The 121,896-nt window shown below is 42.8% G+C and overlaps 4 protein-coding genes across 7 annotated transcripts; 2 read left to right on the top strand and 2 right to left on the bottom strand.

Moving 5' to 3' along the window:
* The first annotated feature begins 3,542 nt into the window (after positions 1–3,542).
* slc4a3 (solute carrier family 4 member 3) lies at positions 3,543–48,331 on the top strand. Of its 3 annotated transcripts, XM_084362359.1 has the most exons (22): positions 3,543–3,699; positions 15,538–15,715; positions 17,482–17,732; positions 17,854–18,035; positions 20,037–20,263; positions 30,534–30,679; positions 31,637–31,814; positions 31,891–32,026; positions 37,346–37,526; positions 39,248–39,353; positions 39,621–39,805; positions 40,139–40,358; positions 41,130–41,345; positions 41,430–41,578; positions 42,461–42,655; positions 42,820–43,008; positions 43,098–43,187; positions 43,276–43,442; positions 43,535–43,788; positions 44,964–45,133; positions 46,642–46,815; positions 48,241–48,331. In XM_084362359.1, exons 1-22 carry the CDS (start codon positions 3,646–3,648, stop codon positions 48,316–48,318), a joined length of 3,726 nt encoding a protein of 1,241 aa, XP_084218485.1. In that variant the 5' UTR covers positions 3,543–3,645; the 3' UTR covers positions 48,319–48,331. The 3 variants fall into 3 exon arrangements, with proteins under 3 accessions (XP_084218485.1, XP_084218484.1, XP_084218486.1); XM_084362358.1 differs by having other exon boundaries at positions 41,130–41,578; XM_084362360.1 differs by lacking the exons at positions 3,543–3,699; positions 15,538–15,715 and having other exon boundaries at positions 17,624–17,732; positions 17,859–18,035; positions 41,130–41,578.
* Positions 48,332–55,351: 7,020 nt separating this feature from the next.
* LOC311262722 (receptor activity-modifying protein 1) lies at positions 55,352–61,069 on the bottom strand. Of its 2 annotated transcripts, none has more exons than XM_084362362.1 (4): positions 60,991–61,069; positions 58,792–58,837; positions 58,028–58,166; positions 55,352–55,634 (listed from the first exon to the last, which is right to left on the bottom strand). In XM_084362362.1, exons 1-4 carry the CDS (start codon positions 61,006–61,008, stop codon positions 55,376–55,378), a joined length of 462 nt encoding a protein of 153 aa, XP_084218488.1. In that variant the 5' UTR covers positions 61,009–61,069; the 3' UTR covers positions 55,352–55,375. The 2 variants fall into 2 exon arrangements, with proteins under 2 accessions (XP_084218488.1, XP_084218489.1); XM_084362363.1 differs by lacking the exon at positions 60,991–61,069 and adding an exon at positions 59,555–59,765.
* Positions 61,070–65,708: 4,639 nt separating this feature from the next.
* On the top strand, positions 65,709–85,381 carry igfbp2b (insulin-like growth factor binding protein 2b; the record flags this gene model as incomplete). The annotated part of the gene is made up of 5 exons (XM_084362619.1): positions 65,709–66,069; positions 75,542–75,687; positions 75,818–75,862; positions 80,149–80,289; positions 85,226–85,381. 5 exons carry the CDS (start codon positions 65,709–65,711, stop codon positions 85,379–85,381), a joined length of 849 nt encoding a protein of 282 aa, XP_084218745.1.
* Positions 85,382–94,049: 8,668 nt separating this feature from the next.
* igfbp5b (insulin-like growth factor binding protein 5b) lies at positions 94,050–107,523 on the bottom strand. Its single transcript, XM_084361324.1, has 4 exons — positions 106,773–107,523; positions 98,265–98,473; positions 98,024–98,143; positions 94,050–97,445 (listed from the first exon to the last, which is right to left on the bottom strand). Exons 1-4 carry the CDS (start codon positions 107,104–107,106, stop codon positions 97,311–97,313), a joined length of 798 nt encoding a protein of 265 aa, XP_084217450.1. The 5' UTR covers positions 107,107–107,523; the 3' UTR covers positions 94,050–97,310.
* Positions 107,524–121,896: the final 14,373 nt, after the last annotated feature.

The following is a 121,896-nucleotide window of genomic DNA, read 5'->3' as shown; positions in this document are numbered from 1 at the left end:
GAACAGTAACGACGAGGAAAACAGGTTAATTATAGAGTTTTGTTAATTGATGCCATCGTATCAATGGCTTGGTATTGTTACTGAGAGATGTAGACATATTTAAATCTGATTGAAAGCAAACGCATCACCAAATAGAGCTGAAACAATAAGTTGAATATTGGATTCAATGCAATCGTCAAGATGCCTTTAATTCAAATTCATTAATTTTTTTTAGGTTTTTGCTAAAGTGTCGACAAAACAAGACCTTAGATTACATTATACAGGGCAGCCGATCCCGGCCGACATTGGGTGAGGCGGGGTTCAGCCCGGTCCATTCACACCTACGGGCAAATTTAAAGCAACCGAACAGAAAGGCCCCGGCCGGGTCTCGAACACCGGACCCTCTCGCTGCGACGCAACACGCACTGCAGCCTAATGGTTTTTAATTAAATCAAATGGAAATGCATTTCTTGCCTTTGGGAAATTATAATTGGCTCTCCTCATTTTTTCGTCTGACATTTTATAACTCAAACCAAAAATAATGACTTAGAAAAAAATAAATCAGCAGATTATTATGAATTAAAATAATCATTAGTTGCAGTCCGAAAAACTTGAGGTCGCAAGAAAATCGAAAACAAGTTTCTTGTGTGTGTGTTTTTTTTATGATGTACCGAATAATGAGGACCCAAATGCAGATACAGAGACGGGGCAGGCTGACAACTGAAAGCGAGCATCAATGAAAACTGAAGAGCAAAAAAACCAAAAGGTTTGCTTACCTTTTGTTAAGGCAGGTGGAGAAAAAGTCCACAAAAGCAAAGGCAACAAAACAAGAATCAACCAGTGACAGACTCAACAAACAAGGAAGCACACAGGTAGAAACAGGTAGAACACAGGTGAGGCACACAGACACAGGCTTAAATACACAGAGTGATGAACTAATGCGACACAGGTGAGGAGCAAAAAGGGCGGGAAAACAGACAAAGGGAGGAAGTAGGAAGTGAGACATCACACACGAGGATACAACTACAAAATAAACCATGACACACTGGAGTAAATATGCTCTCCGTCACAGTTAAGTGACTTATCTTCAAATTGAGGATCAGGTGGTGTGTGTGTGTGTGTGCGTGTGTGTGTGTGTGTGTGTGTGTGTGTGTGTGTGCCCTCTTGTCCACATGGCCGAACATGTGGGTCAGTATTTCTTTTCTTTTCTGCAATTTAAATACGTGGTTGATTAATTTAAAGGGGTCTTGTTATAATTTTTTGTCTCCCTGTCGTTCATCAGGGGTGTTGCTTTCCTCTTAATGTGTGTCTGCTGGCATCCCCCTCCCCCCCACCACCACCACCACCACAACACCATCACTTCTGTATGTCACTGTACCTTCACACATTCAGACTCTGGGTCCATTCACAGCTCTCTGATTACACAGCTGGACTGAAAAAGGTGGGACATTTGATATGACCGGAGCAGCAGTGAGTGAGGTGGTGGTGCTGGTGGTGGGCTGGGCAGGAACTGGGTCAGCAATGGGCGAAAGGTGACTACACACCCCACGGGTGGCCCAATCAGGATGAGACGCTGGCCCCTTCAGACACAATGGACCGCAGGAAGGGGGCATGTGTGTGTGTGTGGGGGGGGGATATTGTCCCATAGCTGCAATTATTGAAAAAGGTGTGAGGTGGCGGGAGACGTGCACATGCAGGTGGTTCATTCAGCTGTCGATGCACAGACGGATCTGTTGCTGTTTCCATAAAGCTAGCAAAGCTTTCATTATCTGGATTGCATAAAAGATAAAGCAACGAGGGTCAGAACCTGCTTCCTGTACCAAAAATAATCCTTTAAATAAAAGATTTCAGGCGGTGTTGACCCAGCGCGCTGCAGGTCGTTCTCAGAAGATGCAGCGCGGCATAATAATGTTGCCATGTTGTTGCACCGCGGGGAGCGCTCAAGAACTACCCCCCAAACTGTTTCTGCACACTCATATCAACAGCGTACTTTTATTTGTGCAGCGCCGTGTGCATAATGTGAGCTATGAGCCAGCTGTAAATGTCTCAGAGGGAGCGAATGAGTCAGCTGAATAAAAACGGAGACAGATGTAGGGCCTCTTTATTTTGACAGAGGGAAAGCAGCAGCTCCAAGTAGGGTGGCTCTCTCAGGAATCATCAGCCATATTCCCTAAATTCCCATGGCTTCTTTTTTGTCCACACAGTATCCAGTACTCAAGTGTTTGTTTGGTTTTGTCTCTTAATTGCACGCACTGATTTATCTCTATAATCAGGCCCGTGAAAGCACTGCATCATTGCCGTATATCACTGAAGGGAAGGTGATATAATGAATGGAACAACAGAATAAAGGCTGCTCTTCAGAGAGGGATCACCAGAGCTGCAAACTCTGCCGTTCCCCTTTTCTGTCTCTTCTGGTAGAAAGGGGCACAATCCTCGCAGAGTGGAAACACTTCTAGGGGCTAAAACAGTTTCTAGTGAGTGGTGATTTTTCCGGCTCGCCCTCTCCAACACTGCCCAGAGTGATAACAGACCAGTAATCCACGGCATGTTTGCATGGATGAGAGGCACCTGTTTCCCTCCATGTTAGAAAAATAATCAGCGGTGTCTGTTTTTGAGCATCATCGGGTCCCAAGATGGCTTCACGTGTTTGTTTATGTGCATATGTGCTGCAGTGTTTCTTTTGTAATTAGACTAATGAGGTGTCTAGTAACTCCTGTAGCAGGATATGTTAGTTGAAAATAAAAGTTAAGTTCAGGGCACCGACAGTAACAACTTGCACATCTTTTCAGTCAGTCAATCTGAAGATAGTAAGAAGAGCAGTCAGCTGCAGGACCAGTGTACTTAACCTGCCGAGCACCAGGCAGCAGACAGAAGAGCAGCCAGCTGGTAGTGAAGGCTTTGAAAGGTGCAGCGAGCCGTTCTGGGCAAAGATATTTGTGCTGAGTGTCATTCCCCTCGTCAAATATCAACAGTGAGGATCAGGCCACCAAAGCAAAACATCATTACTCGACGACCTGGGAATGAGACTCAACACTCGACTGTCTCAACCTTTAGCCGAGATGAGAAACACAGGAAAGCAACTTTAAAAAACAAGCAGCGATGAAATGTCATGCTCTCAGGGCGAACAACCCGGTCACATCAAGGCAACGCACAGATACACGTTTTACATGGAGAGCTTTAAAATGAAAAACTATTTACTTTTCAATTATTACAAGCTGTGTTTGTGTAGGTGTGTGTTACAGTGATTGTTCACACTGTTGCAGCACGTTATATGTGTTTGGTTTCTGTCCAACGGCTGCTCATATCACACTTTTCGTTTCTCTCCTGCAGGTTATGCCACCCCAAAGGCTTCCTGGATCCCCAACCGTGAAAGAGAAAGGCTGATCCCCGTCCTCCCCCGAGGTTCCTGCTGCTCTGCACCCCATCTTCCCCTCCTTCCCTCTCCTGCTTATTCCCCTCTCCCAACTGCTCTAACCCCCTAACCTGACCCTGCCCGCCCCTGTCGTCCTTTACCTCCAGGACTGTCCGTCCAGTCACATCCTTCCCCCGCAGCAGCTCCGTACCCGTCTGTTCAGTTTGATTCCAGCCACCACTAGCCGTCTTTCCTGCAGGCCCTCGTCCTCGTCGTAGAGCTGTTGTTCACCCACTGGCTGCACGCCAGGCCCCATGGCTACAGGAGGTCATGCCCCAGAGATAGATGTGTTGATCAACCTACAGCAGGTGAGAAGTACTTCCAGGTGTTTCTTACATGTAATCTTGCACGTGGAAGACATCAAACATAATCATAGAAAACATTTTTTAAGCAAAAACAAAGCACCAGCTCCTCTTTTGTTTGATCCGGAGCTCTTCAGTTCTGTTCTGGGGAGACTCTGTTGCCTCGTGGACATCCGGCCTCGGTGCTCTGAATGGCATAACCTTGTGAAAAGAGGCAACAGCTTTCAGTTGGATTCGAGCTGCCCTAATTAGACCCGAGAGCTCTCCCGAGCAACTGAGTGATTAAGAACAGTGGCAGAGTCCCTGTGGCAAGTAAGGTAACTCCTACAGTTGTGCTCTGTGTGTGTGTATGTGTGTGTTTTCACTAAGCCCTGTTGATTGCGGTCATGGATTTTCTTTAGGAAGTGTACTGAGGAAGAGACTAGACGGGAGTGTGTCCCTCGTTTAGGTGTGCATCGCTTTCAAACTCACAAAGTCAGTCAACATGTGCATATTTAAAAGAATAATTCAGGCAGAAAGATTCAGATATCAGCCGATATTCACACATTTTTCCCAGTGATCCCTAAAATGTGGTTATCAAACACCTGACACGGGACGAAGTTGTGGAATGGAGGCAGGATATTTTACAGCTGAACAGTCCTTAACTGTCTGAACTGGCATCATTACACCGAAAGAGTGAACTTCAGTGGGAATTTAATAATCATAAACTACCCCGAGCATCTTTTTCTGCATCATAATCTGGAAAAAGAAGTTTTTATATCGGTGTATATCGGACAACATGTACCCTGATAAATCTTTCATAGGCCGAGTGAGTCATCGGTTGGGCTCCAGTATTTGGGTTAATGTGCTTCTTCACTTTTTTGGTGACTTACTGCAGATAGGATCCGTGTCTGTGTATTAATTATACTATTAAACTACAACAACAGCAAACCTACCAACAGCTCTAGAGCGTGTGTGTCTCACTTGTTACTGTTGTTTTGGTGCTTTTACTGAGAGTTTAGCTTTATTATTAGTAGTACTGGCCAACAGAGGAAGTGTGCAGCGTCTTCTCAGGATCAGTTGTTTGTCAAGAAATAGAAACATTGTGGTAGAACGTGTGAATTATTCCATTATTACAACAAAGTTAGCACATATGTGTGGGTGTTTCAAACGCAGGTAAACCAACTAAAAATAGGTGATTTCCACATTGCCAGCACACGAATTTCCCCTTTTTGTCGACAGTAGAAAGCATAATGTAGGATAGTGGAGTATATACTTTTTAATATATGTATTACTTTACTTTTCATTACTATTAAGATGCCAACCGCGTGAACGTCAAGTGAATGTTTGTTAGTTGTTTTTTTGTTCGGTGTGAACGGCATTCAGCGTCAGAGATGCTGGAAAGAACATTTTTAGAACCGGGCTAACTGTTTGCCCTGCTTCCTGTCTTCGTGCTAAGCTAAGCTAATCACCTTCAGCTCACTGCCTAATGCACACACACACTCTTGCGAAGCCAATAAGTGTATTTGTCAGATGTCAAACTCAAGAAGAATATTATTATGCTACTTTGGCTTTTGGAGTCATATGTAGTTCTTGATATTTCTGGGAGGTACCGGCTGGTTTCATCCTACAAGGTTATTTGAAAACCCACTAAACGCAAGAAAGATAATCTGATTTGTCCTTTTCAAACGGTTTGCATTGTGGGATGTAACAGTAAGGGAAGTGACTGTGGAAAAATGAATATGCAAATGTGAACTGCTGACAAGTGGAGGAGGGTTTGACTTTGCAGAAGAGAAACTACAACAACGCCAAATATCTGAAGAGAGAAATCTGGACACAATGACTGTGTAGGAGATGTTACTATGTCAGCTCGTACAATGGAGTCGTGCTCAGCGATCGAGTGAAAGGGTCCTTTGTGGCTACAGTAGGTGGCCTTTTATAGTCGGGGACATTAATGCCGGTGGTGAGACTGGAAGCTTGAAGATTGAGAAGTGGAGTGAGAGCGGAAAAAAAGACCTCATAAGCTTGTTTGACAGAGAGCTATGAGAAAGTGCTCTGCGTCCTGTGTTACCTCATTTCTTAGCTGCACAATCTCTAACACCCGTTTTCACATTTTCACACCGATCAGCTGCCAAATAGCTTGTTTATTAAAGGCCAGTGAGCGATGGCAGCGGATCAGGTAAAAGCGTCTCTGCTGGAACACAACATAAATGTTGGACGTGGTGTTTTTTTGCTTCCTGAATCGTGTATTTTTTCTCAGCTAGATGTGGTATTTTCAAGAAGCATCTAGTCTTGACTGTTTCTCTCCCTCTAACCCTCAGGCCACGGCTACCCTTTCAGACAGCTTGTGCATCATGAATGTCAGAAAACAAAAGGGCCTGTTTTAGTTTCCTTCACACGGCGCTTTTGATATCATGAAAAAGATAGTTTGAACTCCTGAACTCAGCCTGATGTTTTCACATTAGTTTGGACATTTATTGACAATTAGAAATACAGAAATGGCCACGATTTGGGCATTTTTTAGCCATTTTCAGTAAGGACCTAGTAATACCAGCGCTTGCACAGCAGAATTAATGCACGTCTTTGATAAATATATAGCTCTAGAAGCTCGTTAATGAAGCAGGAGCAACATGCTAACGGCTAAGAAGCTACCCAGCTGGAAGCATGCTCTCTTCTTTCTCCATCTGCAGCAAGTTTGCGGAGTATTTCTCCTCCCCAGTCCCATAGCAGATGGCTAGACTTTATTTTTTTTGTTGCAATTTGGTGGTTAATATTACAGTATTTTGGCCATATAGAACAACTTCCAGACATATATTTTAAATAGCCACGTATAGCCTTCATTTCAACAGCCAAGTGCGACTTTGTGACATGCTGAAAACTGATTAAACTCCAGAGCCCGTCTCCAAAAACGCTGTCGTTGTGTGAATGAACAGCCAAAACACAACAATAGTTCACCTGTTTCCTGTAGAAAATGTTTGTGCGTCTCTAAACGAGGCCCTCGGCAGTTACCATACCTCTCCACGTTTGCAAGGTTGATCCCTGTCAATTAGAAAGCTAATTAGCTCAGCCACTAAAAGACAATCAGCCAACACAGAGCAGTTTATAGTGTCATAGAGGAGGTTAAGTGGATTGTGCAACACCGCTAATAAATAATAAAACACAAAATAATGCATTTAATGAGTAAGAGGGATTGTGCTGCTTAGACTTTAAAACCCAAAAGGTGAGAATATCCTCGCAGGTCTTACTTCGCCTCCATTATTGCGGAGATTTCCATTAAGAGGACCGATTTTGCAATTAACATTTCCATTTTAAACGCCAGTTCGACCGGGTCTTCTCCCTCGTGTCCTTAACAGTTTATAGAAATTCCCTCACACAACACAACGACTATCGGTAATAAACGGAGCAGTTAAATGTCATCAAGACCGAATTGTTCCCATCGACGTCTCAACACAGGGATGAGTCACTCAGGGGTCTGTGGGAAAAAACGCCGCTGTCCTTCACAGCAGAATGTTTTCTAGCTGCTATTTGAGTGAAACAGATTAGCCTGCGTCCTCTCAGAGAAACGGCTCCAGCCAACTAAGGAGGTGATGTGTCATTATGCACAGTGGGGACCGTGTCATCCTCGGCGTGCATACAGCATATTGTGACACTGATGTGAAGGAAATAATAGGCTGAATGCTCGGCTACATGAGTGGACCCTTCAATTTTCTACCCTCAATTACTTTGTGCCCTCTCGTACTTAAAATACACAGAGCGAGCGTCCACAGAGAGAGACGGGCTGCTTCTTTGCATCATCGCCTCCTATAGCTGACGGATGGCGCTCTAAACTACGACCGACTTATCGTTTATTTTGAGGCGATCCGGTGTGATGGTGTGTGTGTGTGTGTGGAGGATGTGAATGCGACCTCCTCTGGCCCGGCTGAGTCTTATTGGTGCAGCAGAAACATCACCAGCTGCTGTCAGCTTACGTCAGAGATCCTCTTAAGGGAGTCTCGAGATAAAGATGTTCTTTAATTGAAAAACCAGGAGGTCCTGGATGTAAACTATAGTGTTCAGTGGAGCTTAAGGGAACTGCAAAAGTTTCCTGTGGCAGTTTTCACCACTGGCAGTGACACACAGCAGCGTATTTGTTCAACACGATGACGCACATGCACAGTGACGCAGAACAGATTCCTGCCAATGGATTCATACTTTATCAACTGATCTACAGGGGTTGGAAGTGCATCAAGAATCACAGTGTTTTTTTGCATTTGACTGTTTTTTATCCGTCTGCAGAATTTATTTCCAAATGTGTGTGAAGATATTTCTTTTTATTTGCTGGCGTTTTGTCAAATACCTTTTTTATAAGCTGCATTGCTTTGAGCTGCACCTGCTATAGAAGTAAATTCATAATGGAAAGCTTCATAAAAAAATGACCCTGGTGCCTTAAATGTGCAGTCTTTCTAATGACTCCACCGGTTGCAAAAACAAGCCCCGATGTATGTAAGCTTATGAGAAAATGACCCCACTTCTCACTTGATTTATTACCTCAGTAAACAGTTTCCTGAGTTTATGGTCTCGATCGCAAGTTTCATGTCTTCTTCAACACAGCATGATGTCCTTTTTCTAAATGACGGTCCCATTGAGAGTTAAACAGACGATAAACGCAGGGTGTGCTTTGGGGCGTGGCTACGTTGTGATTGACAAGTCGCTATTGAAGCATTTTCACAGGTTGTCAGTCAGATCGCATCAGGAAAAACAAGACGCCGACTGCCTGGCGTCATACCAAACTCCAGTGGGTGACTTCACGGTGGGCACATACTTGGTTCAGACCCACAGCTCATGTTAGGGAATGTGTTAGAGAAAGATTTAAGAAATTTGAGATCTGATTCTCAAGGGTGAAAATTGGGAAAACTGTTTAAAGGGTTTAAAGACCACAAACATGGTTATTTCTTATTTGTTCGGCTGAGTGGTTTGCAAACCTTTCAGTCAGTATCAGTCTTTATCTTAACTACAGTCCATGTTTAATCATCTTTAGATCATCTAAATGTATTAGAGGTGATCCGATAGCATCCCTGAGTTCAATAAGGAGATAAGATTTGATGCCTTCTCACTTCGCCGACGGATACGAAGCAGTTACAGTGGCTCAAATGACAGAAAAAAACTGATTAGAGAAAATAATATTGACTTGGCCTTTATTTAAAAATGGAATTATTGCATTTCTGCTGCTTGAAACTGGCAGATTAGAGGTGTAGAGGTTACAGAAATAATTGTGTTTCTCAGACGCTTTAGTGCATGAAAGCTGAGAGGAATGAAGGGAAACTTGCTTATCTTCCATTTAAAGACATCACATTGAGTTATAAGACATGTTTAATAATTGCTCATAAACATCAGCTGTGCGGGGAAAAGAAAAAGCAAAACACCGATGCTGATATTTATGTTAGTTGTGATTTGTTGGTCTGGGAAGCGTGCCAGCTCCTTCAATCAAAGAGGCCGGGATGAAGGGACGGACGGAGTGGGAAGCAGTTTTTAAACGCCGCTAAATAAAAAAAAGAGCAGGAAGCAACAGAAAGCAACAGAAAGCAGTCTGATCTGCAGAGGGAAACAAACTGAGAGCACAGTTGAGGTGATCACCAAGTGTAAGATACAGTATGTATATCGATCCATAGACCTGAACATATCATACTGCTGGCTGTTGTCCTACTCACCATTGTACCGCTGAGTGGCTATCACAGTGTGCATGTCTAACCTGCATTCACTGATTTCTTGGCCTCCACTGTTAGAGGCAGTGGAAACCATGTGCCAACACAGCAATGACAAATTATCAGCTCGTACACTGATATGGCTGACAGGTTAGCAAACAGTTGGCTATTGTACATCCTGCAGATACGGAGCAACCTTAGCAGCCAGTTGGAGATGTGTCTCTGGCCAACTGATGGATGTAGTGACCTGTATTCACTCTGCTTTTAGCTCTGGCTTTGGTCTCCACCACCTCCTGTGGGGAAATATCTGGTGCACTAGTTGTTAACTTTATCCACCTGCAGTGTGCCGTTGAGCAGGTGGTTCAAAGTGGCTTTATCAGAGCTTTTCTGCTGAAAACAGGGAAACGATGCTATGAGAGCTGTGAGACTGAACACTGGCTGTAAAACCAACAAGCTGAAAGTTGATATAAACCTCCGAACAGCTGAGAGGAACTGCGAAGTCTAGTGATAATTCTCTGCAGGTTTGTCATCATTACACTGTTACTAAATCCACTGTCATCATAAAAATATTGATTCTAGCCACTTTAAGCTAAAACCCAAGATGCACTGCACTCTGATGTTCAACAGATGTTGTCTCAGAGTTATTGTAGGACAGCTGTGCCTTTCACCTCCAACAAGGTACAGAAGGACTTGAATTCAAAGGATTTGCACTTGTAGGCAACGATTTAACTTCAAAACTTCACTGCTTGTGTATTCATCTTAAAGGATAAGTTCACCCAAAATTGAGAATTCAGTCATTTTCTGTGCTCGCCTTCATGCTGATGGAAAGTCAGGTGAAATTTCATAGTCCACCAAATGTTTCTGGAGCTACACAGCAAACTAGTGTTGCAGCGTTCTTCGTTTTATGGCTGCACCGTCACATCAGGTGTAAATATTCTTGATCTTGGACGTCTTGCACATTATTTACATACACATTACCCCATTTTTCAGCACGGTCGTCAGAACAGATTCATTAGTCAGACAGTCTGGTGCATTTTCTGGGCTTCCCTGAGTATTTCTCTTCTTAAAATATGACTATAACCTCACTCTAACATTAACCAAATTGTTTTTAATTGCTGGTTACTTTAAACTTGAGTCTAATTACATCCCCTAACCTTTATATTAGACCTAATAACAGTAATCCCAATCCACCTTGGGCTCCACACTTAATGTGTTAGACAGAAATAACCCATGTTCTGTGTGTCCTCACTCCAGAGGGTTTTCCTGAGCAGTTGATCCTGACAAACAAGTCAAACACACAACACAGACACACACACACACACACACCCTCCTCTGTATTACTCAGCAGCTGATAAATATTTCAACGCATCTCTCTGGCTCAGCATTCCATTAAATATGAAATATTAATGTTGTGTAGAAGTTGGTCAGTTCACCAGAAAAGGTTAGAGCGTGCATGTTTATAACTGCACAGCGGCCCCCTCTCCTCATAATTGATTACAAAGTAGCTGTATTTTCATGCATTTGATACGTGTTTGATGTCGACGGTAACCCAGAGTGTTAACACTCACAGTAAACAGACTGTGATCGGATGAGAGCCCTTATCCATCATTCATTATAACAATATGATTAGGAGATCGCCATCTGCATGTTGGCAACACCGCCGACTCAAATGGACTTTATAATTCCTTTGTGCTCCTGTTGGTGTACACAGCATGACAAAGCATCCTGAGAAATGTACAAAGTTAACATCATCCAGTGCCGTCTTTCATCTAACAAACACCCCAAAACCTTGAGATTCATTCAGTTTACCGTCACAAAGGATGAAAATACTAAAAGCTAATACTGTAGGTGACCTGATGCACATTCCTGATGATGGTGTTGTGCTGTGCTACTGATAGAAACAAAGCAATGTGCCCAAAAACAGATCCAAAATATTTTTTTTAATATTGGATTTCCAAATTTTTAGCAGGGTTGCTCTGCCTGGAAAATATACATGTTTTTGTGAGAAACACTGAATGTGAACAAACAAAAAAGTGGCTTTAAAAACACATAAAGCAAAATATCCATTTTCAAAGTTTGAATTCTATTTTCTTTGTTAATTGTTTTCCCATGTTAGCTTCCAAAGGTATGTTTCACAGTATTTTTAATAGCAATAATCCCTCTCCTGTCCTCTCTCTTCCAGAAAATGCAGCAGGGTAAAAAGAGTAGTAGAGTAGAGAAATGTAACATATGGTGGCTCTGTCATGCTGTGGGGGACATTATGTCGGCATGGTTTGGGTCCACTGCAAATCAATACAGAGTTGTTCTGGGTGATCACCTTTACCCTGTGATGAAACACTCGCTGTTCAGGCTCACTGAATGGTTTTAATGTATGAAAATGATGAATCATTTGCTATGGCCAGAACCCAACTGCACACCTATGGGAGGTTTTGGATTGACATGTTGGGCAGCAAGCATCAAAACACCAAATGAGGGAACATCCAGAGATGTGTTGATTCGATGCTGAGGCGCCCTGAAGCTGTTCTTGTCACGCTTTTGCATGTAATGCTTCTGATGACTCATGTGAACCTCGGGGGGCATTCACATATATTTATCTAATTAAATGTGATTTGGAGCAACTACATGAAAATAACCCACCCATCACGTAAAAGCACACTTGACTGCCAGCTAGTGGGTCGCCAGCAGAGCAATATCATGTTTATGTATTTATTCCAAAGCCACTTCCACTTGATATAACAGTGCTGGTGAGGCAGGTATGTCCATAATTCCTAATTAAGCCACACCCACTTTTGAGCGATCCAATCACATTTTAAAGATTTGACTCAAAGGGTAACTCCACCAATTTTACTAATTAAAGTGCGTTTACAGTCTTTGGGAACACGCATCCATAAAAAAAGGTAATATAAAGCCTTTTATGGCTCTCGAGGAAGCTGCATGTAATCTGATAGATTGCCTCCAGTGATGTGGTTGAGTTGCATTGTGGGTAATGTAGGCTCTTTGTAAAGGAATATCTCTGTTTCTGCTTCATCGATTTTGTTGTCATAAGCGATATTTTTCAAAATATTGAATATAGAACAACTGTGTAACTCTTCATCTGAGAGGAACTGCTCTGACCTTATTTTTTATTTATTACATTGTTGTTTCTCTCCTGGCGGGTCCTCTGGAGTTTAGAGCGAAGGGAACCAGTGACAGATCAGCTGCACTTAATGCATTATGCTCTCATGTACTATATATATATATAATTTAAAAGCTCTTTTAATATTAATTTGTTATTTTAAAGTTTTTAAAAGTCTTGTATGTGTTGCTGCAAAGGGAGTAAAACGTCAGTTATTTATTCATACTATGCAGACTGCTAATCAAGATATAATACAAATAAAACAAAATGCTATAATTATATATTGTGAGAAGAACCTGACCCTGCACCCAAACAACAATAATATGTTGTGATATATAACATTTTGGATATTGCCCAAGCCGAGGAGTGCAAGGCCAGGCTAAAAACTGGTGCCTGCATTACCCACAATGCAACTGAGTGACATCACTGGAGGTCATTTATCAGATTACATGGAGCTTCCTCTGAAGACAGAAGATTTTTTTTGCTATACATCAGAATTTTACATTAAATGTTCAGTGTTAATCTTCCTGGCTGACAGCAGAGACTCTGCGTAGCCAAAAACTAATTATAGAGGGGTCTGTTCTTAACATGCACACTAACTGTATTATCTCATCGGGGCCTACCGTTGATAAAAATGCACCGCATCTAAAAAAAATCACTGTACTCCATTGTCCGCCATCCAAATCCTCCTCACACACTCCCTCCACCACCTGGACCGGGGTTGCCCTCCTCCTGTGTCCCTCCACCCGGACTGACTTCAAAGCTGACATGAAAGAGTTTTGAGTTATTTGCACCGATGAAGGCAAAAAGCAGGTGTAGAAAAAGTCCCTCTACTCTAATAACTACCTTGGTGTGAGTGTATTATTCCCTCTTGCATTACTTATTAAATTCAGGGTGCAACGCTGAAAATCAGTGCTTACCAGAGCGGGATTAAGAGGGGAGGGTGTTAGAGGAGAGGTTGAAATTAAACTAGAATAGGTTTATTGGATTATAACGCATCTGAAGTAATGAATAAATTGAGCTGGCCGTCCTGTAAAAACAAGATTTTTACTGCTCAATTTAAAATTCTCCTTTTATATCCATCTGGCTTCGTCTACCTTCGGCCCTCGTGTAGATAGGTAGCTCGGATCATTAAACGTATCCTGTCCCTCCATCCCACTGGTAATTAGGAAGTAATGGAGCCCTGGCACAGAGAAATCTGAGACCACAGAACAGAAGCCAGAGTGCTCGCCGTGCCAGCACCAATCTGAGGCGGAGGAAGCAGCCTGTCCCGGTGATTTGACCTATCAGAGGCCCCCGAAAAGGCTCCGACAGGACACTCCCTCCAGCTTTCACCGTCTCCAGGGGCCGTCTAGTGCATTAGTTTCTCTGCTGCTTAGCACTTTGTTGTATTGATTTGATGTCCTCTATACGTAGAGTGGAGGATGTACAGACACTATGTGCCTATTGTACTGAAACAGAATTGTTTCTGGTTTCAGTGTAAGGCCAAGTGTGGTGGGTTTTGGCTTAAATCGGGGCAGGACAGTGTCATAGTTTAACTATATGACAGTATATGGTATAACACAATTATTATCAATAACAACAACCCTTAAAGGAATGAAAACAGATGAGCTTTTTGGTTAAACAAACTCTTTATCATACACATATGACATTTTATGTACTGACAGACATGAAACTTGGTATCGACTTTAAATGTATTTATTGTTTAATAACACTAATACAGTAATATTCAATACAATAGACAAGAAAATGTGGTATGATAACAAATTAAATCAATTTTCAAGCCACGGTATCTTGAAATCAACACTGCATTACTGCAACACTATCCTCAATCCACACATTTAAAGTGTGTTTAGACACTTATAATAATAATATTGACAACTGGTTCCCAATGTGTGGTTCCCAACCCTCATTAGGGGTCGTCAAGTCTTAACAGGCGGTCGCCGTCTTTTTGATTAAAAGAGGTGTACTGTAGTAAAATATTGATAAAATGTCCTTTATATCAGCATTTCATTCATTGAAACAAGAAAACAAATTAAAAATGTTATTTATTAAGTTTGGATTATTATTCAAGATATTGAATTAGCAAAAATCTCACAGGATAAGGACATGGTGACAACTTGAACATAAGCTACATTTACAGACTTTTCAGTCTCTGCTAAACAGCCTCAACCTGCGTAAGAAGGCCAACTGTCAGGGACAACGCTTAATGTGTCAGAAGAGAACACTATTACATATGTATGATTGAGAATTGTATGAAAAGTTCCTAAAAATGTCAGAAAAACTCATCTCGGATCTAAAAAACATCTCAAACTTAAGTCTGTTGCATCACAACCTGAGCTACAGATGATAAGTTACGCTTTTATATTACCACTATGATAATAAATTCTTCACATTTGCTCTCCATTAAGTTCAGGCTTCATTTTAAGATTCTTGTGGCACTGATGTTCATCTCTGACTTGGTCCATTCTCACCAGTAGGTCACTTACAGTAGGTCTTCTGACCAGGATCTCCTGGTTGTCCCTCAGACTTGACTGAAAGGACAAGGTGATTGTTCCTTGTTCTACTCTTCCTATAAACTTAAGCTCTGCGGGCATCAATAGAGACTGAAACAAGGGATCCCTTAATTAAAAAGGACGGGAACCACTGATAAAGATGTGCTGCAGAATTGGTGATGGATCTCCCCCATGTTCATTTGTTCCATGTTCATCCTGCATTACGATTCAACTTTGATTCAGCACGACTGTATTCCCTGTTCGTGATGTCAGAGCCAAGCTGTGTTATGCTAAAAGAACGTCTGATTGCATTACCGTCCTGGGAAGTACATATAATACACTAATCAGAGCGGCACAATCCATGTAATAATCATGCAATCAGCGATGGTGACTGCTTTCTGCATGCACAGATTCCTCCATTCATCACAGTGAATATGATTCATCCCACACTATAATTATTATTGCAAGAGAACAGCCCATACATGAAGATATCAACATTTGTATCCTTACTTCCTTTCCTTATCTACCTCTTAAGTGTTTTCAAATGTTCCTCTTTCTCCTAACCCTGCTCCAGGTGAAGGTGGAGGAGGAAGATGAGGAAGGTCCAGTGGAGGATAATGAGGAGGATGAAGACGAGGAGGAGAACCTGGAGAAAGCGCTGTCTGTGGAGCGCTTTGGAGACATCATCAGCGACTCCGCTTCCACCAGTGGAGACAGGATGGGCCGACACTACACCGAGAAAGACTTTGAATGTAAGCGAAGCTACCGTGTGGATGATATACCTCCAATTACACAATAACTGTCACTTACAAACTGTTCGTTTCCAGATGCATTGCCATGAAACATTCATGGTCCCCATAGGATGAATCCCATTGAAATATCCAGTCAAGTTATTGGATAGTCTACAAGATGGATGGCCATAAAAATTTCTAGAGATATTCATAGTCTCCAGAGGGTGAATCCCATTGATGCTGTTGATCCCTGAAATTCGGTGAAATGATTCATGGTAACCAGAGGATGAATCCTAAGGAATTATGTGGTTGACTGGCTTTTTCTCTAGCATTATCAAGGTCTAAGATTTCACTAAAACTACAAGATGGAAGACCATGAAATGGTCTGAAGATATTCATGGTCCCCAGAGGGTGAATACTATTGCCTTGACTAACCCTCTGATGTATCCTCTAACCTAGCAGCACCGAGAGGTTAACATTTATTTATTTTTTTTGTTAAATTTCTATTGAACGTAATGCCATGAAATTTGGCACATGAATTCATGGTCCTCAGAGGATGAATCCCACTAACTGGTGATCCCCGCAAATTTCTTGTAGCACCATTATAAGATTGAGAACTTTGTTTTTTTAGGAACATTTTGAGTCAAGTTCTCAGAGGGATTACCCTGAAATATGTTGCAATGATTCACGGTGCCCAGAAGATGAATCCCTCTGATAGCAAATCCCTCTGATAGCAAATCCCTCTGATAGCGACTTTATCGAGTCTGCTTTGCCCCACTTAGCTACTCCTTCTTACTTTCTTACTTGCGCTACTTTTGCGGAGCACTAGAAGAATCAATCATTATCATTTCCCCAGCAACCTTCTCAGTGACCTTCCCAGGAAACTCCTGGATATAGCAGATGCTAGCATGCTAGCACAACAAGCTAAAACGGTGAACATGGTCGATATTGTTCCTGCTGAACATCAGCAGATTAACACTGTTGGTCTGACCATGTTAGGATGCTGACGTTAGCATATAGCACCACAGCCTCACAGATGCATTAGCATCGAATATCAGTCTCATAGCAAAATCATCCACTATGACTGTTTATGCTGTTGTAAAACCACTTTATTTTGTAAGATTATAATCCAGTTAAATATTAATGTGCTTATGTGTGTGTGTAAACACTGACCTTGTCTGTCACAGTTTGAGTTGTATTAGATTAAGAGATCAGTTTTTAGAGCAGATTTTGTGTGTAAATCAGTACATTGGTGGATTAGTGTGACAGAGATGAGCAGATGCTCTGGTAGCAGATAATAGTGGCTGAGATTAGATGGAGCAGATTTCTTTTGATGTTTATTAAAACAGTGCATTTCTCCATTATTGCATGTTAATTAAAATCTAAAGCTTTTGTTTGTGTTGTGTCTTTCAAGTGTTTAATAGGGATTTAGGGGGAGAGAGAGCTCCTCCTCTGAGAGTGGCAGCATTTTTTTCCCTCCTTGCATATTTAATTTAATGGAATCGAAAGGCTGCAGCTAAAAAAACAACACCGTCAGGCAGTGTGTACTGAAACTCAAGACTGTATTTAAATATGATGCTTTAGCTATTCACATTTCAGGGTAACTATTTGAGTTTTAATGCTTTATAGCTCGAAACTGCGTAGATTAAATTCCTGATTGGGTTCCCGAGTGCCGTTAGTCCTGCGATACAAAGGGACAAAGCATTGAACACTGTATGACACTATTTACAGTCAGGAAACAGAAGTTCAACCATTGATTTTATTCATCGTTTTCTTTTTTTATACAGATCACAGACACACATTTCACCACACGCACCATCCCTTATCCACCCACCTGCCCCTGCCCCAGCGTTTACGCAAGAGGGTGCACAGCACGGACAGAAGGCGCAAAAAGAAGCGGAAGAAAAAAAAGACCTCGCTGCCGCCGTCCGACGTTACACCCACCATCCACGAGGTAGACGAGGAAGAGGCGGAGTCTGAGACGGACGGACAGGGGACGGTCGCCACGCCCACAGACCTAAATGTCATCCAACCACAGGTAAAATAAGACTGAGGAACCACGGGACCTCCGCAGGGTAAAGGTGGCAGGATGAAGTATTCAGGTATTACAACATGTTGGTGTATCGCTCCTCTCTCACTGATCTTCCTCTTCCTCTCAGTTTAGTTTGGGGAGCCAAGAGGACTTGGAGGAACCCCTCCCGCTCACTGCCTTTCACACGGAAAACGAAGAATTGTCGAGGAAAGCTGCACCAACTCTGATAAAGAGGGAGACTCTTAACGGGGGGATCGTTGATCTCGGACAGAACGAGGAGGTGGACGGAGAGGAAGCAGCGTGCAGCAGGTGGGATCTCCAGTCGTTCCCTTTGTTGTTTCGAGACCCACAAATGTGATGTCGGGCACATTCTCACCAGCTGACAGTTGGAAAATAGACTCAAACAGGCAGAATGCTACATTCACAGCACCGAACAGCAGACAGTTAGCAGTTAGCTCGTGTAAAGCTACATATAACAGCTAACTAGTGAAATATCTGGCTCTTTAGCGGCTAATTAGCCAAAAAACACAGCTACATGACTCAGGTTGAATGCTAATGTTGCTACGTGTCTGCTGGATGGATAGTTTGTTTTGTTGCCGCCAAAAACAAAAATTATTTATTTTGAAACAGCTGAGCTTTTGCTGCAATAGCACGGCCAAAACCAAACGAAACCAATTACCTGAGAATTACCAAATAAGGACTATTACATTCAAGATGTATGAACTAAAAAGTTTTAACAACTCGAAATTTTTAGTCTACTTTGCATGGTCATTTTGAGGTAAGTAAAGTCACTGTCAGACTGTGCAGGTGGCTATATTGTATTATCCTAAATATAATATCCTAAATTTAATGGGAAATTAGGTGCTAACAGGTGCCTGTTTTCTCACTTTTGAAGACACAAAACAACTCCAGTATTTATTTAGAGTTGTGTTTCTGGCCACCTGATCAATATAAGTCTAGTATTCGCTCTCTTTTGAGCTCTGTTTTGGTCTCCACCAACTCGTTTGTCAAATATCTGTCTTTTTAGCTGCTAAACGCTCCGCTATGTTCACTGACTACTGTCTAACTTTGCCCAACGGTTTGGTGCTGGCCAGGAAAGCTGCCTGCTGTGGCTGTTAATCAGAGCAACGAGAATGAAGTGAAGATGTGAGCAAGAAAACTAAAAACAGTCGGCTTGGAGATGCTAAAACGCTCCGCAGAGCCGAGGGGAGCTGCTCCTTTTCATATTACATGCCGTCTCTAATCCACTGTGGTCGATTGATATAAAAAAAATATTTATTGTGCAGCTTATAAGCTTGTTTGTCGTCAGTTTACCCTCCGTTTCACCAGGGAGGGTTTACCAGTAATGTAGAATGAAGCACACATTACGCAGAAGTGCGTTGCTATGGTTCCCAGCAGTTTAATATGCCTTTTGGGCGGGTTTACCAACGCTGGTTTATTCTCACACAGGAACGATGTTTGCGGTGTATTGTTTCATGGTTTAACGGCCTCCTGCAGTCGGTCAGGAGCGAGTTTTCTGTTGTCTGTTACATAAGAGAGGAACACAAAGCTGGATTAACATGAGATGGTTAATATTCTTTATTGTTCTTTTCTAAATTGGGAGCCGACCCCCAGCATCAGACGCATCGACGCTTACAGCAACAAAGCTTTTTAGCAGCGCACAACAGAAAAAGAGCAGAGGGATGTTTCTGCTCTAATTGCACACAGAGGCTCGGTTATATGCATGTCAACTGTACATTAGCAACTTTAATGTTACATTAGGAACGTGAACATCAGACAAATCAAGACTAATAACCCACATGTGCAGTTCTTAAGACTGTAATGGCTCATTAATGGCTCCAGCTGAATCCTAGATGACCCATCTGGCTAGCAAAACAAAAAAAAACCATAACCATCGGAATATGACTCGATCTGTTTTTGTTTTTTTCCATAATTATGAATTTATGATGTGTGCAGTTTGCTGCAATCGAGGTCAGGGACCCTCTGGTGATTCAGGTATTTGGCTCTGCTGATGCCTGGTTGAACAAAAAGGGAACAGAAACACCATCGTGCCTGAGCCGTGCAGGATCGTTCAGCTGTGTTTGAGTGAAAGCAGCTGAGGATGACTCAGAGGGTTGTTGAGGAGATCCTGCCGTGTTGTTGTGTTGTGAAGCCCCCTGCTGGTGAACAGGCAGCAATGCAAACCAAGAGGCACGTCACTGAATTTCAGTCAACAGCAACATTAAACTTCTGTTTGAATCTTTGTGTTTACTGTGAAGCATCTACAGTTTGTGTGACAGTATTTCCTAATATATCCCTCCTCTCTGTCAGTGTTCCCCCAGGATCAGATCCCTCAAATTCGACCACGACCCGCGGCTGGTTCCGCAGGAAGCCCGTCCACCATCGCCTGGCGGGCGCCCAGCGGAGCAACTACGACCTGCGGGAGCGGATCTGCATCGGCAGCATGACGGCCCTGGAGACGGCCGTCTACCAGCAGGTGCCCACCGACGAGGCCGAGGCCCAGATGTTGGCCAGCGCCGATCTGGATGACATGAAAAGTGAGGAGATAATGGTCTTTTAAGTGATTTCTGTGTTTTTTAATGACCAACATCATGACAACTCGATAGTTATTATCCACTGGGTTTATATGTTAGCTGTGTTATTGTTTTTGGGATTATAAACTAACAACTGCCTGCACAGCTGCGTCAGTCTCATCCACACTTTATGCAAACTTTTGTCTTTGACTCGGGGGAAAAACCCCAAGACTCTTATTTGATTTTTCCTCGCTCCTTGATCTTCTCTTGAAGGGGAAATAGTCCCTGTCCGCCATCTTGCTTTCCGTCCCAAAGCTCTTATGTCTGAGGAGCCATGAGGATACACAAGAGCAACGACTCTCAGCTGAACGTATAAACACTCTGCCCCTTCATCAGGCATATTTAATCAAGATGGCAGATGTTGCTTCACTTGACGCTTTAGAGGAAAGGACGTCTTATTCGTAAAACACATTTCCATTCTTTCCTCACATGATTTCCTTCTGTTTTTCCATCGTCCTCAGTGAGAGGGACTAAGACACAAGGAAAGACACAAGTGAGGCAAACATGGGGGACTTAAGGGACTTGTGATGTGGGTCTGACACAGGAGGTTAACATCCTCATTCTCAATTTCACCTACTAATCGCTCATTTATTCTAACCAGGGAACCGGCCATCAATAAGCAGAATGCCAGACATTTTCTAATGTTGAAAAACACAGAAACATGAGCAGTGGTCTGGAACCAGGCTACACGTAGCCTCTGCTAACCCTCAGCGTCTTATTGAATGCCTCATATTAGCACACGCAGGTCCATAACCAGCTAACACGCCGAGACAAGTGATGAGTTTTGTTGTAATGAGCTGATATTCTTCTCAAGTAGGGTGGGATGATGTGGTTAAAAAATCATATTGACTGATAATACGATTGCCGCGTGACTCACAGTTAGTGGTAATGATCTTTTTTTTGCATCACAGTTTTCTTTTTCACTGAGAAATTCATTAAAATCATGATGTGACATTTGTTTGGTCTGTACCAAAGAAACATGTTGCGTTTCTGATTATATTCAGCTGCAAACTTACCGACAGAGCGACTAATGTTGACAGGAACAACGTTCGAAGGCTCTTGTTTTGCAGTTTAAACGCCTCCTACCAGGTTAATCAGTAATACTCACACTCCAGAGCTCAAGAGACCTCGCAGTGTTAACTGCTTCTCGATAGCGCTGATTTAACTCTGAGGTCATTTTAAGGCCGTCGTTATCGGTGCGTTCGAATGCATTACATTCAGAGTTCAATCACTTAAACAGCTTTTAATAGAGTGTAGGAGTGACGAGAGCAAAATACACCAAACAACGATGTTATTTTCAGGGATCTATGATATTTTTTCCCTGTCGGCTATTGCAATAGTGGTTTAACTGTGAGTCAGTTGCGTATTTTGTCCCACCGAGTCATGACATGACCACGTTACTGTTGAATAATGAATTATATTACATTAGTAAATGGGGGCCTGAGAGCAGGGGCATGTGAGATGATTTCCTCTGCTGCTGCTGCTGTTGTTGAACGTACCTCCTGAGATGACTCAGTTTTTACTTTTCACCCACGCCACAACAACATGGTGGGGGGATCTTTGTGATACCAGCCAGTGACTGAGCTCCACCAGTTCTCCATCAGACCTCCATGATAGATGTGGTTGCTAGGATATTCGTGATATAACTGCCGAGCGTCTATAGCGGTACATGCAGTCATGCACGAAGCATGTTTTAATGCACGTTCAGCCTGATGAATTTCAAATGCCGCAGCTCCAACAATAATTTTAATCATGCTTTAACTACACAACACTAGTGATGTGTGAGGCACCGGCCCAGAGCAAGGATGCCAGATATTATCAAGATTAAAAGGTATTAGATAAATGAGTGAGTGTGTTCATTTTCAGTTGCATCAGCTGTCTAATCCGAACATAGAGCGCAGACTCTTGGCTGTGTGCTGAACAGTAAAGGAAATGCATCGTCAGCACCTTTTCTACCTGACAGAGAGCTGGATCCTCTGCAGACTGCCCCTGGTGATTCAAAGACAGTGTAAATGTCTCATCATCAGCCTGTTTTACCAAGGTCTCTGTCAGAATATCACTTTTAAACGTGTCCAGAAATCAAATGTTGTGTTCAGATTGTGTTTTCATGTTGCAAATTGCTGGATTAAGCCATTTTGTGTTGGGTTCAGCGCCCTCTGCTGGCCGTGACAGGGCACTACTACACAGTGATCTACTCTGCCTACACGCCACATTAACAGTTCAAAGAAATCAAGGTTATTAATATCATTACATGACTCGTCTGACCGTCTTTAGTAACTGGATCTTCGATCTCCTTTGTATAAAGACATATCAGGATCCCACCCTTTGATTTTTTCTTTTACACACACGCACACACACACACACACACACACACACACACACAGTATTTCTTCTCTGGTTATTTTTAACCAAGTTATCATTTTCCCTGACAGAGTGACTCAGCAGCTGCTGCTCTTTTGTGTGCAGCTTCTTTCTGCACACAAAAGAGCCGGTAAATAAGAAACCTTAAGTATCTACAGTATACACTGTCGCTTATGTTTTTATGTGCATGCTACATGTTATCTGTTCAATTCTTTATTTTGTCCTGTTAATAGAGGAAAAGACATTAATATTTAGTTTCACCAACCATTAATGTTGTTTATACACTGTATTTAAATAAATAAATAACAAAATAACTGAGTATTTATACATAAAAAGCCTATTTTATATCAGAAATATTGCAACAGTATTTTTAATTGATAAATATCTTTAATCTTCTAATCTCTAATTGAACCCCTTTAGCTTCACCAGTGTGTAAACATGTTAAAAAGATAAATGTTACTGTTATCAGTCCCTCCTCTTCCAAATAGTGGTCACTCTGGAAAGCTCGTTACAACATTTATCGACTCCCTCGCTGCTCTGCTGATGACCATTGACAAGTTTTTTTTCTCACTGCTGCCAACGATTTGTCTCCACCGTGGGCGTCCCACACGTTCTGTCTCATGAAGCCAACCCACACAGCTCCTGGCCCCCTCACACACTGTTGGAAATGAGCTTCCCACGATAATAACACAAAAAAAAAAGGATGGAGGACAGAGACGTTACAGTATCTACTCGGATCCATCAGAACCCAGTGCAATCTTCAAATAGAAAACATACTTCACATACATTTTTATCTTGCAAAATGGCTGCCCAACGTATCATAATATTATAACTCTGAATCTTCCAGGAACAAATACAGAGTTAAATGTTTGGGAAGAACTGAAGACACTGCAGGTTGTAGTGCCCCCTTCTGGTCGGAGAGGAAACATCATTTTTCATTTTTAAATGATTTAAAAAGAAATAATTACAAACGTTCACCACATGCTTTGTATCTGGTTTTCGTAGCTAGGATGCAGCTGAACAAAACTGACCACAGAATATTAAAAGCAAAGAAAATAATATAGATAGAAAGAGAAAAAGAGGAGAGAAGAGAAAAGATAGAGAGGTAAAAGTTTGTGTTGCCAGAAAGAAAAGCTCTCTCACAGCGTCCAGGGGCTGTAATTAACAGAGGCTGCAGTCGATTCTCCTTTAGCAGCGACCCTGCCTCTGGCTTTTCCTGCTTTAACAGAGCAGAGTGATCATTGACTGTTTAGGGACCATCTGGATCAGGAAACAGGCCAACCAGAGTCAACTCATCGGGCTCGTATGGAGTGGAGCTCAGGCCATTGACAGGCCAATGTGTCCCACCGCTGTGTCCCTCTGCTACAACCTGGTCATCTGGTAACCTGGTTGCTTTTAGTGTTACTGTGAATTTTTCGGCTGAATCGCCCGAGCTGCTCTTTCAGCTTTTCTGGCTGAAACAGTTAACAGCAAATAGATTTTCATTACTTAAAAAAATGAGTGAAATTAAACTAAATCGCTGTGGTTTGCTCTCTGCCACTGTCTCAGTCCTTCCCCATCTCAGTCACAGATCATTTTTCTCTAATTACATTTATAAAGTCGAGTATGTTTCGATGATTTGGCTGTTAATTAGGCCGACAAAGTGGTGATTTCCGTGCTGATTGCACCTCGTTATTTTTTAAATGAATTAGCAGCTAGCTTGGTTGAGTGCAGTGAGGTGAGACAGAGACAGAGACATGGGATAATATGTGGAGAAAAAAAAAGCTTTGCCACTTGCTAGTGTTTTTCTGGGGCTTTCAGCAGTGCCAGTCACTGCTAGTCACTCAGTTATCACCACGTGATCTCAGCATGGGACGCCAATCCTGTGACAGCAGGTGGTCAAACATCGAAGGAGGATCATAATTAGTCTTCAGGGGCAGTTTTTGGTCCGTGGTCTGTTCAATTTTAAACATCATTATATAAAGGGCGACTGAGGAGCTGACTTCAATAGCTGTCATGCTTATACAGAGGCTGAATTTCATATTCATGCAAAGTGTCCGTCCCCACACCGCAGACTGGAGTCTCTCCCAAAAGTTACAGTCATGGATCAACCTGTGATAGCCGTCGTATACAAGTGGATCCAACAGGTGTTCAGCAGACCAGCTGGGAGGCTGGAGGCAATCATCCAACAGCTGCATCATTTCATTAAATTACTTTTATGGAATATAAGAGACATTTGAACATATGCTTGGCAGATATCCATGTATGATACGTCAATATATCATTTGAATATTGACCTTTTAAGTGATACATTTCATAAGCTGGTTCAAAGCAGCGGATGTTATGTGTCTAGTCGTGACTGTTGCTTTGTTGGGAACACAAGAGAGAGAAAACACTGTCACTGTCAATATTTAATTCATACTTTATGCTACCTAATAAACTGAAAAAACACAAATGAAAGTCAGCACAGATGCAAACACAGGTACACATGTTCACACACGTAGAGACACACATATAGTATTCATGCGTGCCGTGCATGTTTTTAGCGAGGGTCCTGTTTAGCTCACACCGGCGCACCTGTTGTATAAGAGTCAGACCACGACACCTCAGGGGACGCATGGTTTCCATGGAGACCCAGGGACAGGAATGGTGCAGCTCGCTCTGATAATTAGCACCATGATATCTCACTAAACAGAGTGCCGGAGCTGGTCCTTTCTAGGTGTTATTCTACTAGTAGTGTCTGTGTACTTGCAGTTCTCAGTGTATATCCGCATGTATTATTATTTCTTTTGTAGTTTAATGCTAGTGGGTCGGAGGCGACAACCTTTTGGAGCTTGAACTTTACCCTCCTGCACGACGTCACATGTTCGGAAAGTGATGGCGGCTCTATGGAAACAGAAAAAAAAGCATCAACTCTTCTGCTCAGATCCACTTTATGTTCCAACAGCCACGAAGATCAATGGGCAGAGGGGACATCGTTAAAAAAGGGCGGCACTACCATTCAGCACAAAGTAGACCGTCCCTTATCAATACTTCCTGTAGGAGTTGCAGCAAAAAGCAAATGTCGCTACCATTCGTGCATCTCTCTGTTCGTGGATCCAGCAGGCAGGGGGGCTTCTGCCTGAGGGTGTAGCTCCGACTTTGCATTTTGTTTGGATTGAAGAGCATTTAGGACTTTTACGATCTTGTGTCTGTACTTTTTTGATTTGCAGGGTGATTATTCTGAGACTTTTGAGGATCTTTGAAGACTTTTCTTTGGCGCTTGTTTCATGCTTCATATAACTTCTTCACCAGAAGTTGGACTACCTGAACTCAAGCAGTTTTATATCTTGGTTGCCTGAAGTCTTTTTTTAGAATAACCTGATCTTGGAGCCGGTTCCCAAAGTTTATACATTGGGGTTGGCTAGTCGTCCCTGCAAAGACCCAGTCGCATCAGAACTGTGACCCAGGGCGAGCGACGGCGTTGAAGAGTTGGAAGCACTGGATGAGCAGTGTGTCCACTCGGAGAGAGGAGGATAGGAGGAGGTACCGACCGTGGAGATGACAGACATTGAGGGAGTGGAGAACCAGGGGCACAGGAGCTCCGATCAGAAGGATTTAACTGAGGAACATGGTCCCGAAGCTCGCGGGAGCGTCCAGAAAGGCACCCCAAAGCAGCTCATTCATGAGCACCACAGCTCACTGTCCAATGCGGAGGGTTTTGATTTTGAAGAGTTTGTGTTGGACTTTGATGACTATGACTTGCTCGAGTCGATCCACACTCAGCTGGGGTCACCGCTCGAGCCTATACGTAAGTTTTGTGAAGCTGTGTTTTAATCTTTTCTCTTGCTGAGCGGCGTTAACGGTTCTGTCCATTCAGTGCAAGTTTTTAGGTCATGACAGTAGTGAAAGTGACGTCAAACCTCCAATGAAGGAAGTTCTGATGCAATCATAACACAATGGAAAAAAACTCACAGGGCCGAGCATTTTAATGCTATTTTTATATGGATGATCAATGGATGGGAGCTCACTTGTTTCCATTGATTATGTAGCTTGCTGCTTGGTTAATTAATGGCAATATAAGGCTCATTCATGGCCACACACTGAACAACATTGTGCACGGTATTGAGCGAATTGACACGGTGCTCGACTGCTGCTGTTTCCTGCTTTCCTATTGATCCGGTGGCACCCATTTGGTGTTCGGGGTCAGCCACAGCTAGAGCGGAAAGACATTTCATTGACCAGCAGTGTTTGTTCTGCTATTTTTATCTGTATTTAGACTTCAGATCACAGCACATTAGTCTAAAATACTTAATTGCAGTTGGTTCAATTGTAGCTGAAAACCAGATAGACCCAGCTGGGTTAATGTGCCAGAGGTTCATGATCCTCAGAGGATGAATCATAATGACTTTGGCAACTTTTTCCTTTAACGCCATCCATCAACATTTCTGACACTCTGTGGATAATAAAGAAATACCTATAAAACTGATGAACGTCTGCCTGAGCTGTACTTGTTAGCATCCTTGTGACCTTGGTGAACATAACTTGCTAATTATCAGCATGTTGGCAAGATTAGCATTTTGAACGTGTCATCATGCTGATGTTAGCATTGAGCTAAAATGACTGCTTTGCCTAAGAACAGCGTCACAGAGCTGCTGGCTTTGGTGGTTAAACAGGCTTTGGACTCATTTGTTCTTGTTTGTTCAGTTCAAGCTTTGGGGAAAAATCAAAAATTGATGACCTGCTTCGGGTGTGTCTCTCGGCTTGGAAGCCACACTGCGTTCAACCCAGGATTATGTCCTGCCAGTCCAACGTATCAGTGCCACAGTTTGTATTTCATTGTCAAGTTGGCATTAAAACATATAATCCAGTTACAACCTCAAAATAAAGGAAACATTTCAGCTGACAGTCACAGTTGTTTAGGCAACAACACTTGTTAGGTTTAGGAAAAGATCATGTCCAAAGTCTGACTAGGGTCAGGGTTAGTACGTTCATGTGTCAACTTATGTACATAGATTAGAATAAGTCAACATTACACACGATACCTGGGTTTTAAGGGTGAAACCTTGTGTTTGACCCATCCATCCATCCATCCATCCCGAGCTACTTTTGGCACTGGACTTTCACGTGTTCTACAGGCCTTGTGCAGTTCTGCTGCATTTGTGAAACCAGTTTTATATAAAGCCCTTCCACATTCACAGAGGAAGCAATGTGAAACCTGATTACCTCAAGTGATGTCACTTGAGTCAGTGGTGGATGGGGCTGAAGGCTACAAGGTTAAAGATAAAAAAAAATCTGGAGTTTGAGGGAGGTAAGCTAACCGAACCTCTCCTCATCTCTGCTTCAGGCTAGCATCTCCAGGCTACATTGGCCACCGCTAGCTTAACAGATCCACATCACAGACGCCTGCTCAATATATAATCAATTGAAAGGACATTAAGTCATGAAAATAAATAACAATTCCCGTGAATGTTAACGATGTGACGTCTGAGACTATGTAAGACTGTGACCACCATTCTGCATTTTATATTTCATTAATACATACAGTAATGATGCTGTGTATTGAGCTAATTCAACTGTGTTTTCTGTGTCTTTCCAAGCACCAACATTTAAATTCAAAAGGTTCATGGAGTAACGTCTCTGGTTGTCTCTTTTCTCTTTCTCCTTTTTCTTTTGTTAAAGTAAGTTTATTAATTTAAAAATGAACAAGGGTATGAACTTTGCATATTGCAAACAGCAGTAAAAGGAAATGCCACAATAGCTGAAGAAATGACTGGGTCCCTTTTGTTTTGGACTAATATGAATTTAGATGTTATATTATTGGGTTACACAAGCAAATCATATTTGCTCAACAATTGGATTCCACTGAAGGCCGAGAACACAAAGCAACAGAAAATCACATTCAGTATGTGGACAGCAAAGGTTCCTGGCAAGCAAGTAAATGACCCTGTGATGTTTGATACTGAAAGTCTTTCTTGGGATTTATTTCATTTCTAAAATGCAGTATTATCAGAATGTAGCTGAGATATTCTCAGAATGAATATAATCTAAAACATCTGTCTCACTGTATCATGTTGCTCATGTAAAGTCTCATCACAGAGAAAAGCCAGAAGGTTTTGTGCTCCACGAGAAATGAAATAATCAAAGATCTGAAGACTCGACGGTAGGAAATGTCTGATATTAAAGAAAATGTACATGAATTCTTGGTAGACTTGACAACACATCTTTAAAGGCTGGGAAACCATCCGATGCACGGATGCAGTTAACATCTGGTGAGCCATATCGAACCTTATAGACGGCCAGATTATGATTATTATAAGCTGAAACACCCCCAGAGATTAAAAAAATACTTACAATTACAAGTAATAATGTTCATATTTACTCACAGTTACTGTAAATGTTGAGGTATTTTAAGCTTGGGGGGTATTTACTGCTGTGCCTTCTCAGCAAAAAATTAATAAAGGCCTTAGCACAGTCAAGTCAGATGCCAGTAGAAGTGGAAGAGGAACAAAACTGACTCATTTTCAGTAATTTTGCCCGTCTGTGTCTGGTACTGTGGTGAAAGAAAAATCTAGATCAGCTGGATCGGTTCAGAGGAGGTGCAGCACTTAGATATTTTCCCATGGGGAGACTTGAAAGAATAAAACACAGCCTAACTTCATCTTGATTTCCATTTCTGTCTGTTTCCCCGAGGAAGGCATGACGCAGCAGAACTGAACCAGTGCTGTAGCTAGTGCACGACCACACACACACACACACACACACACACACACACACACACTCTCCTACCTGCACTGTAGTTACCTCCGGCTGCTCGTGTAAAAAGATTCAAATAGACAGTGTTTATTTAGGAGGAAATTACATTCAGCCGTTGGCCGGTCTGAGTGGTCGACAGCAGCTCCGGCCTGAATGCAAATGTCATTTTTCTAAAATACCCCGCAGATCTTTAACCCTGACCTCAACTGCTCCGATCTCATGTCATAACTTAACCATACATCCTGCAGCCTAATATCTCATTACTCTAATCTACAATCTCAACTGTTGTTCCAGCCATTTCAAAAATAGTCCCTGCTGCACAACTAGTTTTGACAGGCCAACTAAATGTTTGTTGCGATGGATTACCCTTCCATGCCTGTGCGAGTTAATTTTCAGACTTCGGTGAGATGGATGTAAACTAATTTCTGCCTGGAAAAGTGGAAAAATCAGTCTAAACACTCGGGATAAGCTTTGGAAAAAGAGTTGGCAGACATGTTAGTATGCCTGATTTGCAGTTAAAACATGAACAACGACCTGTATTTTCCTTAAGCTCCAACTAAATATCACCAAGGAGCTACATTTTTACCATTTCCGTGTTAAAACACATCCTCGGCCTCAAAACAATACATTATCTACAGTTTTTCGAACTCATAATCGTCACCACAAATTGTCTTTACCACTCTCTAAACACATTTTCCTCACAGGCGGTCAGCTTATACTGTTCATTTCCCAGTTAAGTGACTTCTTCCCCAGCTTACCACTCTTTTTTTTTTTTTGCATGGCAAATGATAGCCAGGCCTCTGCTGTAATGAAAGGAACTCATTTTTGCTAAATTCAATAGAAATGATTTGTGGTTAAAGGAAATTGAAATGAAATTACTTTTGAACTGGGGCGAAACCACCTTCTCTGTAACAGTTTCCCATGGCGTTCATACATGCTCACTCACCCATGGAGCCTTTTCCTTTCTCTTATTCGATGTTCTTCCGTCAGCTGGAAAAAAACTGAAACAGACACACAGATTTGATTTCTGATTTTTTCCAGCATGGAGCGCATTAGACAGGATGTCTGAAAAGCATTTTGGTTGACGCCTCCAATCGTGACCTTTTTTTTTTTGCATTTTGATTTTATTTGTGTTAAAATATTTGTGTTTGCTGTTCAGGTCACAGATTTGAGGACAACCCCGGGGTGAGACGACACCTCGTGAAGAAGTCGTCACGATGTCAGATGGCCCGGGCCAGCAACAGCTCCACGCCGCTGAGCAGCCTGAAGAAGAAGAAGAGAGCAGCGGATAAGAAAACTCACGAGGTTTGCAGCAAAACGCTCTCGTTCTCTCGACTACGCACATGAATCTACATCATGAATACTGGGTTAATGCTTTAATATGCAGGCGACATACAAGCATAAACTTTCTTTTGTTTAAGATACAAGAATATTAGTTGAAAACATTCAAAAATTACCAAAAAACTATCTAAAAAACTAAGAAATAACCGTTTTAATGCTATGAAATGTTTTCTGTTGTAGAGATATCTATTTAAGTTAGCATGCTAAGCAGTTAGCCCCAGCCTGTGCCAGTCAAAAGCTACTGTACTAGCGGGTGTAAACACCGACACTTCCCCTGTGCTTCAAGCCCCCAGCCCAGACCACTAACTGCATGGCTAATTGAGCTAGGTAGCTAACAGCAGCTACATTTAGTAGCAGTTAACCACCACTATAGTGAACAAGCTAGCTAACAATGGTCTGTTTACACAATTATATAACTGTAGCTCTGGTTTGGTCTCCACCAGCTACCGAGGGGAAATATTTGGCTCTTTAGCTGCTAAACTCTCGACTATTCCCACTAGCTCGTTGCTAGCTTTGTCGCCTGTTCAGTGCTGGACAGTAACAGTGTGTTTATCAAGGGTTTAGCAGTGAAAACAGCTGCCTAGTTTTGCTAGAAAATAGTTTGATGAGAGACAAAAAATAAATTAAATAAGACGTGGGCCATAAAACCAAAGCAACGAGCTAAAAGAGGCTGAAGCTCTCTGAAGCTTGGGCAGCTGTAGAGCTGAGTGATAATGCTTTGTGTGTTTATCACTACACAACGTTATATTGATTAATGCGTACTTATCGATGCGTATGACTCCATGAATGGAAACGTTTCGGGTTTGTAGCGTTAGCATGAATACATTCCTTCAAAGTCATTGTAGTTATTCTTTATGCCTGTCGACGGGTCAGATCCCAAAACTTTCCTTACACTGAACCTCTGCTCTGTTTCATCCTCAGCTGTTTGTGGAGCTGAACGAGCTGATCGTGAAGGACCATGAAATGCGTTGGAAGGAACGAGCGCGCTGGATCAAGTTTGAGGAGGATGTGGAGGAGGAGACGGGCCGCTGGGGCAAAGCTCACGTGGCCTCGCTCTCCTTCCGCAGCTTGCTGGAGCTCCGCCGCACCATCACGCACGGTAAACACCAGAAAATAGATACATGGATACATTTTAAACTGTCTGGTATGCAGCGGCTAATTACATCCTGCCCTAGGTGCCATCCTTCTGGACCTGGAGCAGAACTCTCTGCCCGGCATCGCCCATCTGGTGGTGGAGACGATGATCATCTCTGATCAGATCAGAGCCGAGGACAGACCCAGCGTTCTCCGGGCGCTGCTTCTCAAACACAGGTCAGTCAGCGGGCGAACGCTCACTTCAATAATTAAAAAAGACGTCTAATTTTGATGTTCCTCCCTCAAACAGAACATTTTTATCATCTGGTTTCCGTTCAGAGTCACTCATCTGGTGTGGCGTCCCATCTGTAATAACACTTTAACACAATAATTGATAAGAAAAGATGGAAAAACAAGCATTTCTTGCAGTTCAGAGGTATTTTGGACTCATGGTTGATCAGTGAGGACTTTGTTTGTTGACTTTATATGTTCATTGTGTGTTTGATATTTGAAACAACTGCGGTATTAGTTGTCATGGCAACAGATCTCGATTTAATCTCAACCAATCCCAATCCCATTAATACCAAATAATTATCCCCACGCTGCTTCGCGAGACAAGCCCCCTGAAAAAATATACTGTTATCTTAGATCAAGATGTTTCTTGATCCGTGTATTAACAGAACCTGCCCGGTGCTGCTCTGTTTACATTTTGATTTTTGATCACGGGTTATATTTTACGGCAGCTTGGGGAATAAATTCCTCGTTAATCATCATCCCACAGTGGAGGTTACGAAGAAAAAAAGGCAAACTCAGGAGAACTGAACAGGGAATTTCCAGATTGTGACATTCAACAACAGTTGGCTCGTTGTCTGCTGTATTTCCCCGGAGGGTGACTAAAGTTTCAGATGTCAGGACTTTGCTGTAGCTGCACTCGACCGCCAGATTAAACATTTTGATTCTTCATTGTGTGAGCGATCCAGGCCCCTTGATCTCTGTCTATGTAAAGACCTTTGGCTTTTCTGTGTCAGACTTACTTACTGTTTCACACACACAGAAAGAGTGAGTGTTAAAACCTGAGGCTCACTGACTGCACACAGTAAATGTAACAGACAGAGTGTGAGAGGCCTGGTGTACAGAAGTACAATATTGAGGTACTTACCTGAGTATATGTATTTTCTGCTTCTTTGTACTCCAAATATTGTACTTTATATTTATAGATCTTTTATAAAATAGATAAAGCTGGTAAACTGTACTTAAACCACCTTTACTAGCTGCAACATTAAAGTGATGAACAGAATAATGCATCATTATAATCCAGTGTTATTGTACAGGAATGTGCCATGCTGCAGTACTTTTACTTTTTGTGCTATAAGTATATGTTGATGGTAATACTCTTGTACTTATAGAGGAGTGGAAATTTAGATCAGCACCCTCAAGTGGTTGCCAGTTTGCTGCTCGAGCTAACGTTGCTAACACTAGCTGGCAAACTTTATCTTTGTCTTTATCTTTATAATTTTTACGTGTTTTTCTTCCCACAAACTGGCAACTACCAAGACTGTTGATCGCTGACGAAGCACAGATACCTCCGGCGTTATACTACTACTATACTACTATACTTATACATCAAATTCTTATCAATATGAACTTTAAAACCTTGAATTTAAGATTAGAAGTGACCGACTTATCATCGAGCTGTTTGGGTGCCTTCAAAAGGCGTTTCTGTGTCATTCAGTATTTCTGCCTCTGTGGTTTTGTTGCCTTGTTGTCTTCAAGTTCGATGACGCTGGTGGAAATTATTGGGTGCGATGTTGTCAAACCAGCGGATCTGTGTATGAGTAGAGTTGGAGCGTGGGGACGGTGATCAGCGGGAACAAAACAACTTGCTTTTTAAATATCAAAATCTGGATTCATGAAAGACATTAGCGACCAGGACTAGAACCAGGACAGTTACATCAGGTCCGGCTCGCTGTTAGCATGCGGCCGCAATGCATGTGAAATGTCATCTCTCTCAGATGATCCCCCGCTTATTGATCGGCTCTTGCATCGACACGCCAGCGAAACTGACCTGACAGATATGGTCAATGGAATAGTGCACTACACATAGTGGATTATTGATTTTCATACTGTTACATAATGAAAGAAACAAGGTAACCGAATGTCAGCTGTCAAATTGAATTAGCAAAAAGGGGAAGATAAGCTGTGCTGTCAACAATTCAAATGTCAACATGCTCCAGTTTATGTTTTGTGTCCTTTCGGGCATCACTCTGAATGATATCTGGCAGAAATGCTCTTTAGAAACATATTAATGTCTCTCTCTGTCAAACATTATTTAATTAATTTGACTTTTAGCACAGTCGAGGTCTGAGATGACGTGTAATGACTCGAGTGCTCCCCTGACTTTACCTCCAGTGCCACCATTAGGTTGACATTTTTGTTTTTTTTATTGACAACTAATGGATGGACTGCTGTTAAAAAGTGGGTGATACATTCATGGTGCCCAGAGGATAAATAACTGTGTTGATCCTCTGACTTTGCACTTTGCTGTCGGGTAGATAACCATTAGATTTAAAGGGTTTATGGAGAACATGAACGTCGGGGTAAACTGAGGCAATATCCTGTTCTATCATGACACATTTGGATACAATTTATATTACTCAATACCTTCAAAACCTCAGTTGTAGTTTGTGTTTAGCGCTAATAAGCAAATAGAAGGTTGATTTTTGAGTTTCATTTCCAACTCGTCAAATACTGACGCTTTGGGGTTGTTGGACGGTCGACCTCCATCCCAAAGCGTCAGTATTTGACGAGTTCTTACAAATTGGACCTCTAACATCAGTGTTGATGGTAAATGTAGTAAATTTCAGCTTGGATTTAGCCTCCCGGCAGCTCGGTGGTGTGCTGCTGCAAAACAAAACTTGTCTTCTGGCTTGTAAACTAGCTTCATTATCCCAAAGTATGAGTGCAGAGGGTGATATGGAAGAGGATACATTTTCGTGTGCAGTGCATCCTGGTACATGTAGGCGCTACAGGTGGAGAACTTAGCTTTGTTGGTCAGTGATACATGCAAGAAGATTTTATTGCTTCATTTGACTACATTAAAACGTTAATGTTGGTCTGACAAACACATGAAAATGTAACAAATATGGCGTTTTATGTGTGTTAGCATGCTGATATTAGCATTTAGCAATCACAGAGGCACTAGCATGGCTGGAGTGTAGCTTTTTAATCTTTTTTATCTTTGAGCTGACACGCAGACAAGTTGGTGTCAGTGTCCACTAGCAAACAGAAACATGCTTCTGACAACAGGTTCATTTATTAGCTGTGAAGCTTGTTAGCTGTTGCCTGGTTGTCATGTAATCGTAGATTTTCCAACTTTCATTTATTCTGAGCACTTTTCAGACTCTGTGTCCATGTTAGCTTAAAAGTTCTCAACCTTTAAAAAAGCTTAAAGGCTTCAGAATGACGACAAAACGGACCTCGGAGTCAGATTGCTTTGAGAACTGCTCTTGAAAAAGCTTGTCCAGAAAAATCCTCATCTTATCCCCTGACTCTGTGTACAACCCTTCTATGATAAGCCTTCTCTGCCTGGCTTCCCCCTCTGTCGAACTCCAGAATGGTGCAGCCTGAGTTTGCTCAGTGACAGTAATCATGTGTGGAAAAAATGCTGCGGTGTGATGACACTTCATTCTTCCTTTGGATGAGGCCTGAAGGTCACAGCAGAATAATGTAATAATTCTGACATTGCCGTGACCAAAATGTGCATGAGATGGATTCGACACAAACAGAGCGACACAACAGATGAGCGCAGAGTAAGCCGGCCAGCGGACACTCTCAGCGGCAGGCCATCATGCGCTCATTTCTGTCTTTCCACATAAATTCCCAGCATGTCACTGGCTGCTTCCACTGGGGGAAAAAACAAAAACTACTCATGTCATTAGAGTCATCACCAGTCTGAGATATCAGATTTACGACGTGGAAAGAAAACACATGGAGGCGCTGCTAAAATGTAGCTCATCGCTTACTCAGAACACTTTAAAAGATCCTCTGGAAACGTCCTCGAGCACAATTCAACTTCAGCGTCGCACCTCGTTCTTTTGTCCTCGCGGCGCTGTCGCGATCCAATCTGGGCGCCGTCTTATTGGACCTCGCGGACCTTAATGAGCGCGGTGATGTCACTATTGGACCGAGCGGTGATGTAATGAAGCAGTGTTAAAAAAATACTTGGCTCGGTGTGACACACTAAATGCTTCTCCTTAAGAGGGAGAGAAACATGCTTGGACTCACATGCATGAAGGCGTAGCTAATAAGGCTGCACAGATTCGTCTCTGGCTGTTCTTCTGATGTCCTAATGCAAATATATCATTTTGAGAAATGACCGCGTCACCTCAGACTTTCTCGGAAGAGCTCTCTAATTAGCTTAACTTGAAAAATAGTTTGGATCTGGAAGGATGCTGCCGATGACTCTTCTAAATTTACGACCTTTCGTTGCGAGTGCCTGAGTTAAAGCGCTTCAACATGTCGAGTGAACAGAAGGTAGAGCTGACGGTACGTTGGGGGAACAGGAATCACAGCTGTGCCGCTCATTTCTAGAATCCAGAATGATCCTGCAGCCTTCTTAATTAACGCACCTCCTAATGATAGTTTGCCGCACGATTGCAATCTTATTACAAGTTTAATTCACCTTCAGGCTGGAGAGATAATTGGTAGATACACGTTCCCGTTAAGGTTTCTGACACTAAAGGCAAAATGATCTTGAAGACTTGCAGTTAAATGAACTCCATGACTACACAGAAAACTCAATTTGTGGATGAACAGCTTCTAACAAAAGATTATTAACTGACCTTGTGTTGAGAATATGTAGTTAAACATACTTTATTGTATGACATGGTAAGTCGTAATTATGACTTACCATGTCAAAATTCAAAATTTGGGATTTTTTTAATCAAAGCTAAGTTTTCATCATTTATTTTATTTTTTAAACTAACTGAAACGGGCTTCCATTAAAGCTGACAGCTGGGATGTCAGCCGACTCCAGCCTGCCTGTGATCCTAAGAATAAGCAGGTATGTGTGGCCGGCTGGCTGATTGTTAGATGGATGGATGGATGGATGGTTAGATGGATGATTGTTGAATTGATGGACAGATGGACGGATGGATGGATGATTGTTAGATAGATGACTGTTGGACGGATGGATGGATGGATGGATGGATTGTTAGATGGATGGATGGATGGCTGGCTGAAGGATGGATGGACGGATGGATGGATGATTGTTAGATAGATGACTGTTGGACGGATGGATGGATGGATGGATGGATGGGTGGATTGTTAGATGGATGGACGGATGGCTGGCTGAAGGATGGATGGACTGATGGATGGATGGATGGATGGATGGATGGATGGATGGATGGATGGATGGATGGGAAAATAACGTACAATGTTGTAATGACAGTCGTCACTGTGAACATATTAGCATCATTAGTGAAACCTACCCTCATACAGCTAACTTGTTAGCATGGCTGTAGACCGACTCGCTTTCTCTTTTTGTTTTCCCCGCAGCCATCCGAGTGATCTGAAACACCGTTTCCACCGCCACCAATCATCCAGCAGTCTCCACGGCAGCTTCAATCACAACCACGTCCCGGACACCAACCTGCCACTGGTGTCCGAAGAGCACGACGAGAACCACGATAAAGGAGGAGTGTACGACCCCAAGCAGGACGTGTTTGTCAGCCTGTTTGTAAGTTTACTCAGACTTTTTGATTTGGCATTTGTGTGTCCTTAAACACAACACAATCAATTTTCTACTTGGTACAACAGTAAACAAAACCTTCAAACTTCTGGGCAGCTAGTACTTCTGTACTGCCAGACAGCCACAGAATAACTGGCGTATGAGAAATTGTTGTTGGACCTGCTAGAAAGATATATCTTGCTGTCAGCTGATTATTGTGAAAACATAATATTAGCTCAACGAAATGAGCCAGCAAAGTTTACTTGTTTCATCATATAAGAGTTATTAATCTTCAATAGCCACAAATAGATATATCACTTCATTGCTATGCAGCTTGAAAAAAACTGTGTTTAAAAAAAATATATAAATATTATAATTTACATGCAGTGGCCCTTTTTTTTATTTGGTGATCCAAGTCTGATCGAAGTTGTTTTCTCTCCTGTGTGATGACTTATGAACTGGCGAAAAATAAAGTTGTGCCAAGTGAAACATTGTGAAAACACGTGGGAAGAAAAAATATTTTCCATGTGTGAAACAGAGTGAACACTTTTTTTTTCACGTGTGAAACCAAGTAAATATTTTTCCCAGGAATGTTTTTCTAATGTGGGAAACAAAGCGTGAAAACAAGTTTGGAACGAGATTTTAAAAACCTGTTTTCCCCACTCTGTTTGACACAAGAACATTTTTATTTCATCCTGAAATTTTTTTCCCACTTGGCTTCACACAAAGAAAAAAAGAAAAAAGAAATCATGGGTTTTCACAGATGGAAAATAGATAACAGAGCTTAAAAAGATGACCCTAACCCTTTTTTCACCAGTTCTTAAGTCATAAACACAAGAGAGGAAGCTATCTAGATCAGACTTAGACATAGATACTTTTATTATTATTATTATTTTTTACGACACAAGGCGAAGGTGCTCATATCGCTTTTGTCCACAGGGGGCGCCAGATTCAACAACAATGAAAGCTCCTTGTAGCAGCTTTAACTCTACAACAACCTTTTTTCTGCACACTCCCTTTAATCTTTGCATCAATGTGAGAAGGTGACCAGATATTAAATCTGGCTGATGATTGACTGTGGCACAGTTGAAACAGTGCAGGCAGACAAGCACAGTAAATACTACTTACCAAAGCCAAAGTCAGTGATTAACTCGTTTTGACATGAATCCACATGGATAATTGAACTCAGCTATCTAAGTGGACAGAGATAAAAGCCACGTCGAGCTGTCTTGTTCTAGTTTATGGTTTGCATTAAGATCTGAGAATCAGCAGTAAGCACAGATTTAAGGATGATTACACAAAATTCCTGATGTGAGGCCCCGTGGCTCCCTCATTGTTCTTTGAAACGCCCCTCCATGAGGTCAGAAGTCGTGTAGGTAGTTCTTGAAGTCGGAGAAAGCGAGCCCTCTCCGTGCCACATGTGTCGAATTATGTTCTTAGTCAGCTTACAGGTGCTTCTAGTTAAAGCTTCTTGAAGCATTAACTGTGAAAACTTAATGTTCCCCTGTGGCTTAAAATGTTGGCAAATTTGAAAACAGCCTATTAAAACAGATTCTGCTCAATCATGAAAAAAGGCTCTCTCTACTTTACAGGGGTATTAGATTATTGTTCATATACATTTCCCACAATATATCCACGTTATTGGTCCCATGCTGGGTTCATGGTGTCACATCATGTTGGTTGGAACAACAATGTGATTTTTTTTTGTTTTGTTCTGTTGCTCCTCCAAGAAATCTCTCCACCCTCTGCCCCCTGAGAGCCATCCAGCTGCAGCCAGATCGATGAAGCTCCTCGCCAAGATTCCCAAAGACGCCGAAGCTGTCATTGTTTTAGTTGGTAAGCTCCGGGAGCTCTGACAAAAGTAGATTAGTTAGAAAAAGGAAGGCATTATGTCTTTTCTCTTCCTCAGTTTTTACAACCTGCGAAGACGTGAATCTGCTTGTTGTAAATTCTCCATTAAAAAACATTTAATCACACCATAGGCATAGTTAATGGTACATTCTCCTGTGTGTACTGGGTGATAAGTGTACTTATAACTAAAGTGCTGTCATCGATTGTGTTAAAAAGCTCAGAAGTGTAAACTTGTGGTGTTTTCGTTGTCAGGCTGCGTTGAGTTTCTGGAGCAGCCGGCCATGGCCTTCGTCAGGCTGAGCGACGCCGTCCTGCTGGAGTCGGTGCTCGAGGTCCCCGTCCCTGTTCGCTTTCTTTTCGTCCTGCTCGGTCCAAGTCAGGCCAACGTGGACTATCACGAGATCGGACGCTCCTTCTCCACTCTCATGTCTGACAAGGTAGTATACAGTCAATATTGACAGATGTAAAAAAACACATATCAGACGGATGATTTAGTACCGAGTCCCAAAAAAGCAACGACAACTGTTGAGAGAAAAGAGGAGAAAACATGCCAGAAAGCTGCTGATCATCCCTCTCAGAGTAATTGATGAAACAGTCCTTTGGATCTTTTTGGTTGCATAAAAGTCATGGCAGTGAAGCGCCTCTCACTGCTAACAGATGCTGTAACTAATACACAGTTAATGCAGTTATAAACGGTCGACGAGATCCTTTGAGCTTCAGCGACCTTTCTTAAGCTTCCGTTGATGACATCCAGTTGTATTTCGCTGCAGAGTTTCCACGAGGTGGCCTACTTTGCCGACGACAGACAGGACCTCCTGAACGGTATCAATGAATTCTTGGACTGCAGCATCGTCATTCCACCCTCAGACGTCGAGGGCAAAGACCTCCTGAAGACGGTGGCCGACTTCCAGAAGCAGATGCTGCGCAAGAGGAAGGAAAGAGAGCTGAAGAGGCACCAGTCCACATCTGGAATGGAGCAGAACAACAAAGGTACTCTGTCAAGTTCCCTAACGAGCCTCTTTTCCACGCCAGATCCTCAATTACTCGGTTTGAAGGCGGCACCTGTGATCCTGTAGGAGATGTTAGACCTTCACTGCAAACACAGAAGTCTGACTTCTTTAAACTGTGTGCAGGACAGTCCCTGTGTTTGCATTGTTAAAACACAGATGTGATAAGTTTTTCTTCAGTATTTCGACAAATTGACATTTTTTGTTATCCTGTAAAAAAGCTTGTTGAAAACATGATTGAGTCTTTAAAGCTGCAATCCACCTGTTAAAAGGTCTAATCATTTTTTACCATATATATTTAATGTGTAAATATCTATATAACATTATTTACTAAAGAGTCTGAGTCATAGACTGTTCCTCAAGATGTGCACTGTCATAAAAACTGTTTGATACGACCACTGGAGGGCGCCAAAGACAGTTTTGAGTCCTACACAGAGGAATAAAGACTGTATTTTTCATCACTCAGTACTTTCTAGATTCCTGACAGCATCACTCAGCCCCCGGCCTTCAAACTGAAGACAGAATATAAAAAAACCCTCCATATGTCATCACAAATATATTATTATTTTTGCAATAATCCCCTGAAACAGCTGGGCTCTGTTGATTTTAGGAAATGTTACTCAACCAGGAGTAAACAAGCCAAAGATGTTCAGTTTACGGTCATGGACGAGGAAGGAAACCAGAAAATATTCATATTTTAAAATGCTTGAATCATAGTTTCTTTATGTAACGGATCCTGTCACAACCCCCTCAGAGGTGAACCAGGAGGAGGAGGAGGAGGGAGACCAGGAGGTGGACCCTCTGAAGCGCTCAGGGATCCCTTTTGGAGGCCTGATCCACGACATCCGCCGCCGCTACCCGCACTACGTCAGCGACTTGAAGGACTCCCTGGACATGCAGTGCATCGCCGCCGTCATCTTCATCTATTTCGCTGCACTGTCGCCCACCATTACCTTCGGAGGCCTGCTGGGTAAAACTGAATCCACAAGAAAACACAAACGTTTGGATGTCGTTCTGATACCCTGTGTGCTTAAGATGTGTTTTTCACACACAGGAGAGAAAACAGAGGGCATGATGGGAGTGACGGAGCTCATCGTGTCGACCGCAACTCTTGGAGTTATATTCTCGCTGCTCGCTGGTCAGCCGCTCCTCATCATCGGCTTCTCAGGACCCTTACTGGTGTTTGAAGAAGCGTACTACAAGGTACGTCAGCTGAAAACGTGGAAGTCCAATGAGTTTACACTACGGATAGAACGATTGTACCATCCCTCTGTGGTCTCACAACAATATCTGATTGGGTTTAATGTCACTGTCACACTGAGAGCAGAACAGGTGGACACAAATGCAGGAGGCGGCAGGCGGATCAATGGATGAGTGTTTATTTAAAATATTAGCAGGAAAAGACTCTTTCAAGACTGAAAGTCATCCTTCAGTAGAAAGTGTTAAAATATTACTTTGGTAAAAGTGAAAGTCACCCGTACATGTACATGAAATACAAGCAAAAGTCTTAAAGTATGATATTAAATGTACTTAAGTGTCAAAACTACAAGTAAAAGTACATTTTACATTTTTATTTCATTGTATGTGTACAACGTATACTGCTGGTCAACTGATTGTCAGATCTGACATTCAGCATTTTTGTGATTATTTAGTTTGATTTCCAATAAGCAAAAACCCTGGCTATGAAGCAGTATGCAATCTGCAGAGTAACTAGTGCCTACAGTAATCAAATAAATGTAGTGAAGTAAAAAAAGTACAATATTTGCCTGTGAAATGTAGTGCAGGGGAAGTAAAACAGTAGCAGGAATACTTAGTACGAGTACAGCAAAATTGTACAGTACTTGAGTAAATGTACTTACAGTTACAGCCCATCACTAGTTACACATTATGAGAAATAGAAACAGTATGAAGTTAGAAAGTACCTCACAATTGTACTTAAGTACAGTACTTGAGTAAAATGTACTGTATATGTATATCTGTTCCACATATCAGTTATCTGCCTCCTTGATTTCTAACAATCAGTTCTGGTACCTGCGGGTCGATCCCTGCTTCACACAGTCAACACGTCTGTGTCTCTTCCCTCAGTTCTGTCAGGCCCACGACTACGAGTACCTGACCGGGCGGGTGTGGATCGGTTTCTGGCTCATCTTCATCGTCCTGGTGATCGTGGCGGCAGAGGGCAGCTTCTTGGTTCGCTACATCTCCCCGTTCACCCAGGAGATCTTCGCTTTCCTCATCTCCCTCATCTTCATCTACGAGACCTTTTCAAAGCTCATTAAGGTAACTGCTTCATGCACATCTCCCATAAAAACTTCTAAATGACTCATTTATGATTTATTGTACTTTACTTATTAGTTTAGTTGATAGCATATAAGATGTATCCTGCAAAAGCCCACCACAACCAGTCCACAGAGGAGAAACTGAGCCTCTCCTCTGGTTTCCAGGTGTTTCAGGAACATCCACTGCTGGCGATGTACCCCACCGACACCACCGGCAGTGTTGACCTTCACGAGTTTGACCAGATGTTCAACCAGCCCAACACTGCTCTCCTGTCCTTGGTCCTGATGATCGGCACTTTCTTTCTTGCTTTCTTCCTCAGGAAATTTAGAAACAGTCGCTTTTTGGGTGGCAAGGTACCTTTAACAACTTTCAATGTGCTCAAGCAGTGCTCTGTGGAGTCAAGTTGCGTGTTTTGATGTTTGGGTTCTCGATATATCCACAGGCCAGAAGAATCATCGGTGACTTCGGCATCCCCATCTCGATCTTAGTGTCGGTGTTCGTGGATTACCACATTACTGACACTTACACACAGGTAACGTCTTCAGTCACAACAACTGAAGGAGTAGTTTTTATTACAGTTCCAACAAAGTGCTTAAACGTTACTTTTATTTACTTCTTAGAAACTTAACGTGCCGTCGGGCTTCTCGGTCACCTCCCCCGACAAGAGAGGCTGGTTCATCAGTCCCTTCGGTGACAAGCAGCCGTTTCCCGCCTGGATGATGGGAGCGTCGATCGTTCCTGCCTGTCTCGTCTTCATCCTCATTTTCATGGAAACTCAGATCACTTCGTACGTACGATGATCATCTGCAGGTGTAAAATGTTTTATTTTACTGAATTTCAGCTTTTTAAATCATTTCCCATTTTCCTCCGACCCTTCAGATTGATAGTCAGTAAGAAGGAGCGTCGCCTGGTCAAAGGCTCCGGCTTCCACCTGGATCTCCTGCTCATCGTCATCCTGGGCGCCATCTGTCCTCTGTTCGGCCTGCCGTGGCTCACGGCGGCCACCGTGCGCTCCGTCACTCACGTCAACGCCCTCACCGTCATGAGCAAAGCCACAGCGCCTGGAGAAAAGCCCATGATCCAGGAGGTGAAGGAGCAGAGGCTGACCGGGCTTCTGGTGGCTGTTCTTGTTGGTAAGAGGAAAATCGAAGTCCTGGATCTCAACTGTTGTTCACTAAATCTAATTCCTGAACACTGATTGTCCAATTGTAACATAGCACATTGTAGCTGTGGGCACATAAGCCTGTCAGGCATTGGATCTCCACACCCGCCACAGACCCATTATGTTATTTATCACTGCTCACTTCATAAGTGTCACGATAGGATGAAAAGATTGACAGGTAGAGCAACAGTGTCACGGTTGCAAAGTGGTGCGGACCCAAATCACACAGGTAGTCAAACAAAAAGCAAGGTTTAATGAGTTGACTCCAAAAGAGGGAACAACAAAAGGCAGGCAAAGGAAACAACAGGCGACTCAACTGATGACTGGACTTTAATACTAACTAAACTAACGAGGGGAGGAGGTGCAGGTGGAGAGAGGCGGGGAAACACAGGTGAGGGGAAGGGGAAGGGGGAACAAGAGAGCAGGGGAGGAGCTGATAGGCTGGGAGGAAGGCATAGCTAACGAAGCTGATATAGGGCAGGTGTGAAGGACACGAGAAGGAAACAGCAAATGTTATATTCAATTCAAGACGCTCAGTCCACCTGAATAACACACACTATTCCACAAAAAAGTTTCCTTTAAAATCAATAAATCACATTTAAATAAATCACATCAGATAAAGAGGGATCTGATCTTCCTTCCTGATCTGATCTGACAAACACCAGATCATCTTTGCTATTTTATCGTGGCTGTGGACTGAAATTTCCAGGCGGTTTGTCTGTTTTGAAAGAAAACAGTGTCACAGCTCCTGCACGTCCAGACGTTCATAAAGTACGAATGTCTCAAACTTATTTTATATTCTGTTTAAGTCGTCTTCAAAATGAACTGAAACATTCACATTTCAGAATGAAAATGTGCGTATTTCATCCACTGGCTCGCACTGTTACGCCAGCGAGAATATCTTGTTTCAATTAAGGTTCAGCTTCCCACAGTAGACTTAAGTATGATCCAGTTTGGGTACACAACCATAATGACTCATGATGCCTGAGCTTAGCTTGATTGAAACGCCGTGTGGATTAGGAATAAGACTTTTCGGATTAGCCGGAAAAAAGCGTTTCAACCATCATAGCTGAGCAGAGAATATGTTTCGAATCATCGACGGTGTGTTCGTCTCTGTCTCACCTTTAACCCCTTCCTGCCCGTCAGGTATGTCCATCGTGATGACGGACGTGCTGCGTCTCATCCCTCTGGCCGTGCTCTTTGGCATCTTCCTCTACATGGGGGTCACCTCTCTGACGGGCATCCAGCTGTACGAGCGCATCACACTCATGGTCACGCCCGCCAAGCATCACCCCGACCACATCTACGTCACCAAGGTAACACGTGCAGTCCCAATGTTTACATGCCCTCGTGGGTTTATTATTAGTGGTGGGACGGAGAAGCCAAACCCAGCAGAGCGGTGACTGCAGCAGCAGTCTCGGTTTGAAAGAATAACCAGATTATTCAGACCCGTGTGCACATGATACATGAACATTATCCCGGGCTTGGACTCCTTCACATCCAGTAAACTGTCAGTTCTTCACCAGCAGAGAATTACAAGCTGAGTAGGGATTTTTCTGGCGCTACTTCACCGACTTCCAAAGATGCTGAAGAGAGGAAAAACGTTTGCCGAGTTTTGACCCCAAACGGAGCGTTTCCCCCGACAGCTGAAGAGAAACACAGTTTGTTTTCTCTCCAACTGGTCACGGCTGGATTCAGCTTCTCCGTCTGATCATCAATAATAGTGAATTCTCAGCATAACCGGTGTCATACTAACTGCTTACTAACGCTAGCTTGGCAACTGACCTGCACAATTATCAGAAACCTGAATAAGGTGTTTACACACTGTGGCAGTGTTTCTGTTTAACCAGCATGTTGGTGTTTCCTAAAACCTGGAACAAGGGTTCATCCATGCTGTTAAACCAGAACAAGGACATTGTTTTGTTGTCTTACTGACACTGTCAGTAGGAGGAATGATTGCAATAAGGAAAACCTCTTTCAGGGTTCATAGACACTGACTTGAAAAAAGCCTTTAAGCTAAGGTGAGGGGGGAAATGACAGATGTGCACAAGCAAAACCAACTTTTAAAGACAAAAAAATAGAAAAAAGAAACATTCCAATGATAAAGTATGTTTGAACAATCAGAGACAGAGGGGTGGAGGACATGAAATGGCAGCATATTAGTTAGTAACCGTGAAAACGTGTTGGCATTGTGTATAATACATTACTGGACGATCCTACAGAAGGCGCAGGCAGAAAAAGGGTCTGAATGGATCAACACCTTACGTACTGACATCAGTACTTTCCAAAAAACAGGATCCATGCATGCAAACTGCACGTGAACACTCGTCTGTCGCTGCTGTGTGAGTGCACACAGTGATCGGCTGTGTGACAGCGTCATTAAATCACATTATGATTAAAATATGGTCAGTTTTCACATGTTTTTGATTCAAAACAAAATAAATAACACAGAAGTAGCCTCATAATTCTGCTTTCACTCTGTAAATCATGACCTCTAACAGCATCTGTCTCAAAACTAGTCATTCTCATACTGATTTTATTTAGTATTGGATTGAAAACAAGTTTGTGGTTCATGAAGAACACAGGAAAAAGTCAGGAAAAGTTTACAAGAAGTTGCATATCTGACACAAAATCATTAGATGCAGGATTTTCCACTAGATGGAGCCAAAAACATGTGATATATTCTTAATGCTGGGGACCAGTTTGTGTTCAGAGTGTTTAATGTGTCTGTACTGTGGAGCTATGGTCTACTGGTTTTCTGCCCATTAACCACCACGTGTGTGTGTGTGTGTGTGTGTGTGTGTGTGTGTGTGTGTTGCTTCAGGTGAAGACATGGCGCATGAACATGTTCACCCTGACGCAGCTGGCGTGCATCGTGGCCCTGTGGGTAGTCAAGTCCACCGTGGCCTCCCTGGCGTTCCCCTTCGTCCTCATCATGACGGTGCCGCTGCGCCGCCTCATCCTCTCCAGGGTCTTCGAGGAACGTGAGCTCCAGGCGGTAGGTTGGCTCGCACAGATACTCCATGAATGTTTGAGTCTTCGCCACGATAATCTGATCCCACAAAACCTCCAGATACTTATTTTACAGCAGATTTAACATGAGATGGATGTCGACCTGCTCGATCATCTCTGAAAGTAAAATGCTACGAATGATTTTCTCCTCTGCGATCAGGGACGGCTCCCTCTTCCAAATATTTTCAAGCGATATGCAAATATTTCTTTTTGCTCCGTCCTCTGACCAGAAAGAGATTCACAGTTCGTCCTGAAGCGAGGCTCCGTTGTTTTCTTGGTTAGATCCCCCAAACCCCACACATGTCATCACTGTCAGATTAAAACCTTCCATTTCCAAAATGTTCACTTTTGCAGGAGCTAGAATAAACAGCTTTGTTCTTAACTTGACCACCAATTGCGTTGCGTTCATCCAAAGGTCTCACGAACCCGAAGGCTCCGTAGAACTGCCTCAAACTACCCAGGACCTTGAAATGAAGTTAAATGACCTAAATTGGACCTCCGTGATGTCGGATACACATTAGCCTTGTAACTTTTACCCTCCCAGGCACTTTAATACCTGTAGTTTGGTTCATATGGTCCAGACTGGCTTTTTTAACAAACAAGCCAAGAGCTGCAAGCATGAAGAGCTGGAGCTGCTGTATTTAAGGAAATACTTTGGCTTTCTTTCTGACAATTAGAGGAGAAGATTGATTTGTATTCAGAGGTCTATGTGCTAAAGAGGAAGCTAGCAGTCAGCTAACTTATATCGTCTGCTTCCAAATATTGGAAATGTTGTGGCACATTACTCCCAGTAAGAAGTATAGATTAAACTAACAGGGGCTTATACTGACCTTGTGTGGAAAACACTGGTGGTATCAGGTTATTTCCAGGTGCCAGAAATATATTTTTTCATACAAAACCATAGTGAACTATTCAAAAGTCATGACCTGTCCCTAGATTAAACGAATGGTATGCAACATGATAATTAGTGATCTTGAGTGATGATAAGCAGTTTTTTTAACCTCCAAACCGAGGGGTTCATCTCAGCCCTTTCATCAGTATTTAAGCTAAGCTAAGTTAGCCAGCTGCTGGCTGTAGCTTCAGATTTAGAGCGTGGACATGTGACTAGCATCAGTCTTCTTATCTAACTCAAAGAAGAAGAAAGCAAAGTAGAGCAAAGTGTATATTTCCAAAAATGTCAAACATTTCCCTTCATACTGAGCAGATTTAAGAGAAGTTTAGCTGTTGAATTGATGCTAAAATCATGTATATATTATCATAAGATCCACCTGAGTACACCTGAAAGCATGTCCCACGTTTTATAACATGCTCCTAGTCTGAGTCCATGGTGTGAAGCCATCATAAGGTGCCTTGTCTTCCCTTTGAGCAAACCTTGAATGAAAGCGACTGAAGATAATTTGTTTTCCCACAGCTGGATTGCGACGAGGATTCCCCCAACTTTGACGAAGACGGACGAGACGAGTACAACGAGATCCACATGCTTGTGTAAATTCAACCCCGGCCAAAGATGACGTCCTTTCATCCTCCAGCTCTGACCAATCAGAGCGAGCCTCTTTTGGGGAAAACCTCAGTTGTCTGTGGGTAGCGGTGACAAAAGCGAGAGGAGGCTACCTGTTTGTAAAATATTCAAAAAGCTATAGCTGGATAATCACCTCTTACCTTTGTTTGTTAAAGAGCACACCTAATGTTAGATCTCCGTGGTGGCGTCGTGTTAAACCCCCCCTGAAGATGTTTATTGTGCCAGAGGCCTGAAATCAGCTCTGAGCAGCCTACCTGACGTGGACGATGCAAAAAACTTTTTGTCCTTTGTATCCCTTTAATTACTCTGCAGGTTCTGGGCGTAAGTGCAATGATGATGGTGACCTCTAGGACTACAGCAGGCTGGATGATATATTTTTTGTCCTGAACGTGGGACGCAGGGTCAATTTTGCTTTCATTTCATTTCATTTTTCACCAAAATTCATAATTGTTCAGGCGAATTGACCCTAAATCTCAAAGCCCTGAGCTCCACTGCCTACATGCTGTAGTTTAGCTGCCGTTTTTCCTTTATACTACTGCCATTGCCTATAGGTTGCAATGATGTGCAAACAAGGAGTTAAGTAGTCCTTTTCCTTTCTGTACAGACTTTTAGAAAATGAGCACTTTGACTGGGCAAAAGTTCACTTTTGTCGCTGCCAACCGAGCTCCCCTGGCACGAAGCCTTCCCTCTAAATGTAGTCTCCCCTTGAAGCCAAAATCTCTGCAGAGACTGTGCAAGCCTCCTCGAGGGGTGTTACTGTACTTTGTTAGGTGTTTAATGCCCGACATACCAGTCCACTGACCCCGTTATTGTGACCTTGGATGTAATAAGTAAATAGCGAACACTGGTCTCAACCTTATTTTTCTACTTTGTCGTATCTATTTATTTTGTGACGGTTGGACTTGAACGCCACGCCAGATTTCTCAGTGATGTTTAGACTCCAGCTATAAGAAATAGTGTGAAATAAAAAGAACATTAGTGTAGGTTTGACACGTTCAAAAACAAGAAAATATGTCGTTATTCATGGGTTCTTTCATCTTCTCTGCAATATTTCCATCGCGCGGCGCATTTTTTTCACTGATGTCATGAATAATATAATAACACACTCGACTGGAAAAGCATAGAAAACTAAGCAAAACACACACAAGCACTGAGAAACGCTGGGGAACAGTTGAGTGTTGGCAGAATGTATGAATGATGCATTGTACAGTACGACTGTGAGCTTGGAATTATAATGTACCATCTGTGTTCAGAGTTGTTTTTGAAAATGCCCAGAGATTTAGTTTTCACCTCCTATATTTTGAGCCCACTATAGAATTTTAATTACCGCTCAGCCGCTGACACTCCGCAACGTTTTCAGAAACCTTACTTCTGTCACACAGAGACACCAGTTGGTGGCACAACATTTCATAAGAGAGTTAATTATTCAGTATCAAGCGTGTGTGATGCTCGTGTTTCAGTGGAAGAGACTGATGTAGATTCCACTCAAAATACTTCATTTTGGAGCTAAAGCTAGTGTTTCTGGGATGGTCTTTGTCAGCTTTATCAAACACGATGGTTTTGTATGATAAAGTTTTGTAAAAAAGAAATATATATATATATAGATATAGATATAGATATAGATATAGATAGTAGTCAAAGATCAGATAGCAGCAGATGTGCTGTAACCTGGCAGTATCTCCTCACTGCAATGGACCTACTCGACTCTTGGTGGACGATAGCACGAGATTACCTGAAAGGTGCTTATTAGAAAGGATTAACACATTTCTGCAGCAACCCACTTGCCAGAATTAATGTTGTGATGCAGTTTAATGTAGGTTTCTGCAAACCACGGATATGTTGCAACTATCTTTACGTGAGCTTATGGTCTGGTCAGGTTAAGGCACTGGACAACTTGGTTGTAAGTAGGAAAATATCATGTTTACATGCATACAAATGTTGAGACACCGTCATAAACCGTCTGTCCAACCCATCTTCAAACCCAAATGATTGAATAGGTGGATAGTACCTCCCAAAAAGACATATATCACTGTTGCAGCACACCCACGAAAGATGCACTGGCGCCTCATCGTACGGTTGCAGTCGGTTAGGTTCAGGAGAACATTGTAGTTTGAATAAACACAACGTCACTGATGTAAATTCAGTTCTGAACGTAACAACATTATGTAGGTAACTGAAGTTACATGACTTAACTTTATACTACTTCACCTGACTTCCTTCTTTGCTGCTGTAATTATTACTACAGCCACTAGAAGTCGCTGCCCAACAACAAACGTGGATATTGATCATCTCCCCAGTGAGGATGGTGCCGGTCTCTTGCCACCGTGATGGGTATTGCAGAAGTTTTGATATGATATGTGCGAAGCGTACAAATTTGAGCATCTCCATGGTTTGCCGAGACGTAAAAAATGCCTTCTACCTTCTATCCTCACACCTTCCATTTTTTTCTACAACGGATAAAAAATATTCATAGTAAAGAGACACTGTGTGGCAGCTGAGGAGGTTTCTGTAAATAACTATTAAATATGACGGAAAAAACTCATTATGTTTTCTTGTATTTACTGGATAATAACGATCACCGCTGTGGGCGTATAATCTACTGAAAAAAACTCCAAAGTGCTACAAAGTGAAGCACAGGTTGTGACATTGAAAGTACACATAAAATACTTTGAATGGTCAGCAGTGTAGTGTAGTTTTTGTATGCTAACCCACAAGAATTATTAGTATCTCACTTCACATAACCGTGACCCACATTTACGAGCCATGCAAGAATTCTGTCTCAGGGGAAACTGACCTTCGATCTGTAAATATTGCTTCCCAGCCTTTAGTTTGTCGTCTCTTTTGTGTACATAAAGCGGTCAAGGCAATCCAACACTTGCAATGTAAAAAAATATATATGGCTGTCGCATAATGGAGGAAAAGGAGGTCAAGAGAAAAGAGTGACGCGCAGTTTTACCTGTAAATTAACCCTCCGTTGTTCTCTTCACACTCCAAGCCTCACTTTGTTGTGAAGCACTCACCTGCGGTCGTTTGTGTTTAATTGTGCAGCTCCTCCGAGTTAATGAGTTACTGACTGTGCTTTACATTAGCACTCTATCGCAGTCGATACAGGCCGGACCCTCTCAGCCACATGTTTATGTTACAGGGGACAGGAATGGCAAACCGAGGGCAAAAGGCGCTGATAAGTTTTCATGACGTTACTGAATGTAAATGTTTGGCTGCCCTGTGTTTACAGGCTCGTCATATTGTTTGTCAGAATCAGAAAAAGCTGTCCAGCAAATGGAGATTCATTAATGACAAAAGCTATTCAGACACAGTTGAAGGGTTGCTTTAGGTACACAAGAAGAATTGTGTTTGATGTAATCGAGTGAGACTATAGCTCGATTCTTTTAAATGCTGAGGTTTAGCCAACCGCCCGCTCCCACATATAATTTTAAGAGGCATAGGAAAAACAAGTAAGCTGTTGTGTCATGCTGCGTTCACCTGCTCCTCAGATGGTCCCTTTTCCCAAGTTGGGACGTCGTTCTTCCCGACTTCCATGTGTTTGAAGTGACATGTTGGACCGTAGGAGCAACATGGACGCCGAAAAGAAGTTGTTTTGTGTTTAAATTAAAGCATAAAGGACACGATTAAATGACTATACAATGTCTGACTTTGGTAAAAGTGTCTTTACATCAACCCAATATTTACTTGGCAACTCGTGAACCAAAATGTTCTTTACTCGAGGGGGCATTAGTTTTCCCATCATTCTGACAGAACATGAACGCACCGTTAATATGGATATTTTTACATTCTTAATTCATCAACAGCTTTATTTTGCCTTTATTTATTCTTTTATTTAACCTTTAAAGAACTGGCCTCCATTTTGGGTCTCTGCTCAAAAATTATTAACAGAGTGCATCTCTGCAACTACAAGGTCTGTTTGAAGAATCAAGGCGTCATAATAAAGGGAACTCTTGAATATTTGTTCAGATGTGTAAGTATAAGTATATTTGTCACAAATTAAAGATTTTATTTCCGCCTAAGAAATGTACAATTGTAGCAACCCACAGCAAAACATCTGAACATCACCTCTGACAATGTTTACGCTAATAAAGTGAATCAGAGCAAAATTAGAGGTTTTACTACAAAACTCCAAATGTGCCATTTAAAATTTCTCAGGTACCAAACTATATATTTCACTTATATGTTACCGCTCGGGATTAACAGGTTAAAACAGTAACATGTGACAGCGTATCGCTACATGATTGTCTTAAAGCTGTTTTTCTCTTTTGCTTTTAATCATTTTCCTTGGCTTAAAATCTGTCAAATTTAAAAGAAACCAAGTCTAAAGAAATATTGGCACAATCCTTTAAAATTCCTAACACAAGTATACGGAGGACACGACCTCCTTGTACAGCAGCTACAGCCCTCACAGTCAGTGAGCAGCCAGGCTGTCGCTCTGTGTTTTGTCAGTTTAAACTCCAACTGAAAGCAGAAACAGTCGATTGAACCGAGCATCATCCGATTTGAAGATTTTAACGGTGACCTTTACAAGCTCGACGTGCACATGTTTTGTTGAAGCCCGTTTGCCCAAAAAATTGCTGGCAAACGGTTTGACATTCTCAACCCCTGGTCTTTATTAATTTGTGAATAATTTTGTCATTAATAAACTTCCATACATGAACAGCAACAGGCCGATATTCAGTTAAGTACACCCGCAACACTTACTATACAAGTGCAACGCTGTGAGACACAAAGATTAGATTAACACCAAACGTGATGGTGGGGTCAAAAACTCCATTCAGATAAAGATCTGAATCACTGTGCAGAAATCAGCTTTTCAAACTTCTGATGTGACTTTTGACCGATAACATTTGGCCCGGTCGTTTGGCGTCTGCCTTCTGAATCCAGTAAGAAAGTGTATCTGCTGTGCCGGTTGACCCACAGTGGTTAAAAGAGTCACACGGGTCAACATCCTTTGTTGTCTGAGAACACAAGTCTGTTGGACTGTTCAACACGTCCACGTGCTCTTGTTATGACAAGAACTGGTGTGTCTGAGTATGAGTGCGGAGGTCCAGAGCCGAGACGGAGCCGGCACAGCATATACTGTACTGTAGCAAAACATCCTTCCAGTATTTACATTAAGAGAAAAAGTAGAATTGTGGGTATTATTTAAGATAATATGAAGTGCGGGTTGCTGCCACTCTTCTGTCTGGGTGCTAGATGTTGGAAACACGCGAGACGAAAAAGAAAAATAGTTTTTTTGACCCTCAAAGAGTTCTGCCATGTCAATGAGTCGAGTTCACCACAATTCGTCGCCTGATACCACCGTGGTAGCCGTGCGGACCACCCACCCAAATCTGAGACCCGGCTCTGTTATTGTTGAACCTCTTTTAATTCGACATCGTTACGTCTGGCGATCTCGGAGGTTTCTAGCATATGGAATAAGTGTGCTGGGGTTCGACCGTCGTGTAGCTGTAAATCAGATATGTGTGAAACTAGATCGACTATTATAAAGAAGGTTGTTCCCTGAAGAGCGACAGTTAAAGTGGAAAAAGGATCTTTTTTTTTGGGATACTTCTGGAATGCATTTCATTTTTCTTTTTAATCACACTGCATACCAAAGGATTAGCTCCCTTAGCAGGATTAGCTTCCCTAATTTTAGGTCTTTGTCATCAGATTTTGTCGATCTCCTTATGTTTTTAGGTTGAATACTAATCCTTTGGGGATAGTCTCTTTGTATTCAGTGACATTAATGGTTTTATTTCAGTGTTTTCGCTCATTGAAAGCCATGATTTCCATTAAAACACAAGTATTTATCTAAGAGGACTGTTAAAGCTGCATTAAGCATTTTCTAACTCCCGGGGCACAGAAAAGAAACAGAAAGCCGAGTGAAGGTAAATGCGTGAATCGTCCTTGTTACACATCCAGCAGAAACCGAGCATCATGGGTATAATTTGTGTCCTGTACTCCTTTTTGGATCGCTGTGTGCTCGACTCTCTTCAACGCCCTCTTGTTTGCTTCCTCTCTGTTCGATGCGAGGCAGGTAGAACTGCAGATTCTGGGTGTTGATCCACGGTGAGATTGGTGTTACTAGAATGAGTTCACGTTATTACGTTCAAACACGTTGCTAAAATGCAGCTTTACAATTGTTTTGACGACACAGTTCTTCACGAGGTCTGTACGACGATCCTTCTTTGATGTAATCTGATGACGAATTGATGAAATGCAGTGTGTTAGCGTTCGTAACAGACTGACACTTTGTTGTGTGGATAATTGTATAGCAGGTCCACCTTGCTATCGCTGTAAAGAGGTTTTCAAACGACTGTAAAGCATTATTTTTTTGTCTGAAATAAATATTTATTATGTGTTTCAAATACAAACAGAATCATTTTCTTTTCTTTAAACAAAAAGTTACAACACAATACAGATTCAGGGATCAACATAGAGACGTCTGGAATGAAGCTGGACCGAAAACAGTAAATCACTGTTAAAGGTTTTTGGGGTTTTTTCTCTACTTACTATAGGTGCCAGATGGGTGGGGTTCAACATATGACAAAATAATGAGTTCCAGAAAGTTGAGACATTCACAGCAAAAGCATTCAGACAGTCAAGTATGAATTTCTGTCTACAGAAAGTATGATATGTGTGATGCATGCTGATATACAGAACCACATTACACACCCAGCTAGTGAGGGTTAGAGAACATTTTGACATTTTGGGGAGAAAAAAGGATGATGATGGATGAATTAATGAATAAAATGATGAATGGCTTCAAGGGGTGAGCCTTTAAAATCATGTGTAAGTATGGAAATTAAACGATTTGAACGTATTGAACATTAGCGGGACACTTTTAAGAATATGTTGGTCTTTGTTTGTATGTTTGTGTCCAGAATCATGTTAACTTTGTTTTAGAGACTTCAGGCAGATTTTATCAGGGCGAACATCCATCCTATCCACATTTGTTGAGTGTGAAGTTAGCATGACCAACTGTCAGAACGGGCCACAATTATGAGAATAAGTCCCAGGCTCCAGCTCCAGCTCATCAGAGCCCCAACCTGCCGGGCATCTCTATGTTGTAGGTGGTGAGACCGTGACACAGAAGTGGCAGGAAAAGTGTGGCTATGACGACAGGTGCTATTAACATGATGACAGTGGTGAGCGGGGGGTCGTGGACCTGTCCACAGAATGAAAAGTACGTTTCGTGGACCTTCAAAAAGATCTTGTCGACGAGAAATCCGCGGCCCGAACACCAGGACTCTTTTGCCCAGCCGTCGACGCAGTGCTTCAGTTTGTTGTAGACGCTGCAGAAGAAGAGAGTAAAGTTCAGATGGATGAAGATGGTTCCAGCAGTCCTGAAGATTTCACTATTGTGGGGCTGTAGGAATTGACATTAATTTGAAGGCTGAGATTCAGATAGCGCTTTATAATTTGACTTTAAGCTCCTGTTGGTAAGATAGTTGATTTTTGAGTCTAATTCCCAACTCGTCAAATACTGACGCCTTGGGATTGTAGAACCACTACATAAAAGAGTCAGTATTTGACTTACTAACAGCAGCTTTAACTTTCTTGTGTTGTCGAGGGTGCAGTGTGTATCATTCCTGTCATTTAGGTGTCATTTAACAGTTGCACGGTGAAGCAATACGAACATTTCTCATTAATAGATCCTGGCGTCTCACAGCTTTGTCATTAAACAGTAAAATTAAATACAAAAATACATTAAATGTTTTTTTATTGTGTTGTATGATGTTTCAAGTCTCTGCATGTTGACTTTAACATGGAAATGAATGAAAGACAATGTCTTGAAGAAAAAAACATGTATAATAGTTCCAGAAATGGGTGTTGAGGCATTTTCTATTTCATGTTCTGCATTTTTAATGAATGTTGATGAAGGTTGTCAGTCATCCAGGTCGTGGTAACTCTAAGTGCTGTATCAACTTATTTCGGATCATTGAAGACGTTTCACCTCTCATCCGAGAAGCTTCCTCAGTTTTAACTAACTGGAGCTCCATCTACGTCGAGCTGGAACGGCCATCTTTGAACAGAGGAGGTGGCCTACGATGCAGTGTTGAGTTCCCTCCCCAGACAGCTTAACAACCATTCACACCTGGGCTCATAGCTCTAACAACCCACATGAAGGCCGGTTGGGTCAACGACCTACAAGTGGCCCTAACGACTCTGTAAGGACACTCCCACACAGAGTTTAAAAGCCTGCAACTCCCCTCCAGTTAGTTAGACCTGAAGAAGATTCTCAGATGAGGAGTGAAACGTCTTCAAGGATCAGAAACAAGTGCAGCTGCCTGCTCAAGGACACTTCGACATGCAGCTGGGGATTTGAACCAGCAACCTTCCAATTACTAGACAACCTGTTCTACCTCCTGAGCTATAGCCGGCCCATATAATCCCATCAGTCCACATCACCACCAGGCCAACAATTACAGTAAATATTGCCAAAGCTAAAATGGATGACATGGGGTTAACACCAGGTTAGCAGATGTCACAGTAATGCAACACGCTTTTCAGCACATAAGTTTTCCAGGTGCCCCGAGAGTCTGAAATAGCGTCCGTCAGAGCAAATGATGGAAATAATTAAAAGAAACTCAAAGGGTTGAGAACCGCCGAGCTAAAGCATGGTTTGGAAAATGGTCACTAATTTACCAATATGATTTAAAGTGAGCTGGCGTGGTCCCTTAGAGCTGCAATTTTATTTTTAAACTCAGCATATTCAGATAAAGTGAGCCAAAAACATCTCGCCCCAAGCTTTTTATATACGGAGAAGTCCCACACTGATGTTTAGGAGGCAGCTTACATTTCACTGGTAAGTCTGATATGTCACGTCTTCTGGTTGGAGAAGCGACCATAGCCTCGTTACAACTACATAAATCATGCAATTAAATTGCCACTACAACAGTTTCGTGTGGAAAACATCCACGGAGGTTGACAGCTGGAAGCCTGATAAACCAGCTGGGCTCCTTGTGATGATGGACGCTCCACCCTAACACCATTTGAGCTCAGCCCCAAATCATGTTAACGGTCAAATATGGATTATTACAGTCATAATTAAAGTCTACTGTAGGTAACACGGCAAGAGTGAAAAGTCTCCACAAACAACTGCCGTCTGGAAATACGAAACCAGGAGCAACAGTCGAGCGCTTTTTCATCAAAAGGTGAGTAATTAGCTCGAACGTTCGACCAGAACCAAACGTAGCCAGGAAACAGTAAAGTATCTGACTTTCCTATGACTAAAGGTCATATATCTTCACTGAAAAGGCCATTAAAAAATGTGTAATGTGCCATTTAATCCAGCCATCCTGCATTTTCACTCACTGGGCCCTACAATGTTGAACTCAAGGACAGCTTCCTGCAACACGTGCATGCTAAGACTCACAGATGGTATGGGCATATGTGCACAACTTATCATTTTAGATGTTCTAATCAAAGCCCTGGTCTTGATTCAAGTCTTTTAATGTTAGGTATCTCCAATACCAATATGATACCTATATTTATGTTGGTTAAGTATGTGTCGGACACACTGAAATAACAGCTGTAAGCAACTCAAAAAGGATTTATTGTTAGCCGAAACATTTCTTTAGAAGATGTGTGGATCAGCACTTTCTCTTTACAGCAGTTTCTTTTTCAGATTTTCTCAAAACATTTTGTAAATGATGGCAAAGAGACAGCGAAAATAAGATTTTACCGTTTCACAGCCGGCCACGGACACCCGTCCTGATATCCGCTCGTCTCCACGCTCCTGTTGAAGTCTGACAGGCAGTTGTCGACATTGCTGTCAAACATGTACCGGTCACATGTTGGAACGACAAATTTCGCAGCCAGTCCTGAAGAAAACAGACGCGTAAGTGAGAAGTTTCCACACAGCTCAAAGCAAACAGCAGCCCTCACTGTCCAGCCCGTCCTCATCAGAAAAACAACCTTATAGAGCCAAAGCAGCTTATTACAACCCGTTTACAGTGACCTCTAGTGGCTATAGTAATTATTACGGGAGCAAAGGAGGAAATCAGGTGAGGTAGTATAAAGAGTTTGGGGATGGTGGGTGGACTGAACAAGCACGGGACTTTCACCCAGGAAACTGCAGTTCGATAAGTTATTTTAACTTACTTACATAGTGAAGTTACAGTACACGCATAACTTAGTGTACAGTACACGCATAACTCTCATCATTTAGGTATGAGGATGTGTTGTTGATGTCTGATATGTTGTCAAAAAACTAATTAAAAATAAAAAGTGACTGGATTTAACATTAGCTTACATGCTATCAATACCGTCTTTTGTGCATATTCATCCATTTTTTTGATGTTAGTGCATCACATGTGCATCCATTCTTTAAACCTTTACATAACTATGTTTATTATTCCTGCTCACAGCTCTTCTCAGATAATGATTATTTAAACTTCAAACCAAAGTACCTTGTAAGCACCCGGCTTTATTTAAAACCTGGCTTACCTGTCCTGACGAAGATGAGCAGCACCAAGGAAACAGTCAACACCATCTATTCAAAATATTGTAAAACTTTCATCAATGTGTCACAGGATGGGATCTTTCACACAGTGTACGGTCTACCTTTTAATATGCAAACATTAGGAAGAAGATAAGCAGACTGGTGGCCCTGCACGAGTCAGAGTGGGTCAATCAAAATCTTTGTTGTCTCGACTTGTGACGTGTTTAATGTCAGGGCGACTGACACGCTTTCTCCAGCTGAAAAATCAGTTTTATTCCACTTCCTCACCCACACTTGAGTGATAATGTTGCCAGACAGCACTTTGATTAAACATTACATTTAGTTTACAGAGCTCTATATTACTTTCCAAGCAGGATCTTTAAACATGTTCAACTCAAGTCCGATTTTGAAGATGTGTTTGAAACAGACGTGATGACCATCTGCTTCCTGGACATTCCCACAAATTAATGAATTTATCTCGTGGGAGGCAGACACTGAAAACAGATGTTACTAGGGAATGCAGCAACACAAAGTTTGTTTTTTTAAATATGCACACGTGTAATATCCGTGCTTGTATGTGAAACAAATATGCTGTAAATGCTGTTAGTTACAGGTCCCAATGAAAAATGAAAAAACTGCAGAACAAATGGATTTAATCTGTTATAAACTAAAACAAAAGGTCAATTGTATGTCAGTTAAATAAAGCAGGTTTAACATGTTAAATGCCCAAACTGATAAACAAAGAGAAAACACAGTACGAGCACGTACCCCGGCCTTCTACGTTGCTGATTAAAGCAGTATTGTTTCCCCTCGTGGATCCCTGGGAAAAGCCTTGATTACAACCTGTGCTGAAGATGCTTCAGAATAGTTTACCAGCCAACTCACAGATGCACAACTGGTCACAAAAAAGCCTCTGTGTGATCTGGTCCAGTTTCTTATCGGTGCAACTCAGAGCTAATTGGATTGTGCAACAGCAATGGACAGCCTGCTTCCTTTCCCAGACTGAGCCCGGCTGTTCCCATGCTACCCAAAGACATTTTCCACACACAGCCCCCCAGAGACACTTGAACTAAGAGGCCTCAATGTCAGCAAGCCCGGATGGTTGCATCTCGCATATATGGTCAATGCCAATGTTTATGTCTTGTGGTAATTCTTACTCTTATTTAAGGTTAGAGAGGGGTTAGAGATCAGGGGGTGGCCTGGGTTTTGCTAAACCACTGAGCAAAAAGGTGGAGAAGTGCCACGAACAGGCTGATATTTGCAGGGTAGGCATGCACACAAACCAGAAAGTCAAACATTCACAACCAGAGGCGACTCCTAGTTTCCAGTTCGCCTGATGAGCCTCATGTCTGTGGACTGAAACCTGAATGTTCCCGTCCATGCTCATTTTTTTCGGAAATGGATGTGAACATGTATAATTCCCTGATCCATTTAGAAACGATCTAACGATGCCGAATGCAACTGGAGTGAAATCAAACTGGGAGCATCACCTGGAAACGTTGTTGCTCAAAATGTTAACCCATAAACTAATTAATAAAAACTTTCATAGAGCAACACAGCTGATTTTTGCTGTGTGGCTTGCTGCGTATCGTATTTAAATAATGCAGGTTACAGCTGAAGTTTCATGTGAAGACAGAGCTTCTCTCTCTACATGCTGGTTAAGGTGACAACTGGATACTGGATCAAATTCAGTCCTCGCTCTTCATGCTCAGCCGCTGTTTGATAAAATTAATCCTGGACAGACTTCTTGCTTCAGGGCTGTATGGTGTTCTCCGGAGTGAATTACACGATCGTCTGTTTTCCACAGATCTGCTTCTGAACCTGCTTCCAGAGCAGACGCTTTCATTTTTTTTTTAAACTTACATGGGTAAACTACGTGCGTCATCAAATCTATTAGAAAGAAATGTTCCCTTGTGTGGACATTATTAACTAACACTGCTTTTGTGAGGAGACGTAAGCGGCGTCTCCTGAAAACAATTTGCCCTCAAGTCAAATGTTCTCAATATAATAAAACAGAAACTATATTTTATTAAAAATCATTCCAAGCCCTTTTTTTTTTTTAAAACTTAATCCTACAACCTCATCAGTCTCTTGTTAAGAGCTGGATATCAGAATCCTCCCAAATATAGGCCTCCTTTTCACTCCTCTCCTTTGAATTATACTCATGACTGAGGAAAATGAGTGACTGTGGAAAATGTGATCACCTTTCCGTGGCATTCCATTTGTCTCGACTAAATGACTCTCTGAAAGACGGATCTTTCAGGAGCCCAGTTAAAATATCTCTCAGCGCCGCTGCACTATCAGGTCGTTCTGCTTAAGTGTAAAATTAAACGTTCCAACATTGTTCAGCTATTGCCCATTCATTTGCCGTTGCTAAGCAACAGGTACACATAATACAGTCCTAATGCACTTATGCGAGCGGAGAAATTGCTGAGGAGCGGTCATAAGAAAACATTTCCATTTCTCTAAATTGAAGGCATAATGGTGTCGGAGACGGAGCAAACAGAGAGACCCTGCAGATAGACACGGTCCTGTAAATGCATGTGCTGTTTGGACAGTGGCTGCCATGTAAAGTCATGGAAAATAGTTTCTCAGGTAGGAACAAGAGAAGAAGAAATGAAGTGCGAACGTGATATTTGCAACGTGTCCTCATACCTGACTGACAGAAAAGTGTTATTTGCCATTGACTGCCAAAACAACATATATGATTGTTCTGAGTGCTGTATTGTAGGCAACTGGACTCGTTTCAGTTGGTTGAAGACGTTTCACCTCTCATCCAAGAGACTTCTTCAGTTACTAACTCTGTGTGGGAGTGTCCTCGCAGAGTCGTTAAGGACACGTGAGCTCTGAGTTTTAGAGTCGTTAGGGCCACTTGTGGGTCGTTTACCCAAACGGCCTTCATGTGGGTTGCTAGGGCTAGGTGAGCCCAGGTGTGAATGGTTGTTAAGCTGCCTGGAGGGGGGAACTCCGTACTAGATTGTAGGTGGGTGATAAGTAGAGTTGTAGGCCACAGTCGTTATATGACTGTTGGTGATCTTTGTTGTCACGTGGTTGTCAGTCTGTAACGAGTTGAGGGAGAACTCGGCTGAAACAAGTATCAGGTACAGCTGATGTAAAAAGTTTTATCCAAGTAAAATGTGTCTATCTGTACTGGTGATGAAGCAAAAATCCTCACTGGGTAGTTTATTCATTCAAGTTTAGAAAAACTTGCTTTTGCAATGACAAACTGACAGGGGGCGCTACAGGACAGGATAGTGTGATGTACAGGTGGGTGCAATGTGAGGTAGAGAAGAAGAAGAAGAAGAAGAAGAAGAAGAAAGGAAGAAGTGAAGCACAGAGCATGTTTCTCCAGCTAGTTATTTTGTTTTCTTCAAGTATATCATATGATACAAAAATTGTAAATAATTCTCTTTCTCTTGTGATTAAAAACATTGATCTCAAGCTCAATTCTGAGACTGTTCTGGAAGCAGTTTTCTTATAGAAAATAAATACAGCAACTTCTGAACAACTCATCAATTAAGATAGCAACTTCAGGGTTATCCCCGCCCAATTTTGGGGTTAAGCACCACCCACTTTTGGAGTGCCCCTTCCGTGTATGGCTATGGATACAGATAATTAATTTGTTAATAGTTAATGGTGTACTCGGACTGAACTACTTGGTAGTTTGAGTGAAAGATCGCGGCTTCGGTTAAAATAAGTACATTTGTTAAAGTTGAGTTACGTAACTATGTTACATAAATTAACTTACGTACGCTAGTTAAAATAAGTCAGTGTTGTTTTTTGGTTTTGTCTCCTTGGTGAAAGTGTTTGACCCAACCATCAACCCCAAACCTCCTGCCTAAGCCAAAGTGCCAGGCTTTGGCTATTTGTGTAATAATAACAACATCCCATGATTCACTGTGTAGAGCTGGAGAAAGGTTGCAATTAGCTTAGCATAAAAAAACAGGTGGTAAACAGCTAGCCTGGCTCTGTCCAACATGTCTGGATGATGCACTGTAGCTATAAAGACATCTGAGATCAGATATTGGGGTGGATTAGAAATCATTATCACGAAAATTGTCCACAATCCAGTCAAGAGTGAAAGCAGAGAGAGGCTCTTACGATGCTCTATGCCGTCTGCAAACCAGATGGATGTGCAACAATACAGACCGGTCTTAGTCACCCTCTCGTACCCTTCTCACCACCATCAGTAAAAAAGTAAGACGGCTAATTTCAACAGACAGTTATCCAATGAGTGCATCTAATGAGCACAATGCTTTACCAGCCTCTAGGGGCCGTAGACTGAACTGTCTTGTGATATGCCAGCTGTCGAGTGGAACAAGTGTCTCCCATCATCGTGCAGCTGCATACAGTACGTGGGTGGGAAGGAAACTGTTAGTGCCTTAAAATGTCAGTGGGTTGGAATTTTTGTTGAAATTGGAGTTTGGGCCAGAAAGATGGAAATTTCAACACCCATTGTAATGCATGAGTGTCTGCCACATTCTTTCATAGATCTACCACTGGGAGGGCGCCAAAGTAAGAAATCTTTAAAATCCTATATATAGTGGCTTTAACCAAAACTGTTTTAGAACCAAAGATCTTAAGTTTACTTCTAACATGCTTTATTTTAGTGTTTTTCAACTAACACTTACTTATAATTTAGTTTTGTTTGTAGGTAATTTACTCCAAAATACAACAAAACTTATAATTTAGAGCTTTTTTCCCACCTTAAGTCCTGGACCAAACCTTTTTTTCCAAGTCCAGAAACTTTATACAACTGTCAAGTGAGGTTGGAAGGGCCTGACAGACGTTACTTCATACCCCAGACCAGCAGCTAAGCTGCAGCGTGTTATACACAGTGAGCTGCACTTACAGGGCTGGAAAACCCTAACGTGCATCCTGGGGTCAGTCAAAGACGAGGAAATATCTTCCTCGTGTAATGGGTGAGAAGCTTCCTGTTAGCGCGGCGTCTCCCAAGAGGTGCAGCACGCGCTTCATCATATGACTGATGTGTAAGTCCGTCATTACATCATCTGTCACTACGTAATCATCATTCATGCCCTTGTGCTCCTCATTAGTCCCGACAGTCAAATCCTATAATCCTAACTTTTCTGTTTGAATAAATGGAGCAAAGTAAAGATGTTATATATTAATATCACTTGTAATTATGCTATATTTCCTTGCAAATTAATCGAGACACTCAGACTACTTTCTTTTTCTATTCTTACAATACTAAGTGGCATGTTCCTTACCGGTCTTAAATCTTAAATGAAGCACAAAGTATTCTTAAAGCCAAAAATGAAATCATTGATTTAGTTATGCGACTTGAATCCAGTTAAAAAAAAAAAAAAAAAAAAAAATAATGAATTAAAAAATGGCGTACCAGTTGTGATTTGGCTTACAGCAGAGTCAATTTTACACACACACCCACAAACAATGTCATATTCGCCATTATAGTTCAGGAACATCAGACACAGTCCAAGAACACTGTGCACTTTCTCCCACTTATTTACAGGGCAAACAGAAATGTATTTTTCCATCCCTTCAGCCTCATTTCCTCTTCCAAAATGGCCATAAAGTTGAATAAGCACCTCTCAAAAAAACGTTATTTATAACCCTCTTAAAAGCAGGCTTTATTGAATTTGCTGTTGTGTTGGAATGCATCGCCTCATAAACAGGCAACCAAACGTTAAACTTAGTCTGATTTTTGCTGTTAATCATTGAGTCTGTCATAGCTGGTGTTTGGAAAAGACAACATCAGATGCTGACAGATCCCGTCACCATGTTGGGAGTTTTAAACTGAATTGTCACTACTGCTACTACTGCTGTTGTGCCTTCTCTAAAACTAGAGACTACGGATTAAACATAGGTATAATTCTGCTTGATAACCACAGGTAGGCCTTTTTGGTCAAAAAGTCAGATATTGCACAAGTTGCAGCAGACAGATCATCAAACAGAACACGAGTATCGACGTTTCTTCGGAAAAAATCCATGCATGAGCTACTGTACACCCTCTTATACTCCTATACTAGCACAACAGGTGTTTGCTTTTGGTCTGCGGCACGTCATAATGTTTCAGTTTTGGCCCTCCAAGGGAAAAGTTGTGGCGCTTCTGAGCCTTTAGTTCTTAAACTTGGGGGTGGGTTTTTTTAATAGTTGCTACCCCTACAATTGACAAAAATTGTAGGGTGGCGTGAACTTTTTACAGCTTCTAAAGGGGGGCATCTATATTGATGTAATTATCTGACTATAGGAAAATAAATTATTCTTTGTCCATTAAGATAAAATAAAAGAACACAAAGTTAAACTGAGAGAATAAAGCGGAGGCAAGAAACGCCACCGTGAGGTCAAACCTGTGTCACAACTGTCACAACACCATTGGGCACAAGTCAACAGTCACTTCAGTCTGAGGCCGTAATCACTTGGGTTTTTTCCAGATGCACTCGGCAACCCGGCACATTATGTTGACTACCACCACTCAGCAAAATAATTGGGCTGCGTAGGAATGGGGGAGGAATTTCTGGCCCCCTGGCTTCACCTTTAACTGAGTGCCAGGTGATGTGCAACAAATGAAGCGGCCACATCACAGCCGCTCAGGACTAGTTGTAATATCAGGTTTTCTAGGGTTTGCTTTGAGTTTGGAGTCTGCCTTGTGCAGAGTCAGTTGTATTTGTCATTTCAATGCACTTTTTAAAACTTAAATTATATAATTATCTGCACAAATAAAGCAAACCAAAACGAATGATTCCAGGATGTACTTTGATGGTCGAGTAATGGGCTCCCTTGTTTGGTCAGGAGGTAATATGAGAGCAGATAGGACCCTGTCAGTGGTATCACAGTGTTTACCCACACAGTTGACTTTCAGGATCATGAGGTTCAAACTGTTATCGTCCAAGGGTCACTCAGACTTTCAGTAGTCACTAATAAACCTAGAAAGGTGAGAATGATCATATATTTTACCTACGGGCTGCTGTTGGCATACCTTTCTTTACCTGGAGTCTTCCTTGGGGATTTGGCTTTCCGATGTCCAAGTTGTACCGCCGAGCGTCTGGCTGCGTGTCCCAAAGTCGCAACGATGTGTCCAGAGATAGTGAGGGAGCTGGGCTGCGGCTGCTGTCCGGTGTGTGCCAGGCAGGAGGGGGAGCTCTGCGGGGTCTACACGCCGCGGTGCTCCAACGGCCTGAGGTGCTACCCGAGCATGGAGGCTGAATTACCTCTGCAGCAGCTCATCCAGGGTTTAGGACGATGCGGACAAAAAGTGGACTTGGATGTCACGACAAGTCTGGACCACCAGGCTACAAATGGTAAGTTGGTCCTGCAAACATTTTGTGTGTAAAATGGCGCCTTGTGATGGGAATATTTTTATTTAGCCTCCTTCAGCAATGTTTTGGTTTCAGAGCCGGCAAGTTTACTGTCTGGTTCAGCCTCACTGCTTTGATCAACATTGTTTTTCAGAAGGAAGGCAGCTGTTTTTAGCAAAAAGGCTCAGACTTCCCTACAATATGCTAACATCCTAGAACCTGAAGTTAGCACCTAGCTAGTGAACATAGCTGGGTAGCATAGTGATATTTAGCAGCTAAAGAGCCAAATATTTTGTAGTTTTGCACGTAGAAGGCGAGGAAATTAAACTTGCTAAAGCCCGGCAAAGGGTACATAACAGCTGCTAGCTTGTTTACGTTTGTTAGCTAACAGGTCAGGGTAAGGGTTACTTGCCATTTCTAGCCCAGAGGTTGTTCCCAAACACACAGATAGAGAAGAGGAGACGAGAGACCAAAACGTGAATGTAAAAGGCTGTTCGTTGGGTCAGAAAAATGAAAAGGAACGGTTGAAATGTGTATTTAAAGTTAGATGCAGGCACCAGAACGTCTTTGAATCCCACTCTCAAGGGATGTGACCGTTTCAACATAATTAACAGTGACTGGTTGCAATGCTTTAATTACTGCTTTCCTTATTTCCTTGTTTTATTTTAACGGTAAAGATTGCAATCACTTGGTTTATCCACTAAAGAGATAACATCTACTCTTGCGGTCCCAGGAACAAAATGTTCTGTCCCTGTAAGGGAGCCTGCATCATTGTGGCTTTCCAAAGGATCTTTTGTATGATGGGAAAATACAGACAGTAAACATTTACGATGTAGCACAGAACTAGAACAAAGCAGAAATTACTTACAGGTTCTGTGAGACGAATAACAACTTTCTGACTGTGTGAGAGGCATAGTTTTCAATACGCTTATCGTCTGTAACTTTAAACATTTGATTTTCGGTGGCAAAATGCCCTTTCTTGATATTTTGTTGGGGCTAGCTGGTTAGCATGCTAACTTCAGTATGAGATGTTAAACATAACACTGTTGTTTCTTCACAATCTGTTTGATATTGGACATATCTGGACATAGCTTACAAACTGCCCCTTTAAATTGAAAGAGGACTACTGCATATGTGTAGGTGTATAAATTTTTTAATATATAATACTGGTCATCTGCCAAGTACTTGCATACCGTTACCTTACACAAACCCATCCAGTATCCATCGGGGAGTGTCATATATTAATTAATATTCTTCGAGCGTGCCAGCATCACTCAGCCAGCCCGTTTTGACCTGTCATCATACCTGAGGGGCACGACATCAAAACAACTAGCTCAAAGTGAAGAAGTTTTAATGGAGAAGCAAAAACAATATTCTCTCTGCAGGACTCTTCTTATATCAGAAAAACCACATCTGCATCAGACGTATTCGGTCACAATAACGACCCAAGATAAATAACCCAGAAATCCTGCAGAGACAAAGAAATGTCAAGCCTGCTCTCTCCCACATTACAGTTACAGGGGGACAAAGGGTCACCATTGATTCCTGAAAATGAATTTTGACATATGCACTGTGTTTGGCAAGCAGTGGCAGGCCAACATCTGTGAGCGCAAACAAGCTTTATCCCTCGGGTGAACCCCTAACATGTCTGTAACCCACATATCCGCACAGCTCTCGTATTGGGAGTCTTATTTTGATGTACGCTATTGTTAACGGGACTTGAGGAAAAGTGATTTAATGCACTTAATTTAAAGTTAAAAACATAAAAGCAATTCTTGAAATATGGAAGATGCACCCACTAGAAGCTCTTCAGAGTGGTATCGGGAACGTTGCAGATCTCCACGGTGATCAATTTCTCAACCGAGCTCTTCTTTCATACGATCATGTATCTTCGGTGAACTCTCCGAGGAATGCATCTGATAATTTCTTGGACTGAAATGTTCTCAGACAATAAAAGACTCAACGGAGGTGATTTCTTCAGGACTCTTCGAGGTTTTGTTGGGAGAGGGTAGTAAAAACAAACCCCATTCCAGAGCCTGTAACTTTAGCTAGGCGTGATGGACTTTGTCTGCGCTCTCTGCTGTGATTTACCGTCTTCGGTGCTCAAACCATTTAGAAGACATAAAGGAAAAGCTGAAAATGAGCATCAGATCAGACTGCGGTTTGCCCTCGGTTCACTCTGTTATGGTTGGCTTTTCAAGCATGAGCGACTGCGGGCTATCAGATGTCAACATCTGTCTCCTTTGTACCCATTAAAATGCACATTTCGGGGTCGTTTCATATAGTCGGTTGAGATTGCGTTCGCACTTCTTAACAACCACACTGCTGCTCACTTCAAAGAGATCAGAGATTTACATTTTGTTATGGTAATGTGTGATCCTGAGTTTAAATGGCATCATTCTCACCTGGAGTAAACAGCACGACGACCTCAGAGTTCAAATAAACCACTCCAGCTTTGTCTGATGTTCAACTTTGACATAAGTTGCCCTTTTCAAACTGCTGATGTCATTGACGTGGCATGCCTCTGCGCCTCCTGCTCCTCCACACTTGCAGCAACAGGACTTTTTGAACAGAAAACAGCAACGCTGATGTTTTAAATCCATGGTTTGAATTCTTCCAATCCAACCGTGTGTAATATTAGAAGTGGCACATCGTCTTCACTGTTTCCACTTTAAGTATTTTTGCAATGGGAGTCAACTTGGAAATGTTCTCTCAGTCGTAGTCTACAAAGGTTTCAGTCAGTCTCCGTGTGAATCAGTTTCTCTGCGTTTGAATCCCGGACAAAGAAGATGACTTCACTGTCTCCCCGGGCAGGTGTGGAGCATCTGTCAGTGGACGAATCATTACGCAACAATATTTGTGTTACCCATCAGCATTTCAGCATTTATACAGGGAAGCTCTGTTGAGCAATGCATGCTCTTTGTTCAGCACAGCTCTGTGTTGTTTTAACGCACTTGAAAAGCTGGTATCCAGTACTTCCAGCAGCACTTTGTACATTTAATTACTCCAGTATATTTGTTAGGATGAGAGTTGCTCTGGAGGCCTTAAATAACCATAGGGATTAAATAAAACCGCTGGTAGAGTGCTGTGAACTTCAGCATAGTTTGTTTCCTGTAGAAACAAGTGTTTACAGTCGCCAATAGCGCTGTGCGTTACCACGAGCCCCCAGCCACAACCACCACCACCACTCACCATTAGTGCTAGCGGCCTGCTAACTTTGCCTGGACTTGCAGCTCCCAGTGAACACCGGGTGTGTAACAACACAGCCTCCCAGAAGACGCCAGATTTGGCTCCTGGCACCCCTGGGTTGAGTCTGCAAATAGAAACACTGACTTAGCTGCAAGGCTGACTGAGCTAACCACGTAACGCTCACTTAGTGGAGATTTTTAGCAACAAAGCAACCTGTATCTCTGTCAGAGCTCTCCATAAAGCGCCTTGGGACCGGCCTCCATTGTTCTCGCCTGCCACTCACGGCCCCAGTCTGGAGGTAGTTAGCAGTTACTTTAGCAACAAGGACAGCTTATCTGTCCAAAGTAATGGCTGAGCAGACGTAAAACATAACATTTCTCCACAGTATATGATAAAGTTTCACTCAAGTCAGTGAATGAATGTAATGAAGTTGTATTTTTGCACAGTAATCTATGAGGCCTCCTCCCCAGAAACACATTAACAAAAAAATCAGTATAGTCGAGTGCAGGATGAGGCATGAACTTTATTTTAAATCCTTTTTTCTGGAAACTAGAATATAACCACAAGCAAAACAGTGACAATGATTTCCTAAATGCATTTTCAATGAACAGATACACACATCAGGGGAAGGTCCACTGTCTGTAAGGGAGGGAAATATATGTGTACTTGCAGCCGTCTGAATGATGGACTATGTGCTCTCACACAGTAGTTGCAGACAGGATCTTCCCAAAATAGAAACACAGATAGCAGCTTTTTCGCACAGATATCCTGTAAACTTCCTGTTTGTTTTTTTGTTTTTTAACATTATATCAAGAACAAGATCAGTATTAAGTCTTTTTCACAGCCACAGTCTGACTTGTCATAGTAGGAAAAGCACATTAATAACATTAATGATCGCTTCGTTGCAGTGAAGTTGTCCCAGTAAGTCAAGGCAGTGAGCCAGCATGCACGATGCCAGGGACCATGAAAGTGAAGCAGCTAAATAAAAAAATCACCCATTAACTGTATTATTTACCTGTGATTTTTCCTACTGTGCCATGTCAAATTGTAAAAGTGTGAAAGCAACAAGGGAAATATGAAAAATTAGGAGCCAGAGTTACGCTGAAAATACCTCTGTAACAAGCTCAGTGAGTCTGGCCTTACTGGAGTCATTTTTTATTATGTTGATCATGTGCTGTTGCCATGGAATCAAGGAATGAGAGCCGTGTTAAAGCAACTTTTTAAAGTTCAAATGTGCGACGTGCACAGTCCACAGCCTCTGAGGAGCTTTACAGAAATGAGTCTGTCTTTGCACACAGCTTAGTTACACTCAGCCCAGTTATATCTAGGAAGTACAAACACATCGGACTGATCTGAACGTCACGATTTAAAGTCCAACTCGCCGCCGCGATAATAGAGGGGCATGTGTGCGTTCTGTGCCAAATATGCAGACCACCAATCCTCAACTGACAAACCCCCTTCTGCAGCCAATAGGAAGCCACTGTCCTATATTCTTTTCTTTTCTTTGCACTTTCCTCGTTTCTTGTGTTGTCGGTGGTCCAGGACTGCCCTTCTTGCCCTGCAGGTGATCCTCTGCTGAGACATGCTCCCTCTCTCAGGTCTTTAATTACTCTATGTAGATGTGTGTGTGTGTGTGTGTGTGTATGTGTGTGTGTGTGTGTGTGTGTGTGTGTGGGTGTGTATGTGTGTGTGTGTGTGTGTGTGTGTGTGTGTGGCACACATCCACAGGAAAAGGTGAAGCCAGAAGAGATCACTCTGGGTGGGAGCTGCATGTCGGTGCCTGCAGTTCTGAGAAAACTCCCCCTCAGGTGTAAATAGGAATCCCTCCCTTCTTTGTGCTGATCCTAAATAAGTTCATGCTGAAAAGTTACATCACAAGCGGCTAAGAGCATTTACTAAGTATAGTTTTAATTCACTTGTACTTTAATAAATATTTAAACTACTACTTCTACACTTTAGACACACAATTACATTTTCAGAAAGAACTTTAAACTCCACTTCTTTACCAGTTTACCAATCATTTTTATCGATCATAACGTACCGTTATAGATTAAACTTTCCAGTATAGTTAATATTAGCTCCAACTGAGCACAGTGCTAAAACTTTAAAATCCTGCATCCATGTTGATAGAAAGATTATTTATATAAAACTTGAATTCTCTAAAAGAGGCCATCATGATTATCTTACCTTACTAAAGGTAAGGAAATCAATTTCTTAACGAAAGTATAAAACACTATTTTGCAGCATTAATTGACTTGTGGGCACCAGTGGGCATCACAACAAGACGTTAACACAACACTGACATATTTTTACCTTAGAAAGTTGATTTTGTGAATGTGCTAGCAGATGCTATCTAGCAGGCATGCAGAGCAATAATATTATTGCTTTTCACCATTTAGATGGAGTCGTATTCCTGGCCACCTGGTAAATCTGGTAAAAGTCCAGTATCCACTCTCCATTTTAGCTCTGTTTTGGTCTCCACCAACCCTCATCAGTCTCTTTATCTGCTAAATGCTCCGTTATGTTCACCAGCTAGTTGCTAAAATTGTCTGGGCAGTAGCGTAATCTGGGTTTATCAGGGTGTTATCTGAAAGAGCTGCCTGGAAACAGGGTTGATGATGAGAGTGGTGAGAGTTAACCAGAACTAACCAGAAAAGTTAGTTTCCGTTGTCAATAGTGAGACTCTGAAATGAAACGCATGCAGCAACATACAAAGAATAGAAATACATTGTGGCATTTAGTGTCTACACTGTGAGAACCTGATGGAAGAAAGCATATGTTTTTTTAAGCTTTAAGAGAAAATGACCTTGACCTTGTACTGCACTTATTGTCTTTTAAGTCTGACAAAGCCTGTACGAGCGCCAATTGGCCACAGCTTTCCCCTTTAAACTACAAAGGCGACTTCATTTGGTTAGGATGACACACATGGCCACATGGAAGCATAGCAGCGTCGAGAGTTGAAAGCACTAGCTAACCGTAAAAGGTTTGAAGGGGACCTCTGGCGAAGCAAAGCCTTCTTCATTATTCAATTTCTTTCTGTCCGTTTTCCAGCTGTAAAGCGTTTGAAGTGGCCGAGCCTCGAGAGGGAACCAATTTACACTGACAATGGTTTGAAGTACTGGAAGGCCACTTTCTTGGCAGTGGAGGCCACAGTGAAGTTTTTTGAGACACAGCTCCACTGTATACGATAACAGGGCTAATGCATTAATGCTAAGCAACTCTGGAAAGACATTACTCATTCTGTGCTATGAGAGAATTGTGAAAGCATTGCTCAAAGGCAATACCTAAAGCCAACACTCTGAACAGCTCGAGACAGGTAGTTTCTATGGCACTGAACACAGAATCAACAACACAGTATTTAGATGACAGCTGTTGGCTAAAGACGTGCTGTTTTCTTTTTCTCCCTGGAACATGCTGTCATGGGTTCCTATACAGTAAGTGTCTATAGAAAATAAGCTCTTAAACGCTACTTCAGAAATAAGATGGAATTTTTACACCTCTCGCTGCCTGTAGCTGCACTTCAGATTGCTTTTTAACATCCCTGAATGTCAACTTCTGAGACATAAATGTCAATGCAGTGTTGTAGCAAATACCAGGGGAAGCAAATCTAGAGCAAAGGCTCCAAGATGACAAATACTACCGCTTTGGTCCAACCCAGAACATCAGTATTTCACTCAACAATCAACTATCTATCAACTTGAGCTGTAACATAACTTGGACCAAAACCCTGAGCTTGTGATCTCTGCTATGAGGTAGGAATTTATGACATTGGTACAGACAATGGAGGGTGAATCCTAAAAAACTTTGGTGATCCTGTCTTTACACATGGTGTCACCAGCACGTAAAAGTTTGCTTTATTCAGGAGAAATAACTTCAAATCTACATCATTAATGGGCACTCTTCTGATTGGCTGTGATCGTACGAGTGCTAAAATTTACCGTCACAATTTCTACTGTCTTCAACTTCTACAACAAACTGTTAGTGGCTCAAACACTAAAATGGAGGCCAACTACATACAAACTAGACAGGAGAGTGAAATCAGTCTTGTTGGCAGTGTATGGGTGAGTAAAAACATGGTGTGATGCGTGTTGACTGGTGCAGCAAACCAAACAAAGATGAAAAAGGCTGCGGTGGATGCAGAAGGGCCAACTGAGAAGGGAGTGACACTCCCGGAAAGGTTTACCCCTTTACCCCTTTCTGGAAGCCCAACCCAGATGGGCAGGTTCGAGCAGGCGACCCTCCCAGCTCCACCTGGCAGCAACACCCAGTATCTGCAAAACAAAGAAACCTCACTGGGAACCCCAACATCCAACCACAGTTACCAAGTAACCTTAAATACCACAACCTCCATAATCCCAACACCATCTACGACCTGCAGGCAGCGTCATATCTTGACCTCTGAGGCCACAACCTTGTGAACCCCGGTCACTAGGAAGCATTTTAATAGAGAAGAAAGAGAGGTCCCTGACTGTAACTGGTAAGACAAGGCCGCACTTCAATTTTACACTTGTAAGTGTACGATCATGTGTGTGCACGGACACACGTGAACACGCACAGAAACATTTCAGACAGTGTGTCAGGAGCTCGTGAGGATTCACTGGGGGGGCCTTCCCCTCTCAGGCATGATTTACAACTTCAGCGCTCTGCTCCTGTTTTTACAGCGCTAATTACAGACACACACACACACACACACACACACACACTCACACACACACACACACACACACACACACAGCCTCTGGCAGGTAGGTTAGGTGCCCAGAAAAAAAAAATCCTTACTCAGCATGAAAAGCCTTCATCAGCGTTGCCTCCTCACGAGTCTGGACTCACCACCAGTGACTAGAAGTCGGGCTCAGCTCTTTAATTCAGTCGCCACTTTCGTCTCAGGTTTCCTGTTGAAATGTGTCAGACGATCTCAGATCATTATGTCTGTGATGGCTGTGACTGTGTTGGTAAGTGTTAACCCCGGCCATGTTTTTGTGTTCTGCAACCACAGGTATCAGCGGCACAGACAGATTTCATTTCGCAGGACGCGGTGCTCTGTATTCATACGTCTGTTCTGAGTTAACTTGTTAGCTTGTTACTTGTGTTTCGTCTTGACTGTCTCCAACAAATTATGAACATGCTCTGGTACAAAAAGCAGCAGGAAACACACTCCGAGTGACCCGAGAGCTCAGAAGAGACCTGTTCAAACTGCGTCATGACCCTCGCAAGCCTCGGAGGGCTGGATGGATGTTGCACTTTCTGCTGTTTCACAGAAAAAGATGTCGGCGGGTCTGTTCGCACTGTCGCCGCAGTAATTACAGCCATTGCGACGCCTGACCGTCCAGCATAGAATTAGTAACATGAGGTATGAGGGACACAGGATGCCCCGAGGACACAGAATGACTTTGTCTTCTAATTCCAGGATTAAGATGACTTGTAAAAGGGCCTGTCATTAGAAAAAATGCTGGCTTTTAATAGCAGCGCGTGATTAAAGAATAGATAAATGTAGATGAATGTGTGTTTGTTGGAAAGCAGCGGAGATGGTGAGTGTGTGCGTGTTTAACATCTGTCCATTAACTGCATACCTAAGAGACAGGACACAGATGAGATGGAGCCTTTCTGAGAAGTGACACTGGGATGAAAACCAGGAAGTACACACAAGAAAGGCTGAGTTAGCTTTGAGGAGTTGTATTGCTCAGACTGTTTACAATTTACCGAAACATATGACTTGTATATAGACAATTTATAAATGTTATATGTTACTTTTTTCACCAGCATCCAGCAATTTTAACTGTCCTGAAGTGATAAACTGTCCCATAGTCGAACATCTTACAAGTATTAGCATTCAAAGTACTTCTATCTCCGAACTATACTCAGTCCTTTATTACATTTATGTACTGTCATCTGGTTTTGTCAAATTAAGCTGCAGTTCACCGTTTAAGGTGTTTAGCTGTTGAATCTATTAGCGTTAGCTCCATTAGCTGTAAACTATTAACTCTGTGGCTTTTCCTTCCAGTTGCTAACAGCTAACAAGCTCTCCTTCTGCTGATTTCAACACAGATTTGTTGTTCACAATTGAGAGAATCATTATTATTATCATTATCAGAGAAAAAATAGAAAATGTCTCCCATCAATAGAGAGTTTACTGCATCCTTTTCAGCCCTTATGGTAAAGAAAAAACTTTTTTGTAAGTGCACACATCCCTGATACTGGTTCTGGAGGAGGCCCGGACAGATTGTATGTACAGATGCTGCAGATTAACTTGATTTCCTAATTGGTTCGTGTGTTTGTTTGGTTGCAGAGGTGCATGGGACTGAAAATCCACCCACCAAAAGACCTCTCATCAACACTTGGTTTTGGCAGGACGCCATCAGCAGACACATCAATGAGCAACAAAGAAGGATGAAGGGCAATCAACTGGAGGACAGTCGGACCCAGAAGCCTCAGGTCAGAACTCAACCAAAACTTCTACTGTATTTCACTGACAGTTATACTTACATACAGTTATTAATTAAAGGAGACATATTATTGTTTCTTGAAACAATGTAATCCACGTTTCCAACCTTTTCCTCCACAGTATACAGTCCAAGAAAACGCGCCTCAAGGGGTGACCCAGCAACAGGTAATAAAATTAAAACCTTATTCCCGTACATCAAACGAGCGAGAACGGGCCTCTTGATCACACCAGACCTTAATTTTGGTCTGAGTCCTCTTTAGGTTCTCACCAGCAACTTCACAGGCTCGTCACGACCTGTAGCGAAATGCAGTCACACGCTCCGGCAGATTCGTCTGAGATCTAGACTCGTCTTCTCTTTCAGCAAAGACATGGGGCCCCGAACTCTGTGTCCAAAAACAAGTTCACCCAGAGGTTTACCCAGAACAAAGAGTGGAAATCAGTTTCTTCTCACAATCATGTGTACATCCACACGTTTCCCTGAGGCAGTGCCAATTACAGCTAGAAGTGCTGTGCAGGCCTTGGTGAGCTCGTCCAACTTGGCAACTCTGAGATCCTGACAAATCTTGATGATTACCCAGTCTGCTCTGATTGGTCAACTCACACACGCCTGACCCCCAAACCGCTGACAACAACAGAGTAGCTGTGCTAAATCGATTCTAATGTGCAAAACTAGCCGACGGGCATAAAAATACGCACCACGTGTGATATGGTGACGTAGTGCGATGCCGCGAAACCACAGAATTAAAAGGCGGGACTACTGATGAGGCGTTTCAGGAGCAGAGTTTTCTGTGGGAGAGAAGAGCTTCTGCTGGTGTGGACTTTGACTTTTTTAACTTTCAGGATCGTTTACACGCACAAGAACTTATAAAACACACTGAAGGAAAGGAAAAAAATGAAAAAGCATAATAGGTCTTTAAAAATGTGTTTTTTTTACTATCATGTTTGGCAGCACTTTACAAAAAGAGATCCAACCAAGTGATTTTTATTTTTGAAAGCTGCAGTTTCTCATGCATCAGGTAGTTTGCCCTTATTATAAAAATAAATATATATTTCCAACAAAACAAATTGTTAGTGTAGTACACTCTTTTGCCTGAACGAAGGGCCCTGATTGGCCCTGAATTATTATTTTTTACCCCTAATGCATCAGTCCAGCTCGTATATTATGTGTAGTCTTACAGAAGTGCAGTGACGTGTCTGCCTATCAGAAGCAAGCAGTGACAAAAAGGTCAACGAGCTGCTGCGTGCTGTGGTACAGTAGTGCCCTCCTCTGGGCGCTCCTTCACTCAAACACACGCACGTGCATACACACACATACACTGACATCACATGGACTCACCTTAATCCCAACTTCAACAGAAACCGAGTTCAAACCAGAAACTTTCAGGATTTATCTGGTGTGGACAAGATTTTTTTTGGGAGATGAGTCTCCACAACGTGACTGTGTTAGCAGCTCTATATCCCCACAACATGATTAATACAAAACACACATTTATGTGCTTTCATAGAGCTGTTGTGTGAAAATATATTTGTTGATACTCTCCAAGAATGTGAGAATATTTCCAACAAGGCAGATATCAGATGATGCGGTTTATATTCAGAGATGCTATTCAGGAAATGCTGCAGCAGTTAGCTTACAGATATCTTTGGGCCTCGTTTTTGAAACTCTTATTTTTAGACCGATCTGTTGATGTCTGAGTATTTTTAGCAAAACTTCAATGGATTTATTGATGCATCTCCATTCTTTGAATGAGACCCACCACGAGCTTCATTTAGCTTCGATAATTGCTCATAATGAGCGTCATCGTGATGAAAAGTGATATTGTTTTTCTCTCCACAGAGGAATGTGTGTTGGCAGTTTAGTGCATTCTATAGATTTCACCCCTCCGCGCCGCCATTCTTCACCACTCACTCAACACCCGGAAAAAAAAAGATTAAAAACAGTTCCTAGAAAACCCTTAATGGGGCGGCGTACAAACATGTATATTTCTTTATGTTTCATGTAAATGAGCTTGGGCCCTGGGGGATTAAGCATGTGGAGGCCCGTATATGTCACAACACGGCAAACAATTATGCGCATTTTGCTCATTTTCTCCCTCACTTAACTCGCTCACTCGCTCGCAGCAAAACAAAACAAAATAAAACAAAAAATTCATAAGCGGGAGGGTACAAAACAATTGTGGAGATCATTAGAAGGAACAAAAGGGAATGCAGGAAAAAGGAGTCGTGCAGCTGGTCAGGGGGAGGAACTTCAGACAGCTGGTGTCAAGCATGGATGCACTTCGTTGTGGGTGGTCAGAAGAGGTGAAATACTGTACACAAGATGCTGTCGGGGCTGGAGGTCATGTCGGACTTATTATCCTTATACCTCAAATATATAAACAATCAGTTTGCATCACGTTAATATTAATGTATTCACACTCAGACCCTGTAATCCCTTTACTTTGGTCTGTAAGTAATGTAGTCTACGCATGGCAACAGTGGCGTACCCAGGATTTCTGAGGGGCAGGGGCGAAAAAAATAAGAAGGGCACCAGCACTTAGAAAGTCGTGAGACGTTTTTACCCCAGAGGATATTTCAGCAGGTTTTGTGCACTGGAGGAGCACCCTGCAGGGCACTTCATCATGTTTTATCTATCTAAAGAGGGCACTTTCATGATGGTTTTGTATGAACATGGGCGCCATTGTCATTGAAACAGAAAACCTCAGGGGGTAGTTTAAGTTTTAAGTCTCTCGTTCAGGAAATACTGTATATTCTTGTTTATGCATTTCAAAATAATACAATATAACCTGCATATGAGCAGCAGAGAATAATGTGGGGATGTGATGACTTTGATGAGTGCAAGGTTGATGATACTGGTAAATGTCAGTACTGTACTGAGCTTTGTAGAACGCTGATGTTAGCCCAAAAGCCATGCTAGCTCCCGCAGTTTCTGCTCATAACCCGCCTCATGCTAATTCTTGTTCTGACCCAACAAAATCTGGTCTGACCTGTACCAGACCTGATTACGACAGACATAAGTGTATTTGCATGTTGCTGAAAATGTAAGCATAAACTGCGGCGAGCAAGCATGGTTAGCGGGCCAACGACAGCAGTCTGTAGTTCTCTGTCGTGGTCCTTGCACTTCATCTGGCCAGGAAGCATCTCTGCTTCTCTGCTGCTTGAATCATTTCCCCTTGAATATTGCAAAACAAGAATATGAGCAAACAATATTCCCTGTCTCAAAATGGCTGTTCACTGCAGAGGCTTGTGAAGTATGATCTGACTTTTTGGAAATTTGGAACAAAAGCCACAGGTCTTCCTCGTTATGTGCAAAAAAAAATTCCCATTACGAAGGAGAACATGTGTCCAAACTTTTGACTGGTGCTGTACACGCTGTACAGAAACACTGTGTGGAAACACAAAGAGAGAAAAAAATGTTCTTAAAGGATTGTGACTTCAAAAGATTCCCACTTGATTTAGCTAACAGCGCTGACACCTCACATCAGCTTCACCCGCCTTTTTTTCTGTTTGGGAGCGACGACTGTGGATTTTGCTCCCAATTTCTCACAGTGTCGCCAGAACCTCTCTGGGCCAACCTGGAGAAGACAATATGTAAGTGTTTATTATCGGTTGATGTAATTAGCCTATGTATTGTGTGTCGTGAAATGGCATGAATATATTGGTATGTAAGAGCAGAGAGGCAGCAGTAAAACTGAGGTGTCAGTTTATACGTCTTCATTATGAAAGAGAGAGAGAGACGAGTCAAAGGCTGTAAGAGCAAGTGTGAGAGAGAGAGCCAGAGAGAAAGAAAGAGTACTTTTCATCCATATGTTCAGATGTGTGATAAGGTTCATGGCAGACTGCGCCTCCTCCTGCCCTTCTCTCTCATCCTCAGCCAACTAATCATAAGACTGGACCCTTTGATCCCACTGCAGCCTGATACACTCACTGTGTGTGCAGTCAAATGTGTGTGTGTGCACCGTATGCATGTACACGTGAATACATGGTAAATGTGTGTGTGCGCACATGCATGCAACAGGAGGAAAAATGCGCACGGCATTTCTGTAGGTGTATTTGTGCGCGTGTGTGTGTGTGGTCACGGCCACCTGCTGAGTAAAGCAGCCTCCACACTCATGTTCCACTCCACCAGACTCGCATCAATAATATTGGCTGAACTCGCCGCTTGCCGAACTGCACCTCGTAAAAGAAGTTCGCTGTAAATGTGTGTATTTGTGACATTTTTACAAGACACACAGAGGGATTTTATTTCGCCATTCTTTTTCTTGGACAGAGAACATTTCTCTGCCTCAAACTCAAGTCAAACCTGTCCTCTAGTCATTTTATATGAATGTCTCTGTTTCTTTTTTTCGTGAATGTAAATGTATCTGTACGTCTGCTCCCGTAAGTGCTAAATAGTTATTGCCATAATTTAGTATTTTTATGAATAATGTTCTCCTTGCTCGTCCTTTCAGAGCGCCTGTGAGCAGGAGCTGGACAAGGTCTTGGAGGAGATTTCCAAAATGACCTCTGAGGATAACAGGGGCCCGCTGGAGAACCTTTACGGGCTCAAGTTTCCAAACTGTGACAAACATGGACTGTACAACCTGAAACAGGTGAGCCTCGGACACACTCTTCATTTATATCTTGATAACGCCGTCCTTATACTCCGGTTAGATTTAGGCCCTCAAAACGGTGTTAAGCTTAGGAAAAGATCATGTTTTAGCTTAAAATACTTGTTTTGGTTCCCACAAACACAGCTGGAGATGACCTGACTTCCTGTCATACGTATCCATTTTTATGTTGCCACAAACATGGCTGGAAATTGTCCTAAAGTCTCATTAAAAACACCCAGTTTCATCGCCACAAATAGAGACTTCCCATCAAAAATATCCTGTTTTGGGCCCCACAAACATGGCTGGAAATTGTCCAGAAGACTCCTGAATACCTGATTTTATCACCACGACACGACTCGAGATGTCCTGACTTCCCATCGAAAAAATATCTGTTTTGGTCCCCTCAAATACAGCTTGAGACGTCCTAAAGTCTTGTTAAAAACACCAGGTTTTATCGCCACAAACAAGGCCGGAAATTGTCCTGCGGTCTCATCGAAAACACCCTGACTTCCTATCAGAAATGTCGCCTTTAGCAACCCACTCGCCCAAAATATCCAACATTTTATCCTCGTCATTGGGCTGAAACAGGATGCAACATCATGGCCAAAGATACTGAGCAACACACTTTTAACTGGGGCTTGTTATAGATGTCATGTTATAAGTACACGGGGCTGTAAAGGAAATCCATAGACCACACTGACTGATCAGCGGGATCATAAAGGGAGGAAAAATCAGCTCAAAATGGAAGAAATGTAACCAGAGCAGCCAGACAAGACTGGGAAACACTTCAACAAATAAAAAACATCCAAGATATAGTAAATGCTTTTTAATGCTTGTAGGGAAATGACTTATAAGAGAAGAGGTTTACAAGAATGGCTTGATATCAGAATCTATGTTAGGAGTATTGGGAGAACATTGCACTCTTGAGGACATAAAATCCAAACAGCTTCACGTCGAGGAAGCCAGTTTACACACTCCTCACATCATTTAACCCCATTGCCTTCTCAGCACCAGTGTCATCTTAACGCACCTAGCCAAGCATTTTTTACAATGAGCAGCTGTTGGATTATGTCATCAATTTTGTGCCGATACATGTCTCGACTTTTAGTCCTTCGTCTGATAAAATCTTGCGTGCAAAGCGGCCTTTTTCACCCGCGGCGTCGCGCTTCATTGCCACATCTCGAGGCTCCCTTGACCTAAAGAGGGTCACTGTGATTTAATCCAGTTTTAAAGGGAGGAACGGGGGCCATCTTCTGCCCCAGGGCCTTCTAGTTGGTTAATCGGCCATGCCCATTTGGGTCAAAATGTTGCCTGTTCATTTATCTAATACAGTTCAAGAGTGTGCGGATCAAAACATGAACTGTATATTAGGTTAATGCTCAGGTCAGTGAACTTGACCGAGGCACTGGCTCGGATCTGGAGTTGGCTTCCCACTGCTGCTCAAGGACGAGTTAACTGCAGAGAGCTAGTGATGAACAGAGATTCTTCTTCTTCTTCTTCTTCTTCTTCTTCTTCTTCTTCTTCCTCTTCTTCTTCTTCTTCCTCTTCTTCTTCTTCTTCTTCGTCTTCTTTCTCTTCGTCTTCTTCTGCTTTTTCTTCGTCTTCTTCTTCGTCGTCTTCTTCTTCGTCGTCTTCTGCTTTTTCTTCGTCTTCTTCTTCTGCTTTTTCTTCGTCTTCTTCTTCATCGTCTTCTTCTGCTTTTTCTGTGTCGTCTTCTGCTTTTTCTTTGTCTTCTTCTTCGTCGTCTTCTTCGTCTTCTGCTTTTTCTTCGTCTTCTTTTTCTTCTTCTTCTTCGTCGTCTTCTTCGCCTCCTTTTCTTCTTTGTCTTCTTTTTCTTCTTCTTCTTCTGTCTTTTTCCTACAATATGTACTGTCCTTTATATTTTCCAAATGATTTAACTTTATTATAAAACTTCTTAAGGGTCATGTTTTGGAAACTTAAGTCTCCAAAGATACCAGGTACAGAATGTCAGGCAGACTTTTAGGGAAATGTCTATAAAATAAAAAACTGCCTCTGTAAAAAGAAAAGAGTCGGTGGTTTGGCTGAATTTGGCTCCTGATACTGTGATTCAAATACCATCATTCAACTCAGATCATGGTTATTTCCATATCAACAATTAACACTGAAACGCTCGGCACAAAACTCTCTGTGGGTGTAATCTTTCGCAACACTGGCCACACCCCAATCAGTGATGTCACAGCAGGTGTTTTCCACCCACTGTCAAAGCCAAGACACCTGCTGTGACATCACTCGCTCAGGCTCTTGGGCAGGGTTGTGACATGTTTGAGGGATTCGGAGCGAGAGGCTTATGTTGAAGTAGCACAAAGGACTCAGACATACAGTTGTTTTATTTTTTAAACCCTTATGTTTTAGAGAATGATACTAAATCTACCTTGTAACCTTGTTTCAAATGATGCTGGTAGGTGTTGTAGGCTGGATCATCGTGACCACCGGCCTTGATGATGGAAAACAGTCACCAGAAATAAAATGTTGGCATTTAAAAGGTCCTGCAAACCGGTGAAATAGGCTACGTACCACACTAACATTTCTACAAAACATGTCATATCATGTTCACGTTACATTTATGGCCTGACTTTCACATCGGGAGGTGGAGGGGATGGTGGTGGAGTTACAGGCGACAAGGCTGGCAAACTAGTGACCGAAGTTTAAGGCTGTGTTTCATTTATAAGAGTGAAAACCACTGGATTTTTGACAAGGGACCATGGCAGTTTTAAGCACAAATAAAGCACCCAAAAATTATATTTTTGACTGGAAGTCAGGACATCCCCAGCTGTGTTAGTGGTGATAAAACCAGGTGTTTTTAACGCTATGTTGGAGCAATTTTCCGGCCACGTTTCCACGTTGAGGAGTCGAGACTTTAGGACATCTCAAGCTGCGTTTGAGGGGACCAAAACAGGATGTTTTTGATGGGAAGTCAGGAAATCCCCAGCTGTGTTTGTGGCAAAATAAAAATGGATACTTACGAGAGGAAGTCAGGACATCTCCAGCTGTGTTTGTGGGAACCAAAACTTGATCTTTTCTGAAACAGTTCAAGACTGTGTTTCACAATTTGTAAGCGTGACACCAGTGGAAATCTTCTGCCAAGGGACCACGGTTTTAACATTTGTAAGCATGACACTGTGTTTGTGGTGACATAAAGGATATTTTTGGCGATTGGTTGCTAAAAGCTTATGTTGTGATCAGTATCAATGACTACGTTTTGCGAGCGAAGCAATATTACACTATTATTCTGAATATAAACAATATTCCAAATTTGATACTGGTCATGTAAACAGCATGGGGCCTCGTTCTGAATGAAGCATTTCCTGAATAAGACGTGCAACATGTGGATACTGAAGTTGTAGGAGCATTATTTGGACGTGTATACAGTGCATACAGAATATGTGTCTCAAGTGGGCTTGATACCACCTTACCACTGGCTAATTACAGCTGGTTTTGTGTGTTTTCATGGATCCGTTGTACACGTGGCCAACAGCCACCGAGCTGACCTTTATCATGAAGGTGGTTGAACAAATGAATATTCGGGAGCGAAAAAACAGAATATTCCCTGCTTGTAAATGTCAGTGAACATTATTGTGCCTGAATGTGTGATGCGCTTTAGTTCGATCCAACTTGATGACAAGTTTTCCATCCTTCTCCGTCTGTTCCTCTTGAAAATCACTCTGCCTCTCTGACACACACACACACACACTCATGCACACACACACACACACACACACACACACACACACACACACACACACACACACACACACAACCTCCCCCTCACTCCCACCTGCCACCACTCTCCCCACAGCTAGCCCACCTCACCCTTTTATTATATAAACTCACACACACACACGCACACACTCGTCTTCCTCAACACTCTGCCCTTACACACACGCTCTCACACGTGCACGCTCACACACGCGCGCGCGTGGAGATGTTGTCATCGTGAGTGAGGCAACAGCTTCTGAGCTCAAGGTTACAAGGCAATAAAAACTGTTTGGCGTACTTCATGGGAAGACTTTTGTTAAGCCGAGGAACGAACTGTGCTTCCGACCGGGGGCTTGAATTTGAATTCTGCTCATCCATAGAAATCAGACAGAGGAGGACAAACAAGGTCACATATCCAGTGTTTTCTTACGAGGATAGTAGAGCAGAAAAGAAGATTTGAATAGGCGCCACAGTTTCCTAAAGCAGGGCTCTCAACCACTCAGCCAATTTTCATCACTGGTCACAAACAACAGCATTGTTTCGGACTGGAGTCCTTGGTTCCCAGGGAGGAACACTGTACCTCCTCAACACTCGGCTTCCTTTTGGAGTTGTCCCTCCTTGTCGCGGGGTAATTACTGTAACTGTCACTTTTTTTGTTCTTTCTCATCCAAGGAAGAAAATGGAAAGTCTTTTCTTTCCCCCCAGCTCTTCATTCTTTTCGCCGTCCCCTCCGCGGCCGCCCCGCGTGCGCGGCGTAAACTGTGTCCACTTCAATTACGACCTCATTTCTGAGTAGAGGGGGGCTCTGCAGGGGAGGGGGGGGGGGTCTACTGGCATGCCTCTGTGTGTGTGTTTGTGTGTGTGTGTGTGTGTGTGTGTGTGTGTGTGTGATGGCATGTGTGGCTGCGGATGGGTTGTGGGGTTGTGAGTTGGGGGCATGACCTGAGGATGGATTGTTATTGGGCGAGTGTTGTCCCACCCGAAACCATGGCCCTCACTCTCATCCAATGGCCCCCCGCCACCAGAAGATCCACTAGTACACACACACACACACACACACACACACACACACACACACACATACACACACATCTCAAGCCACCGTACGCCATGCTTCATTAACCCACCCCCTACTTCCCACTGTGCATCTTTTACCCCTCCCTCTTTTTTCCAGTGTTTTCCAACTTGTCTAGTTTGTGTTTTTCTTCCCTCTCTCCAGTGCAACATGTCCACCCACGGCCAGCGGGGCGAGTGCTGGTGTGTTAACCCCTTAACCGGGGTCCAGATTCCAGCTTCGCCCAAAGTCAGAGGGGACCCCAACTGTAACCAGTTCCACGACGAGCTCAGAGCGATGCCCACGGCAGCATCTCACTAACACTGTGCAGCACTTTGTATGACGGTCTTGGAGGTTTTCTTCAAAATTAACAACCAGGGAGGATTTTTCCATTTAAACTTTTTTTTTGATTTACATGTAGTTAGTCCCTTTATCTGTAATCTTTGTCTTTTTAAGAAACTGTCCACTTAAAAATATGTATAATATGAATTGTTTTGCCACTTGGGGGCAGCAGAACCAGCTGTAAACATTTGACATGTTACCTTATGGTGAACGTGTCAGCAAACAACCTCCCATCCCATCAGCCACGGAACAAAATTAGCATCGAGTTTCAGGCCTTGAGTCCAAAAACGGCCGTATAGCTGATTATGAACATATTTACATTTATTGTTGGATGGCGACCTCTAGTGGCCATTGTAATTATGATGGGAGCAAAGGAGGAAGTCAGGTCAAGTAGTATAAAGAGCAGCATGAAGTCTTTCATCCCGGGAGACCGCTGTTCATGTCCCGTGTGAACCCAAAAGATTTAACCAACGTCATGTATGTTACGTAACTTAAAGGAGTAGTGTGTTGGAACAACAACAAATAAAATACCCTCTAAAGCTCCTCTACAATGGCCGCTAACAACACGAAAAAGGCCCTCTCAAGAGCCAGTGTTTGGTATGTCCACTCCTGGCGACTGTACAAAGCAGGACAGACTCCACAGAACAGGACCGGCTCCCTCTGTAGATACAGAGGGCTCGTTTTAAGGTAACAAAAACACAATGATTTTTATTTACAGAGGATTTATACACAAATGAAAATATAATCATGAGTATAATAATTCATTCCTGCCAATAGCGTCTCCTAAATTCTACACACTGGACCTTTAAAGCAACATTTTGTAGAAATTTGCATTTTGTGCGATCAAACCTAACCAAGCTTCAATCATTTCACATTAACCACTTGACAGTGAAGGTCAGGTAGAGCAAAGGTCCAGTACTCCTGTCACTTGTACTCGCCATGGGTCGTTTTGGGAGTCCTTTAGGTATGAGGAGGCGTTAATATTCACTTTTTCATCTCCACCAACTCCTTCAGAAAAATATCTGCTTCTTTAGCTGCTAAAAGCTCCACTATGTGTTCATGAGCAAGTCGCTAACTCGCTGCAGATAGCGTACAGTTGAGATATCTGGCTGAAAACAAAGCAACGCTAATGGGACTACAGTTGTTGGCTGCCACTGTTACATCAACATACTTTATATATTATATTCACCCATGAATGAGTTGACATGCGACTGTGTGTCGAATGCTTTTGAATGCCTCACATTCAGGCTCAGTAACTGGATCCCTTCACAGACAAGCCTCAAGTTTTCTGGAGTTGAGATGAAAGAACTACAGGTGCTTCTTCCTACATATACATATCAAAGACGTGCACGCACAATCTGTAACCTATTTTAGTGCCGACACGAGGAAAATACTTTGAAAGCAGTTAATTAAAAAGTTTTACTTTGACTGATTATATCAAACTTTGCTTCCTACACTGTTGGCTGTAGATTAATTAAATTCTTTTGTCACTGTGACACTCACTGAAAAATGTGTCTGAAGTTCGTTTGTTCTCCTTTTATGGCCATTTTTATGACATTTCACAGAAAAAGCAAATGTCACGCCACTTTAACTTTGAGAGTGAAATCTGTCGCCGTCCAAGTGTTTCTGTGAGTCCACACCCATCCAGAGCTGTTGTTGTTTTCTCAGCAGTTTCTCTATTAACATTCGTCAACTCCAAATAAGTGTCACTAAAAAGAAAAATTGCACTTACGGTAATGAAGCTGGAAAAAAAACTGCTGTGTGGCATCACCGCTGTGAGTGCATGCATGCATGCAGGAGTGTGCACGAGCGCACGTGTGTGTGTGTGTGTGTGTGTGTGTGTGTGTGTGTGTGTGTGTGTGTGTGTGTGTGTGTGTGTGTGTGTGTTGCTGTGGTTACTAATGAAGTGTTGACATGAGGAGGGATTAGGATGGAGGGCTGACATTGACAAATGGGATACTAAGTGGCTAAAGGTGTCTATGAATAAACCAACCCAAGTATGCAAACTCACGCAGAGACACTCACGCACACACATTTGTGCTGCATACCACGTTTCTAAAGGGAGGCAACCAACGTGGAGTCTTAACAGAGGGATGTGTGGGTGCTATTAATGTAAATGAATGTATAGGGACGCACATGTCTCACTTTCACAGGCTGCGCTGGAACGATTCTGCAAGTAATCCGCCGTCATCGTCCCCGAGACAGCCGAGCACATCGCCCACATGACTGATGGATGATAAGGAATATATTCATCTGTAATCCATTGCAGCCTATGTAAGAAAAACACGCAGCAAGTTGATTATTGAGCAGATGCAGCAAAGTTGTGTTATATATTTTGAATTCCTGCCGCAATTATGGGGAGTATTTGGAAAGGCTCACATCAGTTTCGTAACCTGCTGGCAGGTCAACAGGTCCTTGTTCAGTTAAAGCGATGGTGACACTCTCATAAATCCCACTGAGTTGTGTGTTATAATGATTAACGAAAACCGCTGAGGGGTTTTAACATGTGACTCGCTTCAAATATGAGTTTGCTTGGATATTATTTTACAGGGTATTTGTTTATTGTGCGCGTAAATCACTAATAATATCCCACAGTGCAACAGGAGCTACACGTGAAACAAACATGCACGTGAATGCACCTCTCAGACCAAACTCAAAGGACACCAGTCAACTTTAATGCCATACGTCAAAGAGTCCCTCAAGTTATCCCTCCTCTCTATACTGAAGAGAGCTTCCTAGCAGGACTACACTGGTTGATTTCTTGCAAAAAATACAGAAGAAATTACCAAAATCAAGTTGATATTTTCCAGATTTAATGTCTTCAATGTGCCAAATTCCCTCCGTGTTTCCACAGATAGTATTTCCTTGCTGTGCTGTGGCAGAGAGATACATCTGAGGGATCTTGCGTGGGTTCATTGCAAGGAGACAACACCAGCAATAAACCTGACGGACACACTGGCAGATCGACCAACTCCATTTGGCTCCAAAATGTAGCCTTAAAGTAGCTTCAGCTGAGGTTTTTGAAATGTCTTCACAGGACACGAACTGTGGATTTTTATCCCTGATCTTTTACCAGCTCTGACAGCATCAGCTGGTAATGCTTTCATCCTGCGGTCCTGGAGACACCTTGCGTAGCGGAAACTATCACAGACGTGATTCTGAGTATTTTGCCAGGTGTTTTATATATATTCATCTGTCTGGACAGATTTTTGTCAGCGTCACAACCATGTAAGACACAGTCACAAAACCGTATTTGATGAGTAGTACAGCTCAGAATAAAGGTTGAGTTCGAAGATGGGCGTCATCTGAGCAGGGTACCAGAACTAGGGAGGCAGGAAGTAGGAAATGGCCGATTGGTCCTCCACTTCAGAGCCTTGGCACACGTTTGTTTTAAGCTGCAGATCACTTTAACCCAGTTCTGATGATTTCTGTTCACTCTAATGCAGCTGGTGCTGTTTTCATCTCGTCTCACTGTGGACAGACAACCGCGCAAGACACAGTCATGAAACATTGCAGGTGTGTAGTTAAGATCAAAATGAAAGCTGTGTTTGAAGATGGCCGCGGTCTGAGCCCCCACTTTACACCACATTTACTGTCCCGGCTGGAGACACCGATTGTTGCAGGAACTACCACAGAAGAGATAAGAATGAAGGCTGAGTAACACGGGTGTGTTCTCATGTGATAATGTAGTAATCAGTGCTGAGTCGTCGTGGGTCGGACGTGGTCGCATTGACGGGTGATGCAACAGGTGTGATCCTAATGCAAGATGGTGTCTGGTTTATAGTATAGTTAGATTATTTCTGATAGACTTTGCACAGACTGATTGAGATATCTGATTATAAAGGCAACAGTTTGAACATACGTAAAGTTTTACACTGAAGTTCGATTCATTTATGGCTGATTTTTGTTCCCAGACAAAAGTCCCCATTGATAGTCCATCAAAATGATTCAGGGTGTAAAGAAAGACCTCTTTGAAGTTCTGGCCAAAAGTGTATCATATGAGAGCACTCCTGACTGGCTTTGGCCTTGTAACCTTATACATGTGCCAGTGTGCCAGTTAGCTGAGCACCGGGCCGAGAACCGCTCTTTCAGCTGCAGCTTTTTACAGCTTTGTTCAGTTCGTGTGACACGCTGTCCCTTTTTTTATTATTTTTTTTCTTTCTAATTTCTTTTTATTTTGTCTTATTAATGCTGGGGTTTTTTTGGCAGGGAGCTCGCTTTTAAAAATTTGACAGCTTGGCTTGGTGTCACACATGGATTTCGGGGCGTCCTCGGGGTTGTTCAGCACATTTAATGGTAGTTTGAAGCTGGCCTTTTCTGAAAACAAATCAAAACAAGTGTCTTTTGTTTTGCGTTTGATACATCGGGCACAATAGGCCGAGGAGGGTAGTTTAGCAGTGGGAATAAGAGTGTGTGTGGGGGGGGGAGTATGTGTGTGCTAGCGTGATTGTCTGTGTGTGTGAGTGTGTGTATGTGCAAAAGCACATGTGCGTGTATTGGCCTAGAGAGGCGAAGATCTGCCCTACTTTCAGCCTACTATTTCTTTTGTTAGCATTCAACAACTTCCCTTGATATGTTGATGGTGGGTCTGTGTCTAAGACTCACGGAAGCTGTACTTGTTGAATGTTAACAAAATAATTGTTGTTTTATCTTCGTTAAAATGACAAGGTGCTCCAATGTAAGCAGGAAGTACAACAGTGGAGACGTTTATCTTTGAACATGGACAAAGGAGACAAGTGTTATGCTTCAGTGCCGTAGGAAAAAAAACAACCTTTTTACAGAAATACAGCATATTGTGTAACCGACCCAGAGGAAGATCTCTGTTCTCTATAATCAGAGTGAAACATTGCTGGGAATCTGCACAGATGTGGTGATGCACTTTCATATTTGCCAAAAGGGGCAAGAACAAAAGAATATATTGAATGTGGTAATGTCTTTAAGCTGATAGGTGTTTGTGAGCCAGAACTAAATGTTTCTGCAAACCATGGATAACTCATGCGTATCATATTAATATCTGTATGTGTCATATCACATTCACATTACATGTATATGAGCTGGCGACACGGCTGCCAAGCTGACATGAAGGCCACTGTTCAAGATGGTGTTTCAACACTTGTAAGCATGAACCAATGGGTGTTTGTGACATTTTGTGACAAGGTTTTGACGAGGGGAACACAGAAAGTTGTGTCATGTCCATGTTTTTTCATTGGAAGGGAACCCTAGAGGGCACTTTATCATGTTGTATTTACCTTAGGGGCATCCTAGAGGGCACTTTTGCAGGGTTTTTCTGAAGATTGGGGGACCAGGGTGGGCGATCACCTCCCCTGGTGCCCCCGTGAGTCCACCAGTGCAAGTAAACCAAAACATGATGACCCGAACCAAGTGTTTAATGTGCCTTAACCCAACCAGACCATGAGCACAGTGTTGTCACAGCACAACATGGAAGATAGAACATAAATAAATGTAAAGTCCCAACATATCTGTGGTTTGTGGAAACATCACCAACATTTGTTCTGGGGATCTGTTGTTTACATCCACAGCAGGCTAGAAACTGATTCAAACCTAAAAAAAAACCTCAACCTCAAAGACAAACTTCTGCTCCAGGGCCTCAGTTTTATATTCATTAAATTCACCAAATGAGTCGCTGAGATCTCTGAACAGTGAAGTGAAAGATTGGTTTCACCTCTGTATCAGGAGAAACTTCAGGAAGGACTCTGATGAAGACACAAATGGCGTTGAAACATTTGTCATTCAGTAAAGTGTGTTGCCTAAAATCCCAGTGCTCCAGTGTACTTGTAGCACCAGACAACAACCTGACTGACCTTTTGTGTTTTCTTCCTCAGTCAGACCTATTACAGTTATTAAGTTATTTTTTTAACTAGACCGTGGTGAAGTACAGGACTACACGCTGTGTCCTTTCCTGAGAGACTGCAGTGTATCCCAGCCAGAACAGGAGCTTTATAACTGCCTTTTATGGTTTGTAGGATGTCAAAATCTTAATCTCAAAGTTGGTTTACTTAACATGCAGTTGTGGTTCTCACAGTCACATCCGATCCTCGCCGAGGAACCCTCCATTTGGGATTCCGGGTCTAAGTCCATCTTTGATGAAAGGGCTTGGATGAAAACTAGCAGACACTTGTCTGCCGTCGTCTACCGCCAGCATTGGAGGATTCCACCGCTAAGTCATGTGATTTACTCCCAACCGCTGTACATTCTTCCAAATCTCCTTTCATCTCCGTCCCGGTGATGAAAAGCACCACCATTACCTCTTTAAGAGATAGCATTAAACAAGAGCACAAGCCGGTGATTTCTGCAAAGATCCCAATTATGCAGTGTAAACATCTGCATGCCATTTGTACGTTTACGTCTTTAAATGCCCCATCATCGTTTTCTAAAAGTCACATTTAATGATATGAGCCACGGGCAAATCGATGCACGAGCAAGTGAAAGCGTCTCCGAAGCTATTATATGTGATTTTTTTTACAGCACAGATCATTTGTGTAATGACATTAACACACACACACACACGCAGAGGAGGGAGTGTGCAAAACGTTGACGTCTGAGTGGCAGGGAAGTGTTGCCACAGCAGTCCGACTGGGGTTTGGGATGGAGCGAGGTGCGTGAGTTGATGTTAGATGCAGCCATCCGACGTTGTTGGCCTAATTATGTAATAAAAGGGGCATAAATGCTTTGAAGTCCTAAGTGCAGTTGTCAGTTTCTTTGAAGGCAAATAGTAATTGTCATGTTCACTGCCTCACAAATCAAATCTTCTACACATGTTTCCTCCTCCCCGAAGTCAAAGTCTATGCCCTCCCTGCTACACACACACACACACACACACACACACGCCACAACAACCTTTACGGCTGCCTTGATCTGCGCGCAATACAGGAACTGCCGGGCCCTCCACCCTTTCATGCCCTGCCTCAGTCACCCACATCTGGAGCTGGTCAACGTCTTAAGGTCCCTAGGGAGAGATTTTTGGTGGCCCCCCAAAAAGAAAAGTCCCATTCTGTCACTTCCTGGAGTCCAGGAGGGGATAGAAGATGACCGCCCCCACCGTGAGGAGATGCACAGATCCTTAGATCTCTTCCTTTGTGTATCCTTATGAGTGTCCGTGCACGACCAAGTCACCAAGATAAAATGTTAGCATTTTCTGCAAACCACTTGTGTAATAGGCCACGTACCATATTGACACGTCGAAAAAAATGTGTCATGTGTCGTTCCTGACTAAGTATTAAAGGTGCAATGTGTAAGAATGTTGGTTTACTTTTTTTTTTTTAAAACCTGACATCATCAAGAAAATGTGAATAAATAACAGTTTTGACGTTATGCCAGTGACATCCAGTATTGTATTGCAGAAATATCTTTCAAAGTTAGCATGCTAACCAACTAGCCCCTGCCTTGTAAGACCACTCCAAGCTCCCAGTCTGGGCTGTTAGCTGCACGGCTAACTATGGTAACTGAGTTAACTAGCTAATGGCAGCTATAGTTAGCAGCAGTTAGCGGTAATTCTGGTGATATGATGCCCTCTATTTGACAGGTGGACAGTTCTTACATATTGCACCTTTAAAAAAAATGGTTATTTTTGTGGTGCACCCGCAGCATTTCAACATTTGTAAGCGTGACATCATCGGATACATTTGAGGAGACCTCGGGAAGATTTGAAGTTGTGTTTGTGGCGACAAAAAACATATATTTTTCACAGGAAGTCGGGACATCTGCAGCCATTTTTGTGGCATCAAAAGCCTCCGGGACATCTCCAGCTGTGTTTGTTGTGACCAAAACAGCTATTTTAAGCCAAAATGTGATGTTTTCCTGACCCTAACTGAGGGGCTCTTGTACCTTAACCTAACCAGAGTATAAGCACAGTACAGCAAGTTTTAGCTTATCTGTGGTTTTGCAGAAACTTAGGAACACAAACATTCATTCTGACGATTGTTGTATTTTACATACACAACCATCCAAATCGAGAGCTAATTTCATTGTGATATAATTGACATGTGTATTAAATCTTTACTTAACCTGGGGATCCCATAATGCTGGTTAAACAAACATTGTGAAAAATATAAAAAAATGTCTTTCTGTATCCGTCTCTCATATTGTGTCCAAACCTTGTGTATCTATGCACATTTTAGCTGCATGTGAGAGTCTTTGTAAATGCTGGGTGTGTCTCAGGGGAGTCCACTCAGCCTTCAAGTCCTAATAAAGAGGTTTTCCATAACATGATGAAGCCTGCTCCAGGCTACAAATCCCCCTTCTTCCCAGTCATTTGAATAGTGAGCTGGTCCCACTAGATGTTATTCCCCCCCCCCACCCCCGCCTTGAAGTTCAAACTCACGTTAAATAACTTCCTTGTTCCTGTGCAATCTTTTTCGACTACGGTGTTGAAAACCAGGTGACTTACCCTCGGGCACGGCTTTATAAAGTCACATCCTGCTACATGCTGCATGAGATCCTTGTGGGCTAGCCTGGGTGTCTCAGACTTATGTCTAAGAGGTTTATCAGCTCGTGCCTCAGAGATTAGTCAGCGCTTACTATCAGGATGATTGCACTTCAAACTCTACTTATCAAGCCAATTCAGTGGCTATACTTACTCCTCTTTAACAAATGCAACGCTAGAAATGAAATCCCCACCAAAGAGAGCTTAAATGAATACATAACTTTATTTAAATAAATGCTTTGTCATAACAAAAAAAGACAAAGGTTAAAAGAGTACATAAATTACAAGTTGAATAAATATTACACAGTGATATTCACTTTAATAATTTGAGATTTTTTGTCTTTTTCTTTTCTTATTTGTCTTATGTAGATCCAAATACTGACCATTTTTATTTTTATTTCCCACTATCCTCCTGCCACCGATGGGTCTAATTCACAAGCCAGTGAACACCAAATTATGAAGGAGAAAAAACCAATTGTGTTGTCTCATTACATCCAGAAAGTGTTATGTACTCAGAAAAGAAGCTGAACTGTCGTTACTGTACTACTGAAGTATGAAATGTGAAGTTTAAAAACCAAGTAGGAGATGTGAAACCTGAGGAAGCAGGCTGCGAGGAGCAGGAAGTCACTGATAAACCTTGAATCTCACACTTGATTTGATCCCAGATATCAGATTATTCACTGTGTTTTTGATCTTCCTGGTTTCAAGTGTTGCATTCCCCAGATCTCCATGACTCCTGGTAACTGTCCCGCTAACTGTAATCTAATGTCATGCAATTGGTGACCCCGTATCGGGGGAAGTGGCTAGGCCCTGATTATGACCAGCGCCCATGGCGTTCGCTCTTCCTCTTTCCTTCCCCCCCTCTCTCTCTATATCTCATCTCTCTGTGCAATTGGCCATGAGAACATCTCTAGCTCTGTTACTTTCAATCTATTTATTTTTTCCCCCTAAAAGATGTTGCTGTATTGGGAGGTCCCAGGCATGGGCTTGCACAGCCCCTGTCGACATATATTACCTCAAAGCACCACCTTTAAACAAAAAGGTAAGCACAAGATAACACAACATTTAGCTTTTTGTGGCTGCTTTTTTTTCTCTTTTTTTTTTTTAAAGTTCCACTAACTTCATGATACCACATCTTAGGACGTCGTTGTGTGTCAATATCAATAGTGAGTAACTGAAATAAGTGCAAGCTGCTTTTTCTTTTTTTTTCTCTTTTTTGAAAGTGGTGGTGGGGATTTGGTGTCGGAAGTGGGGCGGCGGGGGGCGGGGGGGCGAGGAGCCTTGATAATAATATATTCACAACTGGAAGCCATTTTTTTTAAGGATGCACATGTTTGATTTTTTACCTCCAAAACATCCTTTTTTTGTTTGGCTTCCCCTCTCTGGCAATCATATACATTGGCATTCACATGAAGAAAAAAAAAAAAAAAAAAAAAGCAAGAATCTTAGCTTATTGGTTGTCAAAGAAAAGAGAAGAGGGAGGCGTAACAGGCTGCGCCAACACAGCCGTCCCTCACACATCAGTCTTGTCCAGAGTTGCCCCGAGTTACAGATTACAAACAGATTTTTTTACAGGAGCTACCATTCACCGTTCTTCTCTTAATAACAACTAAACCTCTTGACGGTTGTATCAAGTATCAGCTCCAGCTTTGCGGGGCCGTCTGACAGAAAAAGGAAAATCGCCCCCGTGTGATATCCATGTCACTTTCACGTCACTATTTAAATGTATTTGCATGTAGGAAGGCACTGTGACTTGCACACCGAGAGAGAAAAACGACCCTGTTATAACCTGTAACCTTTTTTTTTGTTTTTGATCATGCTCCTCTTAAAATGTAGGCTTAAACACAACCTATGTATCGAAGGCATGTGAGCAGAAGGGTTTCCAGAGGGTTAGCTTCTTTGACTGCCCTGTCGTCACATGACTCTGGGTCATTTTTGTTTCCTGACAGGCTACGAGGACCTATTCAAATTCTTTACAGGCTAAAAAAAAAAAAATCTTCTTTTTTTTTTTTTCCCAAAGCACAATAACATTGTTGTCATACTAATGTTTCTACAGGAAAAAACAACATTCAATAACTATATTTAAAAGTAATGTAATACACCATGGTTACACTGTAGTAGCAGTACTGAGGGGAAAACCACTTGATAAAAAGGAACATGGCTCAAAAAAGTGGGCGGTCTTTACTTCACTGAAGGCAAAGAAAACAGCACAAACAAAACCATACAAAACTACACTTCACACAACTGAATCAGAGAAGCAACTGGCCTGACTGGCAAGTTTTTTGATTATGCACTCAGCTCCCACAAAAGATCGAAGTCAAAACTCGAGTCCTCATCGCTTAAGCTGGAAACACTCGTCTTTTATTTCACCGGTAGAGTCAGCGCTTTCTCTTAGCTCTGTGTCGCCCTGCATGGCAAGTGTCTGTTTTTTAATAGGCACAGTTGGCATATCAGGCTAGCTTCATTGTCGAAGAGCCACTTACGTAGGTTCATCTGTGACGATCTGCTTTACTCTTGTTTCCAAACGCGTCCCGAGATCGGTTATAGAGAAAAAAAAAGGCCAGCCCCCAAGACCACTTCAAGCGCTAGCAAATACTTGTTGTGACAAAAAAAAAAAAGAAAAACAAAAAAGAAAGAAAAATAAAAAGGACATTCTTTTTTTTGTAATAGGCTCACTCCGTCATACACCAACAACACACACTCGCACTGTACACACACACACACACACACACACACACACATTCATGCACGCATCATTTTGTGAAGTTACACATATCTAAGCAGGTTCCCCTATTCATAAGTGCTCTGACAGAACCACATACCCAGATAGAGTCAACTGTTACAGCATATCCCCATCTATTGTTTCTTTTTTTTTTTCTTTTGGAAAACAGACAAAGAAAAACCAAATTTACTCTGCCAATCGTCGGCTCCACAGTGGCATCATGTTTCCACAGCCTAAAAACTGATCTGTTGTGCCTGATACATACTTTTTTTTTCTTCTTCACAATGATTTCGTGTTAATTTTTTCTTACATCATACAAAGTGTTGTATTGAAACCTCCAGCTTCTATAAAAATATATCCGTTGAGTGCATATATTTTCATGGATCTGCAGCCAGCGGACCTGCCTCGTAACAAGGGGGGGGGTCCCCGAGAGCAACAGTCAAGGGATCGAAAGTGAATCTTCTGGGACTTTTCCCCTCGTTCGGAGATGAGTGCTTGGTCGACGACAGAAAAGAAAAGAAAAAAAAATAAAATACAGGTGTCTTTTGTTCAGCCTGTTCTTTCGTTTTGGATTTTTTTTTCTTCCTTTTTTCTCGATTTGAAAAAAAAACAAACAAAACTCTTGAAGCGAACGGAGGGCGGAGCGTACAGGTGTGATTCAGAAGAGGAGGCGTGGGCCCTGGGTCACGTGGTGGTTAGGGGTGGGGGGATGGGGTGTCGAGGGTGGTCCGCCCCTTTTTTTTTCACTCGTTGTTGTTGCTGCTTTCCAGGTCTTTACATTGAATGTCCCCTCCGCTGTAGTCCGTGCCGGGGAGCTGAACGCCGTACTTGTCCACACACCAGCAGATGCCTCGTTTGCGTCCGCGAGATGGCTTGCACTGCGGGACAGATGAAGATTATGGTTAGAGTAAAACCAGTTATTTGCAGATCTTCGTGAATTAAGCTTGCAGTTTGGTGCGAGAGGGGTTGGGTCAGAGATGAGAGATGAAGTTTGAAAGAAAAACTAAAAAAAAAAAGGATTTCCATCAACTGGTTTGGACCAAAAGAACTAGGCTACCTGAGGTTTAGTTTTGTCAGAAGTTAGCGGTATAGGCTAGGTGGCTACATGGCTGCAATAAAAACCAGTTGTTTGCCAACCACTGATAAACCCTTGAAGGAGAAGAAGAAGAAGAAGAAGAAGAAGAAAACCCAGTTGCCATATCCATTTATGAGCGTAAAACTAAAAAGGTCTTCAGGAATCTTTCAGCCAATGAGTCATGTTTGCTACATCAGAACTTATTTGGAAAAGTTTTTTCCATCTCACGTTAAGCACATTAGCTATCTTTCGACTAAGGCAAAAACCACCTCAAGCGAAGATTTTTTAAGCAATTTGAGGACTTGAAAAGTCGAACGATTCTAAATACGAGATGTCGATGCAAAGTCAAAATGTGTGCAGAGTTTTCCAAAGCGATCTCACCTGCTTGCGCTTGAAGAACCCTTTTCTGTCACAGTTGGGAAGGTACAAAGACAGAGCCATGACACGAGAAGTGTCCTTCATTCCCTGAATGATCCCATCCAGTTTTCTCCGGCACGGACCCTGCAGGGGAACGACAGCACGGGGGTTATGATGAAGCCACACAAGTCATTAGAGGTCATTCTGTGTTGAGAAGCAGTGGCTTTAAAAGTGACACAGGATCAAACTGACATCGAAAACTTACAAATTCAGGCTCATGCTTGTCGATGGGCAGAGGGGAGTAATCCATGGGGGGGCCCAAGTGGCGCAGCTTGGCGAGCTTCCTCTTCTGCTCTTTGCGTAGCGCGTGGACTTTTTTACTGTTCACAATGTCTTTGTGAAGCAGTGGCACTTTAGCTGGCTGCAGCTCCTCTGCAATCTCTGTGGTTATGGCGTCCTCATGAGACTCACGATCTGCACCAGAGACAATACAACAGGGTTGATTAATGTCACACTTTAAAAAACAAGTTCCGGCTTCATTAATGTGCTGACACATTAGTATTTGTGTTAATTAACAAGGTGTAATGTTTGGCAGTGGCTGGCAAGTTCAGGGTCAAGCAATGCAACATTGACATATCATCACCATAAAAAGCTTTTAGCATGTTAGCTAACAGTTGCTTCTGAACACAACCAACAGACATTAGCCTTCATTTGGAGTAAGGCTTCGGTCCATGCAGCGGATGTAAGTCAAGTATTCACTCTCGTTTTTTAGCTCTGTTTTGGTCTCCACCAACCCCAGAGGTAAGTATCTGACTCTTCAGCTGCTAAATGCTCCGTTGTGTTCACCAGCTAGTTGCTAACATTGCTTGACTGCTGCTTTGTGCGGGCCATGAAGGGTGCTGGGGGTTTATCATAGCATGTTAACCCACATATCAGAGTGTAGAGATTGATAAGAGCTCCTCGAATAAACAAAACAATAAGCTGAAAGGTGGTAAAATGTACTTGTTTGATCCATCGGTAATCTAAAAATACTGATTTGTGCAGCTTTAAAAGAAATATTGCAGTCTTAGGTCATAATAATTCAGAATGGTCTCGGAGATTCCCCTCAGTATCCTGTAATCCTGTAAAAGCTAATGTCTGATCAAATAACAGTCATCTCAGACCTGTAATCGAGTATTACGACCTGAAAAAGCTAATAATTAAGTATTCATCTTTATCATAATGCTGCTTGTTAATTCATTCGCTCTCTGCATAAATCATAAATGCTCTGCAGCTTGTTGGTCCATCCCACGTGAGCACAATACCAGGTGCTTTTCCCGCGGTTTACGCCACCAACTGTTGCTTCCCCATTTGTTTATAGAGGAGGGGAGAGGCTGGAGCTGATCAACAGCTGATGAACTCAGCTTTTCTCACCCAACACCCTCCGACACCTTCTTCTCTACTCAATTTAATAGTTATAGGATAAATGTTGGAGCTGATAAATCCTGCTGCCCATAAAAGCAAAACAAATCCTGTCTTTTAAATGTGTGACATGTCGGTCTTAAAGTCAGTTGAAGTCGCACATAAATACAGATACACAGACACCGGGCAGCGCATGTTTGCCAGCAGACAGACCTCTACAAGTTTGGGAAAACTGCATCACATGTTGCACGGCTGCCTACACTGTGCCTGGAAAATTTGCTAACACGTTATCTGGACTGCTAGACTTCAACAGGGACCGAGGCCTCTGAGAGTCGTAACTTTACGGCGACGTGTCCCACATTAAACTGATTCATATGTCAGGCTCAGGAAAATCCAGTTGCTCTGCGGACTCGTATAAATGCTTGTACATTTCTGTCACATTTTTTATGGACTTCTTCGACTCGTTTCAGCTCCCCCAGGGGGCACTGCAGTCTCAGGCATCCGAAAGTCCTCTCTCGATAGGATGTTCACAGGTTGGAGTCCTTTATCCTTAACCTATCCTCCCCTCCTCCCCACCCCCCACAACCTCCTATCTTTGGGGCTCAGCCTCTTAAGCCTGGACCCCTAGCCAGAGGTTCTTTGAGGCCACAGAAAGAAGCTCTCAGCTCCCCCCCCTTGGCTTAGCAGTACCATAAGTACAGAGTTATTGTGGGGACTTTGCCAGGCCCCAACTGGCCGAAGCGATGGTGCCAGTGGATGACCCTGGTTATATTTATCTGACAAGGAAACCCGCCGTGGTGCACAGGGCCAGACGCACTGAACCAGAGAGGAATGTTGGCTCACTGACTGCAGGCCAACTGCTGCTGAAAGTCAAATCTACTGCCATACTTGTAGAGAATAAGTTGGAAAAATATGATTTAGCAAGTTGCCATCACTTCGCTGACTGGCCCTGTTAGTACACAGCCGCCGTAGCGAAAGGCACTGAGACGTAAAAAAGGACACGAGCTCCCGAGAAAACTGATGTTCAAAGAGCCTGACACAGCATGAGCGTCTGGAGTCTCTGGGAGGGGAGGGAGGGGGCAGGGTGATTACCAGAATTGGGTCTTTGGCTTCTGCGCTGCACTGCCGTCTCTTTGAAATTAATCTCACAACTCATGACTTGGCAGGCCTTGGTTTGTGTTTAGATATGTCCTTGTGTCTCCCCGCTCAGACTACGAGGCTATTACTCGCTATAAATAAATACGTCAAACAAGCATTCCTGTGTACACCATGCATGTGACCGCTGTGGAAAAACTCTTTATTTCTGCTGTACAGTCCAATAATTTCTCAGGGCGCTTGATTAAAATGCCACATATTTGGCGATGAAATAAGCTGTCGAGAATACAGGGGCTGCTTTTTTTTTTTTTTTTTTAAACGTGCATTCTTGTTTCATGTGTAATCTCATTCGAGCATATAAATGGCCAGACTGAGAGAGGTCTGAGCCATGGCACATCAATTATATTCACCTTACAAGTCAGTCGCTTTGAGAAAAAAATGCTTCTTTAGAGAGCGACACGGGATAGAAACCACAAAAAAAAAAAAAAAAAGAAAAGAAAAAAGAGGTTTTCATCTGCTTTTCTGAAGACAAAAAGGTGTCTGGCTTATTTTCTCCTCCGGCTCACAAAATCACCAAATTCATCTTTTCTGAAGTGGGCTCTTCATCGCAGCCACAAAACTCAGTTTTTCCATGCTCAGGGTACCCAGCTTGTAAAGGAGGCTTAGAGGGTCTGTGTTTAACTCCTGAAACTCAGCCAAGAAGCTGGACAGAGGCCAAGTGAGCCAAGTCATGTGCAGCTCTTCCATTCAGCCGAGCCCAAAGCGGTGCTGCTATCTCCCTCTCTCTCTCTGTGCTCGAGTTAAAGATTTCATTAGGACGAGAGGAGCAGAGTAGCCAAAGGAGGTGCACCTGATACTTCTCTGTTTAAAAATTAACATCTGCACACAATTATGCTTCATGAATATCCCAAGTTTCTTACGGGCGACAGTCCAAGCATGAAAGGTAAGCTACCCCGTCTTTGGATTTTTCTCTCCACTGGATCTTTAAGACTATAATAATACCATTTGGATGGCAAAAAAAAAAAAAAGAGGCAGGACAATAGATTCTCTCACCTTTCATTGGATTTCCCGGCATAACACCACATTTATTATGTCCTGCCTTTGATTAAGTCAGTCTCTGCGCTGCGTCTGAAATTACATCTTTACAAGATGTAAGAGAGTCGTGAATAAAAGGTGCTGTTTAATCTCAACAGGGGGTAGGACAAGATAATGTGGGGATAAATGAGCCCGAGGGCCCGTGTCATATAAAGCACCAGGCTAGTAAACCATCCTCCAGCCTCAGACCGCCTCCGCTGCTTAATATTTGAAAGCGAGGCCACGGCCTGATAACCCTGCAGTTTCTAGAGCAGAAAGAGAGGTGTGAACCGGCCACTCGCTGAGGGATGACGTCAGGTCCTGAGGAACACTGGTCACAGAGGGTTTTTTTAAACTTGTGGCAAAGTTGTGTGCAGAAGATAAAATGAAAAAAAAGGTTAGTATCAGTGGAGTAAAACACGTCGAGGATGATCCATCGAACCCAGCGAGAAAAAGCCTTTACACAGGACCTGACAGCGGCACACAAAGCCCAGTTACATCAGCAGATTAAGAGATTGGTGACCGGAAAAAGGTTCCATTCCAAACAAGCCGGTCGGGAAAAGAAAATGTGGACTTTCTTTCCATGATTTTCTCTGTGCGGGAATCATTTTTCTGACCCTCATGTCCTGTCGCTTCGATTGGAATTTCTTTCTCGTGGTCTCAATCAGCTTTCTGCAAAAATGCAGGAAATAACTCTTCCCATGGTATTGTGCACGCAGAACGTGTTCATTGCAATCAAAAAGTTTCCTGCTTTTCTGAATGCACGGTATAAATAGCAACAAGAACAATTCAAGGATTGTAAAATCGCATAACAGGACTTTTGAGAGGATGCACAAACTTTCCAAGAGGGAAATACTGCTGTCGGTAAGCAAACTCTCCGGCCTGTTTACAGCTTCCGCGGGGCAAAATAAAATGCTCGAGCCCCTTTTGAAAAGTGCATTATCAGAGCGAGGCACACGGCTCCTCTACTGTACATTCCTAATTTTGGTCTGAGGTCTCATCCTACATCTGGGTTTGGGTTTGCTACAAGCCGCACGGACGGACGCAACCTCTTTTTGGGTCACCATCACCACAACACAATTGCTGGGTGTGACGATGCTCTAACTCCCCAGAGGCAGAAGCAGCTATTTTGGCGAGCGCTCCTGGATGTAACTGTACAAAAGCTGATCCCCGGGCGGCACAAAAAGAAACATCACAGTGGGCGAAAAAGAGCGAAACTTCAACGTTAATTTGGGGTCAACACTTTTCTTTGCGGGGTTCGGTGTTAATCATAGAGCGACCGAGGACGAGCAAACCGCCTGACGAACACCGTCTGAAGACGCTGTTTTGATCTTGAAATGATTTTTCTTCTCATTCCTCTAAAACTAAGAATCAACAATGACACAATTTCCATAATTATGTAACTTTTCAATGCCGAAGATTAGCTTAACAATGAAAAGGTTGACTTCTCCTGAGCAGCTCCAGGATTTCGAAGAACTCGCTGGAGCCTCTATTGTTTTCCAAGAAAAGACCTATTTTTTTTTCCCCACTCGTGACTGTGAAGTAAGACAAAAAGCTCCTCTGTAGACACAATGAGATGATTCTGATCCTCTCTCACACCATGCTAGCATGTAACCAGGTGTTGGAGGTGAGGTTACAGTACACAGGTCAGGTGTAAACACATGTGACATCATTTTAAAGCCCAGCATGCGTCCATCAATGCCTTTTTTCTGAATCACATGCTGCCAGCGTAGAAAGACTACAGCGAGTGCTGATTTGTTTCACAGCTGTTGCCACCAGCAGGCTAGGTGTCAGTGACCAATAAGCTGTACAAATACCACTGTAAAGTTTTATAGGGAGAAATCAGGCAGGCGTGCCAATGAGGTTATGTGCTTGCCAGCGACAGCTCCACTGCTGCAGACTGATCACACTGTACCTCAAAACGCTAAGCGCAGACAAAACCAGCTCCACATCAGCGGTGTCGGTGTCACATCTGAGACGGCGTCTCTTTCGGCGTCAACGTTTTCTGTGAATTGCACGCTTTTTCTTCAAGTCCTCATGTGATATCTTGACAAAATGACCTTTGGAATAATTCGCCCGAGCACCTGCAACAGATCAGTTGCAGCATGCTAAGCTTTCACTGCACTGTCTCAGATGTTCAAGGTGAGACGGATGGAAAGCCAAATACAGTCTTTCCTTTCGCATGAGCCCATCATGAAGCCGTCAGGCAGCTGGGACCACACGTGGCCCGAGCTATATCTAACGTGGCATGTCTGTACGCGGCACGCAACGTCCGAGGTACGGTGGCTGGCTGCCATTAGTCGAAGTGTACGTTTGCTTTAGTTTCTCCGCTGCGACCCAAGAACCAGCTGCGTCGGGAGATGCAGCAAAAAGCAGATGGCGGTTCTCGAAGTTGTATGGCTTTTTCAAAAAGTGTGTGATGACAAGCGATTCTGCACGGCGCTTAGAGAAGAGAAGGCAGCGGCGGTGTGACTGTACATATGTGAGGTTCTCTGGCAAGCATCAGAAGTCTGCAGCCGCTCGGCTCACTCATGACTGTAAATATCAATGACAAGGACATGTGACAAGAGAAAAACCACCAACTATTCAAAATGTCTCTGCGGCTGAAATAAATCTACATCTACACACATGCAAAGTGCCAAGACAAATGTAAAGTATTAAAGTTGTCAGTAAAGGCACCAGGTTTCCTGTTGCTATGCTAATAAGGGGCGTAGTATTTCTGTCCATGTGTGTGTGTGTGTGTCAGTGTGTGTGTGTGTGTGTGTGTATGTGTCCGTGTGTGTGTGTGTGTGTGTGTGTGTGTGGAGTATTCTGGATTTGGAACCACTCCCTAATCATCTTTTGTTTCTTGGCAAAGAGCAATCTGTTAAAACATAAGGCCCTTTCAGAAGCCTGAAGGACGAGGGGGCCTGCTGCTATGAAGTCATATCTGTTGGCAAGCGTCCGGGGCTCTGATTCACTCGTAGGGGGGCTAACAAAGTCTGAGTGCCCCCCAAAGCACATGCCACCTCCTGCGCCTTTACAATCCAAACAACTCCTGGGATCACAGCGCAGGAGCAAAATGTGAATTAATGCACCGCTGGGACGTAAACCCAGACGCCGAGTGATGGCCAGGATTCTTTTTCCTACACGAGCAGCGGAGGGAGGGGGCAGTGTCGAGATTCCTCCTCCTCCTCCACCACCACCACCACCCCCCCCATTGTTTGGCCGCCCCAGTCAATATTTAGTAGGCTGCGGCTCTCATGGCCTCCCGAGTGTCGCGGACACTTGAGCTCCTCCTCCCTGTGTTTGCCTTGCTCAGCTGGCGCAGGCAGCACACACACAAGACAGCTGCAACCCCACACCGCAGGAAACCAGAAGCTCACCTCACCAGCGCCCATCAAGAGCAGCGGAGCCGTTTGACAGAAGGCCCTTCAGAGGAAAGAGGGAGCCAGAGGCATTCTGCTGAATCACTGCCTTGTGACTGAGCGCTCATGCAATGAATGCACCGCCAGAGGCAGGAAAAGATGCTCTGATTACCTCTGTGGGCCAACAAAGAAGTCAGGTTCTGTGTGTGTGTGTGTGTGTTCACAGCCAGAGTGAGACAAAAACTGCCTGAGGTGCCATCACTCACAACAATCACACACAATGCACACCCAGACACCCACACGGCCCCGCCCAAGTGTACATGTGAGCAAACACGCTCACACAGTTGAAACACACACACACACACACACACTTCCCTTCTTTACTTTCTGTCAGCGATCAATGCTGGTAAAAAAAACACTTTTTGGAAACATGGGCATCCCGTTGACGAACCGCACCGCGCTGTAAGTCATGAGGAGGAGAGGTGAGGGTGCAAACAGCCCAATGACTCTGTCAACAGCCCAAATGAGCCCAGTGGTGGCCCATTTTATAGAATGAGGCGTGTGGCCAAAACCTTTGTGGTTCCCACCTACTTATCTAGTTGTTGACAAGCTGCTAAAACTCCTGAGTGACAGCCGAACCTCTCTGCTACACCTCGAAATGTCTTAAATCATTCAGGGCTGATGACTCTGCCTCTCTCTGTGTGTGTCTTTCTCTCTTTTCTCTCTCTCTCTCTCACGCACACTGCAGCTTTTAGTGGTAATCCGACTCCTTGGGGTAGCCTGGAGACCTCCATCTATCTGAAACTGCGCTTAAAGAGGACAAGAAGTTTGTGGAGTGGCACCTCATTCCTTTTCCATATAAGATGATCTATAAACTGTGCGTTTCCCCCCTCATGGGTACATTTCACCTCTCTAACACTGATATTGGAAAGGCGCATTAAAAGGATGGAAACAGAGGCGGTTTGACAGACACTTGTTACAGCAGGAGGATATTAAAGGCGGCAATCTGCAGAATAAGCTCCACTTAGAGGGTTTCCCACATTTTCCCTCTTAATATCCCTTATCGTGGAGCGCACGGAGCGCTTTTCGGGAAGTTTGAGGCGGTGAAATATCTGAAAATAAGTGCGCTTTACAGTCAGCACTGCTTTGTAAAGGCGAATGTTTTAGATTAAGAGCTGCCTGGATGCTTGTCAGCCTTCTCTTCGGTCGTGCTGGAACCGCAGTTTGACAGCCGCTGTCCCGCACTGGAGGAGATCCGCCGGGACGCCGCATGTGCGTAACGGAGCGTCGAGCCCGCCCGCAACAGATGAGCGAGCCAGCCACCCGGCCACACAACCCCCCCAAAAACGATGAAAAATCATACTGAACAGCACCATCAGTGTCATTCAACGTGGATGCGGACACAACCCCAATGCGCGTTTACTGTCCCCGCGCAGACCCGAGAGCAGCGGAGGGGAGGAATAAGCTCCTGCAGCCAGTTTAATCAAGGCGGGTGGATAAAAGTTAATCAGATGGCACCTCAAACCATCTGTCAAACAAACGGTCCGTCAGAGAGCAGCGGTACCGGCTACTCGCGCTCTGCAGGAGCGCGTCTACGCGCCTAGGTGAGGAGGGAACCACCTGGGGTCCCCTGGAGGAGGAGGAGGCGCAGCGATCACAAGACCGATTCTTTCTACAGATAATACTCGTTTTTTGCACACAGTGGATCCCCACATGGGACAAGACATCCCCAAAGAAGAAGACCCTGCTGTCATTTTTTTTTTTTTTTTGCAATCAAACCCTGCAGCCACATTATGAAGTTTGCTCCATGAAGCATGCATTCAGCCAGCCAGCCAGCCGGCCGGTGCGCGTCTTACCTATGGGCGGGTGAGCAGGTTTGTATCCTTTCTCGTTGGTGCACACTCCCCTGCCGTGGAGAAGGGCGTGCAGGGGTTTCTCCTCCCCGCTCCTCGGCAGGCAGCGGAGGCCCTGGGTGCACGTCCCGGTGTAAACGCCGCACGCCTGTCCCTCGGACAGGGCGCATGTTAGGCAGCAGCCGCAGCCCGGCTCCTTGACCAGCTGGCAGCCGACCGGGACCGGAGGGCACATGGACAGCGCCTTCTGGTCACAAGGCTCGCACGGCACGTATGAGCCCAAGCACCCGGACAGCCCCAAGATAAATGTCACCAAGAGGCAAAAACTCAGAAACATTGTTGGTGCTCTCTTCAGTTATAGCATAAAAAAAAACCTCAAATGCGAAGAGGAGGGGAAAAAGTAGACTGGTCTAATGAGCACAATGCCTCAGTCAGATAATCCGATTTTTTTAAAGCTAAAGCCAAGAGTCTTTATCCAAGAGTGTTGCTATCTATTTAAAAAAAAAACACACACACACACACATTCATTAACAGGCTTTGCGCCGTGCAACGCGCAAGAAAAAAAAACCCAAACAGTTAAAATGAACAGTTTCAGATATATGTTTCTATAATTTTCTCCCGAGATATTATTGTCCTCCTGCAGGAGCAAAAGGCAGTTCTCTCCCTGCTGCTGCACAAAATCTCAAAACTTCTCTTCCCCCTTCAGTTTGGACTCCCAGTACTTTCTCCACCACAAGTTTTCAGAGCAGACTGATCAACTTGAGAGCTGCCTTGCCTTTTTAAAAACAGCCGAGCCCAAACCCCTAACTATGAATACGCTAAACAGCAGGGAAGGGAGGCGCACTTGTTCCACGGCTTGGCAGGCGGCCAAACATTTTTTTTTTTTTTTTTTTTTCTTCTCCAGCAGCAGGAGGATCGCTCTTTCACCCTGAAGGCTGAACTGATGCCGAGGTGCAAGAGGCAAAGAGAGAGTAGAGAGATCCAAACATTTTCTAGGCTTTCACTGCCTATAGAGAAAAAGCCTCACAGAGAGATGTTGGAGCTGCAACAAATGTCACTCTTGCAAGACACTCAAACGTGCTGCTTTTTCTTAAAGTGGCTGAGATGAAAAACCTCCTGTAAAGTATGAAATCATGTGCGTTTTCTCCCACTTTGACAGCCCGAGGTCAGTCCTCGGTGTCAGAATGGTGGATTTTGAAAAGAGCTCCGATTCAAGTCTGAAGGAAAACTCATTTTCTTACATCACAATTTCTTCCCTGGCCATAGGGGATAAATCATCGGTAACCCCCCTGGCTTGAGTCATGAGTGCCTCATTGTCACGGAGGTTCAAGTGGAATATCCCCAGTAAGGAAAAGCAGGACCGTGTGGGAGCTCTGGCTGCTTTGCATTGACGGTTGGAACAGGAAGAAAGGGGGAAAAAAAGGGATTTTGTCGCTTTACATAGCCCCGGAACAACCAAACATGCACTCAATCATCCAGCAAAAGGAAAATTGGATTTGTAATTATTTTTCTTTCCAATTTGCAGCTTTTTTCCCCGCTGAGCTGATTGTTGCTGTTTGTTTCTGCTGAGATAACACTCTGCAGGGATACCTGCTCCTGCACCTGTTGCTTCCATTGGACACCATTTGTGTTACAAATGGAGCCAAAGGGGAAATCCACCAACATGCCTCCCCTCCTTCCTCTCTCTCTGCTTCCTTTTTCTCCGAGCACAGGAACAGAAACGAGGGGAAAGGATGTCACGAACCCTGAGATTTTGAAGCCTGACAACTTAAGTGCAACCGTGCTCTATTATTTTATAGCCTGTATGCAGAATAACCTGATTGCTTCAGCGTGTGTGTGCTCTGCCTCGCACCACATATGCGCTCTAAATCAGTCCCTCCACTCCCCCCCACCACCACCCCTCGGCTGTTATTTCCATCTCTGCAGCTTTCAGGGCAGATTTTTCTTCTTTAGTAATAGCGTGGTGTCAGGAAGCTATATCGCTTGTCCTTCCCAGATCCACTCACTGCTTGATAAATGGCCACAGCCATTTCCTAAACGTGGCTATCGTTTTACCTAACCCTGCATGTTGCAGGGCTGAGGATCCATAGAGGAGTGATTTACTCGCGTCGGTCGACCACTAGAAGGCACTGTTAGCAATGATAAGCTCTGTGGAGGAGCTCGCTCACATGTCCTCTGCAGAGAAATCAAGAGAGATGACCACATCAACCCCACAGATTAATGTCATCAGAGCTGTTAAATGCACAGTATAGCGCCGGAGTCCGTGTTTTCTGCTGTGTCGGTGCGCACGGATCTAAAAATAAACATTCTCCATGGAATTAGTGAGTGGATAATTACATAATCTCACTTGTATGAAATTGAATTCACATGGGTATTTTCTTTGGCACGAGCCTCGTAAATGTGATTTGTTTTCACCACAACATTAGCGTGGCACATGTTTAGTGTTTCCTTCACTTCAACTCAGCCACGATTTCTATAAAACTCGCTTTACAGACGACGTCGAAGGGTTCCATAACCACCACTGTTTACATATCTGGACTGTTTCTTTTCTTTTTTGTTCCATGGCTTCTCCTCTTCCTTTAACATGCCTCCATCCCTGCTATCGCTTCCCCATCTTTTAACGCATTCGGCAGTAAACATCTGGAGTTTTTTTTCCCAGAGTTCAACACAAGGGGGACGAGGTGGTCGCCAATGAAACCGGCGGCACGGAGAGAACCAGTGATGGTGAAACTTCTCACCAGCCGGCTCCCGAGCGAAGCGCTGCGGTGAGTCAGTGTTCCCTCCAAAACCAACAGGAGCGGCAGAAAACCCAGCGAGAGCAAACTAAGACATAAATCTGAGCTCCTGTGGCCAAAAACCCCGAGCAGCGATAATGAACAGGATTAAGACAGTAAAGCAGTGTGGATTAATGATGCATCCACCAAATCTCAGCTGGGCACGGGGTGATGGATGAAGAGAGAGGATGACAAATTACAAGGAAAATACGCTCCCAGTACGAGGATGTACACTGTTATACATGTTATCATCACCGAAAGGCACAAAATGTTCTCATTCTCCTTTTTTCTCATCCTTTGCTCAATGCAAATCTCAATTCCCCAAAGATCAGTTCATGCATCAATCTGTCCGCTCCTCCCTCGGTCCCACCCTCCGACTATCTGAAACAAAAACTGAGTTTGTGTAAATGATTCCTTCGGGTGGTGGTTAAAAAAAACAAAACACAGAAAAACCACATCTAAATGCCACAAGACTCATCACCTGGCACTGCAACTTCCCAGACTGCTTGTCCTCAAATACTGGCTTTTTTCAACGCTCGCACAGCGGCCAGCATCCCAACACATCCCAGCAACGGAGGCTTAAAGCTCTGCTTTCACTTCGAAACAGGACAGAGCCTAGCAGCGTCGGTTACATAATTCTGTTGGTAGACTTTCTGTTGGATATCTGCTGAAAGGGGATGTACTGTATGGTGGGGGAGTAAAAGTCACCCCAGAGTCCACTTCCATCACTGTTGACATAATTTCAATTCAAATAAGTTATACCTTGATGCCAACGGGTACGTCTCCATTACTTCGTGTGCAAAGCCCCATTAATTGCGTTTCATTGCTATTATTTCCGACTTTGTTGTGCTTTAACATCCCAAGTCTGCACAGGGTGTTTTATTCTGAACATTTGCCGGATGCTGTCTCCCGTACTTGCCTGAATAATCTTCCACAGTTTGTCATGATGCGTCATATATGTAATATATCTATGTATCCAATGTCATGAATGACAAAACTATGATCTTTTCCAAAACCCAATCAAGTATTTTTGGCACCTAAACACAAGCAAATGTTTTTTTCCTAAACCTACGCAAACGTACATAACATCATGTCAGTAATGCACATAAGTCCCTTACATCACGTCATTATGGGAATGGTTTTTTTTTATTTTTGTTGTTTTGGGAGTCAACGGCAAGTGACCTATTCTGTCATTTAGGTATGAGAATTTGTTAAAACAAGTAGAGGCCGGCTAAAGAGAAAGATTCATTAGAATTACGAGAAAAATCCTGCATTTGCTGCCATTTAGTGTGAAAAACCACAAATGTTGAACAATGCCACAATGTGACATTACTGCTGGGCGTCGTCTCAAGTGCAACCATCTTGAACGTATCTCAGGAAACAGGTGGTTTCACTGCTGCTCTCCACAGCTGACTGAGGAGGACAATTTTAGCAAGAAAGAAGGGTTGGACCCGTTGATGCCAGACTTCTCACTGTAAAAAAATGAATTTGCAGCACTTAGAGTCACAGTTGTCCTGCAGTCACTTCAGCAAAAACACACCAGACTCACTATTATCTAAAACGAGTAGATCAAGGGAAAAGCTGCGACAGTGACTGGAGACTGATCGCCTATCTTGCCATTTTATTCTCGCAGTTCTGAAACTTGTAGTCCCTCGTTTGATCCTCTCGCGCGAACATGTGCTAAATGGAAAGCTATCCACACATGCAAAGACTGATGTGCAAGTGGATCCCTATGCAGTCAGCCATCACGGCTGCTTCAGGTGGCTCCTGTGTTCACTCAGAGACAAGCATTTGAAATTATATGTGAAGAGTTATTTGTAAAACTGCCCTGATATGTTGAGTCCTCACGTCCGAGAATCTCAACAATGGAGCCACAATAGTCACATTTATTGAAAAAAAAAGGTCAGTGTGTGTGTGTGTGTGTGTGTGTGTGGGCAGGTGTATTTGTGTTTAACGTCCTTGCACTCCCCATACATGGAAAATAACCAACACCAGAGAACGCAGCTTGCAGTAATTTTTCTTGTTCCACTCCGTCAGGTCGTCTCTGCACATATACACAAGAGGAGTGCGTGATACACAAACACTCTTAGGCACACAAACAGTCCCATTTCCAAGGACATACAGAAAGGTGTTGTTGTGTATATATCTGTTGAGACCAGACAGCGCGGCTCCAGGACTGAACCAGTTAGCCGTCTGCAATCTGTCCTTTAAACTGTGGAATGAAACTGTCTGCTGTGAAGTCAATAACGCGCACGACAGTGCGAGAAAGACACAAGGACGTGTGCAGGATAGAAAGAAAGAAAGGAGGGAAGAGATTTGGCGAACACGGAGAGGTTTAATTTAGAAGAAATAATGCACAAGGTTGGTTTCCGTCTCACAGTTTCTGCTGCAGGGAGCTACCGAACCTCAAATGATTTAATTTGTCTGGTTTCACTGGAGCTTTAATATCTTATTACGGTTGAAATGCTGTTTCAGAGTCTTTTATTTGCTGTCAAGAATAAAAATATTGGCTTTTTTGGAAAATGACTATGGTCAAATTTTAATGAACTGATTGAATATCAGTGTAAAATGTGAGCTATCGACAGCTCTGATATAATAACATCGATATCAGTGTCAGCCTTGAAGCATTGAAAATCAACATTCCCGGTTAAAAACTCGAATGGGAAGAAAAGTCGGTGGTTTCAGCTGTATATGTGCGTTGGCTCGATGGACGCAAAAATCTCACAAATGTGGTTTATTTTCCTAAAACAGCGGATCACTCCTGGTCATTTGGAAGCGTGCACAAAGCTTTTAATTCACCAAATAGTGAGAAATATTCGACTTGCTCCCGCTTGGATCGCACCTCGCTACAGTTGACAGTGTTGCTATAGAGGCATTGTCAACAGCACGGTGAACTTTGCGGCGCTGAGCGCCCTGCGGGTTTCCATTAACATTGATTTGCCGCGATGTGACCATGAGAAGACCTGCATGATCTGGTAACGTGAGACGGTGCGAAGGCTTATCTGAGCGCTGTGATGGAAACTCTGCAGGTCGAGATAAGCTGGCTGTTAAGTGTAAAACCTTACACAAGTGGGAGTCTTTTTATAGTATATTAATGTACGGTTGGCCTAAAGCATTTCCAAAACAAAGCCCATTCAAACATGTGCATGAGGCCAAAGGAGTGTGTGAGCACCATGGGATGGTTCTGCTTTGCGGCCTGGTCCCCGGCCAAGCCTTTAGCTCGTGATGGCTAACGCTGAGTTTTGTTAAAAGGTGATGTATTTGTGGTTTCACCTCCCCGCTGCTTCGCTCCTTCAACCCCCAAAGATGATTTACTTAACGCCACATTTCTCTTCGCCTCCAGCATATTTCCCTATCGCTTGTAATTGACAGGCCACTTTACGCAATCAACCCAACAAAAGACGTTTCTTTTTGTTAATGTGTGTATATGCACAATATGTGTGTGTGCGCCTGGAGGCGGCAGACCGGGTCAAAAGTGACTAATCATACTTACAAATATTTGAATTTTTACATCAAGTACTCCTCAAGGATTCTTTAAACACTTCCAAACAATGTCTTCAATTTGTCAGTTTAGGTATTTAGCTAATGCTCTTATCCATAATGTCTTACACTAAGATCAACATTAAAATTCCTCTGCTATAAATTAAACTGAATTCCTCCGCTGGCAACGTTTCAAGAAAGCATGCCACATACACAGTGAGACAAAAAGTCCTCATCAATCATCAGTATGTGAGAAGTGCTTTGCTGAATCTAAGAGCCAAACAAAAAGAAAAATATCAAAAGTGACCAGACGTGACTTCGAGTTCATTCTAGGCTACTTTTTAACAGAGCGGTTTTATTAGAGGAGCTAACAGCGAGGGTCAGGGCGGACATTCAGAACAGGCAGTCAAATGCATTTATGCTCTTATATAAAAATGAGCAGTCTGGGGAGAAAGAAAACATTCCCAGGCAAACTGGGTTCCTGTCATTCCTCTCTTGGGGCCTGCTACTTTTGTCCAGGCCGTGCCAACAGTGCCAGCTGCCGCCTGGTACGGTAACAGCTCCGGGCTAAAGACTCTGATAGTGGGCAGCTCAGGTATGTGCCAACCTCTGGGTATGAATGGCGTTTTGGACAGTATTAGACAAGCTGGCCGAAAGTCAGTACCAGGACTCTGCTGGACAGCAGATCAAACACATTAACATACTAGCATGATCTGCCAGGCTCAGTGTGTGTGTGTGTGTGTGTGTGTGTGTGTGTGTGTGTGTGAAAAGGTGAGTTATAGCCAGGCACCGAAAGACTGAAGTGATATTCCATAACGATATTTTCATTCACTGTCCATCTGTCATACAGACGAAACTCTATAAACCACTATAAATATATCTGCATGTGAAAGTAGAATCAGGAGACATGGGATGAGATTTCAGTCAATCTGCAGTCCGAGTAGTATCGACCAATCACATTTTAGTGGACTTCAGTGGTGAACAATCGGTGTGGAGAGCAAAAGAGGCGAAAGACATCGGCCCACATACAATCTCAAGGCTGTCGACTATCATCTGACAACAATAAAGCTATTTTATGGCTGTTTAAATAAAAGCTCCTGTTGGAAAGAAAGTTAATTTTCGAGTCTCATTCCCAACTCGTCAAATACGGACGATTTTGGATGGCGCCCAACCCAACCCACAACCCCTAAGCCCCAGATTCCACTGGGACCGTCATGGCTGTGTTACAGCAGCCATACGGTCGCCATCTAAACAATGCTCCCGTTTCCACCGGCTCCGCAGAGATTACGTGCCAAATCCATTTCCGACGTCGGACAGGCCAGGTAACAAAGACATGCCCAGTGGAATCAAGTCATAAGCGTCGCTATTTGATGAGTTGGGAAACCCAAAAGGATCAGTCATATGCTTAGTATCTCACCAAAAGGAAGTTTTATCTGCATTCATAAGCAGATAACTGTTTATAGAGATAATCTTTTCTCAACTCCAACTCCATTCTCAAGTCTGTAAACGGTGACTGGCGCATGCTAGAGGAAGTCATGGCTCAGATATCCGTTATCCGGATATCAGCTGGCTACAACGGAAGCTCTGAATCATTAGCCGTTGCCCCTACAGGGTAATTTAGCCCCCGACAGCAGCCAATGACTTTCGAGATTGGACGAACACGATTAAAATTTGCCTTGCAAGCAGCTCTGTGATGTTCTACTTCATCACAACGGGGCTTAGAGCATTTTGCCAAGCTAGTGTTAACATTTAGCTCAATCAAGTATGATGTTTACCACGTGAGCCATCTGAGATTATGACATTTACGAGACAGATAGGCTGATATTGTCTCCCACAGAGCCATGCTGCCAGCAAAAAACTTCTCATTTCAACCTTATCGTGTGTTCTCTTTAAGACAGCGTCCAAAATGACAACGTGGTGAAGGCTCAATGATTTATGGAAACCTGCAATTAAACACAAATGGAGATGGTAAAACAGATTGAACGGGGATATGGAGAAATGTTCGCAGCAGTGCGAGAAGTTAACAAGCATCATTACTTTTTCTTTATTTGAAGGCCTGGTTGTTATTTTTGTAGTTTTATGACATCATTCATAGTCATTGCCACAACATTGTACTCGCCAGTTTAAATATTGAGATATGAGGGTACAATGACATCACTTGAGAGTTAATGGGACAATCACATGACCAGTCACACAGGTTTTGACCTTGGTTTGTTTCAGTCATCTATACTCTGCATCAGCTTGTTCCAGTTCTTAATTGAACCTATATTGAAGCTATGATATACTTGAACTGACGACTGAATGTTTATATACTTCTCTACCAGAGCTTCAAATAAAGTTCTGTGGGTTTGAACAAAGTTTAGCTGCACAGCATAAGCTTGTAATGATTGACCCACCAGTTGGTCAATGGTTTGAGATATAACTGCAGAGTTTTATCTAAACCACCTATCTGCAGACCAAAATTGAGGTAAATGTATAACTGTACTGCTGTAATGTCCTGTATCCCTTGTAACTGTGTGTGCTCACAACCATGCCAAGTGTTATCGGTCAAAGTAGAATCAGTAAACAGCTGTGTAAGATGCAACAGTTTGGTTAATGTCTGACCTATCACCAATGCCTGACTTGTAGGAGGAGGGTGTAGACCGGGGAGCTGCGACTCCACTGAAGCAGTACATACAGTGCAGTAGCTCAGTGCTTTGCGTAGTCGAGAAGGAGGAAGGGGGTCAGGAGGTTAATTACTGCTAAATGGTGAATGTGTTGTGTGTCTGACCCGTAGAAAACAGTACAGTAGGACTGTTTATTCATATCCAGTTGCAAAATATTGTTAGCATATGATTAATATCCAGTATTATCCTTCCCCCACAATGTTATAAATAAAAGGTTCATAACAAATACTGCTGTACACGAGGGGAAAAAATTGAGTGTTGAGGATGAGTTCAGGAGTTTGAAAGCCTGGGGAGTGAAGCTGCTGTGTAGTCTGGTGGTGTGGCGGTGGATACTTCTGTATCTTTTGCCAGATTTCAGCGGGGTGAACAGACTGTGGCTGCGGTGGGTGTTGTCTTTTGCAGAAAACCTCACCTCACTGAAGTCACTGATGGTCTGTAGATGAGTACAAGTGATGTTGAGGTTTTAACCACCCGCTGTAGAGCCTTTCCCGTCCTGGGTTGTGCATAAAGCGTGCCAGTTTGTGATGTTTCCAGTCATTGCTTCTTTGTAAAACTGGAATTTAACCTTAAGTTTGTCTCAAAAAGTAGAATATAACCTTAGGTTTTGCAAAAATGCAACCCAAGGTACTTTCCCCTGCTTTTTTCTTCTTGAACAGCCCCTGTACAGATTTAAAGAGGATTACCAGTTGCTTTGAGCATGTCTTTGGCGTCCTACAACTCAAGAGATTAGCAACCAGAATCAGAAGTACTTTATCGATGCCCGGGGGGAAATTGGTGAGACTAAGGTTGAGTGAAAGAAGTACTTTCATGGAGAAATAACTAAACAGAACCATCTCTGCAGAGGTCGCATCTTAAATAAGTTACAAATAAAAAAAATTAAACAAGTGTGGTAAAAGAAGAAAGCTAAAAAGTTGGATCGAAAATGTATTTGATTGAAAGACTATGGACACAAGCCCTGAAAGTACTGTTTCAAAATCAATCATTCAATTATATTTTAGGAAAAAAGCGCCTTTGACCATAGAAGGCCTTTCTTACTAATAATCACTTGATCACATAGACCCAGCCCGTCTACACAACAACTGTAGTTTGCAATGGATAACGTGGTCAGTTCACACGTTTACACAGTTGTCACAAATCAACCACAGATCCAGTTTTCAAAAAGGCGACTGATTGAGTTAGTGGAGCTCACATCATATAACAGCCTGTTAGACTTTAACGCTGGTGGCTGGGCTGCTGTTTTTTTTTGTTTTAATCAACAGCAGTAACTCGGCTGTGTTTGTGATTTTAACTGCATGTGAATCAGTAACGGTATGATTCAAACAAGCTGCGTTTTTAATCACAGATCACTCACTTTGGCGTGTGCTCACCACATTCGCAACCCCTGACAAACTGTAGCTTGTGCCATATTTGAAAGAAAGAAAGAAAAAAAAAAAAAGTCTTTGCTGTCCCCTGACCAGTAATCCTTACTTTTGGTAGTCCACAGTCTCAACAATCATAATGACAATGAGCACGTTGTTGAGAGCAGCGTTCCCTCGTTCCTCTAAATTAGCGGGTGCTTCCCGTCGGCCGCAGTGATAACTTCGCTGCAGCGTATTGTCATTTTTCTCAGCAGACCTCTGCCAACTGTAATGACGGGACATGTTCGGCAAAAGCACTGCGCAGACTGCAGCTTCTCAGCCGAGCGCCGTTTTGCAGTTGCTCGAATAATAAAGAGAAAAAAAAAGGTTGGCGAAGCTGCAAATCAGAAATTACACCCCAATTGTTGGTGTAAGGGTATTTAGCAAACTGCAGACATAAAACTTTGCCTCTGGATGTGAGTTTTCCAGTTTTTTGATTAGAGAGTGGGTTTGAGTTTTGATTTGGTCAAGGCTCTGGTTGTGACTGCAATGCTACAGAGAATCCCAAATGGGCCCGAGTGGACACAGAGGCTTTTGCAGAGTATGTAATTACATAGTAAATTATTCAGTGGGTCCAAACCAAAACATAAAGGCATTCATTTTCAAAACCAGCTTACAAGGAAGCCTCTGGCAGCGCAGATCCACACTGTTTAAAAAAAATAAAAAGAGGAGACCTTCGACATATGCTGGAACCATGTACCTGGAAGTGGTTTATTGTTTTGGATGAAGTTCTGCATTTCTTGTTTTTTTTTTTTTTTTTCTTCACGTGGCCTCAGTGAAAAATCGTCGATAAATATGAAGTAAACATGCTACATCTGCGGGAGGGAACAGTGGGCCTTCTCTTGGCTTCGAGCGTGTAAAATAGCAAGACGCACGCCATAAAAGTGACAGCAGAGAGTCATGATGACAGAAAGCGAAGGAGAGGAAGAGGGAGATATATTATGTGAGTCTGATGGAGTTGGCCACGACTTTGATTCTTTGCAAGCACATCCAACCGCTGTGTTTGTGCAGGCAGGAAGTATCCACTGGATCCTGTGTCTTAAGGACTTAATTCGAAGCACAATTGGCTTCTGGAGTGAGTTCAGCATTCCTCCTCATGTGGAACATCCTCCTCCTCCTCACACAATAATTAAGGCATGATGAATTTGCTGCAGAAATACGACACGTTTTTAGGATTTCGTTCAAAGCCAGCAAAATAAACTTCAATCATATCACATTAGGGACTTCAGGGTCTGTGGTTGTACTTCTAATTACTGACCATCGAGATGACCTCTGCTGCTCCGTTCAGTCCGCCTTCCTGTCCAATATTGCTTTCGTTTCGTCGACCAAACATCTGACAAAATAAAGCACTAATGGTTTCAGATGAAGAGATTGCTTTTAGCAACGGTTCCACTCAATTCTGATCTAATATGTGGAAAAATCTGACTGACAATACCATAGTTGTTGTCGTAGATAGATCTTCAGATTAGTTTACAATCATTTTCTTTGGCTTGTTCGTTCAAGTTATGGATGGTGGACAGTAAGAGCAAGTGGAAAGATAATAGTTCAGGTTAACCAAAGAGTGGAAGTGCATTATGTCTTCGGTTTGGGTTCATGCGCCATGCTCAGGGATGGAAAGGTCGTCAGGAAGTTGGATCAGTACTGTCCCACTGGGATTTCTCTCAATCTCTGACCTAAACAAGCACACAACTGCACTCTTCTTCTACCAAACTCTTTCAACATACAGTAGTATCCCTGGAACCAGTACCCAGATATACAGTACCTAAACCCTAGATCTGGATTGTGTTTCCCCTGCAGACAGAACTCTTCAATGTAGGCAGGGTTGTTACCAGGACTTAACCTCTTGACTTTCCTTTCCAAGTCTTAACCTTCAAACTCTGATGCTCTACTTGTCCTCTAGTGTCAGTTTTGCACTTGAAGGGCTTCGTGGTCATGTCAGAAATAATATGTTTGGGTACACTTTTTAAATAAAGCTTGCTGACAGTTTACACATTAGGACATTATGACTTCTTGACTGTTAATAACATTGTGAAATGGTTTGGTTTGGTTAGCCTCAAGCACAAAAACTACTTGGTTGGATTAAGGTAGATAGATTCATTACATCGTTACGTAATTTATGTATGTTAGCTTACTTAAGTAAATAACTTAAAAACAAATCGCTCTTGATTCTTGGTTACAAACACGACATGAACCCTGACTCTGACTTTTTACTGCACCGAAGGGGAGCTTCAAGAAGTGACGCTAGAGGTGTAGCTACAGCGTCAAACCTAGAGGACGTTACCGCTACCGTAACTTTACTGCCAGATTGACTGTATGGAACGGACAGGTTCAACTGGTACCATCCACAACTTTGGTCGACAAACTGAACTGGACTGACTACTTTTTTGGAAACAAGACTTTAATGTCCACTTCTAAGAAGACAGTCGGGGAGTAAAGAGTGGTCCTTCCCCAGCAATTAGCCTACAGTCCCACCTTGACCTGAAGGGTCCTGGCCAAGTTCAGGAATATTCCACAAACCCATTACATTTCTTTTCTTTGGGACTAAGTTGTTTTCCCTATTGCGCTGTGGTGACAAATGTACAGAGCGACAGACTGACACCAGAGAGCAGGACTCGGAGCCAGCCTCCTCTCTGTGGTCAGATTTAGGCAACAGAAGTACTTCGGTTAAGGTTTAGAAAATAATGTGGTTGCAGTTAAAAGTTCACATGTCGTCTCTCGGGTTACTGTGGACTTTTTCTGTATTAAACCAAGACCATGATCTCTCCCTAACCTTGGTTCTTGCCACACGTACATAATCCAACCGTGTCGATTGTGTCTGATTTCAAAAACACGCATTTCATTTCATCAGCTGCCCGTTCAGCCGTTGCATCGTATCAAATGACAGCAGCTTTACAGGCTACCTTAAAAAAGTCAGAGAGAGTGTTAAAGTTGTGGAGATAATGTGACCATGATTACTGTATTAATTCATGGTTTCTGTCTTTCTGTCATGCTTGTCTTGAGGCTACAGACAGAGTGACTTCAGAGTCTCATTACAAGCTCAAATATTTATTTTGGAAACTTTTTTTCTCTTTTTTTTGTTTATTTTCGACTGTGAACTGGATATGTTTTTGTTGGTCTGGAGTGGCATCACATTCAGGGCTTTGCTGTTTGTGGTTTCAGCGCAGCCGCCCAATTTTTTTCCTCCAAGTTTCCACTGATTAAAAAACATACAGTATTTAGGATAATGATAAAAAAAAAAAAAATTAAAATAAACAGAATTCTTTGTGCAGGGGCTCCTACAGCAGTCGTCTTCCTGCTTATGAGACAGGTTGTCCCTGCCAATAGCAACCCTCTCCTGACCGTCCGACATCGATGTGCCACGCTGCATTTCCTTCACGAGTCCCACTCTGCCTTTTAGTGAGGCATGATTTCACACTCTCGCTGTCTTTACGACTGACTTGAGTGTTTTTACAATCTTTATCTGGGTCAGCTCGAACTGAACCGATAGAAAATCGTGACAAAGTGCCTCTCTGATCCGTCAAAATGTGTGAGAAACGCACCTGGGTGGCTTTCTTCTTACTGTAATCGTTCAGCTTTAGTCTCACGGCCGTCGCTTCCTGTAGCTCAATGGTTAAATACATCAGCTTTTTCCAGAGAGACTTGTTTTATATTTATGCTTATGAACTATTTTACTGTATGTTTGTAGTATATATAGACCAGGAAGACCATGGGTGTGCCCCATGTGCTTCTAATGAATTTCCGTAAATAAACATGAACCTGCTTCAGGTTTTTAGCTGAAGTGGAAGAAATACGCAAACCTTCCCTTAAACTGGCAGCAGACACTAAAGTAAATGCTGATTGCACAATGTGATGGCTACAGAATAATGACACAATTGCGTTTAGATTGAATCCCTATAAACCTCACTTTCACTATGCAATCTGTCTGCAACAACATTTCCCGGGAAAATTGACTGATTGGCAGCCTGGCACCATTTCTATGGACAAAATGTGATTAAAAGCATTATTTGTCCTGTTTTATTGGTAGTCGCGACTCCGAGGAAAACGGAAAATGATCCTGTCGTCTTTGCAACAGAGAAAGCCAAAAATAATACCCCTTGGAGAAGCATTGAGTAAAAGTGCAAACATCACAATGTTAAAATACCAAAAGTCAAAGTACTTGACTCTTGTGATTTATACACGGTCATATATTACATTGTTATTAACATTAATGGTGGCATAAGTCTTAACCTTTTTCTATATACAGTTAACTAGTTCAGTCCAGTGGTTTCCAATCAAGGCGCTAGACCTTCGATAGGGTCACCAGATAAATTTGAGGGGTCGTGAGATGATTAATGGGAAGGGAGGAAACAGGAAGTGTCTTTGTGGAACAGCAGGTCTGAAATGTGACATTGTAAGGGGGTTTGTATCGTGTTTTATAAGGTCATATGTTTTAAAATGTGCAGCTTTACTGTGAAGTAACTAGTAAATACAGTTGTTTCTTAAAGATGTAGTGGAGAGGATGTATAAAGTAGGATGAGATGTACTTTGGATGTGGTTTGGACACACCAGCGCCTCAAAATTTTCTTTCAAATCAGTGCAGAACTTGACTAGTGTCTTTGTGTATTTAGTGATTTTCCACAACTGGTTTGACAAAAAAGGAAAAAAAAAAAGGGGTGAAATTGTGACAATGAAATATACTGCACAATTTGCATTCTCGGTGAAGCGAGTCAGTCCCTCCCTGATACTTCTTTAAGTCATTCCTTCACGTGTTTCCACTCAGAGAAAGACAGAGGGAGTGAAGTGGCCTCATTTGTAAAAATATATGCAGTGT

The sequence above is a fragment of the Pagrus pagrus genome, assembly GCF_965226575.1.
Source record: "Pagrus pagrus genome assembly, chromosome: 9".
Lineage (NCBI taxonomy): Eukaryota > Metazoa > Chordata > Actinopteri > Spariformes > Sparidae > Pagrus > Pagrus pagrus.
The sequence above is the reverse complement of the archived record's forward strand: the minus strand, read 5'-3'. Positions and strand labels throughout refer to the sequence as shown.

What these genes read in the sequence shown, in the direction of transcription:
- igfbp5b (XM_084361324.1), bottom strand. Translation starts at nt 107,106, where the DNA reads ATGTTTCTGAGTTTTTGCCTCTTGGTGACATTTATCTTGGGGCTGTCC. An exon ending in ACCTGCTCACCCGCCCATAG is followed by an intron (nt 98,474 to 106,772) that starts GTAAGACGCGCA and finishes TCTCTGGTGCAG; the next exon opens with ATCGTGAGTCTCATGAGGAC. An exon ending in ACAAGCATGAGCCTGAATTT is followed by an intron (nt 98,144 to 98,264) that starts GTAAGTTTTCGA and finishes GTTCCCCTGCAG; the next exon opens with GGTCCGTGCCGGAGAAAACT.
- LOC311262722 (XM_084362362.1), bottom strand. An exon ending in GCTCATCTTCGTCAGGACAG is followed by an intron (nt 58,167 to 58,791) that starts GTAAGCCAGGTT and finishes TGTTTTCTTCAG; the next exon opens with GACTGGCTGCGAAATTTGTC. An exon ending in CCGTGGCCGGCTGTGAAACG is followed by an intron (nt 55,635 to 58,027) that starts GTAAAATCTTAT and finishes CTTCTTCTGCAG; the next exon opens with CGTCTACAACAAACTGAAGC.
- slc4a3 (XM_084362358.1), top strand. Translation starts at nt 3,646, where the DNA reads ATGGCTACAGGAGGTCATGCCCCAGAGATAGATGTGTTGATCAACCTA. An exon ending in TGTTGATCAACCTACAGCAG is followed by an intron (nt 3,700 to 15,537) that starts GTGAGAAGTACT and finishes ACCCTGCTCCAG; the next exon opens with GTGAAGGTGGAGGAGGAAGA. An exon ending in AGGAACGTGAGCTCCAGGCG is followed by an intron (nt 46,816 to 48,240) that starts GTAGGTTGGCTC and finishes GTTTTCCCACAG; the next exon opens with CTGGATTGCGACGAGGATTC.